The sequence below is a fragment of the Silene latifolia genome, chromosome 2 (genome assembly GCF_048544455.1).
Source record: "Silene latifolia isolate original U9 population chromosome 2, ASM4854445v1, whole genome shotgun sequence".
Classification (NCBI taxonomy): domain Eukaryota; kingdom Viridiplantae; phylum Streptophyta; class Magnoliopsida; order Caryophyllales; family Caryophyllaceae; genus Silene; species Silene latifolia.
Window position 1 is genome coordinate 151,108,990 of NC_133527.1, and position 144,179 is coordinate 151,253,168.

Below are 144,179 nucleotides of genomic sequence, written 5' to 3' on the forward strand. Positions count from 1 at the left end.
CATTACGTTCAAGTGCATCAATTTCGAGTTTCATTGCATCGCACCAACCGGGATCACGGATAGCCTCTTTAAATGAGGGAGGCTCAACGCCGGCGGTAATAGCTGCAAGAAACACACTATGTTTGGCCGAAAAAGAAGTGCAATTAACATAATTAGCTAAGGTATATGGCGTACCTGAGAAGGACGTTGGAGAGCTAGGTGTGCTTGAAGGAGGGGACGGACTATTGACGGTGTCAAGAACATAACCACTGAGGCGAGAGTTAGGAAATTTTAGTCGTCGCCCTTTACCCATTTCTCCTGTTGACGTAGCAGTAGTAGTTGTTGGAAATCTATATCTCATTACTACAACATATTCATATATGTGAAGATTTAATTTAATCATAAAATTAAACATTGATCTTATGCATGCAAATAGTAATAAAAATAAGGAAGAAATCATCAACCCTTACATTGATATTTCGGATTTTTGGGCACAAGTGAGTTCTCCTACTCACTTGTTCTTGAGCTCTCCAAATATTGGAAGAACAAGGATTCAAGTGTACAATCCCTCCCAAGGATTAATACCCAAGGTAATCTCTTAATAAAATTAATATTATTATTACTAGAACAATATTAATTTGAATAAAATTGACCAAAATATTATTTTGTTCTCTTAATATTTCGGCTAAGAGAAGGGAGAAAGAGGAAGGATTTTATCTCTCTAAAACTCTTATTTTAGATGTGTGTTTTGATGAATGAATACCCTAATAATTTTAGTAGTGTATATGGTAAAAATTAAAGAGAAAAACCTATAGTTTTCTCTTCATAAAACCGGGTAGGAGGGGGAGTTCTTAGGGCCAATGCATGAGCAAGGTGCTCTTCACAAGAGGCACTAGGTTTGCATGGCTAGGTTTAGGCAAATATGATTATGTTTACCACTTAGTTAATAACATAATAATTTCCTAAAACACCCCACTAATTCGGTCTATTTAGAGATAAAATGGATTCCATTTTATCTTTGTCAATTTGTCACATGTCACATGTCATGTAAAATTGTTATGTATTTTTAACATATTAAAAATCAACGCATTAATAAAAATACGTCACATACAAAATTGACTTAGTAATTCATAATTACTTGTACCAAAATATTTTACCAATTATAAATCACAACATCTTGTATTTATAATAAATTATTCATTCTAATGCAATTGTTTCCTTAAACAATAATTTCATCTAAGTAATAAAACAATTCGATCACTTAGACCGTATCTTATTTGATCAAATTATAATGAGATACGTAAATATTACTTCCAAAATCATCCGTCAATTTTAAGTAATTTAATTAACCCGTATCGTCATACGATCAATTAAATAATCAATTAAGAGTGTTACCCTTTAGGTATGACCTAAGGGGATCAACTGGTCACCACCGTCGCACGACAGTAATGTCAAACTCTAGTCAGCCAATCATTACCGATATGTGTGGACCAGTTGACAGTAAAATATTACTTCCCAATTGTATCCTTTAAAATGAGACTTAAACATGTGATCATCATGATCGACAGTTGTGATCGCATTATTGTCGGAGGACACATATTCTAACAATCTCCCACTTGTCCTCGACAAGTGTGCGTCACCAATTCTCTTGTCCTATTACTATCTCTCACTCAATGCAAGGTGTCTTTCAGGTCGTACTTGCAAGTGATCATATCGAGAGTGGTTTCCTCGATCTGGAGAATAACTGATTGACCGGATTTATCTACCATAGATATCTTCCGAGCGTGGCCACGCATTTCCAGTTCATTACTCCTCGAGTGGCCCTGAGATATTGTTATAACCCTGACTAGGGGTGGACAATTCATATCGCACTCATTCCCTTCGACTAGCCACAGCTACCATAACCCAAAATATGCCCATTTGACCCCATTTACGAAGGTCGTAGTAACACAAATCAAAGTTAATCTGAAACTGTGCCATCTAAGGCGAATAGTCTTTAGTCAAAAGAATCGACTCATTAGAATACTATAGTAGCTCTTGCCACGACCAGGCTATATAAATTTGCCAGAACTCTATAAGCGGTCATAAGGCCCGACAAAGTGTTCCTAACAGTCTGCCTATGTGATCGACTAGTCATCATACATGACTCCATGGCACTTGAACTTGCCATCAATCGCATCACATTCTAGTCACTTCGAGATGTCACCTCATATAAGTAACTATGAGCGAATACAATGCTAATCCGTGTTCACTTTAATGGGGTTCAATTGTCTCTACAACCCGTTCGGATGTAACAAAGTATAAGGTGAGTTAATAATAACTCAAACGACAAATGTCGACATCACATTCGGGTAGTCAATACCGTATTACAACCTTGTGATGCATATCGTAAGTGTGTAAACACCAGACGATTGCAATGGAAGTTTAACATACCATGTGTCCATGTGTTCAAACTTCTTTAATCGCATTTTCCTTTACATTCATGTTATTTCTCATAGCATGAACCTTACCAAGTACACATACAGGTTCCCAACCTCGGTTTGCGTTCTTTATCTTAAAAGAACTTCCTGGTTGTTTATCACATAACCAATGAATTTTGTGGTGAATGATATAACTTGCATTGATCAAGTACTCCACCCACTCACAATGCATTAGGTATATGTTTTGTAGTGTCTTGCAACAATTGTCAAGATGATTAGCCTAGCACTTCTCACAAGTCCTAGCATTTTAGAAAATATTAGTTTTGAGTAACTTCTTAGTTCAACTAAGTATCTTTCCAAACTTCTTATTTCTCCTTTTAGCTTGTAAAGCTTAGGATTTTCATAAATCCTTACGCGTGTTCGAACTTTAATATGTGCAACCTCTTGATACATAACAGAGTGTTCTATCCAACACTGAAATCGCTCATCGGATTCTCCTCGATAATTCATGACGATTCTTCTATGGCTTGCCAATGATTCATCATGATCTTATGCATATGATTCATTATTGGACATGTGCATGATTATTCTAATGGCAGAAACATTAGTAACTAATAATCATGTGATCAACTATTATAAGGTTCAATGAACGACCATGACTGCTAATGGCAATTCCATTTTCATTGACATGAATAACCTACGTTTCTCGTTGATTTGATGTGTATATCTCAATACCTATCCAACATCTCATGATGTGATTGGATTCATCATAGTCCATTTTCATCCAGAATTGAAAACTCAAATACTTCTTTGTGAAATAAAGTATTAGCTCGTCATTCTCAATGAGTAATGAGTTATAAACTTTTACAAGATGATTGCTCCCACTAAATTCCATGTATTCACATGATAATTTCCAACTCCCACTTAATTCTACATGTTTCGCAATTGACTACTCAATTGAAACATTTCAAGAATTGAAATATATTTTGCTTTGCTAAGTTATTAAGATAAAACCATATATGTTCCCATCATATCCTTTCAAAATATCTATTTTGAAAAGGTTTCAATCTTAACCTTATGGAAAGAGATTCTAATCTCCAACTTATTCATTTATAATGATGCGCGGCAATGTCCCTATTTACAATAAAAAGGGGATACATTATCACAACTTTGTATCACAATACCATAGTTGAATTAGAAACATAAAAGAAAGGATAGTCATTTACCTACTGGAGTGATCTTTCCAGCTTTAATGTCACCAAGATATTTGGAACAATTTCTTTTCCAATGTCCAACACCATTACAATAATGGCATTTATCAAGAGGACCCTTCTTGATTTTGGAAGTGCTAGCTTCATAAGTCTTAGCTTTGGTGAAAGTGGGAGCTTGCTTCTTACCCTTCTTCTCATTCTTCTTGAACTTCCCCTTGCTTTTGGTGCTCATGTCTCTTTTGGCTTGCACAAGTAACTTGTGCAACTCTTCAAGAGATACGTCCTTGTCTTGCATGTTAAAATTCACCCGGAATTGAACATACGCTTTGACTTTGGATAAGGAGTGTAGAATCCTATCTATAATGAGCTCTTTGGGGATTTCAACCTTTTGAATCTTCAAAGTCTCAACTAGCTCCATTAATTTGAGCACGTGAGGGCTAACCTTTTGGCCCTCTTTGAAGTCGAGATCAAAGAATGCCGCGGCCGCCTCATATTGGACGATCCGCTGAGTTTGTAAAAACATTGTCACGAGCTTGGAATAGATTTCATTAGCGGTGCCCATATTAAAGGCTCTCCTTTGGAGATCTGCCTCCATCGCAAAGATCAACACATTTTTCATTGCGGCGGACTCCTTGTGGTAAGCCTCATATGCTTCCCTAGTAGCGGCACTCGACCTAGCATTCACTACTACAGATACAGGCTATAACAACGGGTAAAAACCGTTGTAAAAACAAAAAGCGGACATTGTTAAAGCGGCCGTTATAGAGGGTATTTACAACGGTTTGGTTATTTAATGAAACCGTTGTCGAAAGTATTCACCACGGTTAAAAGCCGTTGTTGTTGGGTGTTCTCCGTTGTGGAAAGTGTTTCAAAAATTTAGAGGGAATAATATAACAACGATTGTCATATGTATAACCGTTGTTGTAACTTTCCCTCCAAAATTGTGAAGTCTTTTGACAACGGGTTTATGCTACATACCCGTTGTTGAAATTGTTAGTAACAACGGTTCTTAGTTTAAAACCCGTTGTTGTAACTTTACCTCCAAAATTGTGAAGACTTTTAACAACGGTTCTTCGTTTAAAACCTGTTGTTGAATATTATGCGCGGTATTTGTGAAAGTCATTCACAACGGTGTTCTTTTTATTAACCGTTGTGAAAGGTCTTCACAACGGTTTTTTTTAGTAACCGTTTTTATTACGAACTCCTAATGTTTTGAAAAATTAAATTTGTTTCATGCCATTCAAAAACCTGCATATATCGCAGAAACACCATATACCAAAGACCAAGATAAATCACAGATGGGTTCATCAGAACTCAATAGATTCAATTCAACCACAACAGCAGCATCATATATATATATACTTACAAGGAGTTGAATTTACATGAACTAATCATTCTTTAACTTCAACAAAAAATTTACTAATAAGTTGATCTAAACTCTGGGTATCATGCATTTCTATTTTCTAAGACGTATTTGCCCAACATGTCCCTTACCTCGTCTATATCTATACTTGAGTCCGCTCAACTGTTGTGACGGGTTGATTACATATCTTTTGCGGAAAAAACAAAGAGAAGACATTATTGTAACAACATCAATTCATCGCATAGCAACATCATGGTATATATAGCGACAAGCAAGACAACATTAGCTCTAATTTAAAAAAGTAATAAACACATTATTAAATTACTAACCTTTTCTGGAATAATGATATATCTTCGCCTAATAATCTCCAACATGAACCGACAAACGTAGTATCCACATTGTATGCTATCTGGCTGGCGAGGGGCCTATTATTATATAAAAACAAACAGACGAGAGAAGGCTCACATCAGAATCTTGAACTTTAGGTATTGTAATAGTATTAAACACAGATTTTTGCACTTAATGGATTGTATTTGAGCACATACCCCTGTTATCGTAATAAAATTAGGGCCATCATCAGAATCTTTCGTGGGTTGATTTTGCTCATTAGCTCTTCTCTTCTCAAAGGCCCTTATTTTAAAAAAAAAAACAAAAGGAGGCAGACACTCATTTTTTTAGGGGCAAAAATGAGCTTTTTGCTATAAATAAAAATTGAAACTTAATGTTATTATAAATAAATCAGTATTATAAACTTACTTACTAATCAAGTGCTTAAAAGTCTCGCTTGGTTGATTATGCAAAGAGTCCAACCAGAAAACTTTATTCCTTGTCGGCATGATGGCTGCTAGCACCCAATGAGTCCTACATCAAGAGACATCATCATTATTAACAAGTACATATATTAGTTATGAAAATGCAATTGTAGAGGGAAACGTAATATTAATTTGTTTATTACCCTTTTTTCATTATAAGCGCCAAAAATCAGCTTCTTGGTTGTCGCCAATTGCTGAGCAATATAATCTACCCGTTCTTCGAACGAGAAATCTGGAATAAATAAAGATAAAACATAGGGGCACAGGAATCCGTATTGATCAGATGGAATATTCTTCTCGGGGATCACTCTCAATTTCTATATCCTACATTATTACGGTATTAATTCCGGTATTTAAAACACTATCTAGTAGTCATAATATTAGAATATGAAATTATTTATTAAGAAACTTACTTCATCCAAACAAATAGGTGTTGGACATCAATCTGGTCTAGGCCAGCCCAAATGGCTAGCATATCCCATGATAGAAATGCTTGGCGCTCAACCCCTAGAATATCCTCCTCGAGCGGAATAACTAGCAATTGCTCGGTGGCTATGCGATGGCCAGCCTCCTCATGCAGTTTCCTCTCGTCACCGTTCTTACTTTTTGCATGTAATCCTTCCCAGTATATTGTGTGGAGTTTAAACTCCTAACTTCTTTCAGGTCGGGGAAAGAATGAGTCTTTGATTTTGTGCTACTACCACCAGCCTACACATGTAGTAGATAATTAAAATAATAAAAAATGCAAAGGTAACATATCCTAGTTGGAGTAATAAAAATAAAAGCGTACTTAATTAAATACCTCGTCAACCTGCTCTTTCAATGATGAGGTAGTAGTAGCAGGTAAGACTGGGGACTTAGGCTTATCAGTCTTTTTTGTCCCCTACACAAAATTACCATGCTTTTTATAAATACAGACAAAATATAAATAAAGGGAGCGAGGTTTTTAAAAAAATGGAGAAGTTAATTAAATACCTCATCAAGTTGTTGTCTCGACGAGGTCGTTGGCATGTCTGTGGACTTAGGCTTATCCGCCAAAGCCGGCTTTTTTGTTCCCTACAAAAAAAAAATAACATATAAATTTAACATATAAAAACATTCAACAATTAAAAATTTAACATATATATAAATGTATTTCTTCTAACCCCAATCGCTTTCCATTCCGCCGAGGCGGAGACGACCGAGCCAAGTAGATGTGAGTTTCGGGCCATTGGATGAAACTTCCAACCGCATCTCCCGTAATGGTAATGTCGTCACGAATCGGGACAGCGGTTGAAAGTTTTCATGGCCTGGAAAGAATGTAGTTATCTCTACTTTGGTATGATTCGGCAAAAGTTTTTCGCCATGAACTACAGTTTCCGCTGCTGCAGATTTGGTGTGCATTTCTACGAGACCCCGGCCAACACGCACATGTGGCTTTTCGATTTTAGGGTCAGCAAGAATAACTGGCCTCTTGTTTACGGCCTGAAGAATATACACATACATTATTCTATCCCAAAATTTAATAGAATTTATATAAATTTAACTAATTAAACACTTCATGCATACCTCACTGAAAACAGGGAACTGACTTGAAGGGGATGTATGTTGTTTTCCATCAGCCGTCTTCTCAAGTTGCATCTCCTTTTCAGACCCATTATTTACCTAATAAAATTAACCAATGGTACCATGTCAGAAGTTATAGCATTAGAGCTGGCAAGGAACACACCCCCTGATCTTACCCAAAAAAAAGAAAAGAAAAATAAGGAAGTATTAGGTACCTGATCGGCTTTAGTTGTTACAACTTCAGAAGCATTATTAGGTACCTGATCTTTCTGAATCTCGTTGACCGATACTTCTTTCTCATGTAATGCCAAGGTAGTAGCGGCCTCTTGACCAATCTGTTGTACCTTATTATTACCCCCTTTAGAAATGACATCCTCCATCATCTTCACTTCTTCTTCGGAAAGCTTGCCTCCAGCATTCAGCTTTAGTAGTACGGATGCCATTAACTGAAGCTGCGTGCCAAGAATGTAATGTGTCAGCAATTTTTATCCCAACAATAACATATGAATTGAACTTAAATGAAAATAATAGAATAAATGTTACCATGTCAGCCTTCTCAGACTTAGTCTTCCTTTTCTTATTTATCGGGGCAGTTGTCCCATAATATTTCGTTACTCCAACCTGTAACGGGACGCCCCTCAAACGACCTGGATGTTCGGGTCGGCCGATCGCTCTAGCAAGAACGTCATTACGACCACTAGGAGTGAATTTCCCTTCTTCTACCTCTTTCAATACGTTGTCCTATAATATATTAAATAAACTTCAAATTATATTTGTGACTAAAATAATAAATTTAGTAATGAACTCGTCTTAATAAAATAATGCTTACTATGTTGGCCAACACTTCCTCATCATATTTGTCACGCGGCCGGGATCCTTTAGGCGTGTGCCCTTCTTTATAAGTTACATGCCGATCCACCTCTTTCACTCCCTTTGCCACCTACACATTAACATGGTAACATTTATACACGTAAATGTGTATCAATGCAAGTCCAAGTGTGATTAAAAAAATAAAGTCTCACAGGGGAATAATGCATGCTACTTACGAGGTTCTCTTCTATCTTTCAGAACGTCTCGAGAACCATACCATTTCCCCTTCTTGCATGAAATGTTAGCACGATTTCTTATGCTAACGGCCTTCAAATAATTATATAAAAGCGCAAGTAGATGAGATAATAAAAAGATTATATAAAGGACTCATTAATTAAAAAAATGATAGGTAAATCGTTAAAAGGCGAGGATATTTAACCTGAAACTTCTCAGTAGTTCTCATCTTTTTGAAAAGATCCCATTGTTCCTGACTGATGGTGGGACACTTGTTTTCCGGTGGGCTCTTACGCATCTCCCCCGTTGCCTTGTCCACATACAACCAATCCCTAGCAACGTCACACCTCCACTGCCTGTGGACATCCGCTGCCTTATGCATTAAATACTTATCATGGCTTTCATCGGGTATAATAAAGCCTTCCTTTACACGAGCCAAGTATAACTCCGCCAATTTTGGATTCAAAGTTCTAACATCATCTAAATGGATAGGCACAAACTGTCTTGTGCAAGTACCAATCCAACTGGAGAAATAACCCGCATTTGGACCAGTAGGGAAACCCATCTCACTCCATGTTATTTCCAACGGCTGTTTAGCGGCTATAGCTGCAAGAACTTTCTGGCACTTCGTAGCACCCCTCTCACCAGGCTTATTATCCTGAGGCTTATTATTCTTTTGACTTCTTTTACGTTTTTCACCCATGATAATCCTAAAACCCAAATATGAATGATATAGGAAATGAACAACTTAACAATGTACATGCAGAGTATTATCTAAAACCCAAAACCCTAATAGGAATGAAAATTTAAAACAACAGATTAAGCTTCTAAACTCCTAAACCCTAATAAGAGGAGTGAAGTAGATGATGCGGGATGATACAGATAACAAAGAAGACGAAAAACAAACAGATGCATGAAAAAGAAAAAAGATGATCGTCTTAAAACCCTAATGACGAAACACAAAATTAAAGTGAACATACCTGATGATGATGATGATGATAAAGAGAATGAGCAGGATGATAAGGGAAGGCAACGGAATCTGGGCGTCGGAAATTGGGCGACGACCGGCAACGAGAATGTAGAAAGCGAGGAAGAGAGAAGAATTAACTCAAGATACCAACGGTTGAACTAATGTTGTGTGTGTTTGTGTATGGTATGTTGTATGGGTTTGTAAATTAGTTTTTTTATTAAGACAAACTATTGACAACGGGTGCTCAAAGAAGAACCGTTGTTATATGTTAATAACAACGGGTCAATAAAAGTCAACCGTTGTCAAAACTTTATTACAACGGTTAAAATATACCCGTTGTAATATATTTTCACCAAATTTGCGCCAAAATGAAATATGTCAAAAAAATCATTGACAACGGGTAGAGGTACTACACCCGTTGTTGAAAGTATTAACAACGGGTAATTTAAATATAACCGTTGTTATTGTTGAACCTTTTTTTTTTAAATTACTGCAATTCCATTACAGTCCAAACTCAGTAACAATACATATCGTAAAGTAGAAGCACCATATACGCAACATTATTCAAAGCAATTTCAACACCAAAGATCCACATCTAATAATAAGATTAAGAAAATAAGACAACACCAAAGATGCATGCATACCGCATATCTAAGCTACAGGATTTACCATGCCATGAAAATTTGGGAATTTTTATTTAACAATGACCATTATTGATTTACCAATAAATTAAACCATCAAATTATTGGTCTGAAAATGACTCAAAATGTTGGTCGTCCATATCACTGTGTCCTGATGAACTATCTCAGGATCGGGGACGTTTCTTGGATGTCATAGTTTCTTCGTTAACCCAAATACCTTCACCATGGTCATCACGCATATAGATGCTTTCAGTGTCCTCATGATCAGTGTCAACATCGTCGAAATAAGATACAGTGGTAGACTGATCCATTCCCTCAAAAACGACATCCTGATCATCATCACCATTATCGGATGGACTACTCCTTCTACTCCTTATAGACAGTACAACAGACCACTTCTTATCCATAGGATCGTGACATAGAACACTTGTTTAGCTTGGGATGCCATTATGAAAGGATCATCCTTATTATTGCCAACCTTACCCAGATTGACCAACGTAAATCCCATCTTATCCTTTCGGACACAATGGATGTTGTTATCAACCCAGTTACATCGAAACAAAGGCATTGTGAAATCAATGTAATCTAGTACCAATATTTCTTGAATAACACCATAATAAAGGCATTTTCCCTAAATAGGCTTTTTATCTTTTGAAGTAGCAAAGTGCATTGCCTCAAATTCAGAACTCACACCACTATTTTGCATTGTGCTTAACTCATCTTGCTCGCGGGTGTAAAAAGTATATCCATTAATGGCAAAACTGTTGTAAAAGGTGACCTTGGCATTTAGACCTAAACCAAGACGTAGTAACTTAGGAGAGATGTCATCACCAGTTTGATCAGTACACTCTAAGACAATATTCCTAAACCACTCTGCAAACGTCTTCGTATGCTCGTTCGCAATCCACTTCTCGGTCTTGTTTGGGTGATCGTATTTGAGCTCATCTTTGTGTTGTTGAATATAAGGTTGCACCTCATCTTCGTTGTTTAGCACATACGTGGGTGCTAAATGCAACATTTCACGTGTCACAATTTTTTCAACCCGGCCCCTAATACCTTTTCCGGTCATCCAGTCACTATGACGATTCTTAGGAACGCCAATCAACTCCTCAGGGGAGAGATGAGCGTAACAATATGAAAGAGCTTCGTCTAAAATAGCGCGTTCAGCAATACAACCTTCCGGACGATACCGATTAGATGTATAGTCCTTGTAGACTTTCATCAATCTTTCGAAAGGATACTGGTATCTCAAGTACACGGGCCCAAGGTACAAAATCTCCCTAACCAAGTGAATGGTCAGATGAATCATGATAGTGAAGAAAGAGGGTGGAAAATACATTTCCAACTGACAAAGAGAGGTTACAACGAGGTCCTTGCAATGAATCCGCGTCATCGGGATCGATGACTTTCTCGCATATGGACTGGAAGAAGAGACAGAATCTAGTTATAGCATATCTTACCTTTTCAGGTAAAATGGAACGAATAGCCACAGGTAGTAATTGTTGCATCAAAGTGTGACAATCATGTGACTTTAACCCGGTGAGTTTTAGGTCTTGCATCGACACTAGGCTTTTTATGTTCGACGAATAACCATGTGGCACTTTAATTCCATTCAAGCATGCACAGAACTCTTTTTTCTCATTCCGTGAAAGGGTATAAGCTGCTGGCGGTAAAAATGTACGATTACCTCTCTTCTGTGGTGCCAACTCTAGCCTAATACCCATCATTTTCATATCTTCCCTAGCTGCGGCGTTATCCTTTGTTTTACCAGGAACATTCAGAAGGGTATTGATAATATTATCACAGACATTTTTCTTAATGTGCATGAAATCGAGGCAATGCTCGACCTCCGTGTCGGCCAATATGGAAGTTTATCAAAAAATATGGATCTTTTCTTATACCCACGAGTATACAATTTAGAGCCGCTCTTCTTCCCATAATCTATCTCAATATGCTTTACTTTCTGATAAACTTCATGCCCACTCAAAATTCTAGGAGGTTGACGAAGTTCTTATCTTCCATTGAATGCTTTCTGCATCTTGCGATAACAATGGTCATGATACAAGAACCTCCTATTTCCCATATACACATACTTACGAGAAGACTTCAAGTATTCGGACTCGATATCCTCCCCACACAATGGACAAGCCTCTTTCCCATGAACGTGTGCCCTTAAAGGTCGCCATAAGTCGGATAGTCCGTTATTGTACACAATAACATCGCTCTCAAATTGAAAGTTTCGTTCTTATATGCATCAAATACTTCTATCCCACTATCCCACAACAATCGCAAATCATCTAGAAGAGGTTCCAAATATACATCTATATCATTTTCAGATTGTTTAGGGCCGGAAATTAACAACGACAACATCAAATACTTTATTTTCATGCACACATATGGAGGTAAGTTATAAATAGCCAACACTACTGGCCAAGTACTATGTTGGCTACTCATGTTTCCGTGTGGGTTCATTCCATCAGTGGACAGCGCTAGACGTAAGTTTCTAGGTTCATTGCCGAACTCGGGATACTTAGCGTCGAACGATTTCCATTGCTTACCATCTGCCGGGTGTCTTAGCTTTCCATCATTTATTCTTCCTGTTTCATGCCAAGTTAACATTTTTGCATCACCGGGATTCGCATAAATCCTTATGACTCTTGGTATCAATGGAAAATACCACAACACCTTAGCCAGGATCCCTTCCTTATCCTTATAACGCCACTCCAAACATTTAGGGCAATTGGTTAAGTTTTGATATAATTTCCGATACAATATGCAATCATTTGGACATGCATGTATATTCTCATATTTCATACCCACTCCTCTTATTAGTTTTTTCGCCTCATATGTCTTAACAGGTAGAACATTACCATCAGGAAGCAACTCCTTTATCAAGGCTAAAAAACTAGTGAAACACGTGTCACTCACCCCATTTGCCCCCTTGATATTATACAACTTCACCACAGCCGACATTTTTGTGAACTTACAATCGGGATACGAGAGGTGCTTTGGACTCACACAACTTCTCATACATGTTGTTAAGGTCATCCCAATTACTAGTGTCATCACCTACATCTTCAAAAGCAATGGACTCATCATCATTCTCTTCATTATCTATAGACCCAACATTCAACTTCTCTACTTCCAACTCTTCCAACTCAAAAAACTCGGCAAACTCAGGATCATCAGTTAGCCTTTCGTGTACCTCAACATCATCTTCTTCAGAGTTATTCTCTTCCTCTAATGATTCCCCATGAAAAATCCAACGTGTATAGGATCGACTAAATCTCCACTTTTCTAGGTGTATTTTAACGTCCGAAAAAGCCATATAGCTAATATTACCACATCTTTCACAAGGACATGCAATACTAGAAGAACCTTTCAAATTGTTCGAAACGAATTCATAAAATTCAGCTAAACCATCCTTGTAGGTGCGGTCACTCATATTTGCATCAATCATCCAAGTTCGAGTCATTATTCTACATTCGTAATAATAGGCAACTAATTTAGAAAATACAATAATAGGCATACAAATAAACGAAATTCAGGAAAGCAATTAAGCTAAATTATCAACAAATTAGATAATAACCCAAAAAATCCTATATCTATAAGCGTTGCTAAGAAACATATATATACCTGATTGATAAACACGATGAGGGAGAGAAGACGGTGACAACAGTGACGGAGATGAAGACAGAGAGACGATCAGGGAGGAATGGAGGATGATATAGTAGCAGTATTAGCTTGTGTTTGTGTTTTGTAGCGTATAGCAGAATAAAGCAGTCTGTTGTTCTTAAGATTTTCATAACATTAATAACAACGGTTATTGAGTCTACAACCGTTGTTATAAAGTATTAAAAACGGGTTCTAATATAACCGTTGTGATTACTTTTCACTAATTTGGCGCCAAACCATTAACAACGGTTAAAATTTAACCGTTGTTATTAGTTTTTTCATTAACAACGGTTTTTCAAGTATGACCCGTTGTTAAAACCAATAACAACGGTTAACAACACAGAACCGTTGTAATTAAGTTTGGTAAAATTCGCGGAATCAATTCTACAACGTCTTTTGATGATTTTCGTGAATAAGCGTTGTTAAAGGGCCGTTGTGGTTGCCTGTATTTGTAGTAGTGATTAGGTTCGGGTGGATAGGCCTCGGTGAGGTAACGAAGCTTGTCGTCACCTGGGGCGGCTAGTTTGAGTTGGGCATCCCAATCGGAGAAATTTGACCCATTCTTTTCAAGTTTACAACGATACATGAAGGATCGGAGCCATGGAGTATTAGTGAGAGGTGTGGCGTTGTTGTTTGGAGTGACCATTTGATATGAGAAATAAAAGCGGTCTACAAAACAAAATAAAAGGAATAAAACATTTGTCGTTTTCAAAATAATAATACTCGTAAAAGTTTTAATTTAAACAAGTTTTATTGCATTTATCTAGTGACCTCTACCCAACTTAGATAAATGATTCCAAGACCCAAATTCATATTAACTTGGGCACGGTAGGGCCGATTCATCCCTTATCAATATAACTCGGTGGATTAACGCTTTACTTGATTCTACTTTTAGAACTCTTGGTAGATAAAATTACATTAACTTTTATCTTTAGCCCGGGACACATGCGACTACGGTCACGAATACTTCCGTTGAGCTCAATCCAAATTTCGAATAAATGTGTCCATGATCCAAATCCACATCAACTTGGGCACGGTAGGGCCGATTCATCCCTTATCAACATGAATTTGGTGGATAGACATTTATCACCCACTTTCCCTACGTAACAAGGTTTGTACCCCGGTAGGGCCAAGTGCACTCCCTCGCGAAATAGGTTTTCATGGTTTCTACTTTTTGGTAAGGCTATGTCTCAATTGATTATTTTAGCGAGAGGTCATGTCAATTTATTATCTATCACGTTTTAAGTGAACTAAAGCGGTGAACTACGATAATTCTAATTGACACGGTCGATAAACTCGATTAAAATGACAATGCATGTTTTAGTTATGGCGATTTAGCGATGCATGCGACATATATGTAAAATGCAAAGCATAAAAATAAAATCCTAGTATGGCCTTCCTAAAATAGAAAATCTAATTAACTATTACATATTCGGAAACCAACTCCATTGGTCCCTTGAACTTCAGTTTTGGCACGCATCTCGAGGTAACACCGTCTTTATGTATCGCCTTCTTGAGTGACACCGTCTTCAAGGAACTCCGGAATAAATAAATTACATAACAAATTACATAATTTCCTATTATACATTTGTAATTAAAATAAAATAAATCTATTAAATTACAAAACGGTGATACGAGATCACAATAAATTACAACCGAATCGATATTCCCATACATTTCGGGTAATACTAATTAAAAACTAAGGCCATACTAAGTAAAATTACATAATTCAAAAAATTACATAAAATAAAATTATGACAATCATAAATAAAATACAGCATTATAATATGTATGAACATGCCCAATTTTATGCTAAATCGCCTTTAAGGAGCCAATATCGTATATTAATCGGTTTTTACGGATTTGCGTGATTCAACCTTTTAAAATCACAATAAATTACATAAAATCATATTTATGCACAAGTTAATTACCCTAACCAACTTAGGACTCAAAAATTAGTCTCCACTAACTTTTTGACTATAATTAACTTATATTTCTTAAAATTGTTCTTTAATTGACTCAAAATTACAATAAAATGCCATAAACTCCAAATAAATCACAAAAATTTCAAATAAATTTGAAATTTGAAATTTTAAACTCATGAACATTCTGGAAAAATACCATGACACTCATAATATTCAAAAACTTAGGTTAAAAATTTCAAAAATTATCGGAAAAACTATGTTGCGGTTTATCGGATTTATCAATTATAATCATAAAAACATGAGAAAAATTATATTCATCAACTTTTCAATTTTAGATCTGAAAAAAATAATAAAATGCAACATGTGACGTTTTTTCTTAGTCATGAAGTATGTTTTAGCAATTATTCACTAATTAAGTCACTATTTATGCTATTTTTCATCAAAAATTCATAAATCATGCATAAAGACTTCATTATAGCCCATTATTTTACACACATCTTGTAAAATTGCATGTGATAACATACTAAATTTCTATGACCAGATTCGAAATATTTCTCATATTAACGTATTTTTCATTTAAATTTGATTTTTATCATGCAAAATCCATATTTCGAGCATAAGAACTCCAAAAATTATGAACATTTACAGGTCATTTAAAAATAATATATGTGAAAACATATCCAAAAACCAAGGGAAAAGTCGAAGTTTATCTAATTTAGTCCGAAAATGACATTTTAATCATAAAATCACATTTTTAATGCCATTATTATATAAGATGAACAATAAAAATCCATAAATTAACCAAAATATCCTAAATAAATTTTAGGATCAGAAACTTTAACATGCATAATTTATTTCGTGATATATCATAATAACACAAATTTATAAGTTTTATATGTTAATCGTATAACTCGGAAAAACTATAACCGATTTGCATGCAAACAACCTAAGGCTCATGATACTGCTTGTTGGAAATCTATATCTCATTACTACAACATATTCATATATGTGAAGATTTAATTTAGTCATAAAATTAAACATTGATCTTATGCATGCAAACAGTAATAAAAATAAGGAAGAAATCATCAACCCTTACATTGATATTTCGGATTTTTGGGCACAAGTGAGTTCTCCTACTCACTTGTTCTTGAGCTCTCCAAATATTGGAAGAACAAGGATTCAAGTGTAGAATCCCTCCCAAGGATTAATACCCAAGGTAATCTCTTAATAAAATTAATATTATTATTACTAGAACAATATTAATTTGAATAAAATTGACCAAAATATTATTTTGTTCTCTTAATATTTCGGCTAAGAGAAGGGAGAAAGAGGAAGGATTTTATCTCTCTAAAACTCTTATTTTAGATGTGTGTTTTAATGAATGAATACCCTAATAATTTTAGTAGTGTATATGGTAAAAATTAAAGAGAAAAACCTATAGTTTTCTCTTTATAAAACCGGGTAGGATGGGGAGTTCTTAGGGCCAATGCATGAGCAAGGTGCTCTTCACAAGAGGCACTAGGTTTGCATGGCTAGGTTTAGGCAAATATGATTATGTTTACCACTTAGTTAATAACATAATAATTTCCTAAAACACCCCACTAATTCGGTCCATTTAGAGATAAAATGGATTCCATTTTATCTTTGTCAATTTGTCACATGTCATGTAAAATTGTTATGTATTTTTAACATATTAAAAATCAACGCATTAATAAAAATACGTCACATACAAAATTGACTTAGTAATTCATAATTACTTGTACCAAAATATTTTACCAATTATAAATCACAACATCTTGTATTTATAATAAATTATTCATTCTAATGCAATTGTTTCCTTAAACAATAATTTCATCTAAGTAATAAAACAATTCGATCACTTAGACCGTATCTTATTTAATCAAATTATAATGAGATACGTAAATATTACTTCCAAAATCATCCGTCAATTTTAAGTAATTTAATTAACCCGTATCGTCATACGATCAATTAAATAATCAATTAAGAGTGTTACCCTTTAGGTATGACCTAAGGGGATCAACTGGTCACCACCGTCACACGACAGTAATGTCAAACTCTAGTCAGCCAATCATTACCGATATGTGTGGACCAGTTGACAGTAAAATATTACTTCCCAATTGTATCCTTTAAAATGAGACTTAAACATGTGATCATCATGATCGACAGTTGTGATCGCATTATTGTCGGAGAACACATAATCCAACAGTAGTAGCATTAGAAGGAGCAGCCACGGTGGTATCTGTGCCGGCAGCAGAGGACGTAGCAGGGGAGGGGGCCGAGGCAGAGTCATCAGGACCCGGACCCGCAACAGTCTCAGGATTAGCACCCGAAATATCAAACCCATTAAAAGGCTCATCGGAGAGAGACGAATCAGGGGTGGAATCCATAACAGTCTTGGTGACCGAATCATTTATAGCAGCAAAAGGAAAAGTGTTTTCGTGAAAAATGACATCACGAGAGACATAAAAAGATTCGGTTTCGAGATCATAAAGCTTCCAACCCTTTTTACTATTCGGATACCCAACGAAAATACTTTTCCGACTCCGTTTCTCAAACTTATCCCCATGTGTATTTTGATTGTGAGCATAAGCTAAACACCCGAAAACTCTCAAATTGTCATATGAAGGAGCAATACCATAGAGACACTTATACGGGGTCAAGTTATTTAGCAATTGTGACGGTGTCCGATTAATTAAATAGGCGGAAGATAAGATACATTCACCCCAAAAAGAGTTGGGTAAATTGGCCTGAAAACGAAGTGCCCGAGCTACATTCAAAATATGACGATGCTTACGTTCCACCCGCCCATTCTGTTGAGGTGTACCGACACAAGAGGTCTCAAATTTTATGCCATTTTGGAAAAAATAACCAGTCATGCTATTAAATTCCGTGCCATTATCACTCCGGACATTCTTAAGGGATTTAGAAAATTGGGTTTGGACCATATGAATAAAACTCATGAACATGTCACTTACTTCAGTTTTATCAAGCAATAAATAAACCCATATTGCACGAGAGTAATCATCTACTATTGTTAAAAAATATTTCGCACCACACGAAGAAGCAGTACGATATGGCCCCCATAGGTCACAATGAATTAAATCAAATAAATCCGAGGCACGCTTATTATTCAAAACAAAACTGTCACGGTGTTGTTTAGCCAAATGACTAGCATCACAAACTGTATCTTTATTGGAAATTAAACTACTAAAAGAGGGAATAGTCCTGACCACTTTATGTGACGGATGCCCTAGACGTCTGTGCCAAAGATCAAAAGTCTCTCGCCCTGACACTGTATGAACCGCCAGTGGTTTCTCCCCCGCATGAATCCAAAATAGTCCGTCCCGTAGTTCACCTGCTCCAATCGTCTTCCTCGAAGAAGGGGCCTGAATGAGACAGGAGGTCTTAGCAAATGCAAATGACAAATTGGCATCCAAAATAAGTTGAGAAACATATATAAACCGAACCCATTACGGTAGACACGACATGTTGGCCGTTCGGAAGCCCAACAGCTCGGCCAGGTATTTGTGTTTGATTCTCCAAAAAAGATAAAGTACCGGTGACGTGATTGGAAGCTCCCGTATCAATTATCCAATTACACATACCGCTTAGACGATCCGAGGAAAGCAAAGAGAGAATAGATGCGTTGGTGATTACAGCATTTGCGTGAACAGCAAGAGCAGCCGTGCCTGCATTGTTCGAACCAGAGGCACCCGAGCCCCCATTCTGGGATGAACTCGAACCTCGAGTAGTCGTATTTCGTGCCCTATATCGCTTGTATTCAGCAAGTGTACGGGGTCTATCCCCCACCATTCGGGAAAACGCATGGTTTTAAAGAAACATTTGGAAACGTCATGACCACGGGTTTCACAAGAAGAACAAAACAGGCCGCGTTTTTCATTCCGTTCTTTGTCACGAATAGCACGCCAATCAGTGGTGGCGTGTGGGGTAGCAAAAATGGCAACCTCTAACACAGTAGGTTGCGTCTCAATGCGTAAATGTTCTTCTTGAAGAACCAGATTATAGGCGCGACTACGAGCGGGTAAGGGGTCCAATTGAAATTGAGAGGATCGGATATTACCGTAAAGAGTATGATCGAGACCCATGAAAAATTGATGAAGTCGTTCGTTGTCTTGCCGTTTGATAGCAGCAGGGCCTATTCCACACTCGCACTTACCACATCGACAAGCAAACGGTGGCTCGTGCTTACCGATAGAATCCCAAAGAGTCTTCAGTTTGCCATAGTATGTGGTGACGTCCATTCCTTTATTTTGCTTACAATTGTTTAAATGAGTTTTAAGGCTATGGATCATAGTACCGTCAACCACCGCGTATTGGGCTTTAATTTCGGACCACAGGACAGATGCGTCATCGGGGTACGAAATATTATCAAGCAGCGTTGGATTAATCATATTGCGGATCCATTGAATTAAGGTACAATTAACCACAACCCAATTGCCGAGTTCGAATGCATCGGTGAGTTTCTTAATTGTGCCATCGATGAATCCGAACTTGCGGCGAGCTTTTAAGGAGAAAGTCATGGATTTTTGCCAAGAATCGTAGTTGTCACGATGTAAAACAATATTCGAAACTTTTTCACCCGGAACATCATGGGAACCGAGGTAATAGGAGCTGAGAGGATCAAGTTTTTGTGTATTAGAGGTTTCAATGTCGCCGGCCATGACGGCAGAGCGTAGGGTCTTCGTGGTTTTATAGAAATTAGGTTAGGAAGTTTTGTGAGAAAGGAGAGTTCCCTAATACCATGTTAAGGAAGTATGAGGGGAATTTGCGATAGTATTAGCATTGACATAATTAGCCTTATATAGTTACATCAATGATAACAATATCTCACAAAGTAGGCTAGGATATCGCAACAGAATATTGTAACAATGGCAACATAATATTATGCAATAATATTAATCATATCATATATTCCTAATATATTAGGAATATATGATATGATTAATATTATTGCATAATATTATGTTGTAATAGTAATCATATCATATATTCCTAATAATACGCAATCATACAATCAATACGCAACGAGTAAGACCGCATTGACCACACACAACCTAGTTCGGTAAAAATTACCAAAACAGTCTTGATTTTCTCGTTTTAAATATATTCTTGAATTGTATATGAAAAATGCAATTTGATTGTTTCTTGATTAATTGGTATTGTAAATCAATTGGTTAGGTGATTTTACGAATGTTATACTGTTGTTTAATTATGTTATTCATGATTTCAATTTTGTCGATCTAATTTCTGAGCATATGGCTTGAGGGTGTTCACTGGAGGTGGAGGGAAGGATGGTCGGCCAGTGGGGATATGGTGGTGATGGCGGCAGTTGTGTACAACGTTGGTTGGAATTGGGTGGATGTTAAACGACGTAGTACTTGTTTGTACTGCAAATCTCTTGTGTTTTTAATCAAGGGTAGACAATGGAAAACAATAGACAAAATATACTGAAATGAGTAAAAATCGTACTGCGAATAAATTACGATTAAATAAATACTTTTAAAATGTTAATAATTATTTAGTGTATAATGAACTTATATATAAAATAATTTAATGGTATGATTTAAGTTGAAAAAAGAAATTGAGTTAGATTTCATTTTTTGTCAAAGTTATGGGGCGGTTATGGGGCTTAATCTCACAATCGGCTAAAGTTATGGGGGTTAATCACCACTTTCGCGATTAAATAAGTAAAGGTAAAATTTGACATTGATTATAACTAATTCTCATATTCCACCCAAACTCATCCTCTAATCAATCTCTTTCGACATTATCTCATTTCTCGTCTAAATTGTGATACGTTTTGGCATGTATCTAATGAGTGTCGGTATCCGATACAATGTCGGTCACGAAACGACTGATTAGGAGGTGTGTCCATACTATATACGTTTCTCTTACATTTTTATTTATCAATCACAAATTCTTATTTGTAATAGCACTATTAACCTCCCACCATAAGCAAGTGGAAGGGAGGTTATGAAAAATCACAAACTTGTGATGTCAGAGAGTCACAGGTAATACTTTCTATTTATCAATTTACGAAAAAAAAAATCAATATCTTTGTGGACAATCCGAACTTTGTCGCAGGAGCAATGACTAGAGTAACATGGGTTCAATTGTTGGTCGTTGACTTAATTATACGACATGATATTAATTGGAGCAATGTGCTGTAGTTTATTTGCGTAATTTTGATTACAAGAATTCTCTCTTGTGACGAGTATATCTGTCACAAATTTGCGACAGGTTAAGTAATATTTATGTGGTAAATAAGACAAAATTGATTGTTACTTTCTAAGCATTCTTGTCTAATCTACCCCACATGAATAATATTTGACCCATCGCAAGTTTGCGACGGATATGCCCATCGAGAATTTGTGTTTTCATTATTATGGCGTCGTTAGTATTGTACTATTGTGCAATAAGAAATCTATAATGAGATGCACAAATTCTCATTATAGGCGGACACTATCCGTCTATAGCTAGTATTCCTCTTATAAATGAAAGTAGATAGTGTAAGTGTGTGGGAAATGGATACCCCCACTTGTACCCTCACTTTCATTTTGTGAAAGGGTAACTATCCGTTTATAGCTATAGATGGATAATGACCATCTATAATGAGACGGACTGAATGAGATATGTATAGTTGATTTTAGGTAAAGATTATTATGTGATACAACAAAGTCTTGATAATGTGCATAGTTTTTTTTTTTTTTACGGAATATTCTGAATTGTGTTACTAGATTTAATATTCGTGTGGGTACAAAGTTTAAATGTAGAATTCGGTAGTAAAAAATATTTCGTACCTTATTGTATAATACGAGTAACAACAAATAACACAATTATTTTACGGCCACTAAATAATACGTTATACGTGAGACAATGGTTTTATTCGAGAATTTGTTTAAGTAATTTAGCCTTCATACAAGGAATTTGGGTAAGCAGAATTTCCAAGGTTAAGTCTTCCTCAGAGCAATTTTGTGGAATATTTGTGACAATGGGCCAATGAGCTATGCTTTCTATACTTTAAACATGTCAAAAATAAGGTCTACGGACTACGGTCCCCTCGTTATTCAAAAAACAAAAATTAGCCGTCATAATCACACAAAGACTTAATTTGAATTTATGTGATTATTCTAATGTAGTTGTCTTCTTGAAATTATGATCATATGCCATATGACAGAGACTGCTGCCAAAGTCGCTCCCACGTTTGTATGCACTAATTCTGGCTATTCATTCCAACTGTAAAAAATATTGTCTACATTCTGCATTCCCTACTTTTTGTTTTGGGAATTATTTTGAGATACCCATCTGTACAAACCCCTCCAAATCAGGAAAAACCAAGGTAAAGATTTAATCTTTCTTTCATTTCAAGTGTTTTAAGCCCTAATTTTGTGTTTTAGCTGTTTATCTTCATGGTTGACTTGTTTATCAATGTTGCTTTCTTGTTCATTTTCATGCATGCTCAAGAATTCTGCATTACTGTATAGTATCATAATGTGCTAAATCCTTTTGCTTGTGTTAAAATCTAGCATCAAGAAGAATTTACTGTATGACAAAATGTTGCACATCCTCTAAATTGGGAGATATGTTTGTATGAAATCCATATTAATTGATGGTAAAAAATTGTGGGTTTCTGCAGTGAATTGGGTTTCAGAAATTGGTGTTGCTGTGATTTTGCGAAACCAAAGCATTTTGGTGCTTATATTCTGAGGAGGGTTTGAAGGAGGATTTATATTGGGGGGTTTTGGTTTTATTCTCTGCAAAATTGGTATGTTTGTATGAAATCCATGCATACATTTTGCTGTAAGGAAGCAATCTAATAAACCAGATGGCTTCGTCTCCAAATTCTCAACCCGAAACCCCTCCCTCTCCACTGATCGACTCCGTTCCATCATTAGTCCCACTCCCACCCATTATATCACCCCCAGCACCCGATACAGCTAACCCCCCTCCCTCTGACACTTCCCAGCCACCTCCAACTCTGTCAGCTCCACCACCAGCCACCTCTTCACCACCCCCTGTGACACCTGAAATACCACCGCCTTCACCACCAGCGTTGCCACCACCATCACCTCAAGTTTCTCCTCCTCCAACGCCAGTAGCTTTTGCATCCCCTCCACCGGCACCAGAATTAACTCCGCCTCCTCCCTTCATCACCACTCCGCCTAGTCAACCTCCGCCTACAGATGTTCCTAGTGCGCCTCCTCCTAGATCCCAAGCCCCAGCTCCCCCATTCTCCCCCGACCCACCTCCTCCAGTTTCTCCCGACTCACCCCAAGTGTCCGCTCCCCCTCCTTCTACACCTGCATTTGTTCCTCCTCCTCCATTGGATTCTTCTTCTCCTCCCGCGCCACCTGACTCTAAAACCTCTCCTCCAGCACCGCCTACTAACACCTCTACACCCAGTGTACCTTCACTAAGACCGCCGTCCAAGTCTGGCAGTCCTAGCTCGAATTCAGAGGTCAGTTCTACTCCTGGCCCACCAAATGCTCCTGCCAGTGATGACCAAGCGATTAGAACGGGAGTTGCTGTTGGTGTTGTGGCAGCTGTAATTGTAATCGCGTTCATGCTGATTGTCTTGTGCGTGAGAAGACGGAAGAAAAAACAGAATCGTTACAATTCAGTGTACATGTTGCCTTCCCCATACAACTCTTCCCAAGTCTCAGGTAAAACTTTCTTGCAGTTTTCTTGTTTTTTTTTTTTGCTTATTTTTAACACATCGAATGAAATAATAAGGAAAATTTCCGCTTTGGTCTCCTAAGGGATAAGGTCTGGGGGATATTTTCCACTTGGTGACCTAAATTGCAGTATCACCAAATTTCGACCAGATAACAAGTATGTTTAAGCTTAACAAAGTAGTTCTTTTTGGAAAATCATGTGAAAATTCACTTTAATGTGAAAATTCACTTTAATTTCGACCAGATAACAAGTATGTTTAAGATTAAATGAAAACTTTTGGCATCAAACTGGAAATTTTCCATATGATAATTCATCTTGTCAGTTGATAGTTAGCGACAACTTAGTGATATGTGGATACTTTTGTAGGTCCATCTTTTTTGAAGACCAACTCCACTGGTGTTACTAGTGGGGAGTTCATGAGCGCAACGCCTACCAGTGGCGGCGGTGGTGGTGGATTAGGAGGTTCACAATCATGGTTCTCATATGAAGAATTGACCACAGCCACCAATGGATTTGCTTCACAAAATATATTGGGGGCTGGTGGTTTTGGTTGTGTATACAAAGGCTTGCTGCAAGATGGCAGAGAGGTAGCTGTAAAGAAGTTGAAAGATAATAGTGGACAAGGGGATCGCGAGTTTAAAGCAGAGGTTGAAATTATCAGCCGTGTACACCATCGTTATTTGGTTTCCCTTGTGGGTTATTGTATAACTGACTACCAAAGACTACTGGTCTATGAATTCGTTGCTAATGGCACCCTTCATCACCATCTCCACTGTAAGTTATATATTAAATTTGTTATATAAGGATGTGTGTTTTTATTTCATATGCCGAAAGAATTAGAAGCTTACAATTACTGTTTGATTTTTAATGCATTAATATATCTAGATAAGATGATGACAGTTGCTTATACTCGCTTCTGGGCTTCTTGCATTTTCAGCTTCTAGTAAACCACCCATGGAATGGGCTCACAGAGTCAAGGTCGCGTGTGGCTCTGCTCGTGGAATCGCTTACCTTCATGAAGACTGTAATATCTTATTTCCTCTCCATTCTATTATGTTTATGATTTATTGTTCTTTCATATTCACATTCTTGTAATTGCTTTATGATTAGACCTAGCCTACCTATGTTATTTGGGTCATTTCGGGTCCATTGTTATCGGGTACATGTCACTTAGGGATCCTTTTTTTTGGGCCAGTGGTTACGATTTGGGTCGTTTGGGTTGGGTCAATTTTGTCTGGTCTATTTGTAATTCCAACTCATCGTACTTTTTCTTGTCTTTTGTGACCAGGCCATCCAAAAATCATTCACAGGGATATAAAATCTGCAAACATTCTCGTAGAAAACAACTTTGAAGCTAAGGTATCGTCATTATTGTTCCTGAGGCTTGTGTAGTGGAAATAATTTTTTGTCCCATATTTTCTTTTTGGCTTTATGTAACTCTATGATGGTTTGTTTGAAGCATCTGACTGCTAAAACCTCTACTAACACGGTTTCTCTGCTATAATCAGGTAGCTGATTTTGGACTTGCGAAACTGGCAGGGGAGCTAGATTTAAATACACACATTTCTACACGTGTCATGGGAACTTTTGGGTAGGCGTTGCTATGGTTGTATCAGTTTATTCCGTTTGCCTTATTTAACTCCTTGCTAACAAAATCAATGTTGCCATTACATGATTACATCTTGATAACCTCAAATTGACTGATCACTATTTACTTGAGCTCATTCGTAAGGATATAAGGGGAAAAGTACCTGGAATGGGCCCTCTATAGTCTATACTCGATTGAAATATTGACCTCACATCTGTGTAGTCACGGTCGTTCTCACCTTATTAGGTTTGGGTTGATTGAACCTTTTTGAATTATAATTACTAGAAGTACTTACATTTGAATGCAATTGGTCTGGTTGTAAGTTATTATGGAGTATACAATGAATAAGGATCCAAGGTTCAAGGTTTGCAAAATACTGTACAACGATAGACCTTTTCAGAATTTCAGGATCGATAAGAGTAATAGCTTGAGGTCTCATTTTCTGTGGTTTCTTGGCAGTTATATGGCACCCGAATATGCATCAAGTGGGAAATTGACTGAAAAGTCTGATGTCTTCTCATTTGGAGTAGTACTTCTAGAGATTATCACAGGGCGCAAGCCCGTTGATGAAACCCGGCCACTAGGAGACGAGAGCTTGGTTGAATGGGTAAGCTGCAATGTACTCATACTTTTTCCAATTCCCTCGTAATGCTGTCTTTTAAATATCTAAAGCAAGTTTCCCAAACAAAAAATCTAAAACAATTTCCAGGCTCGACCTCTGATGACCGAGGCACTGGAACGCGAAGATTTTGACGAACTAGCAGACCCGAGATTACAGCGGAACTATGATAGAGGTGAGATGTTTCGATTGATTGAGGCAGCTGCGGCTTGCGTACGACATTCTGCAGCAAAGAGACCGAAAATGAGTCAGGTAAAATTCTCTGACTAGCAAGAGTTCATTGTCTAGTAACCAGAGCTGTAAGGTTTGGGTCAAGTCCATACGAGTTTGGTATATGGTATCATAAAACTTGCCGTGTTAATGTGGGTTTGGGTTGAGCCGGGTTCAACCCTGATCCTGACCTTAACTTTGCATGTCAAGTTCTAGTCATTTCAGTTCAGGGTGAAGATTGACGATTCGTGGTCCGATAAGGCATGCGGGTTGGCCGTTGGGCCAGAATTCTCTGACTGGAATGCAAGTATACACACACATACCCGAATGACCTGTTTGTTAGGTCTATTCCTGGTGACTGCTTCTATAACCCCATAGACCCTTTTTTATTAGGTGGTAAGAGCAATGGATACGATGAGTGAGCTATCAGATTTATCAAATGGGATGACACCCGGGCAAAGCGGGATCTTTAATACGAGGGAACAATCAGCGCAAATCAAAATGTTCCAAAGAATGGCATTTGGAAGCCAAGAGTTCAGTTCAGAAGCTTACAGCCAGAGCCAAGGTAATTGGACAAGTGGTGGGAGAAGTGGACAAGTCGGAGGCACAAGTGGACAGGTATAACTCCGCATAAGTCACAAATGTGGCTGGCTGACTGGCTGGCAAGATCATGGGCTCGGCATCTCTCATTAACACGCATACCGAGTGTTGGCAACGATAAACTGGAAGACTTGTGGCAGAATACTTAAAATGGCTAATGGTTCTATTTAAGGATGCCTGAGAAATAGATAATGTTTCATCAAGTCGAGGCCATTTTGTATTCGTATGATACGGAATTATGGATACATGATCTCAATTGAAGGGTTTGCTTGGACTTGTATTCTGTTGCTTGTTTCTATGTATTAATCAATTTATATGTAGTAACAAAGTCGAATAGTTGCATATGTATTCAAAATTAGGTGGCAATCTTTTTTTTTTTTTTTTTTTTTTTTTTTTTTTTTGACAGCGGAGGAGAATAACTTACAATGTTCAACAGACAACGTAAGCTACTCGACTAGGTAGCACCAGACTATCAACCACTAAATCTAGCACTACTAAGCCATTCCTAAAACATACATAGACAATATTTAAAAATAAAGCTACATCACAAAGATAAACTAGATCCGCGATGATAGGATGGAAAGGGGCGGAGGAATGGCCATGAACAACCGATCCAGCATCCCAAGCACACTTGACTTCCAGAATCCATCGACGCGAGCAAGCCTTAGAGAGACAATGACAAGGTGTACTTCCGCTCTTGCGAAAAGAACGAAGAAAGACAAAGTGATGAGCGAGACGACGAAGTCTGCCATCGGCGGAGATAAATCTCCTACACCTTAGAAATCGAACCCTTTGGCCCGGCGACCAACACACCAAGGAAGCCACTATACAAAGGAGGGAGGACAAAGGTAGCCAAATAACCCAAATCCAGTCAGTAGAGTCCACAAGTCGACGTCTTCTGTCAAACCCAATCCACATCTTACTACTAAAAACCCTATGAAGAAGATTACGGGACAGGGACACCCATAAACAAAGGGAGTTTATTATTGAAAAAAACAGAAATAACAAAGAAGAAAGGTGAAACATCGATGAAAGCGGAAACCACCACATCCGATCCGACCCAACGACACTTCCAAAGACCCGATTTCACCCAACCCAACCCGCCTCAAAACCAACACAAGTGGAACCAGGCAACCACGATCAAGCTCCGACAAAAGAAAAGACGGCCACACCATAAAAACCACAAATGGCACTAACGGCTCAAAGAAAGATCTACACTTCGAAATGCCAAAAGCTACGAAACACAAAAGCACCCCCCAAGACCGTTGGCCTGCAAACAACAACCCAAGCCAAACGAAACCACACAAACCACTCAGAAACGCCTGACACACCACGGAAACGATGCCCGATTCACCAACCGACACCTCCCAGGACCACCGCCACACAAGCAAAAAAAGCAAATCAGAGAAAACAGACAGCCACAAGAGGTAAAGGGCAAGGGAACGATAGGTGGGGGGAATGGGGGGATCACCATATCAGACCCAAACACTACCACAAAGAGAAAGGAGCAAACGAATGAGCTATGCTCATTGACACAGACAGACAAACAACGATCCAACCCAGAGGTGGGGGGAATGGGGGGATCACCTCTGGGAAAGGGGAACGACGGCGACAGGACAAGGGACGGAGGGACGAGACCGACCAACCGGAAACAACCAGGAGAAGGGACGAACGGGTCGCGCGCAGAACTTCAACGACAGGACAGGGGAGCAAATGAACAGCCACGAACAGATCATCAGGAAGGAAGATCGTCACCGCCGTCAGACCACCGACACACAATGGCCGTCGAAGACGAAGAGGAGAGCGATCGAAGCTAAACGGCCGACATCAAAGGAGAGGCAAGGGCGATCGCCGGAGTTAGGCCAAGGGAAGAGCCTAACTCCGGCGAAGGGGAGGGAGAAACCGGGGAGGAAGTGCGTGGCTAGGGGAGGCGGCAGCTCAAAAAATTAGGGTTTTGTTTTCTTTTTAGAGAGAGGATTTTTAGAGAGAGACGGGGGACTTCACCTTTAAATTAGGTGGCAATCTGAGTACTCTGTCCGATTCAAAAATAACATCCCCCTTATACTAAAAGAATAAGAAAACTGAAAATTTTCCCGCCTAAATGCTTTTAGCTAGAAATTGGGCCTAACTTTATCTAGATATGTATTGGACCTAATATATGGCTTTTATGTGTCATAATATCTTATCAAACACGGTAGCTTTTATAGTTGGGCTAAATGTATTTTATTCATAATTATCTCATTAGTTCAATATATGTATCTTAAATGTCGTAAATATTATATTTAAAACGTATACAGATTTTACTCATATTATTAAAGTCAATGTGTGTTTTTCACTTTTCTATTCTTTAAATTTTTTACTCTATTTAAATTGTTACTCTGTATATTGTAACAAAAATTACAAAAATAGTTATATGCTTCAATGCGTAAAAATAAGCATAAGTTTTTGTAATTAAACCAACAATCTTATTTTTTAAATCATAAACTTATTGCGAGTAAAAATGTAAAATTCGCTCTATTTTAGTTCTTAGTATTTATACACATTAACAATTGTAGATAATTAAAAATAAAATTCAAAGTTCATTTATATATTATTATTAGCTGTAATTATTAAGTTCTCTACACACGACAATCTAAAATACCGTGCATTCGCACGGGCTCTATACTAGTTCTTATACAAGTAGCTTATATAGTACTCCGTATACAACTTTATACCCCTCGTGAAGCCCTCGTAGCATGGAAATATGGAATGTAAATTCGTGTTCATCTTTACGGAACGGTCGACAAGGAAAATGAAAGGGGTTGTTCTATTAATACTATGTAGTCGACTACTCTTCTGTATGAAAAGGGAAAATTAACAATCAGCCTTGAATCTTATGACTACATCACCACGACACTGCACGAGTGTTCCCCTGTCACAACTCACAAGTCAATAAACCGGCAAAATTGTCATCTCTTACTAGAATTCATCAAATAGAGATAAGATTAACAAAATTATACGGAGTAATACCAAGAAAATTTATATTATGGGTAAGACTTGCATTAAAAGTTTAATCTTTATTCTACGGTGTACCCTTGAATTTTTCAGTTTTCTATGTTGTACCCTTACATTTTTTTATATTCTACATTGTACCCCTAAACTTCTTACTTATTTCTCTATCATGACCTCCTTTAACTCTCCATTAACTTTATCACTATCAAATAACCGTATTTTGACCTTTATTTTGACTCGTTAGTGTTCTAACACCATCCTAAGTAAAAAACGTCACAAATCACTTTCGATAAACACAAATTACTTTTAAAAACCTTAGTTATGATTCATGAAATGATAATGCAGATTTGATGAATTTTTAGTTAGATTTGTATACTATTTGGTGGGTTAATGGGTAATTTAACGAGTTAATAGGTAAATGAGTTGGTTATCGAGTAATTGGAATGGTAAATAAACGATTTAATAGACCAGTTAAGAAAATAACATATCAAAGATAATAAATAAGGTCATGGTATAGACTAATGTATAAAATTCAGGGGTATACCATAGAATTTCAAAAATCTAGGGGTACACCATAGAAAACCGAAAAACTCGAGGTTACACCGTAGAATATCCCTAATTATTTTTAATTTTTTTGTTGACTATTTTTAATCATAATTGAAATGGTAAATAAAGGGGACTTGATTTCACTTTGGAGTAAAGTTAAGGGGCTTGTTTACTCCAAAGCAAAATTAGGGGGTTAATCTCACATTGAATCAAACTTAAGGGGGTCGTTTACCAATTTCGCGATTTTCAATCATAATTATGACATAAAACATAATTTGGTTATAAAACTAACATTAATGATTAACTATACATCTTTTGCTTTATCGTATTTACAGACGGGTCATGGATCAAATGAGTCTTGACGAATGACAAATTGACAATATCTCTTTTCAAATACGGCCGTTTCAACTTTCAAGTCCGTCTTTAGGGATGAAGAATTAAAATTTACTAGTATTGGTGTCCGGCTTCGCCCGGGCTACCTCTACTTACCATTAAATTTTTTTTTTCGTTAAATAAAATTACTTAAAGTTGCATAATCCATAAATTTATCATTAATATATTTTTTATAACATATCCTAAAATTACGATGAAATAAATTTTGAGACAAATTCACTACTCCCGCTATTAATATTTTACTCTTATTAATGAAACAATAGTAATAACATTTCACTACTTACCCGTAAATCCGTAATCATTGTTACTTTCATTATTCCCGCCGTAATTATTGTTATTGTCACTACTGCCGCATTAATATTGATAATTTCACTACTCCCGCCGTAATTATTGTTACTTTCACTATTGGCGCATTAATATTGATTATTTCAGTAATCTCGTTGTTGTTTCTACCACTCTCATTAATCTCGTAGATAATATTATTACTTTTACTATTCAAATGAGTGATTACTATCATATAATTATATCCAATGTTACTACAATTCTTTTCTTTAACTGACAAAATTAATTTTACTACTTAGACATGTAATTTTAAGAGGATTATATATTTATATAAATATATTACATATATGCATTAAATCAAATCGAAAGAATTATGCAATATTATATATTAAGGAATCTAACTTGAATTATTTATAACCTACTTATTATATTTTTGTATGTTAAATAATTAACATCTATATATACATCTAATAAACTATAAAGTTTAATAAAATTGCATAGATTTTAATTTAATATATAATTTTATGATGATAATAATTAATACCATAAGTGCGCAGGTTTATACTACTTAATTATTTTATTTTAAGGAAATTGATCATCTTCTAGTCTTCTATAAATATTTAGGAAAATTACCAGACATTTTCTTTCTTTTAGTCTCCTTGAAATTGATCATCTTAATTAATTATTTTATTTTAAAAAAATTGACCATCTTAATTAATTATTTTATTTTAAGAAAATTGACCATGTTTAGGAAAATTACCAAGCTTTTATATAATTTAATGTTAACCCAAACTATATAATATTTGCATTGAGATCCTTTAATCGGGTCCATCACACGGTGCTATTGATTTAAAACTATATAATATAATTAATTTGTATAACTTTCTTTAATTACATTGAAATCCCTTAATTTCTTGATTTAATATATAGTATTGACGCGTTTCTAACTTAATAAACAGGTTAGGTTGGATCGGGGTTTGTTAACCGAGTCGATTTTTGGCCAAGTTCATTCCGCATCCCACACTATAGGCCTTGCTAAACGTTTCAATTTTGCTTCACAAACTTGCAAACTTGGCAAAATTGACTTAACTTTAGAGTAGGGATGTCAATCTCACCCGCACCCGCTAAATATCCATCCACCCGATTTAAATGGACGGACGAAAACCCGAAATAAATGGATGATGGATGGATGATGGATGAAATAAATGGATGACGGATGGATGATGGATGAAGCTAAATCCAACCCGCCATCCATCCGCCACCCGATATTCTTCCTTTTTTGAAAAAAAAATACATATTTATATAAAACTTAAGCTAGCCAATGCTAATCTACTTACTTTTTATATGTTCAAGCAAACATTAAGTTACAAGATTTTTAAAACACTTAGTCTAATACTAATTTACCTTGCATATGTTTGGGTGAAATAAAATTTAATACTTTTTTAGGCTTATAAATATAATTAAATCATCACCCATTTATCATCCGATCCACCCGTTTCATCCGCGGATGATGGATGGACGGGTGATGGATGATAAGTTTCGCGGATGATGGATGGGTTGGATGATGTTTTTAATGTGATGGATGGATGCGGGTGAAGCTTCACCCGACCCGAACCCGATCCATTGACATCTCTACTTTAGAGGTTCTAGTCAACCCATGAAGACGAAAAACACAGTATCACAGACTCTGAGTGAGATAATAATCAAATCAACTGTTTGAAACTCGGAACAATAGAGAGAAACTCCTACAAGAGAATAAATAAAGATGGGTGAAGAAGAAGAAGAAGAACAAAGGTCGATAAGAAATGCAGCTGCTTCATATGATTATGATAATGATGCAAGATGGGATGATTATTGGTCCAATGTTCTTATCCCTCCTCATATGGCTTCTCGTTCTCATGTTGTTGATCACTTCAAGCGCAAATTTTACCAGCGTTTCATTGTAATTTCTACTCATTTCTAACCTTTTTTTTTTAATTCTTGGTTTTTGGTATTACCCCATTTCTTGTGATTATATATTTATATGTAGGAGGTTGTTTGCATTGAATTTGATGTTGGGTTTACATTTTTAAATGTTTAAGATTTGTGGGTTTGTTGAAGTTTGAATTTTGGTTACTGGGTTTTTCTTGATTTGTTTCAAGATGTGGGATTGTTTTAAATTTCTAATTTCGAGGTTCTGAATCGGTCCGTCTTCTTTGATTGTCTTGTTAGGTCTTGCACCTATTTTCTAATTCCGTATTTTTGCACCGTAATTATGTTGTATGCTATGATGGTACAGTAAGAATGAGCAAAATTGTGTATTGACTGGTGAAGCACAAGCTGATGCATCTTGTGCTTAGTTTTTAAAGTGTGTCTCAAGTGTGCTTAAGCCATAATTTAGCGAGGCACTATTCAAATCAAGTCGTTGCGCCTTGTAGATAAAGCCTACCTAGCGAGCCACACTACTAAGTTCTTCATTCTTGTATTAACATTCCCTGGAAATTGAATGTGAAGATGAAAGTTTTGGTTCAAAATGTGACTCGTTGTTTGTTATATCATGTCTCCGGTGATTTTTATGAAGTTGGGAGGAGGTAAACTGGAACTGTAAATAGAATTGACCCTTTTTTAGACTACCCATTGTATGTTGTAGAGTGTAGACCGATTTGCGTATGCATCATCTTGAAGTTACTCTCAAGGTCAGACAAAAGGTTAATATGAGCAAAACTTTAATTGTTTTTGGTGAAGTAAAACTGCAATAGCTAGTTGGACATCAATTCAAAAATGCTCTAAGTAATTTATATTGGACTTCCTTTGTAAATGTAGTATATCAAGTAGATTGGTAATGCTTTTCTTTTTGGTAACTTTGGCAAGGACCATGGAATGTTCTAATTTGACTCGAATTAGTGGGTTGCCACGGGCATTTTTATGCTTCTCTTCCATTTCAATCCTTGTCTCTTTTCCCTCTACCAACCAAGTTAGATATCGGATCTGTAGGAAGAGTTTACAATCTACTTTCATTTCCTTGTTCATATATTCCTCTTCATAATCGTTCCTATTTCAAAACATTTCGGCACTACCATTCCCACCCATTATTCTTGTACAACAAAGGTTTTAAGGTATGGAAATGACTGCAAATACAATTTCTTGGACTTAAATTAGAGTGAGTACAGATTCTGGTCCGTGTGATTAATTTCGGCACTACCATTCTGGTCCATATGTTTCACTCCCCTTTTGTTTTTCACTTTTTCTTTTCTATTTTTTCGCATTTTGAGGTGTGCGTTCACCCATGGACGGTTACAAAGGATGATTCATGTCACCCGACCCCAAATCATTTTGGGATTAAGGCTCTGATGTTGTTGTAAAGAACAATATTCCTGGAAGAGATCAAGTTAGAAGTCAAAAGTCTTAGGACATGAAAATACATGCTGCTGGTTCTGTCCTTTTGACTGATTCTGTCATATAGTTTCGTTAAGTTTATTAATTGGGCATTTAGCGTCTTTTTTTTTTTGGAGAGATTTGAGATGGAGCTGTGGAGAACCAGTTTAGGTTTCCCAAGAACCTCCCTACAGCTTTTTATGTTCTAGAATGTCAATAAGGAAGCTAGGAAATTTGATTATGTGTTGTCTAGTAATATAGCTGCACGAAAAGCTAGAAGGGCTTATCATAAGGCCGGACGAATGTGTTTAGGGATATACCTGTTGTGATCACTTGACTAGTGGGCATGTAATGATATAAGACATGAGAAGGATGTGCTTGTAAGTTGTTACTGACTGTCAGTTTCTATCAGAAAATGTCAATATCCCCATTCCCCGGCAGTCAATTTTGATGATAGCTTTTATTTTGTTGAGTTATACTGAGCACTGATAAGTGACAACTAATGCATATTCATGTCCCTTCAGTCCATCTAGGAGATTCATAGTACGTTTCTGGTTTTGACGTGTTTTATTTTGACTACTTGACTTGTACACATACAATATAGCTGAGATATAAGCCCACTACTAGGATCCCTGTAGCACTAATGCCATAAGTTTTTAAGTATTTCCAGGCCTGAAGTCTCACTGTGCTAGTTCTTCTTCCCATAAATTTCAAGAGTTTTTGGACCACTTAGGGGAATCAAGATATTGCTTTTAAAAGCAGTAAGGTCTGTGATATCAAGATACTATCTCCAGAATCTAGAGCATCAGGTGATATTTTGTCAAACAACTTGGGTATCTCCTTGATTAACAGCGGTGTCATGGAGATTTATCAACTGCATTATTCTGTTCCGTCAATAGTATTACTTCATTGTATAATGAGCAGTTAGAGTACGGATGCTAAAGTTGTGTTAAAGCCCTCAAAACCATTAAAAGCCTTGTAATTTCATCTCCCCTCTTGCTCTTTTTCATGCATTAAATTACCTTGAAGAATTCAAAGAAAATCTGATTTATGGCTAATACTTATCTGGTTCATGGAGATTTATTAACTGCATTATTCTGTTCAGTCAATAGAATTTACATCTTCTGTATGATGAACAGTTAAGAGTAAGGATGCTGAAGTTGTGTCAAAGCCCTCAAAACCTTTGAAAGCCTTGTAATTTTATCCTGCCCTCTTGCTCTTTTTCGTGCGTTAAATTGCCTTGAAGAAGATGAAGAAAATCTGATTTATGTTAATAGCTTAGAAGAATATTGTTGGTGTATGGGGGAGTATAGGAAGTAAAGTGGAGATTAGTTGTTAGTTTATTTAGTTGATTAGTTGAAGGTTGATTAGTTGGTGTTTAGTTTGAAGGAATTAGTTTTTGCATTGATTTTTGTGAATTTGTTGGATACATGAAATGGGAGGGGAGTACCTCTATTTATAGTGCTCCTCCTCCTTCTCCTACATTCTTGGAATTCTCTAGAATAGAGCATTCTAGAGTGACCTAGACTTAGTACGTCTCTAGAGTTCTCAATACATACAAGACATCTCTAGAAGGTTCTAGACTTCTCTACACACATCTAGACCATTCATGATCCTTCTAGAGTATTCTAGACTATTCTAGTAACTTCGACATTATTCTAGAACATTCTAGAAGTTTCTACATTATTCTAGAATATTAGGAACCTTCTAGAACACCAGAAAAGTCTCACACTTCAACACTCCTCCGAGACTTTTGGAGTGACGCCCAACTTTGATCTTAGAAACTCGAACCCTTCTTTGTCGGTAGAGCCTTGGTTAAAATGTCGGCTAGTTGGAACTCGGATGGGCAATGGATAAGTTCCACTTCCTTTTCTTGCTCGGCATCTCGAAGTGCATAGAACCTCACTTTCATGTGCTTTGTCTTCTTTCAAGCACACTGGATTCTTCGCGATGGCGATTCCGACTTGTTATCCACCATAACCTTGGTTGCTCCTTCTTGCTTGTAGCCTAAGTCCTCAAGTATCTTCCTTAGCCATATTACTTGATTGACGGCGCGCAAGCCGCAACGCACTCGGCCCTATTTGTTGATTGAGCTACGATGTCTTGCTTTTTGAATTCCATGAGAATACTCCCGAGCCGAAAGTAAATGCATAGCTTTGAAGTACTTTTCATGTCATCTACCGATCCCGCCTGATCCTTTGTCGAGTACGCTATTAATCTTGGATTGTCGCAAGGCCGGTAAAATACTCCAAACTCTAGAGTACCCTTTAGATATCGAAGTATTCTCTTCATTGTACCCATGTGAACCTCACTTGGTTTGCTCATAAATCTTAATAATAAGCTTGTGGCGAACATAAGATCAGTCTTGTAGTGTGAGGTAAAGTAAGCTTCCAACCAAGCTTCGGTATTGCTTGAGATCAACTTCTTTTGACCCATCATTTTTGGATAGTTTCTCATTCAGGACCAAAGGAGTAGAAACCGCTTACGAGTTCTCCATCTTGAACCTTTTGAGGATTTCGAGCATACTTAGTTTGAGAAATGAAGATTCCATCTTCTGCTTGATGGACTTCCATGCCAAGGAAGAAATTCATTAAGCCCAAATCCGTCATTTCAAACCTTTTCTTCATCTCCTCCTTAAATGTAAGGATCATTTGGGCATTGTTTCCTGTGACAAGGAGATCATCAACATAGAGAGAAACGATGAGAAGATAACCTTGTTTTTTCTTTACGTATAGTGTATGCTCATTTTTACTCCTCGTGAATCCTTGCTCAAGGAAATAAGAATCAATCTTCTTTGTACCACGCTCTTGGAGCTTGTTTGAGGCCATATAGAGCTTTTTCAGCCTTGCACACCTTTTCTTCATTTCCTTGTGCGACAAAGCTCGGAGGTTGCTCGATGTATATCTCCTCCTCGAGTTCTCCATTAAGGAAGGGCGATTTGACATCAAGTTGATAAATTTTCCATCTTTCTTGAGCAAATTTAGAGCAATAAGAGTCCTTACCGTATCATGACGAGCAACTGGAGCAAATGTGTCTCCATAGTCTATTCCAGCTTGTTGTGAGTACCCTTTCACGACCAATCTTGCTTTGTACTTATTGATTGAGCCATCTGGATTCAACTTTGTTTTGTAGACCCATTTCACTCCAATCACCTTTTCGATCCTTGGGTTTGTCCACTAATTCCCAGGTGTTATTCTTCTTTATCATGTTTATTTCTGTCTCCATTGCGTCTTGCCACTCTTTGTATTTGGAAGCCTCATCATAGTCTCTTGGCTCCTCAAAAGCGAAGTAGCATCTCTCACATTCCTCTTCATTTAGATTAATAACGGGACATTCTGCATAAATTTCGGAGAGATCTTTCTTACCTCGAGGTCCCGTAGCATTCTCCGAATTGTCGTTAGAGGATGGAGAGTGTGCATGCATTGGAGTTGATGGAGGTGTAGGAGGATCATTATTGTTGATCGTATCATCATCACCTTTCGGTTGATGTTGGTGATAAGGAACTAGGATCACATTTCTTTCCACCTTCTTCTCTTCCCAATTCCACATTGCATCTTCATCAAACTCCACGTCTCGGCTTATCATGATCTTCTCCGTATTAAGATTGAAAATCCGGTAAGCCTTTGATTTTGAGTCGTAGCCAAGAAATATACCTTTTCTCGCCTTATCATCAAGCTTGCTCCTTTTTCTACTGGGATGTGAGCATAGCAGATTGAGCCAAACACCTTTAAATGCTTAGCTGTAGGCTTTTTACCGCTCCAAGCTTCTCGGAGTTTTTCCCTTAATCGCCTTTGTTGGAAGTCCGTTGAGCGGTATACGGATGTGTAGATGACCTCGGCCCAAAATTTCTTCGGCATTTTCTTTTCAAACCAACATGCATCCGGCCATCTCCATCACGGTCCTATTCTTTCTTTCGGATACCCCGTTTTGTTGTGGAGTATATCTGCGGTGGTGATGTTCTACACCTTCATCTTCACAAATCGGTCAAATTGTGAAGAAGTATATTCTTTCCCGCGATCGGATCTAATCATCTTCAATTTGCACCCGCTTTGATTTTCAATGAGAGCTTTGAATTTTGAAAGACTTGGAATACTTCGATTTTTGTTTCATAAAATATACCCAAGTCATTCGAGTAAAATCATCAATAAACAGGATAAAGTACCTGTTTCCAAGATGAGATAAAGTTCTTTGAGGACCGCATACGCCCGTGTGAACAAGCTCTAGCTTTTTACTTGCCCTCCATGCTTGGCTCTTTGGAAATGGCAGGCGGTGTTGCTTTCCAAGTTGACAAGGCTCGCATAGTTCTTTAGTTGCTTGAATCATTGGAAAATCCCGCACAACATTCTGTTTGTATAAGTCGGCTAGTGCACGTAAGTTGAAATGTCCGTACCTTCTATGCCATAGCCAGGTCTCCGCGGCGTGAGCTCGATATGATGATTCTAGGCCATACTTCCATTTCAAGGAGAAGCTTTTATTTTCCATGGCAACTTTAGCAATCTCCTTATTTCCCGGTCATATATGGTGCAATGATTATTTGCAAAGACTAGTGAATAACCATTCTTGATCATTTGTGCCACACTTAGCAAATTTTCAGCAAGATCCGGACAAGCAAAGACATCTTTAATGTATTTTGTACCCCGCTTAGTTGGAACAATGATCGTACCTTTGCCCTTCGATGTCAGAACTTCACCATTCCCCATTTCGTACGGAGTTTGGACAAGTATCCAACTCGCTAAAGATGCTTGAATCATTCGTCATGTGACTTGTACAACCACTGTCAATTAGCCACCTACTTTCTTTGCTTGAAGTCTTTGCTTGGCGGCAAGATAGAAGAGGTGCTCATTATTAACGCTACTTGAATAATGAGCTTGGTCCTTGGACTCCATTTGTTTTTGTCTACAATCTTTTTTAAAGTGCCCATATTTCTTACAATGGTGACACTGGGGCTTGCCTTTGAAATAGCAATTCTTTTTCTCGCATGATTATTCTTTCCACAAATGCCACAAGGAGGAAACTTGCCCTTTGATTGTGACATTTGTTTATTGCCACCATCGTCACTTTTCTTCTTCCACCCTCCAGACCGCTTTTCTTTATGCGATGACTTGAAAGCATCCTCGGAAGAAGATTCTCCGGTCTTGAATTTTTGATCATAGGCGAGTAAGGATCCAAGTAGCTCTTCATTCTTGTGAGCTTTGAGAGATCCTTGATTCTTCAATAACGTGTGACAATCATGTCAAACTTTTTGGTTAAAGTCGCGAGAATTTTTTGCACGATTCTCGTGTCGGTAATATCTTCACCATATATCTTCATTTGATTAACTATCTCCGTTACTCTTGAAGTGTAAGTTTGTATGTCTTCATTCTCCCTCATCTTCAAATTTTCGAAATCTTTTCTTAGGGTATTGAGACGTATTGTTCTTATCCTTTCATCACCATGGAATTCTTTTTGGAGTGAATCCCATGCTTCTTTTGCGGTAGAAGCCCGCATTATTTTTGGAAAGATGGTCTCAAACAAAGATTAAAGATGAAAGACAAGGCTTTGGCGTCCTTTATCTCATCCTCATTTATTTTCTTTAAGGATGCTTCGGTGGGTTGAACACCTTCTTGTTGCTTTTCGGGACCATTTTCCACAATCTCCCATAGTGCATTTGATTTTAAGAGAGCCTTCATTTTAATGCACCAATAGTCGTAATTTTCTCCTCCAAAAATTGGAAGAGTAGACGATAGAGTATTTAATGCGGAAGCCATAGTTTTATTTTGTTGCCCTAAGATCTTTAGAGCTCTTGATACCACTTGTTGGTGTATGGGGGAGTATAGGAAGTAAAGTGGAGATTAGTTGTTAGTTTATTTAGTTGATTAGTTGAAGGTTGATTAGTTGGTGTTTAGTTTGAAGGAATTAGTTTTTGCATTGATTTTTGTGAATTTGTTGGATACATGAAATGGGAGGGGAGTACCTCTATTTATAGTGCTCCTCCTCCTTCTCCTACATTCTTGGAATTCTCTAGAATAGAGCATTCTAGAGTGACCTAGACTTAGTACGTCTCTAGAGTTCTCAATACATACAAGACATCTCTAGAAGGTTCTAGACTTCTCTACACACATCTAGACCATTCATGATCCTTCTAGAGTATTCTAGACTATTCTAGTAACTTCGACATTATTCTAGAACATTCTAGAAGTTTCTACATTATTCTAGAATATTCCGGAACCTTCTAGAACACTCCAGAAAAGTCTCACACTTCAACAAATATGAATTGTGGTTGTCAGATGCTTCATATGACTATTAAGCCATAAATCTCACCGAAGTCATACTCAGAAATTGACAGTCAAGAGTTTCTTATCAACCTGTTCGTCTTATTTGGTTTCAAGAACTTCACATTCCTCATCAGTTACTAGGCAAAAGGGCCAGCCGATGGTGTGGTCAGCTGTGAGTCTATGATATGCTCAACTTCTTCTGATTACCAACTCACTTTGTATGAAGCCTACGGCATAATTTAAAAAGTCGGTTTCTCCCAGACCCACCAAACAGACAAATGTGACAATAACGTGGCTTCTATGAATCTGTGCTTCAATGGTTAATATATGACACAAAGGAAAAGCACACTGATGCTTTTATTTGTTTGCATTGTGATGAATTTTGTTGTTATTCTTCTTACTATATCAAGCATGTTAAATACCAATTGTATGCTTACTTAATTCTAATTGTTGTGATTATTGATTCTTCATCATTGTGTTTGCTTGATTAACGTTGTCATACCTGGAAGCCAGATGTGTTGGAGCACTTTATCTCGCCCCCTTTTATATTGATATATTTATATAAAGAAAACAATTACTTTCCGCACTGGTTACATTATTATTTGTTACGATCTTGATGTTATTATCTGTGTGGTAATGCCTTTTCAGGATCCCGGTTTAGTAGTTGAGCCAATGTCTCTAAGTGGTTCATCACAGGCAGCAAATCAGGCATCATCTTCATCAACGTCAGCACCTGCAAGTGACCAAGCAAGACCACGTAGTTCAGGTAGAGTTGGAGGTGATATCGCCACTGTTAAGCTGCATTTTTTGTGGTTTTTCGTTGAGGAGTCTGTCCCATTTCCCAGGTTCAACAAGTAGAACTTCTGGATCTAGTACAACCGCCAACTCCACCACTGGAGCAGCTCCAACTGCAATGCATTGGTATCGACAAACCATACAATTTTCTGTGAATGCCTGGGTAAGCTAATAAAGTATTCAAACTGTGCTGAAGATTATATATAGCAGTTAAATTTAATCATTCTGTTCACGAATATTGGGTAGTTTCCATTTCGGGAATCCATGAATAAATTTCCTGGTAGGAATTTTCCTTTTTGTATTTTATTTGTGCTCATTAATTCATTTTGGTTTGTGTCCCCACATCATTTACCAACCTGCATTTTCATTCACATCTTTCACCAACTTGCGTTTTCTTCCGCATCTTAACATGTTTCTCAATTTTGTGCAAAATAAACCATGAAGTTAATTCAGGGATGGCACGTGTGTTTCTTGTCTTGACATCATTTTATTTTGATGGTAAAACTAACTTGATGAGACGAAAGAGGGGGTGGAGAGAAAGTTGGAATTCTGGAGGCATACTTTAGAGACTCGTGGATTTAGGCTGAGCAGGAGTAAGACCGAGTATTTGAGGTGTCAGTTCACTAACGTGGCGGGGTCGAGATCGACAGAGGCGGGGAGTATTATTTTCGATGGGAATGTTGTGGAGGGGTCAGATTTCTTCAGATATCTAGGATCTATTATTCAAAAAGATGGAGAGTTAGACGGAGATGTGACTCACAGAATTAAAGCGGGATGGTTGAAATGGAAGAGTGCTTCAGGGTTTTTATGCGATAAAGATATGCCCCAAAGATTAAAGGGAAAATTTTATCGCACGGCAATTAGGCCTGCTTTACTTTACGGTTCCGAGTGCTGGGCCGTGAAACATTGTCACATTCAAAATATGAGTGTGGCGGAGATGCGTATGTTGAGTTGGATGTGCGGCCATACAAGGAAAGATCGATTGAGGAATGAGGTGATTAGGGAAAAGGTAAAAGTGGCGCCAATAGAGGACAAGATGATGGAAAATCGACTAAGATGGTTTGGCCATGTGAGAAGGAGACCTATGGACGCACCAGTTAGGAAGTTAGGAGGCTAGAGTTAGGAAGTTAGGAGGCTAGAGACCTGGGGAATAGAAAGGGTCCCTAGGGGTAGAGGGAGACCGAGACAGACATGGTTGAGAGTGATAGAGCAAGATATGAGATTTCTGGCGCTTGAGGAGAGTATGGTAACGGAGAGGGCACAATGGAGGGAAGGATACATGTGGATTTTTAGTATTTGATGTTATTTGAAATATTTCGTGTTTTTATTTAATTTTTTTAAAAAAAATTATTTGTTCTTCTCTCCTTTATTACACCTTTTTTACCAACCACTTTCTTATATATTTTACTTGGGTTACTTTTATGGTATTCCGGATCCTTAAATTCTACTGCGGTTTTCAAAATCGTTTTAATCTTTATTCTCGATTTAAATTTTAAGTTTTAATAAAAGAAATCCGGATTTCGATTTTAAAACCTATTAAGTTTACCTTGACTTTGTATTATGTTTCACTCTCCCTTTTGTTTTTCATTTTTCCCTTTTCTATTTTTTTCGCATTTGGAGGTGTGCGTTCACCTATAGACGGTTCTAAAGGATGATTCATGTCAGCCGACCCCAAATCATTTTGGGATTAAGGCTATGATGTTGTTGTTGGTAAAACTAACTTGATCCCACCCTATGCAGGTGTTTGTCTTGGCTTTACTTTCAATCTTTCCGATAATTCCTGCCAATCTTTCAAATAGGGCTTATCGCCTATCATGTATGGGCACGGCTTGTTCCTCATTATACTCTTTATACTCGCTCTATGGGGTACCAGCTACTCTCTTCCTATCAGTTTCTGACCTTCCACTTCCAGATTGACTATTATGCATTTCACTTGTCAGTACTCAGTAAGTATATGTTATGTTCCCTCAAAAAAAAAGTATATGTTATGTGCAGAAACCTAGGGCATGGAATATGCAAGCAGTTCAAATGTGGTTGCAGTCAATACTTGCAACAAAGGACTTTATCTACTTTATGTACTCCGTCACGTTTGTTACATCACAACTTTCCCTCAAATGTTAGTTTCACGTTTTCTGTTATGAAGTTGTTTTCTGAAAAAAAAAATGTGTGGTATAATGTGACATTCTGCTGTCGAAATCATGTGTAGTTGCATTGATTCCCATTCTCTGCCGATCCCTGGAGCATGCTGCCAAGTATCTAAGACGAAATTTCAGTCGCTCTAACCTATACAGGTAGGTTGTTCTGAGTGGTGACTGATGACATTGGATGTGTGAATGTTATGTGTCTGATCTAGTGATCTTACATAACATTGATCACAAGGAACTTGCTATGTTTCTGCAATGTACTCCATTCATCCAATCATTATTTATATTGTCCGTATTTGACTAAAGGTTTTATCTAAAGAAAACGTGATGAAATAACCAACTTTTTACGAAAAGGAAAGGTGGACTATATAATCTGATGTTCGCTATATTTTAATTTTGTATTTCACTGGACATATAAAGAAGACAACCCAAAAAGAAATGAGGACAATATCTTTAGCAGTTTTAATGTCGGAGACTGAAGGTTTTCAGCTGCTGTTATTTTACAGGAAGTATCTGGAAGAGACTTGTGTTTGGGTAGAATCGAATGGTACAACCCTCCGCAAGTTGTCCTCACATGCCGAAATTGGACTTGGCTTCCTCTTAATCATTTCATTGTTCTCGTAAGCAAACCTCTATTTGACATTTGTTTTCTCTTGTCAATTCCTTCATTCCCTTTGCGTCTAATCATACCTTGTATCCTATTCTGATAGATGGCAGCGCAACTTCATTCAAACTTTCATGTACTGGCAGGTTTGTTTCCGTACCCTTAATCCTTATCAAGTATTCTAGTCCTTGAGCCGCCTAATTAGAAATTGACCACTTTTGATTTGGGCTCATTTTAAGCATGCAAGATGAAAATTTCTAAATTCGCCTCTTTACTTGATAGAATATTTTGCCCCCCATATGATTTTTCCCAACTTGCTAAGGTTGAATGAGGGTAAGATAAGAATTTTGCCATATTTGACCAACTAGTTATAGAAAGTACGGAGTAATCAACTATTTTGAGACAACCTGAAATAGAAAGGTCATCTATACTCTCTCCATTCCTTTTAAGAAAGGTCATCATAATTGTCCCTTGAGCTTTTACATGTAAGATACTACATCGCCATGCGATTAGTTATCTAGGTATAGACTAGTTATTTTTTGATGGATTATGAAGGAAATGGAGACAGTATAATGGATGGATGGAGTATATATTAGTAGTAAACTCGGAATGCGGTAGATTTCGAAAACTGTCTCGAATCAAAGTTATTCCAAAAGTCCCAACACTTTAAATTACTCTCTCGCTCGTGTATCTGTGTTCGATACTTGACTATGAGACATGGGTATCACTCTTAAGACACTAACTTTTAAACCAAAAGAGTGAAGATAGGTTGGATAGGGTGGCGTTTTAGCTAATAAATTTGGCAACTTTTGAAATTGTTCAATAAGCTGCATTCCTGCTATTTATAGCAGGCCAGTTGAAGCTAAATTGTAACACATGTTTGTAATTTGTTTGATAACAGCTACTGAAGCTCATGTATAGTGCCCCGGTCACTGCCGGCTATCACCAAAGTGTATGGGCCAAGATAGGAAGGACTGTCTACCCTTCCATCCATCGCTATGCTCCTTTCCTTAACACTCCCCTTTCCGTTGTTCAAAGATGGTGGTTCCGGTTGTAAGGAACAACCATTATGCTACTCTCACATCGAGAAGTTCAAAAGGGAGCAAGGATCCAACAGGATGTTAGCTCAAGTACCAAACCCAATTAAACTTTTTCGATGGAATTTGTATTGAAAGTTAGTGTCTAAAAAGTAGGTTTTTCTGGCAGGTATCGATCTGGATTAACTGATGGTAAAATTTGTTGTTTAGAGACATGTATAGCAGTATAGATGTGAACTATCACTGTTTTCACAATGCTTACCAAAGTAATTAATTTTGAGCGTCTTATTATCATTTGATGGTGAATTCTAATTGTAGCACGGCTTCAATTCATGCTATTATTAAACACAATATTGTCAATGCTCCTGGATGGACTATTGCATTATATATCGAGTTTTGTTGGACACCGATATTAGTGGGTTAATTAACTAAATTAATTAAAAAGGGTGATGCTCGTTCATGGACGGAAATGACCATTGTACCTTTTTATTTTAATTCTTTCATTTACTCCTTTTGTTCCAACTCTCATCCCTACCGTCAGCCACCCACCGCCTGCCACCTTTCCGGCCAACCCATCGGCGGCCACCTCGCCCATTGCCGACCACCTATAACCCCCCTTCACCCACCATAACTTCCCCCCTCCACCATCTGCTACCCCTGTCTCTAACACCACCTTCATCGACCCCCTTCCCTACCACCACCCTCCACCGCAGACCAGCCATCACCCTCCATACATACTTTACCCCATACGCACGACCAATTCGACCACCATCCCTCCACTACTTCAGCCCCGCGACCACCATAGCCACACCCTTACATAGGCAACCCCCACCCTGCTCCCTCCCCTTCCGGCGACCAGCTATGTCCCCACCCCAGTCACCCCAACCTCACTTCTTGAATGAAATCCTAATTGTAAATTTAGTTTAATTGAACATGTAATTGGTATAAAAAGTTTGTGTATTGTTGATGAAATTAGATTAGTTACTTGTTTAATTTTTGAATAAATTGCACAACTCATGGTGTTTGTTTACATGTTGATTAATTTGTTAGAGGAGGAGAGAAAAAGATTAGAGAAATTTCTCTCTTGTTTTCTAGAGAAGGGTATGGAAAAGTTCTATGAAAGAGTAAAATGTGTCCATGAATGAGCACTTACGTTAAAAAAAAAAGGGAGCGGCGTATTTCATAAATAATTTACTTAAATCTCTAAAAACATTCGAATAGAATAAGTTGAGAACAAATTAATCCCCCAAAAGTCTACTCAAACTCGAGGATTTTTTTATCCAGATGACGTGAATCACGTGATTGGATTGTGGGATTTAGAGGTAAAGGAATGGAAGAGATTTACATACGATGTTAATAGTTTAGAGCTCGGCCCATTATGGTTTGTTTCTCCCTCCATATTTTCCAAGACAAATTAAAATTCCTCTGCCATGGAAATATGGTGAGGGGGGACCTTAGTTTATGTTGGGAGGGATGGGCCCCACTGGTTCATATTTCTATATTTCTGTGAAATTATTATTCGATCCCATTAGAGTGGATGATTTAGGCCATATTCTTTTGAACTTAATTCTGTATAAATTATCATTCTATATTTCGTGTAAAATTATCTGACTAAAAACGTGCTTTCGAGAATTAAATGCTTAAAGTTTAGGTTTTATGTTTGATTCTATATTGTACTCCGTAATATAGATTATAAACGTTATTCTTTTTATAGTATTTTTTGGCAATTCAATTTATGTTCGAGTCGATTCACTCACAGACTTACGAGCCAACAATGCTCTGATCACCTTCAAGTCAGCTTGGGTTTCCAGTCACATTTATGTTTTGGTTAATTTCAAGTATAGGCTCGACATTTATCTAGTTGGGTTAGTTTCGTCATTGTCAGTAATCCTTTGAATTTAGTGGTGTGGTTATGTAATGGAAGTAAATAATAACCCTTAATTGTTGCTGAAATAGTGAGATAGTCGAAGATGGTGAAAATGTAGTATTCAAAGGTGGTTGTGAAACCTTTGTTATATTAATAGTAATTATCCGTATAGGTTTTAGTGAGCTTAAGATTGAAAACTACGATGCATTAGAAGTTAAAGAAATAATTTTTGAGCTAATTGATATAGGGTCTATTTACACCAAATTTCCTTTCTATTCTCATGCATTTCGACTCCTTTTGAGTCGGTTTTGTATATCTTACCTTGCATTTTGTGCCCGATCCCCTAGTCTACGATTTTGTGTCCCTCTTCCAGGATTTGAGGCGGGAATAGAGGAATCGGAGCAAGGAAGACGGTCCCATGATGTAACAACCCCGCACACCAAGATGCCTTACCAAGGACCATTCCAGTATATGGAGGTGTTACCATCTCGGTCACCCGAGGTAGTAGATCAAATAAACAACATAAGAACATTTATATTATAATACTTTAAGCTTTTACAACCCAAACTACATAACGCAATACGAAGTGATAACTATGACAGCTAGTAAACTCATGCGTCGGGACATATACTCCGGTAGCGTGGTGACTCGATTCCCCTCCAAGCCCATCAGCAAACAGACCAACAGTACCTGCTAAAACAACTGCTCACCATCCCCGAATGGATCACCACAATTTTTCAAACACAACACGGGGTCAGTTACTGAATAACCAAAGCAAGATAAGTACACAAAAAGGTAACCAACTGATCATCATCCTCCTCCGGTCTTCTGATCTCACACAGTAACCGACTACACACCAAAGTGTGTAGCCCTGCCAGATTACCCATCGCAACAGGTAATCCTCGCCGCCTGTGGGGGACCGCAGCCAATCCCCACCTAAGCCCCGCTCATCAATGAGCGATATCCATGTCCTTTAATGTGCACATCCCCTCCTGTGGCGGGTTCCACGGATGACGAACTATGGTGTGAAGCTACTCCCCCAAGTGACTCCACCACAATCATCACAACACCAACACGCCCACAACGATCAACAGACAATCAATCGTACATAATACAATACAATCTCAAATCAATTAAACAGGAACTGAGTAGGAAAACCCTACCTTATCGCCAAACCATGAAATGCATCCACACTTATCCAAGCAAGACTTCGAGACGCATCCTACAAGCGGTAACCACATCCTATTATAAGACTACCCCAAGAGCCTACTGAAAAACACAGCCAAAACAGCGATTTACCTAGTGATGCGGACCGACGGCGACAACGGCGACATCCTCACACGCATCCTTCATGTGTAACCCTGTCCCCTTCCATGGTTAAAGTCTAGGCTAGATAATAGTGTAGGGCAAGGTGGGTGATATGTGATAGAGGGATAAATTAGGGTTAGGGTGAAATGGAAGCGTCGAAAATGAATTAAGACTTGCGAAGTTGCGTTTTATAATAACGCATCAACTGCAGCTATACTCGGTCGAGTACTCTCATACTCGACCGAGTAAGCCCTACTCGGTCGAGTGTTCCCACTACTCGACCGAGTAGTCTCTACTAGGTCGAGCAACCAACCGCATAAGTCACTTATCTTCACTTATCCTCTCACCTATCCCCTCCTAAGGTCTACCATGGTCAAAAGGGTTGGTTAAAAGGGTCCTTAATCATAGTGGATATTACAGTCTAACCCCTTAAAAGGGAACTTCGTCCCCGAAGTTCGACCCATACCTTCCAACTGCAACGTAAGGAAACCTCTCGCTACTCAAACCGACACATAGGATGCACAAGACTCCAACCACTACCAGACACATAAGATGCACAGGACTTCAACCACTACCAGGTTCGTGACAACATCACCCAGATATAGTGTCCAATTCTAGTATCGATTACAAATATTAAGTTCGTGACAACATAGAAGGGAAAAGATAAACACATAAAATAAGGTGAAGCACAAAGGAACCTTGGTTTATATGAACTTTTATATCGCGATGTTATCTACCCCTCTAAAAAGGAACTTCGTCCCCGAAGTTCGTCCCACCCAATAACCACGGTCAACCGAAGGCAGAACAACAATTATGCAACATACACCCTGGTACAAATCAAACACACACCTCTATACATAAGTGAACAATCATTTTATGGATGACCGTTAAAGAAATGATACACACAACACACTTAATGATCTGCAAGACGTATGAAACGTCATAGTCCTTGATTAAAGGGGGCTACTACTACTACTACTACTACTACTACTACTACTACTACTACTACTACTACTACTACTACTACTACTACTACTACGAACACAACCACACCACGTATCACCTTTACCGTCACACTTGGAACTTCCCATAGGTCATGATTACATGTACAAGGTACCCTATACTAAGGTTCGGAGACACCATCAAAATATTGAAGCATACACAAGACCAAAGAATTACCCATTTAAGGCTATAACGATTTTCAAGAACGTATGGTGCAATTCCCTGGAACTCGGCCAAGTATAAAAGTGTACTCGACCGAGTAAGCCCTACTCGGTCGAGTATGTCGTATACTTGGTCGAGTTTTCTTTGGCAGAGAGCAAGTCTCGACATTAGGCACAAGTTGGCCAATACACATACCTGCACAAAGTCACATATGCCATTTCCTACTAAAAGTTTTATGTCTACTAGGTCTCAAATACAGTACGTGCAAACAAGTAGCGACCTTATGGCCAATTACAATCATCCAAACGAAAAAGAGTACGATAAGGAACAATAAATATCCATCAACAAACCGAAAAAAATCTATAAATTACAACAAAATCACACATTCGGACCCTCCTTCATCTCCTCACTACCACCTGCACCGGATGTACCAACTCATGATGTACCTGCTCCCTAAAAAGCTCCACCTGAGTAGCCTCCACCGCCTAGCTGACTGCCGTAATTGGCTCCCCACGGTCCCGCGAGGCAGCCAAACTCGGTCTCCTCTAGTGGCCACCAAAAGCCAGGATCGATTCCATAGCTGTGGAAGACGCCGATGTCTACTCCTGGTCCCTTCCACCAGACGGGTTGTGCCAACTGGGTCCCTATACCCTGGTTATAGGCCATCTCATGCATGTTGCTGTAACACCCCCTCATACCAAGGTACCTTACCAAGGATTACCCTAGCATGAAAGGTTGTTACCATCCCGGTTGCCCGAGGTAAGTATATATCAAAAGCAACAATCCAAAAACACATTTATTAAAGTATAAAGAGTTAGCGATTACATTATCTCAGACCAACTCAAAATAAAAGTATAAGGTCTCAATACAACTGAAATCAAAGACAGCTAAACTTGTAACAGCGAAAGCTAGACTCGAAGTGATGACTCCCCATGACTGTCCCATAGCTAAACATCTGCATTACCTGTCATAATATGCTCACCATCCCCGAATGGATCACCGCAGGTTTTACAAAACAACAACACGGGGCCAGTTACTGCATAATTCAAATAAGACAAGTGCATAAAGCAACCAACTGATCATCCTCCAACCCCAGTCTCCCGATCTCACACAGTAACCGACTACACACCGAAGTGTGTAGCCCTGCCAGACTACCCATCGCAACAGGTAGCCCTCGCCGCCAGTGGGGGCCCGCAGCCAATCCCCACCTAAATCCCGCTCATCAACGAGTGATAACCTTGTCCCTTAATGTGCACGTCCCCTCCCGTGACGGGTTCCACGGAGGGCGAACTAGGGCGTGAAGCCACTCCCGTAAGTGACTCCACCACAACCATCACAACACAATCTCAATCATCACCATACCACAACATCACATCCATCATCACAACACTGATACTCCGATGATCAGCAGTTAACAACAATTACAATTGTTCCGGGTGTAATTCCAGAGCAAGTATCGTTACCACCCGTGGCTTGTAGAATAATGTCTTGAGTTGAACCCTTCTTGCTTCTATCGTCCCTCTCGGCCTCTCCTGCAACAATGAACGAACTGAGGGCTTGGCTTTGTGCCAAGCGTACTCACTCCGACGCTCAAGTCAGTAAACTTAAAGGATTAAGCTGTGTTACTTGGCTAGATATGTATTGTAGAGAGATAAGGGAGATATTACCAGATGAATAGTGTATTTAGGTTCAGTTGTGGGATCCTTTCCTCAATGAAGGTTGAGGAGTATTTATAGGCTTTCACCTTTTGTCACGTAGTGGCCAAGTGGCCAAGTGGCTAGCAGGTGAAAAGACCGTTCTACCCTCGGCCGATGGACCTATGGCAGGCCGGCCGACGGGTCTTGGATATGAGTACGCGGGTATGTGTCCCGGCTGGCAGGTTGTCGCGCCGAGACCCTGGCTAACAGGCCGATGGGCTGCATCGGCTAGGCTGTCTGAGTCGTTGACTTTGCTGTGGATATCTTTGACCTTGCTCAGTGTGTTGACTTGGTCAGCGGTGCAGAATATGCCCCATCAATTTGCCCCCAACGTAGTCTATGCCGTGGTATGGGCTCCGATGTACTTTTGAGCGTATATTCTGCGCAAGTAATTTTCACAAATTTTCTGTATCGGCTTCTTCTTGTGCATCGGCGTGGCTATTGTTAGGCCGTATCATACACCATATCCCCCCTCCACATGGATGCGTAAAGGGTATCCGATGTGGAAAAGAACATGATTTGGCCGAGACCAGGGTGAGAGTCTTAGGTTGATTTTGATTGCCCCGCCGGTGCTTCCTGGTTTGGTTGATCGGGTGGCGGCGGAGACTAGATACCTAGGAATTTGTTTGAGGGAGATGAACAAATCGAAGAGATGTGAATGGGCGTGTTGAAGACGCTTGGTCATTGTTGCATTGATTGACATTCAATCGTTGCAACGATTGACATCCGCGGTTGCATGTTTGACACGTGTATGCTCACCGATTGGTTGACGCTTCACGGGTCGTGCCCGATTGGTCCTTCTTCATGGGCTTTTCTCTATAAATAGGGCAGTTATTCCGTGATTTTGGCCTCCATTTTATTTTCGAAAATTTTCTCCAAAATCTTCATCTCTCCAAACTTTCAAGGGTTGTCTTTGTCTTCTTAATCTTCGGAGTATTTGATCCGGCGAGCGTTTTTTCCGTTAAGGTAAACAAGCAAACTTTTATTTTTCTTGCTAGTGATTTGTTGTGAATAATGTCTTCTGCTGATGCTGGACCTAGTAAACCTGCGTCGGGGGGCCTTAGGTCTCCTTCTCCTGAAGTTGATCCTCAAATTCTGGAGGAATGGGAGGATTCTGACTCTTTTGGTGATCTTGGTGATGATTTTGGTGATGATGTGGAAAGGTCTCGTCCTAGTGAGGGGAGACAGTACGTCATGGATCACGGCTATGTCTGTAAGATCCGTCTTGACCGTGCTTGGTCCCGTAAGCTTGCCCGTTGTTCCGGCGAGAAACTTTTCGAGGATCATTTTTTCTTTGGAAGGGGATATGAAATTGTTATCCCTGAGGAGGGTCAGGCCGTATGTTGTCCTCCGCCGGGCTATACTGGCGTATACATGCGGCATTTGGAGTACGGGCTCCGGTTTCCGCTGAATGGGTACGTTATGGCCATAATTAGAGCCATGAACGTTGCCGTTGCCCAACTGCACCCGCTGGCCATGAGGACCATAATTGGTTTTGTCTGGCTTTGTCTTTTTAAGGGAGAGGCTCCGACGGTGAATTTATTCCGCCGACTTCATCATCTTAAACCGTCACTCTCTGGCCGCGTCGGATGGTACAGTGTGCAAACGGAGCAGGGTTATGTCTCTGTTGACAAACTTTCTTCTTGCAAGGATTGGCAAGGTCGGTGGGTGTACGTTAAAGTGCCGGATGACTATCATTTTGCCCCGCTCCTTCCAAAGACCAGGTTAATTTGCGGTGTGAGACTAGGGCGGAGCATGACAGATGGGTCACTCGGAAGCATCTTAAAATGGATGCAGCAGGTCGTTCTCAAGGAGGACGAGAGGTGGCAATGAGGCTCTTTGAGGTGGACAAGAGTGGGATGCCGAAAAGATGGATTCCCCGACGCGAGATCATTCTTCAGGATGAGCCGCTTTGCTATGTCGGCCTCATACCGGCCCTAGCACGGGGTGAGTGGGGTCGGTGTGAGGCCCATCGCCGCTCTCAATGTTCCTTTATTTTCGAACTTCGATTTATTTCCTCTACTTGACTCTTGCTTTGTTTCTTTTGCAGACCACTTTGGACCGGACCTATCTGAGGATCTTCTTCGGAGAATGGGGCTGCACAAAGATAAAACCGTTGCTAACTTGCATCCCAAGGCTCTAGCCCATGACCGCAGGACGTCGCCGAATGATCTTATGGAACAGCGGCTGAAGGTCTTGAGCAAGGAGGAGGCGCATGCGAGGGTTGTTAGCGGCGTAGTGCGTCGGACGCGGAAAACAAAGTCTTCAGCGGCAACGGCGTCGACACCGGTTCCAACTCCCATTCCCTCCCCTAAGAAGGTGGAGATTGTTGATATTCCCGATGAGGGGGACTCTGACGCAGAGGGATCTCCCCTTATCCGTAAGAGAAAAGGGATAGCTTCTACCGCTGGCAAGGAAGTGCCTCCTCCGGTCAAGAAGGCCAAACATGGTACCTATCTAGCTTGTGGCTTAAATTTAGCCGTGCCATTAGGTGTTTCTGATAAGTCAATGTTGATACTGATGTTTTAATTGAATTTCTGCAGACCAGCCGCAGTCGGCTTTTGCTCACGTTGGGCAGCAGGCGGTGGGGTCCTCTGCGCAGGTTGGTGATCAAGGCGCCACCGTCAACCCTTCATCCCAGAAGGCTTTCGTCTCCCAGCCGCGGGCTAGTGGTCAAATTGTCACCACCATCCCTTCATCCCAGAAGGCTTCCATCTCCGAGCTTATAGAGGAAGGCACGAAGCTAATTAGGGAGCTGGCGAGGTGGAACGTGGTTACCGGTGCTCGTCTCATGGAGCAAGAGAAGGCCGTGGCTAGGGCTGTTCATGAGCGTAACGCCACTAAGCAGGTGGCTGCGTCGGCGAAGCTTGATCTCCTCAATGAGCAGAGGCTTAGGGGAGAAGCCGAGAGGGCGCTCTTGGCTGAGAGAAAACTTAGGGAGGACGCTGAAAAGGAGGTCCTTGCTGAGAGAGCCAAGGCCGAGGCTGCGGCGGCCGAAGCTGCGAAGCTGCTGAGGAAATGTGACCTTGTTCAGGGGCGTGCCGACCTTTATCTCCAGCAGAGGAACGAGTCCAGGGGCCTGTTTAAGGCTCAGGCGGAGGTGGTTCGGGGCAAAGAGGCCATCATCAAGCAAAAGGAGGTGGACATCGAGATGCTCCAAACCGTTATGCTCCCCAAACTGTGCGCCGAGTTCCGGATTTGGCCGAAGATCTTTGCTAGGGAAGTTATCGGGGAGCTTTTCCTCTTGATGGTTCCTTCCGTGGGGCGGGTTCGACGTCTTTGCTTGATGACAAGCTCGAGGCTAAGGAGAAAGCCGCGGTGGAGAAGGCCAAGGAGGCGGCGAAGGCGAAGATGGAGAGGGAGGCGGCCGCGGAGAAAGCAGCTCTTGCTGAGAAGGCTAGGGTGGCTAAGGAAGAAGCCGAAAGGATGAGGGCAGCTGAGGCTGCCGAGGCCAAGGCTGAGGCTGCTAGAAGAGCTGCTGGGTTGCCTACTGAAGAAGGTGCGGCTACCAATACCGATGGCAGGCAGCAACAGGCTTAGGAGAGCAAGTTTACAGCAGATCTGTTTCAGCTCCTCACATACTACCATGTGCTGCTTGATGAGAACAAGTTTACAGCAGATCTGCTTCAGCTGTTCGGGGGCCAATTACTCAGCCCTTCCTCCCCGCTATCTCTTGGTACATGAACATAATTGTAGCTTTTGCTTTTTTTTTTGTACAACTTTGGTAGGTTGTGTTTCGGCTTATCCCTGTGGGGACGGCCGTCGTCTGTATTCTTTTCACTTGTAATCTTACTTGTAACTTATCTTCTAATAAAAGTTCGTTTCTTTCGCCTTCGGCCTGGCTGAGGTCTTTATCTCATCTTTGTCAGAGTTGTCTTCCTGTATTCCTGATTGAGCGCCCCTTTTGTTTCCGCCTCGGCTTGGCCGGGGCCGTTTTAGAGTGCGTATCTCAACTGTGTTTCAACGCTTCCAAGACACTTCGATTGTTTTTGCGAGTGTAGTGTGCGATGGCCGTTACTGTCGCGGTATCCGCCTTACGAGGGTGATTGCCGCTCTTGTCGGACTGACCGTGGGAGCCGGCGTTGGTTTCTTGATAGAGACTGCCGCTCTTGTCGGTATGACAGTGTGAGCCGGCGTCTGTTTCTTGATAGCGTGTTACGTGGCGTCTACCACTTGGAGTGACTGCGACGGCGTCTACCTCTTCGGGTGACTGCCGTGGCGTCTACTACTTGGGGTGACTGCGACGGCGCTAATTTCTTGATGGAGACTGCCGCTCTTGTCGGTATGACAGTGTGAGCCGGCGTCTATTTCTCGATAGCGTGTTACGTGGCGTCTACCACTTGGAGTGACTGCGACGGCGTCTACCTCTTCGGGTGACTGCCGTGGCGTCTACTACTGGGGTGCTGCGACGGCGCTAATTTCTTGATGGAGCGCCGCTCTTGTCGGTATGACGGTGTGAGCGGCGTACGTTTCTCGATAGCGTGTTACGTGGCGTCTACCACTTGGAGTGAGTGCGACGGCGTCTACCTCTTCGGGTGACTGCCGTGGCGTCTACTACTTGGGGTGACTGCGACGGCGCTAATTTCTTGATGGAGACTGCCGCTCTTGTCGGTATGACGGTGTGAGCGGCGTACATTTCTCGATAGCGTGTTACGTGGCGTCTACCACTTGGAGTGGCTGCGACGGCGTCTACCTCTTCGGGTGGCGCCGTGGCGTCTACTACTTGGGGTGACTGCGACAGCGCTAATTTCTTGATGGAGCTGCCGCTCTTGTCGGTATGACAAAGTGTGAGCCGGCGTACGTTTCTCGATAGCGTGTTACGTGGCGTCTACCACTTGGAGTGGCTGCGACGGCGTCTACCTCTTCGGGTGACTGCCGTGGCGTCTACTACTTGGGGTGACTGCGACGGCGCTAATTTCTTGATGGAGACTGCCGCTCTTGTCGGTATGACGGTGTGGCGGCGTACTGTTTCTCGATAGCGTGTTACGTGGCGTCTACCACTTGGAGTGACTGCGACGGTGTCTACCTCTTCGGGTGACTGCTGTGGCGTCTACTACTTGGGGTGACTGCGACGGCGCTAATTTCTTGATGGAGACTGCCGCTCTTGTCGGTATGACAGTGTGAGCGGCGTACATTTCTCGATAGCGTGTTACGTGGCGTCTACCACTTGGAGTGGCTGCGACGGCGTCTACCTCTTCGGGTGATCGCCGTGGCGTCTACTACTTGGGGGGTGACGCGACGGCGCTAATTTCTTGATGGAGACGCCGCTCTTGTCGGTATGACGGTGTGAGCGGCGTACTGTTTCTTGATAGATAATCGATGGGAAAATTTTGCTTTGATGGAAGGCTTGGATGGTTTTTCATTAGGTAAAAACATGCGTTGGGGTGTCCACAACTATTTTGGACACCTCATGACTACATAAATTTTTGCGAGATTACCAATGCCCTAATGGCTCATCACAGCACACCTCCCCGATCGGCCACTAGTTGTATCCATGAGGTCGCCCTCCGCTGTAAGGACGGGCTTTTTCCTTTTTCGGACTTCTTCGCCTCTTTGAGGGATTGCATGTTACATCCTCGGGCAGCTATCTGGACGTTGACCACCTCATCCTTCTCGTTTTTGGAGACGAGCTTATGCGCTTCCCCCCGGTCCGAGACATACATCAGTGTTAGGGCCCGGATGGACATCACTGCGTCGGCCTCGCTCAGGGTGACTCGGCCTATGAGAACGTTGTAGGCGGACGAGCCGTCAATGACCACGAACTCAGCTAGGACGTTTTTAGCCGCGTTCTTTTCGCCGAACGTCACCGGGAGTCTGATTGATCCCAGCGGCACCAGGCCGGCCCCAGAGAAGCTGTATAGGGGGTTGGTGCAGGGGCTCAAGTCCTTGATCTTCAGGCCGAGGCCGAGAAAGCACTCTCTAAACATGATGTTCGTGTATGCGCCTGTGTCAATCAGGCACCTCTTGACCAGGTGGTTGGATATGTCCAAATTGACTACAAGCGGGTCGCTGTGAGGGGCGATGACCCCTTCGTAGTCCTTTCTTCCAATAGTCATATCGGGGATGTTTGCAGAGGGGATCCCTGAGTTGGGCACAAAGTTGATGGCCTGATATAGCTCGTTTAGGTGTCGTTTGTGCCCATGAGCGGACCCTCCGTTCTCGTTGCCCCCGATGACAACATGAATCACTCCTATCCGCTCGAAGACGGACTTCTTATCTGAACTGCCGGCGTCAGTCTTTTGGCCCTTTGCAACGTACTTGCCGAGGCTTCCCTTCCGGATCAGTTCCTCTATGGCATTCTTCAGATGGCGGCAGTCGTTGGTTAAATGGCCGGTGTGGCCGTGGTACTCACAGTACTGGCTCGTGTCACCGTCACTTTTTGGCTTGGGGGGTCTCTCCCACTTCTGGCCCTCGTTTTTGCTCAGGGCGAAGACCTCGGCGGCTGATACGACGAGAGGGGTTTTTTCACTATACCGCCTCTGGTGGTACGTTCCTGAATTCCACCCGGCGCCCGCCGAGTCTTGCTTCCGGTCGGATCTGTCCGACCGTGATCTATTATTCTCACGGCGTCTTCCATCGGACCGCGAACCGTTGTTGTCGCGGCGTCCTTCGTCCCGATCGTCCCGCTCGTGACTCTTCTTTTCGAGTGCTCGGTCACTGGGATCTACCCAGGTCTTGTGATAGTCTTCCACCTTGATGGCTTGGTCGGCCAACTTCCTGGCGGCGTCCAAGCCCAGGCCTCCACTCTTGATGAGCTCGTTTTTTAAGGCTCCCCTTGGGAGGCCCTTCATCAGCGCGAAGGCCGCCAGCTCGGGATTAATTTCTCGAATCTGCTGGACCTTTCCATCGAACCTCTTCACATAGCTCCGGAGAGACTCGCCCCCCTCCTGTCTGATAGTTAGGAGGTCAGATGTCTCTACGGCCCTTCTCTTATTGCAGGAGTACTGGGCTAGAAAGGCGTCCTTCAGGTCGGCGTAATAGTACACCGAGCCGTCGGAAGCCCTTTATACCGGCTCCGAGCCATCCCATGCAAAGTTGTTGGGAAAACTCGGCACCACTGACCTCATCAGTTGTTCCCACACCGACATGTAAGACTCGAAAGCCTCAGCGTGGTCGGATGGATCACTATCTCCTTTGTATGAAATAGGTGGCAACTTGAGCTTAGTTGGCACCGGGACTTCTAGGACGTAGGCGTTGAGGGGCTGCCTAACCACGTGTCGAACGACACGCGGCGATCGGCTCCTCGCATCCCTAACTCGGCTCCTCCCCCGTAGCGGGAGGGGCTCCTTCTTCGACTCGGACTTCTTCTCCAACTCGCCGAGTCGGACTTCTCGGCTCCTTCGGGGTGAGCCTCGTTCGTGTGGCGGGGACGCTATCCTCCCACGAGTGCGGGGAGGACTTAGGTCTGCCGCGCCCACTTTGGGCTCCCCGGTGTCTTGACGGGTCGCTTCTCCTAGTGCTCCGTTCAAATTTCTTGGAGTCACGTTTAGGGCCCCGGTCTCCGGACGGTTTCCGTCGCTCTTGTCGGCGTGATAAAGTGTGAGCGGGCGTGTTGCGATTAGGTCCGGGAGCATTTTCGGTTTCGCTACGTCAACCACCCGCCCCATGATGGTGACTGGTTGGGTGCGCAGCGGCGTGTCGGGTATTATTGGCATCCCGAACTCTGGTTGGATTACTCCGCCGGTGGAGGGCTGCACGACTCCAGAGTTGTGGACGGTATCATCTTGGTAGAATTCGGTTTCGTCCGTCACGAATACCTCTTGTTGTTTCGACATTTTCTTAGCCTTTTGGGTGGGTTTTTTGTTTTTTTTTTTGTTTGGGAATGAATGTGACTAGCTTCTAGTGTCTTTTCCCACAGACGGCGCCAATTGTTCCGGGTGTAATTCCAGAGCAAGTATCGTTACCACCCGTGGCTTGTAGAATAATGTCTTGAGTTGAACCCTTCTTGCTTCTATCGTCCCTCTCGGCCTCTCCTGCAACAATGAACGAACTGAGGGCTTGGCTTTGTGCCAAGCGTACTCACTCCGACGCTCAAGTCAGTAAACTTAAAGGATTAAGCTGTGTTACTTGGCTAGATATGTATTGTAGAGAGATAAGGGAGATATTACCAGATGAATAGTGTATTTAGGTTCAGTTGTGGGATCCTTTCCTCAATGAAGGTTGAGGAGTATTTATAGGCTTTCACTGTAACACCCCCATACTCCAAGTGCCTTACCAGGACCACTCAGGTATAAGGATGCTACCATCTCGGTTACCCGAGGCATGATAATCATAAGACAATGAAGAAACATACTTTATTAAATAAGTTTAAGTGATTACATAACAAAACCAACTGTAAGCAAAATACAATTGTTCTCAAACTATAAACCAACTGAAAGGAACTGTTCTAATAAACACAGCGGAAGACTAAAGACTCTGATATGTGATGACTCCATCCCCAGCTAGATCCCACGCGTATCCAAGATATACACCAAGCAAATCGCTCACCACCCCCGAATGGATCACCACAGTTTTTAAAACATTTAAACGGGGTCAGTACTAATCACACAATTTACATATATATCAACAATCCAATAAACAGACAGCTTAACCGTCACACACACACACACACACAACCACACCAATCCCAACAATCTCAATCACCGATCGTCCACTTTGGACCAGCCCGCGATGGGGGACCGCAGCCGTTCCCACCTAAGCCCCGCTCATCATACCGAGCGATAACCCTGTCCATTAATGTGCACATCCCCTCCCGTGGCGGGTTCCACGGAGGGCGAAACTAGGGCGTGAAGTCACTCCCGCAAGTGACCCCACTCAGCCGAGAACGCATCTCGAGAACCATAGACAACCAATCACAATCACAATCACAATCACAATCATCATATCAAACAACTAACTACAGACATCACCAATATCCCATTATGGGACTAATATCGAATAGGAAATCCTACCCGGAAAGCAACACAATCATCGACGATCTAGCAAAATTGTCTCAAAACCTCTCCTTTACAAATCCTTCTCCTATCACATAATCACATAATCACAATCTAACCTTAACAAATCATAAAAACCCCAAATCCCAAAATTAGGGTTTAAACAAAGTCAACCAAACGCTATAAAATTGGTATGTAGGACTTACCCTTGACGCAAGGAACACTATGATGCCAAGAACAATGAAATCCGACACCCCTAGCTCCGGGATTTGTCAACAATGCGATTAGGATTAAGAACAAACTTGCCTTCTCTCTTAAACAAGAAATTAGGTTTTTGCAAAAGTGATTTAGAAACAATGACGGAAGGTTATATATCTTAATCGCATAATTAACAAAACCCGAGAAAAACTCCCAGAACCAGAGGCTACTCGATCGAGTACCCAAGGCTACTCGATCGAGTCCCCCTTACTCGATCGAGTACCCTAGTTACTCGATCGAGTACCCAAACAGTCGAAACTATTTTATTTCGCAAAACTCCCTTACTCGACAGAGTAAGGCCTACTCGATAGAGTACCCCAAGACTCATAAATACGGAGTATTACAGTCTTCCCTCCTTAAAAAGAACTTCGTCCCCGAAGTTCAACCCATACATAAAAACAACCATACTAGCTCGACTAAGACACAACAACATAACTAAGAACTCAAGAACTCGACCAAACATAAAACATGAACTTTTAACACCCACTCCACCAACTATGTTTACTTCCCTAACATGACTCACGATATCGTATCCACCACATATATATCTCTCACGACACCCACTCCATACATAACCAACTACCATCCTCTAACGCTGCTAGCTCCATAATATCATCCACTATCAAATCCAAAATCAAGACACTCATCATAGACATCGAACGGAATGTTACATTCTACCACCCTTAAAAGGAACTTCGTCCTCGAAGTTTACTCACACTCATAATCTCATCAGCCAACTGTCAACACTATCGAAGTATTCTCGCATTTCTAACATCAAACTACTACAAGCACGTCCGTGACCTTTTAACACTATCAACCACAACATATACAAATCCATATCTTATGCTACACCAACACTCTACTTCCAAATATACTACCATATGAACAATCATCAAATCATCAAAATCTCTTTTATCGCATCCTACTCCTCTTAAGATAAATGTTACGTCCTCGTAACCTACTAATACTATATCCTTAGTTATATCTTCTCATTATTCTCATCATCATCACATGTCATAGATAACCACCTATACTCTAAACACTCGTCATGCATATATCCAAGGCTCTCTTACTTAAACAATTCTCGTACTTCAATTCACTCGTCACACCACCTAACCTATACCTCAAAATCTTTATCTTAACCCAAAACTTCAACTCTCCACATTACCGCAACATGACATACCTCTCTATATAAACTATATGAAACTCCCATCATCAAAAGCATAACTCACGATCCACACTTGTTACGTACACTCACACTAGATCCTCAAGTTCTTTCATTCATTACCGCAAGACTCATACATAACGTAACACGACACTTATTATTCAACACCCTACACTCAATGTTTCAACAAAGGATTATGAACCACCTGCATCTTTCGGGTCATTACCACACATGTTCTACGACTCACTTGCCATTACCATGTCTACTGAAACCTTAACTAGAACAAGATCATAATTATTGTAACAACCTCTCACAACCGTGTCCCATTAACAGAATGTCACTATACTATGAGTCTATGACAACAACGAAAACATATACAACTCTATGTATATCATACTCTACCCTCATTCCCAACTTAACCAGGTAAAGAAAACATCAATAAACAAGACAACTGTCTATCTGCACAAACTGAAACTCGCAGGGAACAACATCAAACAAAACAACAATCTATGTATAACTGGTATGCACTTTCGAAAACTCGTATCATAATCATCCCGCCTACTCCACCACAACCGGTGACGGCATCACAACACCGCCACCAACAGCCACACCGTAGTGCGAAAATACCCGCATCACAACACTATGTACCGTGCCCGGATCACCACCCGAGGCACCACAACCACACCGATAGACATCACAACTGCATACGATTCCCATAAACACCGACTGAGCATAACTTCTCAGACAAGAAAAACTTACTCAAATCCACTTTATTAAATCACCACGCAACATATTATATGGATAAACAGATAAGTATCTCATGAACATCATCTCTACCATTTCACGGAATACACATGTGTTATTAATACACATAAAATTATAACTAGCCATGTCAAATTAATCAAATTATTACCCTTTTTAAACATCATTCCATTACGTTCTCGTATCCAACATGTATATTACAGAACATTCATGAAACAACTTTATAATTATCACACCATACCACTTCTTGTGAGGTCAGAACCTCACACAAACATTTACACATATCATAGACCCGTAATCACAACCAACTAGTCAATCCTGACAACGTAAGTTACCACTCGATAAAGGTTACCTGTCGCCCGAGTTTAACTCATATGCCCCTCATAACATATTCCCCCATTCGCACAACCATCACTTCCTGCCAAATATAACCATACCTTTACTATTAAACTATTAGCATCCGCCTCATCTAACCACATCTTATACCCTCTCACAATCATACATATCAATCCGGCCTTTACAAAATCAACCTCTCTAGGACTGCTGTCTTTCTTATCTATCATCACCCTTAACCACTAGTGACAATACCACAATACCACCACTGCTCGTATATCAAACCTCTTACACTCATATCAAAATAACACGGTTTTTCTCCTATCTTTGGTTAACATCCCAAATAACGAACATCAAACCCATCAACAAAATTACCTCAACGTTATTCCCAATACTATCTTATTTGTATTGTCATCCAACTCTCCACCAAATATCTCGTATCGTGCCAATACTCCACCAACTTCTTACTCCCTTAATTCCTCGAAACTCATTATCAATCATGTTGTCCTGAAACTCCTATATAACCTTTAGCTAACATCCTCGTGATACTATCACACATTTCGATGATTCCTTACCTTTATATCACATAACTCCGGTGAACATTTTCATCAGCTTACTTTTATCCTTCTTTTCTCTTTACACTCGATAATACCAATTAATAGTTCAACTCCTTATTCCTTCTACCTAACTCTTTAGTAAACCAGTTATGTGACACCCCTCGATAGGGCACCAAAATTAAAGCGGAAAATACGAGATTTTTAAAACCTTTTTAAAAGCTTAAAGTGCGAAATCCACCATAAGCGATCAAACAAAAATGAAAAGAAAGATAATTAAGTTTTACAATTTAAAACAAGTGCGTTGGGGAAAAGATATCCCACGAATAAACACAAGTCTAACGATAGGCGAGTCTAAGCAACCTATAACTAAGGTCCAAGGGTCAACGTTCTCGCTAGCTCACACGTCTTCCCCATAATCTGCATCACAAACCTGTCATTCATGTAAACATGAACGCCACAGTCAGTGGGGAGTAACTCAGGGTTCTCCCAGCCACCATATGTCAAAATGCACATAAGCAAGAACTTAATTAAACATATTAATCATGCATCATACTTGAATGATATGAACAAGGGAATATAATGATAATCATAACGATATAGGCATGTTGCATTCTTAATGAGATAGGCATCGAATCATACGAAGAAAGTAAATAACGGATCAATTAAATAGAAAATACATGGATGGAAACCAATAGCCATTCCTTGGAAAACCTCTTAACAACCATAGCACGGGACGTGGCTACTAATGTCACATTCATACTTATGGCTTACATCTCACCATAAGAACGGATGGGAACATCAATCCCGGCGATCATATCGCAACTAGGGGCTTGCATCTCACCACTAGTATCCGATAGGACCAAGACTCTCACAAACAAGCATAGAAGACGTGCACTCTCGTATATAAGAACACACCAATGACCGTAACAAGCAAGACATTTACAAAGGATTGACTCAAAACAAGACAAACCCGTAGACTCCAACCTCCTGGTAGGACGACGATCATAATACGGTCCTAGTCTAAATCTGGCCAGACTCTCGGGATGGACGACACCCGATTCGACATACAATCCCAAATCGTATCCAAGACTCGATCCATGACACCTAGCCGTGCCCCAAGGTCGAGTAACCCCAAATCGGAACCATGGTACCTATCCGTACCCCAAGGTCCGAAGAGGCGGAAGGAAGATAGCCCAACTCGGAAACAATGGCACGTAATCGTGACCCAATGTCCGAGGGCAAATAAATAAGGAATGTCGAGTAGTCACACAATGTAAACCGTCACACTCCGGTCACAAATACGAGTAACAATGATTGCACAAACATAACGTAAACAATTCATGTGAAGCATGTATGAACATAAGAGTATAATGATTACAGTGCTCTCTGCCGGCGTGGGCACGGCATTTTGCCGCCCACCGGCGCAGAGGATTCATGCTAAGGTGAAACAAGGTCAAAAATAGATGAAGGTGTATTCTCTGTAGGTCCGGCAGGAATACAAGCCAAGGTAAAACAAAGTCAAAATAGTGAAAGTGTATTCTCTCGGTCCACCATTCCCTGCCGCCCACCGGCTAGGGAATACAAGTCAAGGTAAACAAGGTCAACATATGCTCAATGTGTATTCTCTGCCGTGACCATTTGCTGCCCACCGGGGGGATACACCCTATAGCCAAACAAGCCAACTTTGCACATTATGTATTCTCTGCCGGTTTGACCGTCATTTGCCCACCCAGGGAGTACACCCTATAATAAAAGACATCAAACTCGCATATACTCGCTGCCGGTTGGGTAGGCGGCTGCCCACCCACCCGGCACCAGGGGATCTTTGTACACGAAAAACCCAATAAATCACCATTCAAAGTTCTTCAATTTCAATCATCTTTCATTTAATCATTTCATACTTCTCTAATATGATGAATACTCATAAAATTTGGCCTGTTAGGATAATTTAATCATATGACTTCAATTTATGAACCTCAAAATAAGATAGCATGTCACTCAAACATATGAAAATGTTCATAAACCACTTCATACAACACAACAATGGAATGAAACATGAAAGTTACCAACTTTAACATTTGTATGCATCCAACCACACATAAAACACACAAATTTGACATGTAAGTCGAGTAACCCATCACCGTTACCTTTTTGCTCTTAATCTCTAATGTAATCGTCTCACAAGCAAGAATCCACTTCCGGGCCAACTAACCTTTCTCCTAAACATAAGAAAACACAAAATAAGACTAAAAATCGAAACTAGAAAAAAGGGTACCATGAGAAATTGGCTCGACAGCCCCATTAATGGAGGAAAGTCGGATCTTTTCTTACCTAGAAAGAAGGAGGGCGATGAGAGGAAGAGATAGACGCGAAAATCACTTAATTTGGATAAGAATTGAGCAAGTTATGGTGTTTTGAAGATTTGAAAGGTAGATGTATAAAAATGGTGTTTGTTGTTGAGGAGAATTTCAGAAAAATAATGAGGGAGATGAAGTTGTGAGGTATTATGTGAGGGTTTTATGAAAAGAAAAGAGAAGGAGAAAAGGCCCATAAGTTATAAAAAGCCCAACAACTCAAATTGAGTCGGTTTCCACTAGAATTTTCGTCTCAAGTCTACTATAACTCAAGACGGAGAATATTATTATTATTATTATTATTATTACTATTATTATCCGCCCAAAATATTTATTTTATATAACTTAAGAATTAAAATATAATATTTATAAAAATCATAAATAATAATAAAATTAATTAAATTAAATAATCTAAAATATAAATAAGACAATGGAACGGTTAATTAGATTATATTTGCCAAAATGGAAAATTCGCGGGTGTTACAATCACCCCAACTTTTAAAAAGTTTCGTCCTCGAAACTTGAAAATAGAAAGAAAAGGTAATATAAAAAATAAAACCGAAATTTTGAAATCGGTAAACAAAACATTAAAAGGTTACTTATCGTAAGAATCGAAATCCTTTCAAAAATCCCAAATAAAATTTTCCGACATAACCAAATTCCCATCAAAGGAACGAAAATGCTCTCGTTGCGCATTCAAGAACACCACATTCCAAATCGAAGATATGGTCAAAAGCAAATCATTTGTATAAATCGAAAATCAAAATACTTTCAAAAACACTAATGAGGAATTTTCAAAAGTATAAGTCTCATTCATGGAACGAAATTGTTCTTGTCGTGCACACAAGAACGCTAACTTTCCAAGTCAAGGACAATTTAAAACAAAAATCATTCGCCGACAAGCGCAGAACAAGTTATTAAACGTTTCAAATAACGTGTTCTAACATCCGATCAACGTCAAAATCAAAAGAAAAGGCAATTCACTCAAATTTTCTTTTGAAAAGGTCCAAAATAGAAATAAAGGTTTCATTTCTAAATTCAAAAGGAAGTCAAATTCCTGAAAATATAATATTAAACTCTTGACAACGAAATCATAAGTAGGTCAAAGCTAGTTAGAAATTGAGCACAGTTAAAAGTAGCTCGGGTTTAGCAATTAAAAATCAATAAAATGAAGTTATACTCGTAGAACAAAAGGATAACTAAATCAATTTTTTTCATTTTTGAACTCTTAAAATAGGTAGGGTTTAGTAAAAGTAACATAAACTTTTAACGACGAACCAAAAAGGGTAGTTTGAAATGTTTAGAAATTTTATGAATTGAAAAGTAACTTAGATATCATGAAAACAAGATACGCTAAGAGGGTTCAAACTTAACCAACAAAAGAGATATGACGAACTTCCTAGGAGAAGAGTTGAAATCGAATCTACAAGGATATCAAAGATTGAATTTCATAGGTTAACATCAAATTCTAAAGGAGGAGCAAGCATAAACGAGGAAGAGAGGTATGAACGGTAACACTTATGGTCAAAGAGGACAGGAAATTAGGCAACAAGGAAACACTAGATACTTAAACCTCGAACAACAAAGTCACCCTGAACGGTTCCGAAAACTTCCTAACCACTAAACTCATAACCACATAACTCCCAAAAATTTCCTCAAAATACTCACAATTTACTCCTATGCTACCCCGTGGGTCAAGTCACCCCATCACAATTGTGATTCCATAACTCTCAAATATAAATCATCTATAAACGATTTCCATGAAAGATCAAAACTACTAAAAGAGTTACACACATAACCAACTATCGACTACTAGGAGTTCTCACTATGGTAAAATCCTAAATCAAAGGTCAAAATCTCAAGGTCTTTATACTTTCTAACACTCCAAACCAAAATCTTATTCACACCCGAATTCACAAGCCTAAATGATCACATTCCCCAAATCTTAAAGACCACCAACCAAAAGTAAATAGATTGTCATACAATTTTTCCTACCCAACTCAACTCAAGTGCCACTAATCCAATTTTGACGAAATCAAGGTTTGCAAAGAATCCTCAAGGGCATCTCACTCACTCTACAACGTAGCCAACAAAGCCATCACTCCACTAAAGAAACAAAGGGTAATAACTAGGTCAAGAAATGATAGGAAATTTCAAGGGGATACATGAACATGACGAGATGTGAGATCAAACGAGTCAAATAATAAAGGTAACTAGTTAACACAAGTAAGAGACATTAGAATTAGAGAGGTATTCAAGTCAAGGAAACGACAAGTAAACTTTTATACTTAAGAATTAAATCTAATCAAGTTGGGAACGAAGGAAAGGAAGATGATTAAAGGTACGAAGGAGGATTTTAAGGCTTAAACCATACACTTACTAAGACTTAAGGTTCTCTCTAACAAGGTCACACCTATTAGGATATTGTACCATCATAACAAAACGACCAAATTCCAAAACGAGGGTCAAGGCAATTCATCTCATTCCTTATATAAAAGTCTCTCTTAAAGGATTACACCTCTATGACTGATCAAGGTAAAAATAAATGCTCGCTTAAGGGTTGATAAATTGGTTAGATTCATTGTTCACATATCCTATCACATATTAGAATTTCCTAAGGTAAATCTACTACTCAAGTCTAATAGCATCTCTTTATCTCAAGTACTCGACACAACCTCAAAGTATCAAACCATGGGGGTAACAAATACTTCTCAATGCTAAGTCTCTCTCAACTCAAGAACTCTCATGAGCCGACTACTATCGAATCACATTACCAATCCGTTACGGTCATCAGCATCCCAAAGTATTTTCTTTCAAATCCAGTATCATAGAACAAAACCTACCATCGAGTTCTCAAGAAACAAGGTCTTAGTTGTGACAACACTTTACCACCTTATGTTCCCACATTCTAACTCCATAAATTGAAACTATGTTCATCAACTTAACATTTGGCATCAACCATACTATTATCCTTTCTAGCTACTAAAACAAGCGCTAAGACTCCCCAATAATGTAGCTTAGTCTCACTCTCATACCAACCTCAAGGTATGTCTTACCACATTGGCAAAGCCTCTCTAACAAAACAAACTCTCAAGGCGAGGGTTAGGAATCCATCACAAACTAACTCCACAAAGCCAAAATTCTCAACCAAGGTTAACATTTCATAAGACAAAGATGAAGGTGTCCATGAGGTGTATTATAAGAAGAAAAGGTACAAAGACAACTCTCAAGATATATGAGAAGAGTTACGATAGGTATAGAGCACAAAGACAAGGGAATATGACAAGGCATTCTAAGAGAGGAAGGAATCTCAGAGAAGGTAGAGACATTCTTCAAGAGAAAGAGATCTATATGCAAGATGTTATGGAAGGAGAAACAAAAACGAAAGATAGGTCGGGTGAGTACTAACTAGCTTCCAAGGTAAAGCAAAAGAAAGAGTACTATCAAAAGGGCGTTAAGGGAGGATAAGCAAGGAACAAAGGACAAGTTAGGAGGGTACAAGAGTAGCTTCCAAGGAAAAGAGAAAATAAAGTTTAGAAGAGGAAATAAGCATCAAGAAATGAAAGAACAAGGCAAGGTACACACGAATGAGGAATATCTTCAAGGAAGAACAAGCATTCTTCAAAAGTCGAACAATTCTTCAATTCTCGGCAAAAGGCATCAAGTCTTGATCTTCACGTAGGAAAGCTCACGGTCGTTGATCCAAGGGCACAAAAATCATTAAAGGACACTCAACAAACATGTTAGAACCTAACAAGGAGCAAACACACTACAGACTACTAACTTAGGTCCTTAAGTCTACCCATCTCTTATTCATTATTCAAGGTCAAGTTCAATTTAAATTCGGGGTACACGTGTGTGCGTCGGGAGCAACATATGCTCTGATACCAACTATGACACCCCTCGATAGGGCACCAAAATTAAAGCGGAAAATACGAGATTTTTAAAACCTTTTTAAAAGCTTAAAGTGCGAAATCCACCATAAGCGATCAAACAAAAATGAAAAGAAAGATAATTAAGTTTTACAATTTAAAACAAGTGCGTTGGGGAAAAGATATCCCACGAATAAACACAAGTCTAACGATAGGCGAGTCTAAGCAACCTATAACTAAGGTCCAAGGGTCAACGTTCTCGCTAGCTCACACGTCTTCCCCATAATCTGCATCACAAACCTGTCATTCATGTAAACATGAACGCCACAGTCAGTGGGGAGTAACTCAGGGTTCTCCCAGCCACCATATGTCAAAATGCACATAAGCAAGAACTTAATTAAACATATTAATCATGCATCATACTTGAATGATATGAACAAGGGAATATAATGATAATCATAACGATATAGGCATGTTGCATTCTTAATGAGATAGGCATCGAATCATACGAAGAAAGTAAATAACGGATCAATTAAATAGAAAATACATGGATGGAAACCAATAGCCATTCCTTGGAAAACCTCTTAACAACCATAGCACGGGACGTGGCTACTAATGTCACATTCATACTTATGGCTTACATCTCACCATAAGAACGGATGGGAACATCAATCCCGGCGATCATATCGCAACTAGGGGCTTGCATCTCACCACTAGTATCCGATAGGACCAAGACTCTCACAAACAAGCATAGAAGACGTGCACTCTCGTATATAAGAACACACCAATGACCGTAACAAGCAAGACATTTACAAAGGATTGACTCAAAACAAGACAAACCCGTAGACTCCAACCTCCTGGTAGGACGACGATCATAATACGGTCCTAGTCTAAATCTGGCCAGACTCTCGGGATGGACGACACCCGATTCGACATACAATCCCAAATCGTATCCAAGACTCGATCCATGACACCTAGCCGTGCCCCAAGGTCGAGTAACCCCAAATCGGAACCATGGTACCTATCCGTACCCCAAGGTCCGAAGAGGCGGAAGGAAGATAGCCCAACTCGGAAACAATGGCACGTAATCGTGACCCAATGTCCGAGGGCAAATAAATAAGGAATGTCGAGTAGTCACACAATGTAAACCGTCACACTCCGGTCACAAATACGAGTAACAATGATTGCACAAACATAACGTAAACAATTCATGTGAAGCATGTATGAACATAAGAGTATAATGATTACCAGGTGCTCTCTGCCGGCGTGGGCACCGGCTGCCGGCCCACCGGCAGAGGATTCATGCTAAGGTGAAACAAGGTCAAAAATAGATGAAGGTGTATTCTCTGCCGGTCCACCGGCAGGGAATACAAGCCAAGGTAAAACAAAGTCAAAATAGCTGAAAGTGTATTCTCTGCCGGTCCACCGGCTGCCGGCCCACCGGCAGGGAATACAAGTCAAGGTAAACAAGGTCAACATATGCTCAATGTGTATTCTCTCCCGGTGACCATTGCCGCGCCCCCACCGCGGGGATACACCCTATAGCCAAACAAGCCAACTTTGCACATTATGTATTCTCTGTAGGTTGACCGAAATCTTGCCCACCGTGGGAGTACACCCTATAATAAAAGACATCAAACTCGCATATACTCGCTGCCGGTTGGGTAGGGCATTTGCCCACCCCACCGGCAGGGGATCACTGTACACGAAAAACCCAATAAATCACCATTCAAAGTTCTTCAATTTCAATCATCTTTCATTTAATCATTTCATACTTCTCTAATATGATGAATACTCATAAAATTTGGCCTGTTAGGATAATTTAATCATATGACTTCAATTTATGAACCTCAAAATAAGATAGCATGTCACTCAAACATATGAAAATGTTCATAAACCACTTCATACAACACAACAATGGAATGAAACATGAAAGTTACCAACTTTAACATTTGTATGCATCCAACCACACATAAAACACACAAATTTGACATGTAAGTCGAGTAACCCATCACCGTTACCTTTTTGCTCTTAATCTCTAATGTAATCGTCTCACAAGCAAGAATCCACTTCCGGGCCAACTAACCTTTCTCCTAAACATAAGAAAACACAAAATAAGACTAAAAATCGAAACTAGAAAAAAGGGTACCATGAGAAATTGGCTCGACAGCCCCATTAATGGAGGAAAGTCGGATCTTTTCTTACCTAGAAAGAAGGAGGGCGATGAGAGGAAGAGATAGACGCGAAAATCACTTAATTTGGATAAGAATTGAGCAAGTTATGGTGTTTTGAAGATTTGAAAGGTAGATGTATAAAAATGGTGTTTGTTGTTGAGGAGAATTTCAGAAAAATAATGAGGGAGATGAAGTTGTGAGGTATTATGTGAGGGTTTTATGAAAAGAAAAGAGAAGGAGAAAAGGCCCATAAGTTATAAAAAGCCCAACAACTCAAATTGAGTCGGTTTCCACTAGAATTTTCGTCTCAAGTCTACTATAACTCAAGACGGAGAATATTATTATTATTATTATTATTACTATTATTATCCGCCCAAAATATTTATTTTATATAACTTAAGAATTAAAATATAATATTTATAAAAATCATAAATAATAATAAAATTAATTAAATTAAATAATCTAAAATATAAATAAGACAATGGAACGGTTAATTAGATTATATTTGCCAAAATGGAAAATTCGCGGGTGTTACAAGTTACCCCCCCCCCCCCCTTTTTTTTTGTTGCTCCAAAACTCAATTTCCCTCATTTCATATTAATACCATCTCACTCTTTCTTACCATCAATCTTTTCTTATCCTGCTCTTACTCACACTTAACATAAATCAGTCCGGACCACCTCATGTCGTTGTTACTCACCCGATCTCTCATGACTTACTTGCTCAAGGAAGTCACACATTAGTTTCGTTTCTTAATGAACCAAATCTCCCAAACTCACTCACTATCTGCAAATCTACGTCGCGACATGCCTCCATTAAGTTCGCTATATACCACTCTTCTCAATTCCTCAAAAACGACCTTTCATTACATATATTCTTACTCAACTCTATTTCTAACCATCTCCCTCCATAATTCGTTATACATCTCAGGTTGCTACTATCCACATCCTTTCTTTCAATCTTTTCATTCTCACGTTCCTTAAACTTGCATCACTCTTTGCCCACATTCACTTATTCTTACATTACTCAACACACAATCATATCACTCATCCCGTCTCACAAAACATGTTCTATGCCTCAATTAAGCCATACCATTCTCCCTTTTCTTTTTCCACTGTCTATCACAACACATAGAACTCATGTCCTCCCACCGAACTCCTACTCACCACAGGTGCTACTCACTGCACCATAAGATTGGGTAACTTACGCATCAGGATCAATATACATATAAAACGGTGCATAAAGAAGCAAAATATTACCTTTGAATTAAACATAATATGCAACGAATGTCAAAAGATAAGCATATGACCCAAAACAGAGGTCACTAGATCGAGTATAGGCCACTCGATCGAGTAAGGGACTTACTCGATCGAGTAGGTGAAGATCAGAAGCACGTAAAACAAATTACCAGGGACACTCGATCGAGTACCTGACGTACTCGATCGAGTACCCCCCTAATCGATCGAGTACCAAGGCTACTCGATCGAGTACCCTATTTCTCAGCACTGTCCAGTTTTCGTAAAACAGCCATAACTCACTCATTTCTTGGTCGTTTGGGGCGTGTGACCTATCGTTAGAATCGTAAAAGGACAAACTATCACCTCCAATTGGAATCACATCAAATTCATTTATGCATCTCAAGTTATAACAGTTTAAAGACAACTTTGCTGTAATCAGACGACATAACTATTTGATTTTTACTTCCAAACAGCTTAAACAACAACCAAGCAAACAAAACCAGTCCAAAACTCATAAAACCAGTATTCATAATCATATGTTACTATTTTCAAAAGCCAAGCAACAACATTCATCATGCACATAATTTATCTAACTTGCCAATTATGACTTACCCACATGTTTTTATTCTATCACTTTTCCGTAAACAAAATCACAAATACATGACATCAAGTCCCCTATTCACATGTTACTAGCATAACAACATTATAAAATAACTTTCATTATATAACATGCTTAATCGGAACCATGTTACCATACCACGATGATTTATCTTTTTCCACTAATTCATCCATCATACCACATATTTATCCACCATATTCGTTCAACATATTCACCCAGCACATGTTCAATTCACACTCCCAACCTTCTGTACTCTTACTCAAAACGACAACAACAACATGTATACTTACGCATTGCTTTATATGTATATAAACAGAACACTTTCCCTTACATAATTATAACATGCCAAATTACATGTATCAATCATTATACTTTCATGCTTTACAATCAACCAACATACGATTCACGCCATCATCATCAATTCATACAACATACTACTACATAGATACACACAACACACAATAAGCACATAACGATCCCGACACATATCCCATGGTGACCGGTTCAAAATTGTAGGGCGAGTTCGCGACTTTAGGACGTCTCCCAAGTCTTTGCATTAGCTCCTACAACCTTTACCCCGGGTTCATTTTAATTGACTCCCTAGATTCATTAGATTCATTGGTTACAGGTTTCAGGATCGTCGCTCTGATACCATTTGTAACACCCCCATACTCCAAGTGCCTTACCAGGACCACTCAGGTATAAGGATGCTACCATCTCGGTTACCCGAGGCATGATAATCATAAGACAATGAAGAAACATACTTTATTAAATAAGTTTAAGTGATTACATAACAAAACCAACTGTAAGCAAAATACAATTGTTCTCAAACTATAAACCAACTGAAAGGAACTGTTCTAATAAACACAGCGGAAGACTAAAGACTCTGATATGTGATGACTCCATCCCCAGCTAGATCCCACGCGTATCCAAGATATACCTGCCAAGCAACTGCTCACACTGTAATACTCCGTATTTATGAGTCTTGGGGTACTCTATCGAGTAGGCCTTACTCTGTCGAGTAAGGGAGTTTTGCGAAATAAAATAGTTTCTGACCTGTTGGGTACTCGATCGAGTAACTAGGGTACTCGATCGAGTAAGGGGGACTCGATCGAGTAGCCTTGGGTACTCGATCGAGTAGCCGGTTTACGGGGAGTTTTTCTCGGGTTTTGTTAATTATGCGATTAAGATATATAACCTTCCGTCATTGTTTCTAAATCACTTTTGCAAAAACCTAATTTACTGTTTAAGAGAGAAGGCAAGTTTGTTCTTAATCCTAATCGCATTGTTGACAAATCCCGGAGCTAGGGGTGTCGGATTTCATTGTTCTTGGCATCATAGTGTTCCTTGCGTCAAGGGTAAGTCCTACATACCAATTTTATAGCGTTTGGTTGACTTTGTTTAAACCCTAATTTTGGGATTGGGGGTTTTTATGATTTGTTAAGGTTAGATTGTGATTATGTGATTATGTGATAGGAGAAGGATTTGTAAAGGAGAGGTTTTGAGACAATTTGCTAGATCGTCGATGATTGTGTTGCTTTCCAGGTAGGATTTCCTACTCAGTATTAGTCCCATAATGGGATATTGGTGATGTGCTGTAGTTAGTTGTTTGATATGATGATTGTGATTGTGATTGTGATTGTGATTGGTTGTCTATGGTTCTCGAGATGCGTTCTCGGCTGAGTGGGGTCACTTGCGGGAGTGACTTCACGCCCTAGTTTCGCCCTCCGTGGAACCCGCCACGGGAGGGGATGTGCACATTAATGGACAGGGTTATCGCTCGGTATGATGAGCGGGGCTTAGGTGGGAACGGCTGCGGCCCCCCACTGGCAGGGCTGGTCCAGTGGACAGTCGGTGATTGAGATTGTTGGGATTGGTGTGGTTGTGTGTGTGTGTGTGTGTGACGGTTAAGCTGTCTGTTTATTGGATTGTTGATATATATGTAAATTGTGTGATTAGTACTGACCCCGTTTAAATGTTTTAAAAACTGTGGTGATCCATTCGGGGGTGGTGAGCAGTTGCTTTAGCGGTATATCTTGGATACGCGTGGGATCTAATTTGGGGATGGAGTCATCACATATCGAGTCTTTAGTCTTCATTTGTGTTTATTAGAACAGTTCCTTTCAGTTGGTTTATAGTTTGAGAACAATTGTATTTTGCTTACAGTTGGTTTTGTTATGTAATCACTTAAACTTATTTAATAAAGTATGTTTCTTCATTGTCTTATGATTATCATGCCTCGGGTAACCGAGATGGTAGCATCCTTATACCTGAGTGGTCCTGGTAAGGCACTTGGAGTATGGGGGTGTTACATTCACCTTTTGTCACGTAGTGGCCAAGTGGCCAAGTGGCTAGCAGGTGAAAAGACCGTTCTACCCTCGGCCGATGGACCTATGGCAGGCCGGCCGACGGGTCTTGGATATGAGTACGCGGGTATGTGTCATTTGGCGGGTTGTCGCGCCGAGACCCTGGCTAACAGCCGATGGGCTGCATCGGCTAGGCTGTCTGAGTCGTTGACTTTGCTGTGGATATCTTTGACCTTGCTCAGTGTGTTGACTTGGTCAGCGGTGCAGAATATGCCCCATCAACAATGCAAACACATCTTAAATCAACAAACAGAGACTGAGTAGGGAAACCCTACTTTTTCGCCATCCGCTATGATGCAATCAATCATACAATATGCATAACAAAGACCACCTTGTCACCTACAACAATTATAATCAATAATCCCCAAATTAACCCAAAACGATAATTAGGGCAAAACCCTAAACACAATCTATTAACTGATTACAAAGCACCAGAGACTCACCATAAAATCGAGACAAAAGACGGAAGTGTAGACTTACGATAGACCAAATAGCCTTGAGAGTGATTAGGGTGATTAGAGAGGGAGAGATGAACGTCGTTAGGTTTTGGTAAAAATAATTTAGAAACTGTAAACATAATTTATATAATCTCTAATCACTTTAACCAAATCACGGAAAATAACACCCATCAGACCGGATACTCGGTCGAGTGTAGACTATACTCGGCCGAGTATCCTCTACTCGGTTGAGTGTATTCATCATACTCGGCAGTAGCCAAACAGACTCCACGACACACACTACTCGACCGAGTAGGCCATACTCGGTCGAGTACCAGCCTATAAAATCCGTAGTATTACAGTCTTCCCTCCTTAAAAAGAACTTCGTCCCCGAAGTTCCAACCCAACCTATAAAACCTGGACACCCAACACTAAGTCCACCAACCACGCTTACTTCCACAACACGGCTCACGATAACATCTCAACTACAACATAGCCTCCTAATACTGACTCCATAATATTACCGAATAACCACAATATAATGTTGCCAAATCTGTCTCACTTCTATAACACTCACTAGCAACTCAACTACCAAGACAATCCACCGGACAAGATCAACCATCAAGACGGAATGTTACATTCTACCACCCTTAAAACGAACTTCGTCCTCAAAGTTTACTCACACTCGTAAACATCATACTACTACAAGCACTGCTATTAACTGTAATAAAATCAACCACAACACTAATCCATTCTTTATTCTACACCAACACTCAAACTTCCAATTGTACCATAACATGTACAACCACCAAACTCTCTTTATCGCATCCTACTCCTCTTAAGATAAATGCTACGTCCTCGTAACTCACTAATACTAGGTCCATTGCCATACCTCCCATAAACCTCATTATCAACGCATGTCAACGATAAACCACTATAACCTCAAGACCTACAACCATTCCTATATCTCGGGCTTTCTTTCTCTAACAGTTCTCGTGTCTCCAATTGTTTTATACTCACATAACATATATCATAAAATCCTCAATATAACTACTACTCCATCTCTTCCACATTACCGCAAAACGACATACTTCTATATACCTATACACTCATCTCATGATCTTATCTCACAATCCACAATTGTTACACATACTCACGTTAGCTTCTCAAGTTTATCGCTTTTATTACCACAAAATTCACCCTTAACTTGACATGATACTAAGTCCCAAATCTCCGTACCCACTGTCCCAAGAAAAGGTGCTAAACCACATGTAGTTTCCAGTTCATACCACACCTGTTCCACAATTCTTTTGCCACGGCTAAGTCCACCAACGCCTTATCTAAAACAAGATCAAAAGTACTCCAACAACCTCTCACAACTGTGTCCTATTAACAGAATATTACTATGCCATGACAACAACAACACCATACCCAACTCTCTCTCATATCATACTCTATTATCACTCCCAAGCTGACACTGGTAAGGAACATCGGGAAACAAAACAACGGTCTATATGCCCCGACCGACACTGACAGAAGATAGCAGTAAACAAACAACAATCTTTGACAACACGAAAAATACTCGTATCACAACACGAACTACCATGCAAAGTGCATAACAACCGCATCGATAGTCATCGCAACTCTTACAATCTCATAACACTGACTCAGCACAACTTCCTTGACCACAAGACTTTCTTAAAACTGCTCTACCAGATCACGACGCAACATATTAGACGGGATCACAAATACCAACCTTATGAATATTATCCATACCATGACTCATGAGGTCAGAACCTCACACAAACATTTACACTTATCGTGGACCCATAATCGAATATAACTAGCCAATCCTGATTACGTAGGTTACCACTTGATAATGAATACCTCTCATCCGGACTTAACTCAGGTGCCCTTCATAACATATCCTCTCATACACACAATTATCACCACCCGAAGAACGTAACCATATCATCAGTACTCAACTTCCAGCGAACACCTCATATATCCACATCTTATACTCCCTCACAACCATACATACTAATCAGTCTCCACAAAATCAACCCCATTAGGACAACTAACTTTCCTAATGTAACATCATCCTCAACCGCTAGTGACAATACTATGACACCAAGATCCTTCATGCGACTACTCTCTTACTATCACTTCTTAATATAACAATCCGTTTCCTCGCTTTGGTTATCATCCCAAATAACGAACATCAAATCCATCAACAAAATCTACCTCATCATTATTTACAATTCTATCCTTTATCGCGTCGTAACCTAACCCTCCACCAAAATCTCATATCGCATAAACACTCTGCCAGCTTCTTACTCCCTTAATACCTCAAAACCGACGGCTAACATGTCGTCCTGAATTCCTATATAACTATTAACTCACATCCTCTCATAGTGCTATCGTGCATTTCCATGATTCCTTACTTTCATGTCCCATAACTTCGGTCAACGTTCTCCCACTTACTTCCATCCAATAATACCGATTAATAATTCATCTCCTTCCTTCTCTTACCTAACTGTGACACCCCCATACTCCAAGTGCCTTACCAGGACCACTCAGGTATAGAAATGCCACCATCTCGGTTTCCCGAGACAGTGATAATCAAATGACAATAACGAAACATAATTTAAATAACAATAAAGTTTAAGTGATTACAATTCCAAAATCAAACTGACCAAAAGTACAATACATGTTCTTAAAACCAAATGTCTCAAACTACTAAAGTACGACAGCGGAAGACTCTAATCAGCTCGTGGTGACACATCCCAGCCAGCCCAATGCCTCTCCTCAAACCTTCTCATTAACTGTTCACCATCCCCGAATGGATCACCACAGTTTTTAAAAAATTAAATGGGGTCAGTACTAATTACACAACATAAATCACAACAGACAAAAGACAAAAGTCACACAGCTCAGTCATCACATCAAACCCCAACCTCCATAATCAATCTCCTCGTAACTGACTACACACTAAAGTGTGTAGCCCTGCCAGAGTACCCATCGCAACAGGTACTCCACACCGCCAGTGGGGGACCGCAGCCGTTCCCACTTAAGCTCCGCTCATCTCCATCGAGCGATAAATCCAAGTCCATTAATGTGCACATCCCTTCTGTGGCGGGTTCCAAAGAAGACGAATCATGGGCGTGAAGCCACTCTCGCAAGTGACTCCACTCAACCAGGGACGCACCCCGAAGAACACAGACAGTTAAACAGTAATCACAACACAATATCAACAACCGTCTGAAACAATCAACAATATGAAATCACAACCGTCCGAATCAATTAACAATCACTAACTACAGCACAATCACCACACATATCATGTAGCTAATACTGAGTAGGGAAAACCCTACCTGGAATTCAACATAAACAACAGACGATCTAGCAGCTGTCTCAAAATCGTTCTTCTACAAATCCTCCTCCTATTCACATAATCATACAATCACTACTAACACAACAAATCATAAAAACCCTCAATACCAAAATTAGGGTTTAAACAAAGTCAACCAAATACTATAAAATTGGTATGTAGGACTTACCCTTGACGCAAGGATCACAAAGACAGAAAGAACAACGAAATCCGACCTCTCAAGCTCCGGGATTTGCCAATAATACGGAGGAAGAGAACAACGTAGTTTGAATCTCCTTTTTGAGTGTATTAGATTTATAAAAGTGTTTAGGAAAGATGACGACATAATATATATACTAATCCGCATTATTAACAAAACTCGTCAAAACATAACCCGCTAACCTGAAAGATTATAGATCCAAATTAGACTCTCTAATAAAAATTAAATTATCTCATAATTTATCATTTTGGTGATCTATGTAACATGCATGCAAATATAAAAGCATAAAAATGAAAGTTTAAGGAAAAACAATTTCCTTACATTGATTTTATGGTAATAAGGGCACAAACTAGATCACCTTTCTAGTTTGTTCTTGAGCTTATAATAAATGGATGATCCTCCTAACAAATCTTCAAAGAGAAGATCTCCTAACAATATGCACCCAAGAACTCAACCCAATTATTCTAACAAGTATTTACTAGTTACTTATTAGAATTATTCCCTTGATAATATGTAAATAATACTAACATTCTTAGTAATTATTTATTTTAGTTTACTAACAACTTAGTAAAGGATGAATAATAATTTTAGAGAGATGATAGATTTTGCTCACATGCAAAACACATAAGTGTAGTAGTGTAGAAATGAACATAAGATGGAGTATATAGGAGGGCAAAGTGGCGGGTGGAGTGAGGTAGTGTGTAAGAGTGAATTTCTTATTTTTTTATCAATCTTACATCACATGCAAAATCATTATAAGATAATTTATGGAAGAATATAAAGTAAGGTGAAATGATTATGTTCCTGATCATCCACAACTCTATTTTACACGGTCCACTTGCCCATTTACGGGTCCATGTTGGTTCTTATATTTTTGTCGCACAAATACGTGTAATTTTATTTTAAACATCGTTTCATGTTTAATTACTTCCATAATTAATTTGTCCAAATCACTCCGTAAATATACGTGTACCACTACACATATTATTTACGTACTAATATTAATCACATTAATCAATTAGTACAATTTTAGTGAATTAACAATTAATTAACTAAAACCCGTCTCATAAAATTTATTATTTAATTATCGCGTAATTAAATAATAACTGCCGCTCCTCGAGTTCGCAACTCAAAATCTCTCTAAAAATAATCGACTAACCTTTTAGTCTATAAATCAAGGGACTAAATAAATTGTATCTCATACAATTAATTTGTTATCAATTGGGGTTCGTTCCTTTAGGTGTGACCGAAAGGGGTCAGTTGATCACCGCCGTCTCACGACAATAACGTCAAACTCTAGTCAGCCAACCGTTATCGATTTACGTTAATCAACTGACGAGGATCAAATAATTAAATATCTGATGATATTCCATTAATGAGATTTATTATGTAAACGCACTATTGTGGAGGACACTAACTCCAACAATCTCCCACTTGTCCGACACAAGGTGTGCGCTACCAATTCTCTTGTCCGTTTTAATCTCCCACTCAATGCAAGGTGTCTTTCAGGTCGCACTTGGACATGAACATATCGCGAGTGGTTTTCTCGATCGGGAGTGTGACTACCTGACCGGAAAAATCTCTCACAGATTACTTCCGAGCGTGGCCACGCATTTGTAGTCATTAACTCCTCGAGTGGCCTTGAGATATAGTTTACCCAACGTGGGTGGACAATTCTTGTATGCCCTATCTATCCTATTGCACAATACAGATCACCATGACCTAGTAAATGCCCTTTTGGCCTCCTTTCACGGCACGACCTAGGACAAAAACCAAAGTCACTCGGAAACTGCACTTGCTCAAATAATAGTCTCCAGTCAAAATAATCGACTCATTAGAACATCTTAGAGATCCCCGCCACGACCAGGCGTCTATAATATAACTTAAGGACTCTCTAAATGGTCACTGTCCGACAAAATGTCACACACTCTGCCTATGTAATAGACTAGTCATCACGTATGACCTTATGGTGTTGAACAACCATCAATCGACTTACAATCTAGTCACTCCGAGACGTCACCTCATTAAATGACTAGGGACAAAATACAATGTTTATCTTATTCACTTGAATAGTGTTCAACATTGTCTCCACAACTTATTCAGATAAACAAGGTATTAAAATTTAGTCACACTAAATAATAAAGATTCATAAAAGAATGAATGCGAAAACAATGAATGTGATTATCATATATATAATAAGAGATACACTATCCAATTATTACATATCCATAATCTAAAGAAAATCTGGTACTCGTCTCAATCCCATTGCGACGACATGACCATCATGCTTAGCCTTTGATAAAGGCTTGGTTAAAGAATCGGCAATATTATCATCTGTCCCAACCTTACAAATGTCAATTTCCTTCCTTTCCACATAATCTCTAATTACATGGTATTTCCTTTCAATGTGTCTAGATTTGTTACTAGACCTCGGCTCTTTGTCTTGAAAAATAGCTCCACTGTTATCACAATATAGAGTGATAGGATCTTTGGTGGAATGGACTACTCCTAGCCTCTCCATGAATTGCCTAATCCAAACAGCTTCCTTCGCAGCCTCAGACGCTGCAAGGTACTCAGCCTCTGTTGTAGAATCCGCAGTAACGCTTTGCTTGAAGCTCTTCCAGCATACATCTCCTCCATTTAGCATAAACACATAGCCGTATTGGGATTTCATGTCATCCCGATCGGTTTGGAAACTTGCGTCCGTGTAACCTCTTACACGCAACTCAGTTTCTCCTCCAAACACTAAGAACGAATCCTTAGTCCTTCTAAAGTACTTAAGGATGTTCTTTACGGCTATCCAGTGACTCTCACCAGGCTTGGCTTGATAACGACTTGTCATGCTCAAGGAATACGCAACGTCGGGATGAGTGCAAATCATAACATACATGATAGACCCAACAACGGAAGCATAAGGGACGGTCTTCATGTGTTCAATTTCCTTAGGGGTGGAGGGAGACTGTGACTTGCTCAACGTAATCCCTTGGACCATAGGTAGAAATCCTCTCTTGGAGTCTTTCATATTGAACCGGTCAAGAACTTTGTCAATATAAGCTTCTTGACTCAATGCTAGTATCCTCTTGAACCTATCCCTATAGATTCGGATACCCAAGATTCGTTGTGCGTCTCCCAAGTCCTTCATCTGGAAGTGTTTCCCTTGCCACTCCTTAACGGAAGTGAGTGATGGAACATCATTCCCAATGAGCAATATATCATCCACATATAGGACAAGGAATGCAACCTTACTCCCACTAAACTTCATGTATAAACACGGTTCTTCCACACTTCTAGTGAAACCGTATTGTTTAATAACATGATCAAAGCGATGATTCCAACTCCTAGATGCTTGGTTAAGACCATAAATGGACTTCTTGAGCTTACACACCTTCTTAGGGTTAGATGTATCCACAAAACCTTCAAGTTGTATCATGTACACCTCTTCTCCTAGAATCCCATTCAAGAAGGCGGTTTTGACATCCATTTGCCAAATCTCATAATCAAAAAATGCGGCAACCGCTAAGATTATCCTAATGGACCGAAGCATAGCGACTGGAGCGAAGGTTTTGTCATAGTGTAAACCATGAACTTGGGTGAAACCTTTTGCCACCAATCTAGCTTTGTAAACATCCACATGTTTATCCACGCCAAGCTTAATTTTATATATCTATTTACACTGAAGGGGTTGCACTCCCTCAGGTAAATCCACCAAGTCCCATACTTGGTTCTCTTACATGGAATCCATTTCGGATCGCATGGCTTCTAGCCAAAGCGTGGAGTCGGGACTAGACATGGCCGATTTGTAGGTAGTGGGTTCATCACTTTCCAAAAGTAACAAAACACTTTCCTCTTCGATGTTACCAAGGTAGCGGTCAGGTGGATTAGAAATCCTACTTGACTTTCTAGGAACAATTACCGTTTCAGTGGAAGAGGGAATGTTATCCTCCACGTTCTCCTCTACCTCATTCTCGGTTTGTGGCTCTCGAACTTCTTCAAGTTCAAATTTTCTCCCATTCTGTCTCCTAGAAATAAACTCTTTTTCTAGGAAGACAGCATCACGAGCCACAAACACTTTGTTCTCGTGTTTATTGTAGAAGTAATAGCCACGTGTTTCCCTTATATATCCTACAAAAAGACATTTGTCAGACCTGGGTGCAAGCTTATTGTCAGACTTGATCTTAACATACGCTTCACAACCCCAAATACGCATGAATGACAAATGAGGGACTTTCCCTGTCCATATCTCATATGGAGTCTTATCGGCCGCTTTAGTCGGGCTTCGATTTAGTGAAAATACTGCAGACAAGAGGGCAAAACCCCAAAATGAACTAGGAAGCTCAGTTAGACTCATCATAGACCGAACCATATCTAGTAAAGTTCGGTTTCTCCTTTCGGCCACACCATTTAATTGCGGTGTGCCAGGAGGAGTCCATTGTGATACTATACCACAATCTTTTAGGTGTGAATCAAATTCAATATTTAAATACTCACCACCACGGTCGGACCGTAGGGTCTTAATCTTTTTATCCAATTGGTTCTCTACTTTATTTTGGAATTCTTTGAACTTGTCAAAGGCTTCACTCTTATTCTTCATTAAGTAGACATACCCATATCTACTTAAGTCATCAGTAAAAGTAATGAAGTAGTAAAACCTCCCCTAGCGTTGATGGTTAATGGTCCACACACATCCGTATGTATGAGAGCCAAAACCTCACTAGCTCGTGTCCCTTTTCCCGCAAAAGGTGCACGAGTCATCTTGCCTAGAAGGCAAGACTCGCATGTACCATAAGATTCTAAACCAAATGGTTTGAGCAATTTTGATGAAGCAAGTCTCTTAATGCGTCTTTCGTTTATGTGGCCTAAACGACAGTGCCAAAGGTAGGATTCGTTTGGATCACCCGTTTTGAGTTTTTTAGTTTCCACATGATAAACGTCATTAACATCATTTAAAACATAAATGCCTCCAATTGAAATAGCCTTGCCATAAACCACATCATTAAAAGAAAAAGTACAACACTTGTCCTTAATCATAAAACAAAAGCCTCCGCGTCTAACGCGGAAATGGAGATGATGTTCTTAGTTAAAGTTAGTACGCATTTAAAGAAATGCATGATAGCTTGAGCTTTGGGGATATTGACCATATCAACACATTCTTGATATCATTCGACATCCTCACATGGTCATCATAGGCGGTCCGCAGTGCCGATGAAACCCTTTGACCGGGCTCGATGGGAGGAGCATCGGTCAAGTAAGTGAGCACATTGTCGGACAACGCGACACTTTTGATGTTGGATTCCCATTCAAGAAAGTTACTACCGTCATCTTTTAAGATGCATTTGTCCATTACGGACCTTAGCCATGAATCTTTGCCTAGTGAAGTAGTCGATGGAGTTGAAGAAGTTGCCATTGCGAATTAAAATGCTACAACAAAAAGGAAAAATTAACATCCATTGTTTTAAAAAATTACTTGTGAAAACATGTTTAACAAGTTTTAGCATTTATATAATGATCTCCCACTAAATTATATAAATGATTCCAAGACCCAAATATTAAACAAAAATGAGCATCGCTTGGGCGAAACATCCCATAATTGTGTAAATTCGGTAAGTCACGTTGACTAATTCTACCTCTAGAACTCTTGGTCGACGAATTTCCTTAAATTCATCTACTAGCCCCGGAACACAAGACCGTCTTATATCCCGTTGAGTCCAACCAATTTTAGCGTGTGATAACCGTTTACCACCCTACTTACCCAAGGTAAAAAGAGAACACCCCGCTTGGGCGAGCGTGGCTCTAATGAACAAGCACTACTACAGATACAGGCTATAACAACGGTCAAAAACCGTTGTTATATAAAAAAGCGGACGTTGTTAATGCGTCCGTTGTAGAAGGTTTTAACAACGGTTGGCTTACTTAAGGAAACCGTTGTTAAAACTATTAACCACGGTTTTATGTATAACAACCCGTTGTGGAAAGTGTGACACAATTTTGGGGGGAAAGTTATAACAACGGGTTTTAATATACAAAACCGTTGTTATAACTAAATACAACGGGTTGTTATAAAATAACCGTTGTTGTTTGTTCTTAAAAAATAAAAAAAAAATTAAATTAAATATTACTAGATGCATGCATAATTACGGCCTGTTAGAATTCCAATGCATATGCATTATTACTGACATCACTGTACATATGAACGGATAATATGGAATTAGAAGGGTTAGTAAACGGATTTGAAGGAGCATTATTGAGAGATATGATGATGATTATGGCACAACTTCCTAACATATTTATTAATTAAAAAGCAATTAACTCAACCCACACACATTGCTTAGTATAAATACATTGCATATCTCAACTAACATTTCCATTATTATCTCATATATTCATCTCCAAACTCTAACTGTTAAAACAAACTCTACTTAATCTTTCAAATCAAACTCAAAAAACTCTAACAAAATGAATGATTTCATCCTAAAGACTCTTACCATGATCGAGAACAACAACAACTTCATCCGCCGGTTCCTCCATATTGAGGAAAGTTTCAGGAGCTACCTTGCGGAAGCTCGAACCGCACTGAAGCACGCCAAAGAAGATGGCTTGACGGAGCAAAGAAGATTGCGGCTATATGACGATATAGCAATGCTGAACGGAACCTCCAAATAGCCAAGGAGGAGAGGATGGATACGATAGAGCACAATAAGATCCTCCATGAAAATATAAGAATTGCATTTTTACATATGTAATTTTTTTTTTTAATTTATGTATTTATAAATATATATATATATATATATTAATTATGTTTATCTTACTTCTTCATGCATCTTGCTTCTTCATTGTTTTAGTAACTAATTATGCGAACAATACTTAAACAAATAACATAATGGTCGATAAAAACACATATATGCAAAAGAAATAAATAGAAAAAGAAAATAATGACGATGAAACTAACAGTGACGGCGAGATTTACCTGATAAATACAGAACGTAATAGACGATGAAATCAACAGTGACGGCGAGAAGAAGCGACGATGAGAAAGTGAGAAAGAGAGAAAGAGAGTGTGTGTTTTGTGTTTGTTTGTCTGCCGTGTTTGTGTTTGTGTATTAAGGGTTGTGTTTTGTGGCTGCAGCAGACTTCTGTTTGTGTGGTTTATACAGTATGGAAGGTATTGACAACGGTTATTAAACAACAACCGTTGTGAAATATGTTTTAACAACGGTTGTAAAAAACACCCGTTGTCAAATATGTTTTAACAACGGGTTTCAAAAGTAACCGTTGTGATTACTTTTCACTAACTTTGCGCCAATTTTGCGCCAAATTATTAACAACGGTTGTGCATGTGTGACCCGTTGTTAAAACTAATAACAACGGTTTTTATAACCATACCCGTTGTAATTTATTTTAGTAAAATTCCCGCCATACATTCTACAACGTCTATTGTGATTTTCGTGAATAATCGTTGTTAAAGGGGCGTTGTAGTTGCCTAAATTTGTAGTAGTGAAGAGATTCATAGGCGTTACTAATTGGTAAGGCTAATCTCAATTTTAGTTATGTGAGAGATCTTGTCAATTTAGTCATAAATTCCCTATAAGTGAACTAAGTCGGTGAATGTAAATGACGTGAATTGACAACCGCGAAAATAAAATGTATGTGAATGGCGATTTTGGCATGCGCGAAAATAAAACAAGCAAACAAGTAAGCATATGAATAAATCCTAGTATGGCCACCTAGTTAATAAAAACTAGTCTATTACATTTCGGAAACCAACTCCTTGGTCCCTTGCCTCTTCATTCCATAAGTGGTTCCTTCTTGTGGGATTTGGAACACCTTCCAAAAATAGACCATGTCTCGATGTAATCCGTCTTTTGGAAATGCCGGTAAGAATAACTATTACAATTGAACTACATAGCTATTCCTATTATACACTAATTAATAAAATAAATAAAACTATTAATTAATTACAAACCGATGATACGAGATCGTATTTAATTACAAACAAATCGATATTCCCATTCATTTCGGGTAATAACGACTAAAATTAAATTAGGCCATACTAGGTACAACAAGATAAATACTTTAAATAAATGACAATCATTCATTTAACTTAAATAAATATGCTTAAAAATGCTGTAAAATGATGCCAAAATCGCCCTATCTATCAATCGTTGGTATCCATCTCGGTTTTTGTGGATTTAATCGATTTTTAACATGTAAAAATCAATAATCAACTCTTAAATCCCATTTAAGTCCAAATTAATTGTCCAAACTGTTTTAAACCTCAAAATTAGTCCTCACTAATTTTATGATGAATAATTAGTTTGATTTGGTGATATTTTGCTAATTTAATCGGAAAAATCATAATATTTAAGTAAAAATCCAAAATAATTGAAAAATTACCCAAAAAATTGAAACAAAACTTTTGAGTATTCTGGAAAACTCCCAAGAACACCAAAATGTCATAAAAATTGCCCCAAAAATCCGGATAAAGTTTATGAAGAAAAAGATCGATATTTATTGGTTTTTAACCACTAAACATCAAAACAAGGTGATAACACATTTTAAAATTCACTTTTAACATTTAAATAATATTTTTAAATGTACATAAATTTATCAAGGGCAGAATCAATTGTTTCGAAATTATGATTAATTTATTTCACTTTTATCGGCTTTTATCTCATAAAATCAATAAACATGCAAAAAATTCGAACCAACCTTCAAACTTTTGCATACAATTAGTAGAAAACATGTATGAAATACCATAAAAATTCCATGGCCCGAATCAACTTTTAACTATTTTTAGTCAATTTTTAACTAAAATACGGCATTTTGACTCGGTTTTCTACCAAAAATCATTAAAAATAGTAAAATAACTTCATAAATCACCAAAATTTACCACAAATATTTTGAGATCAGTAGGTATGCATGTCCCAAAAATTTCGTGCTAAAACCTCTTCTAACACAATTTTTGAGTTTTTATAAATTATCTCATATTTCATTAATATGCTTAAAATCAACATGCAAATTACAAGCCTAAGCTTTGATACCACTTGAAAGATCATAGATCCAAATTAGATTCTCTAATAAAAATTAAATTACCTCATAATTTATCATTTTGGTGATCTATATAACATGCATTCAAATATAAAAGCATAAAAATGAAAGTTTAAGGAAAAACAATTTCCTTACATTGATTTTATGGTAATTAGGGCACAAACTAGATCACCTTCCTAGTTTGTTCTTGAGCTTATAATAAATGGATGATCCTCCTAACAAATTTTCAAAGAGAAGATCTCCTAACAATATGCACCCAAGAACTCAACCCAATTATTCTAACAAGTATTTACTAGTAACTTATTTGAATTATTCCTTTGATAATATTTAAATAATACTAACACTCTTAGTAATTATTTATTTTAGTTTACTAACAACTTAATAAAGGATGAATAATAATTTTAGAGAGATGTTAGATTTTGTTCACATGCAAAACACATAAGTGTAGTAGTGTAGAAATGAACATAAGATGGGGTATATAGGAGGGAAAAGTGGCGGGTGGAGTGAGGTAGTGTGTAAGAGTGAATTTCTTATCTTTTTATCAATCTTACATCACATGCAAAATCTTTGTAAGATAACTTATGAAAGAATATAAAGTAAGGTGAAATGATTATATTCCTAATCATCCACAACTCTATTTTACACGGTCCACTTGCCCATTTACGGGTCCATGTTGGTTCTTATATTTGTCGCACAAATACGTGTAATTTTATTTTAAACATCGTTTCATGTTTAAATATTTCCATAATTAATTCATCCAAATCACTCCGTAAATATACGTGTACCACTACACATATTATTTACGTACTAATATTAACCACATTAATCAATTAGTACAATTTTAGTGAATTAACAACTAATTAACTAAAACCCGTCTCATAAAATTTATTATTTAATTATCGCGTAATTAAATAATAACTGCCGCTCCTCGAGTTCGCAACTCAAAATCTCTCTAAAATCAATCGACTAACCTTTTAGTCTATAAATCAAGGGATTAAATAAATTGTATCTCATACAATTAATTAGTTATCAATTGGGGTTCGTTCCTTTAGGTGTGATCGAAAGGGGTCAGTTGATCACCGCCGTCTCACGACAATAACGTCAAACTCTAGTCAGCCAACCGTTATCGATTTACGTTAATCAACTAACGAGGATCAAATAATTAAATATCTGATGATATTCCATTAATGAGATTTATTATGTAAACGCACTATTGTGGAGGACACTAACTCCAACATAACCGACTTACTCGATCGAGTAAGTAATGTACTCGATCGAGTGCCAAGGATACTCGATCGAGTACCCTACAGACAGAATACTGTTTCGTAAATCAAAACACCCTTACTCGATAGAGTAAGGCCCACTTGATAGAGTACCCATAGACTCATAAAACCGTAGTATTAGACTAACCCTTTAGTGATCCGATTACCTTCTTGTTACTCCACGACTCAAATTCCATTAATTCATATAAATATCTTCTCACTCTTCTTTATCACTGAGCCTCTCCCATCATACTACTCACTTACACTTGTCACCACCAAGTCACTACAACTAACGGTTACCCTTTAATTAGTTGTATCTCCCTTTTGTATCCCTAGAAAACTAACAATTCACCTCATACTGTTAATTGCCCAAAGAATTATATATTAGACTCACCTCTTGATAATCCAAACTCCCAAACTCAGTCACTATCTACAAATCCACGTCGCGACATAACTCCATATAAGTTCACTATATACCCCTCTTCTCCATCCCTCTAAAGAATCCTTTCATTACGTATATCCTTAAGCAACACAACCCTAACCGTCTCCCTCCATAAATCCTTACACATCCCAATTTTCCACTATTCGCATCCCTTATCTCAATCTTTCATTCTCACGTTTCTTTACACTTACATCACTTTTTCCCATATATACTTACTTTTATATTACTCAACACACGACTATATCACTCACCATACCTCACAAAACATGCTCTTTACCTCGATTAGCTTATCATTCTTCCCTTTCCTCTTTCCCACAATCCCTCACAACCACATTAACACATGTTTTCCTTATCCAACACATGTCCCTCATAAGCCGGCATTCTCCATATCATCACATCCGGTAACTTACGTATCAAGACCGTCACATATATAAAAGAATGCTACCGCGCCATAAGCTCTAAGAAGCACACGACCCCAGGGCACTATAGTCAAAAGGCTTCCCTCAATGAAGGTTAAGGTAAGACATCAACAACATGACCTCGTGAGAGTTCAGGTTACTCACATCGTCTCTCGCGTAAGAAGACAGGTTATCATCCTAAGGAACATGCGAAACGAGACATACTGAACATCATTAATCAGCATGGCACTAGCACTAGGAGCGGGTCGGTCAGTCAAGTAAGGGAGGTAAAGAGATGCTCCATGTAAGGTTCATATACATATTATTAGACTCTTATGATAGTGAACTAATTAACTTCTTAATTTGTATTCTTTAGATCTAGTGCATGCGTAACAAAATAAGAGATTAATAAGAAAAATAATGTCTCTTACATTATTATTTTCGGATTTATGGGCACAAGTAAGGTCTCCTACCTTCACTTGTTCTTGAGCTATAATGAGTATTAGGATGATCCTCCAAAACTCTATATTAAGAGCTCTCCTCTTGATTGCACCCAAGATTTAACTCTTATCACTACTAAATAATATTTGCTAGATATTTATTTAGTAATCTACCTTAAAATTGATTACTAATACTCATATATTACACTAATAATATTAGTAATATCATTGAATAATTTAAATCAAAACTTCTCAAGTTTTGGTGAAAGAGAAATGAATATTTGAGAGAGTTTGCATGTGAAGCATCTTGTGAGAGAATGAGTGAAAAAATATGAACAATAATTGTTCTCTTCTACTTTGCTTGGTCCGGCCAAATGCTCTATATAGAGTACTTTTGGTCTTCTCAAAACTTATCACATGCAAAAGTTTTAGTAGAGGTTGTAGGCTAGCTAGTTTTAGGTGTGTCATAAGCTTTTTAGACAAAATAGAAGAGTTAGGACAAGTGTCCTATCTCCTCCCAAAAACCGGTGCCATGCTCTTATTATGGTCCATTTTTATCTTATAATATTTGTCCCACAAATGCTTATAAGTCTTATGTTTAATTATCTTACATAATTAAATATTAATTTGATCATACAACAATTATGTGACAAATTAATAACCATATATTCACTCAACTTATTGAGTAATATTTTATCATTATATAAACATATAATGGGTCCCATAATAGCTAGTTAGTTAAATTTACAACCTCTTGTAAATGTAAATAACTAATTACCTCTACCTCGAAACATTTATTAAACCTCAACATAATTTAGTGAATTAACATATTAATTCACTAAATCAAATCTTATTTAATCACATTAAAATAAGATACATATTTCCTTTCATAAATATAAATTACTCATATTTAAGGAATTAATTAACTTGTATCGACATACAATTAATTAACTTTACTGATAAGGGCATCATCCTATAGGTGTGACCTTAAAGGATCAACTGACCACCACCGTCCTATGATAGTAACGTCAAACTCTAGCAAGCCAATCGTTACCGATTAATGTTGATCAGCTGACTATTTAATTTATCATCCCTTTCGTATTCTTATTATGAGATTTAATTATGATATTAAATCATGTGATCGCACTATTGTTGAGGACACATATTCCAACAATCTCCCACTTGTCCGAGACAAGTTTGCGTCACCAATTCTCTTATCCTATTACAATCTCCCACTCAATGCAAGGTGTCTCGCAGATCGTACTTACATTTGATCATATCTTGAGTGGTTTCCTCAATCTGGAGAGTAACTATCTGACCGGAATTATCTACCATAGATACCTTCCGAGCGTGGCCACGCATTTCCAGTTCACTACTCCTCGAGTGGCCTTGAGATTTCAAGCAACCCAGACAAGGGGGTGGACAATTCTTATCGCACTATTCCCTTTGTTTAGCCACATTTCATCATAACCCAAAATATACCCATTTGACCTCAATTACGACAGTCGTAGAGCATAAATCAAAGTCAATCAGAAATTTTTGCCAACTTGGCGAATAGTCTCTAGTCAAAAGAATTGACTCATAAGAATACTATAGTAGCTCTTGCCACGACCATGCTTTATGAATTACCAGAACTCTATAAGCGGTCACTGCCCGACAGAGTGTCCCATACAGTCTGCCTATGTGATCGACTAGTCATCCCTTATGACTCTATGACACTTGAATTTGCCATCAATGGCATCACACTGTAGTCACTTCGAGACGTCACCTCTTCTAAATGACTTGGGGCGAGTACTATGTCAATCCAGTTCACTTGAATGAGGTTCAATTTATCTCTACAACCCATTTGGATTTAACAAAGTAATGGGTGAGTTTAATAAAACTCAAACGATAAATGCGATTATCATATATGAATAGTCAATACACTATTACTACTTCATATCTTATAATCTACATCGTACCTTTTACACTAGTTTAAATGCAATAAAAGCTTGGTAAGTGGATATTACATGTATCCATATATTCCAACTTTATTAATTGCTATTTCCTTCCATTCAATGTCATCTCTAATGACATGAATTTATCTAAGTATATGTCTAGACTTCTTACTAGACTTGGGCTCTTTAACTTGAAAGATGCTCCCACTATTATCACATAACTTGTGATAAAGTCATTGGTAGAGGAATCTACTCTCATCCCTACGTTGACCATTTTATCACAATTTACTTAGATTCCTTTTGTAGAATTTGCAATGGTCGAAGCTAAAACACTTCTCTAGTTTCTTACTCCTTAGTCAATAAAATTAGCCTAGGATTTCGACAAATCCCCTTTTGGTTTGGAAACTAAAGTTTGTGTAACCCTTCAACACATGTCTTAGTTTATCATCCAAACAAATGAACAAATCCTCAATTGTTCTTTAAGGCTTTCACAAGACCATCTTATGTATTAACCTGTCATTGACTAATTATGCTCCTAGCATATACTTCATCACGACGTGTGCGTCTGTTGGCATACATGATCGTTCTAATTGCGGAAACATTAGCAATCGACTTCATATAATTGATACGGTGGTTATGTACCAAAAATAAATACCTAAGTACTACTAACAGAAGTCAGCGGTAAGTAGGGTCGATCTCCACAGGGAGGCGGTCACTATTCACTTGTCTACTCGGTCTGTCTAATGTCACAGTGTATGGGGTTTTGATTGTTTTAACTAAACTAAAGAGACTAAGGCAAGAGAGATAAAGACAAGAGAAATTAACAATAAGGGAAGGGAACTAGGATTTCGGGTCATCAATGATCGTCAACTAATTGCAGTTAAGGTCACATATTAGTCGCATGTGTCGGTCTAAGGGGCAACGAATATCTACTTACGGTCTCAATTCGCCCTAAAATACTACTAGCTTAGCTTCCGCCCTCACTAAAGTATTCTATTGTTCACTGCAGGTCTCACCCTTTCCAACCTTCCGGTCCAGGTCAAGGCTTACCAGAATTAAAAGGCTAATTGCATCGATTCAACTAGCAGGATACAATTAAAGCAGTGATTAACAACATAGACTAAAACAACAACGACAAATCTATAAACCTAATTTACAATTAACATCGGTTCATCGAATCCCCTAATCCTAGCAGAGAGAATTAGCTAGACATGAATAAATAAAGAACAAGAATAAAAGGAAGAAGAACAATAAACATTAATTAAATTAAAGAGAAAAGGGAGAGAAATAGTTATAGAAATAAATCCGGAAATTGAAGATGAACAAAGTAACAGGGGAAAAGTAACGGAAACAGTGTATTAGATGATCAGAGATGTGTGGGAAGAGAGAATACAAATAACGTCCTACCTTCCTATTTATAAGGAAATAGGATTTTATTTGACCTAATGACGAATTAAAACTAAAAAGCCCGAGCCCATTAGAGAAACCACTCGATCGAGTGATTTAAAACTACTCGATCGAATAAACACTAAATAGACACTGTTCGATCGACTTGAATAAGTACTCGATCGACCTATTATTTGATCTAAAACCACTCGATCGACTAGTAAAGTACTCGATCAAGTGATATCTAACTTCAGCAGCCCATAATCTCGTTAGTTTCAGCTTTGACTTGATTATTTAGCTCCCGAAATGGCTTCACGCATCCCAAGACAGCTATATTTCCACTCCAAACTCACTCTTCCTCCAAATACATGCAAAACGGACGATAAAAAGGTTTGATTTCACTACTTTCCGGTCCATTCCTGCAAATAGAACAAAACAAACCAAAGTAGCATATTCGGGGCATTTCGTAGCATAAAACTACGATAATAGCATATAAATACGTGCATAAAAAGGCCTAAAAGGACTATATAAAATGCACGTATTAGTAATCAACAACTTAATAGGTTCAGTGAACGACTATGACTCCATCATAGCAATTCCACTTTCATCAACATGAATAACCTATTCAACCTTGTTGATTTTAAATAGATTTGAAAGATCTTATCATCATAAGACACTCAACTCTATGCCAATATTCTCTCACATAGATTCGGTAATCCAAAATATATCGCACCTTTTCCTAGTCTCCCAATCACTCTTGACAGAAGAGAGCATTGGTACATTGTTCTCAATAAGTAATATGTCTTCAACATATAAGACACAGGAAAATAATTCTAACTCCCACTTAACTTCATGTATAATCATGATTCTTCAATCATGTGAATGAAGCCATTCTCAATTATCACATGAACGAAAAGTATAATCCTTTGATGCTTACTTAAGACCATTCTAGGATCACTTAAGAAAGCTACGCATAATATGTTAGGATTCTTAGATCTTTATCTAAGGTTTTGTGTTCCAAACACATCCTTCTCTAAATTCTCATTTTAGAAAAGCGAATTTTTAATATCATTTGCCATCCTTCATTAAAATGAAATGTGGCGATTCCTAACATAATTTATCTTGATCAACATCTTCATGTCAATATATGCTTTTAAGTACTCTAAAGCTCTATTTATTACTTTTAAGGAGACTCTCGCCTTAAAGTAAATATACTCTTGAGTTACAATTTTTGGATTGTAATGCTATGGTTCGTATGTAACAAGGTCGATTTGGGACAAGGTCATAATACCATTATTTTCGCAAAGCAATATTTTAACAACAAGACATGTGTGCTAAACTCCCACTGAGCTATACTCCCACTCTATCTTCATAGATTATAGTTCCATTACTTTCACAAAGTAACATATTAACTATAAGACATGTTTGTAATGATCCAATCTACTCCCACTCTATCTCTTAGAAATACCTCTATCTTCTTAAGAGATAGCTTTGTGAGTTACAAACATATATGATGGAGTAATTGAAGTTTGTCTAGACTGATGTATTTAGCACATAAAAGACCAGCTCTATCATGGCAGCTTGATTCAAGTCATATGCCAGTCTGATCCATGTAATTTGTTAAATAGATTCTCTATTTTAGGTATTTCCTGGTTGACCATGCGCTTAGAATTACGTGTCCGTTTTGGATTACAAATTCCCAAAATTGAGTTCGATAACTCAAACCGACTCATATTAGTTTGATCTTATGGATAGTGACACTAGGTCATAATCCATATTTAATAAATCAAATTCATTACTTAGATCTTTGCCACTACGATCAGATCGTAATGCTTTAGTACTTTGTTCAATTGGTTCTCTACATCATTTAGAAATTTCTCAAATGCTTCACTTTATATTTGATTAAGTAAATATACCCATATCTACTTAAAACATTGGTAAAAGTGATAAAGTAGTCATAAATTCCCCTTGCGGTGATGCTCATTAGAACAGATACATCAGCATGTATTAGTCCCAACAAATCACTTGCTTGTGTCCCTTTACCACTAAAGGAAGTACAAATCATTTTGCGAAGGAGATAAGATTCGCATATTGCATATGATTGAAAATCAAATGGTTCATTAAATCTAGTCGACACTAGCTTTCAATGCGTTTCTCATTTATGTGACCTTATCGAAAAAAAGGCAAATGTACAAATCATTTGGATCACTAGTTATGAGTCTTTTGGTTTGTATGTTATAGATATCTTTAGTTGAGTTGGAAGTGTCTAAAACATAAATACTATTAAGAGAATTGACTTGGCTCCCAGCCATGTCAATTTTCAAACAAAATACAATGATTGTTTTTTATGGCGAAATATGAATCCTTCCATGTCTAACATGAAATAATGTTTTAGATAAAATGGGTACATAATCACCATTATATAGATTACAACTCAAAGCTATTATCTAAAACAAGTACACAAGCCCCTCTCGAAGTGGCGGCTACCCTAGCTCCATTTCCTTGTCGGAGATTTATATCACTCTTGTTTAGCTTTTCCACATAGCCCCTGTATACAATTACAAAGGTGAAAACCACAACCGCTATCCCATACCCACGTTGAGGTGGATGTATAATTTATATCAATAACAACAATTTCGGAAGAAATAGTACCAAGTGGAGTGACAAGTCCAGCTTTGATATCTCCCAAATACTTTGGGCAATTTCGTTTCCAATGGCCCATGCCATTACAATAATGACATTCTTCGTAAGATTGGGCACCCTTATTGGTTTTGGTTGTGGTAGTCTCACTATCCATTTCCAATTCATTATCAGGTTTGGGTTTCTCACCCATCTCTGCCTTTCCTTTAATAATACCATTATTACTCCATTTAGTTGCAAGACATTCTTGCTAGAACTCCCACTCAATTTGATATTTCTCCTTGCTTCATCAAACAAGGATACCTTGAAATTTGTAAGATTCTCCTCATATGATTCTCTTACCAAGGAGATGGGCATTAATATTGGAGTGGGAGGTATGGAAGTGGTAAAATAGCAAAGATTTCCATCCTGACCAATGCCACAGCGTAATTCTCTAATCGTATCATTGTCATACTCGGAGCACTTTTCATCGAATGATTGGAGCCATGAATTAATGGTGATTGGTGTAAGAGTATTAGATGAATCCATTGCGAATAAATAACTACAAAAACGGAAATGAATGAAATAATTAACATCTATCGTTTTAATAATACTTGTAAACACTTTAAACAAGTTTTAGCATTTATATAGTGACCTCTACCCAACTATTATAAATGATTCCGAGATCCAAATTCATATTAATTCGGGCACGGTGAGCCGATTCATCCCTTATCAATATAACTCGGTGGATTACCTCTTAATCGATTCTACTTCTAGAACTCTCGGTCGATAAAAACTTACTTTAATAATTATCTTTAGCCCGGAACACATGCGACTACGGTCACGAATAATTCTGTTGAGCTCAATCCAAATTTCGATGTAATAACATTTTCTTACCCACTTACCCAACGTAACAACTTTAGTACCCCGGTGAGCTGAGCCTACTTCCTCATGAAATTGGGACTCATGGTTTCTACTATTTGGTAAGGCTAATTCTTAATCATTATAAGTGAGAGGTCTTGTCAATTTATTATCTATCACGTTTTAAGTGAACTAAAGCGGTGAACTACGATAATTATAATTGACACGGTCGATGACTCGATATGATATGCATGTGTTGTTATGATGATTTGGCAATGCATGCAACATATTAAAAGAAATGCAAAGCAATAATAAAATTCCTAGTATGGCCTTCCTAAAATAGAAAATCAAATAATCTATTACATATTCGGAAACCCACTCCTTTGGTCCCTTGAATCTTCAAGTGGCACGCCTCCCAAGAACACCGTGTTTTGTCGGAACGCCTTTCCGAATGGCACCGTCTTGAAGAAGCTCCATAATTACAAATAATAATAAAAATACAAAGCTATTCCTATTATACATTTGTAATATGAAAAACTAGTAAAAATAAAAGTGATACGAGATCACATTAAATTACAACCGATTCAATATTCCCTTTCATTACGGGTAATATCGATTAAAACTAAGGCCATACTAAGAAAAAAATTACATAACTCAAAATTATATAAATAAAAACATTCAACAATTGAAATATGCAGCATTATAATATGTATCTATCATGCCAAATTATGTGCCAAATCGCCCTATTTAACTTGTATCATTTATATAACCCGGTTTTATGGAAATGCGTGATAATAACTTCTTAAAATCACAAATCAACACTTAAATCACATTTAAGCTCAAGTTAATTATTCTAACACTCTTAGACTAAAAAATTAGTCATCACTCAATTTTTGATAATAATTCAACTTGATTTAATTTTATGCTCATTTTTTACCTTCAAATCATAACATTTATGAAATAAATCCAAATTAAATTACAATAATTTCAAATTTTTTTAACATTCTGGAATAATTCTATGACACTCATAATGTCAAAAATAATGGTTAAAATTTTCGAATTTATTTCGAGAAAATATAGTTCCAATTTATCGGTTTTATCTCATAAAACATCTAAAGTATCTAAAAAATAATCCAATCAATTTTACAACTTTATATCTGAAAATTGGGATATTTATGCAACCTAAAATAATTTTCTCATGCCATGTAATTCGTTTTAACTATATATGCTAAAATAGTCACTATTTATGCCATTTTTACACTAAAAATTCATAAATCATGCCTGAAATCATTTCATTTCAAAATTTACATACAGTGTGTAAATCATGCATGTGACAACATATTAAAATCTCATAGCCTATTTCGAAATTTAACTATTTTTAACCATTTTACCTATTTTAATCCATTTTTATCTCATAAAAATCATAAATCATGCAATATTAATCAAATTAATACGAAATTATACATACAAATTGTAAAATATGCATGTGAGGTCATATAAAATTTTCAAGTTCAGAGAGTAAATTTAACCATTTTTAGTCATTTAACCTCCATTTTTGCCATTTTATCACATAAAGATCAAAAATCATGAAATATTAATCACATTAATATTATATTTTACATGAAATATATAAAATATTCATGTGAGGTCATACTAAAATATCACGGCCATTAGTGAAGATTAACTTATTTTAGTGAATAAAAGTTCATTTTACTCATAAAAATGTAATTATTTCACTAAAAATCATAAAAATGAGCAATAAATTACCATAAATCATAAAAATGACCTAAAAATATTTTAGGACCAGAATATATAACATGCATCATAATTTCATGACTTACTCATATAAATCACAAATTTTTAATTTTAATTAAGTTACATTTGATTCGGAAAAACCAAACCGATTATGCATGCAACATCCTATGCTCTGATACCACTTGTAAGGTTTATATACCTATTATTAGACTCTTCTAATAGTGAACTAATTAACTTCTTAATTTGTGTTCTTTAGATCTAGTGCATGCATAACAAAATAAGAGATTAATAAGAAAAATAATGTCCTTTACATTATTATTTTCGGATTTATGGGTACAAGTAAGGTCTCCTACCTTCACTTGTTCTTGAGCTATAATGAGTATTAAGATGATCCTCCAAAACTCTATATTAAGAGCTCTCCTCTTGATTGCACCCAAGATTTAACCCTTATCACTACTAAATAATATTTGCTAGATATTTATTTAGTAATCTACCTTAAAATTGATTACTAATACTCATATATTACATTAATAATATTAGTAATATCATTAAACAATTTAAATCAAAACTTCTCAAGTTTTGGTGAAAGAGAAATGAATATGTGAGAGAGTTTGCATGTGAAGCATCTTGTGAGAGAATGAGTAAAAAAATGTGAACAAAAATTGTTCTCTTCTACTTTGCTTAGCTTGGTCCGGCCAAATGCGCTATATAGAGCACTTTTGGTCTTCTCAAAACTTATCACATGCAAAAGCTTTAGCAGAGGTTGTAGCCTAGCTAGTTTTAGGTGTGTCATAAGCTTTTTAGACAAAATAGAAGAGTTAGGACAAGTGTCCTATCTCCTCCCAAAAACCGGTGCCATGCTCTCATTATGGTCCATTTTTGTCTTATAATATTTGTCCTACAAATGCTTATAAGTCTTATGTTTAATTATCTTACATAATTTAAATATTAATTTGATCATACAACAATTATGTGACAATTTAATAAACATATATTCACTCAACTTATTGAATAATATTTTATTATTATATCAACATATAATGGGTCCCATAATAGCTAGTTAGTTAAATTTACAACCTCTTGTAAATGTAAGGGTAAATTGATTATTATTCCCTTATATAATTCACTTTTTGAAACTTACTCCCTTATATAACTTTTTTCGAAAGTTACTCCCATAAAATGTCACATTTATCAAATATTGCTCCTATTTATCGACTCCAGTCAATAAAATGAAAATATTTCATTCAAAATTTGAAATTTGGTACTAACTTTTGCTGTTTATGAATATATTGTCTTTTCCCTTATTATATTCAAGACTTCAACTGCACCGAGAGGGAGAAAGGGATTTAACAAATTTGGGAGGAAGAAGGTGAATTTAACAACTTTTGCTGTTTATGACTATATTGTCTTTTCCCTTATTATATTTCTCTTTTGTTTGGCCAAAATCACTGAATGTGAGCAATATTTGATAAATGTGACATTTTATGGGAGTAATTTTCGAAAAAAATTATATAAGGGAGTAAGTTTCAAAAACTTAATTATATAAGAGAGTAATAATCAATTTACCCTAAATGTAAATAACTAATTACCTCTACCTCGAAATATTTATAAAACCTCAACATAATTTAGTGAATTAACATATTAATTCACTAAATCAAATCTTATTTAATCACATTACAATAAAATACATATTTCCTTTCATAAATATAAATTGTTCATATTTAAGGAATTAATCAACTTGTATCGACATACAATTTATTAACTTTACTGATAAGGGCATCATCATCCTATAGGTGTGACCTTAAGGGATCAACTGACCACCACCGTCCTACGACAGTAACGTCAAACTCTAGCAAGCCAATCGTTACCGATTAATGTTGATCAGTTGACTATATAATTTATCTTCCCTTTCGTATTCTTATTATGAGATTTAATTATGATATTAAATCATGTGATCGCACTATTGTTGAGGACACATATTCCAACACTCCACTGTTCTTAGCTACATCACTAAGGTATCCCTCCTCCTCCGCCTCTAGGCCTAGGTGGCCGACAAACTCATCGAGGATCAACTCATGATACTCATTCATGAGGCGGAAGGAAACAGTTTTCCCTCTCACATCGTACACAAAGAAGCTCAAGAACTCTAAAGTCAGGTGGGGGTAGGAATTCTTTCGTAGGTGGTAAAGCCCTTCCATACCCAAGATCACGAAGATGTGCACTATATCCGCCTTAACCCCCCAAGGTCTCTAGGATGTCGGGGTTCACACACCGGGTTGGTCTCATGGTCCGGCTCATCAAAGCTACAAAGGCGTTACGCTTGAAGTCAAAAACGTTTACCGATGGGTGTTCATCCACCGGAGGAACGACGGGTCCATGGCTAGATTGACCCGTTTCCAATTGAACATTGGCACGAGTCCGCTTCTTGGCTGGGGCTTTTGATTTTGGCATGCTGCAAAAAGATGAATTTTAACAAGGATATTTTCAACAGAAATATGCCATGGGGCAGACTGTTTTCGAATTGTATATGTAATACTACGGATTTTCTTAAGTTGAATACTCGACCGAGTAGAGCCTACTCGGCCGAGTAGTGCTAATTATGTAGTCTGTTTTGGTTCTGCCGAGGAATACTCGGCCGAGTATGAAGAATACTCGACCGAGTAGAGGATACTCGGCCGAGTATACACTTTACTCGACTGAGTATCCGGTCTGGCGAGTATTATTTCAGCGGCTTGATGCGGGAGTGTTTAGGGTTATTTAATATTCAAAGTCAGTTTCTAAAACGTCATTTCAACCCTAATCATTTTACGATCACTCTAATCACTCCCTAATCATTCTCTAATCCCATTGTGTGTGTGTGCAATTGTCGTAATCCTTGCGTGTAATCTCTCATCCTACTGTTGGTAAGTTTCATTCCCCATGTCATTTATGTTCTTTTAGGGTTACAATATATATGGAATTTGGGGAATAGGGGGAATTGTGCAATGTGTAATTGTGCTATATGGTTATTATATAGGAGAAGACTTTATAGAGGAGCCTTTCTGATTGTTCGGTTTCCGTACTGCTATTGATTGCTAAGGTAGGGTTTCCCTACTCAGTTTACTCTACATTGATTTAAGACTTGATTGTATTGTGATTGTCGTTATCTGCTGATCGTCGGAGTATGGGTGTTGTGGTGATGGTGTTGGTGCGGTTGTGTTGTGACGGTTGTGGTGTTGTGACAGCTGTGAGGCTGTGTATGTTGTGTTTGTGGTGGAGTCACTTGCGGGACTGGCTTCACACCCTAGTTCGTCGTCCGTGGAACCCGTCATGGGAGGGGATGTGCACATTAAGGGACAGAGATTGTTAGTCGCTCGTTGATGAGCTGGACTAGGTGGGATGGGCTGCGATCACCCGGTGGTGGCGAGGATTACCTGTTGCGATGGGTAATCTGGCAGGGCTACACACTTCGGTGTGTAGTCGGATACTGTGTGAGATCGGGAGATTGTGGGTGGAGGATGATCAGTTGGTTACCTTGTTTGTTTGTCTTATATTGATTGAGTAATACTGACCCCGTTGTTGTTTGTGGAATCTGCTATGATCCATTCGGGGATGGTGAGCAGGCTTGACATGTATTGCTATTGGTGAGCTTGGGGCAGTCATGGGAGAGTTGTCATCACCAGTCGTAGCATCACAGTTGAGTCTTAGTTATGATTTCATAGTTGTCAGACATTGGATTTATTATATTGAATCAGTTTTGGATTTGGTTTGATGTAAACTTTTACACTTTATGGTATTTTAATAAATGTGCTCAGTTCAGACGCTTTTGGTATATACTAACCTTGGGCAACCGAGATGGTAACACACTTTCATGGTAGGGTGATCCTGGTAAGGCACCTTGGTATGAGGGGGTGTTACAGTATACCTTTAAGACGAAATTTTAAGACGAAATTTCTCACAATTTATAAATCATACTAACTAAAAAGGAGAATTTTATCATCAACCAACTCTTTAAGAATCAACCTGGTCGGACTCACTTGGAGCTTAATTTTCGGTTACTTGTCGTTAGGAGCACTTAGATCAAAACAATATTTATAACTTCACAAACAACTTTACTATTAGTAAAGAGTCATGTAAAGGTCGGATCCCAAGGGACGGGTATTGATGTAGGATTTTCGATTGCAAGTAGCAGTGTATAGGGGTGCCACGAAATGGGTTGAGATAAGACGATGACTAAACTAAATAACAAGCAAGATGATTAAAATGAGATGTAAACAATTGATTAAAAGCACTAGGGTGTCATGGGGTCATAGGGGATTCATGGGATTTGATCATACAAACATATTCTCAAATTATAAGCAAGCAATTATTATTGTGATAGATCGAGTTGGTTTATATCTTACAATCCCAGGAAGGTTTGGGTCCCGGAGCCGTATCGATTAGATTGTACAACACCTACAAGTCGACTTAATCCTCCCTAATCAACTATATGCATGGTCTAATGAGACTCGAGTTGGTTTATGTCTTACAAGTCTCATTGAAAGGGTAAGTGATGGGTAAAAAATGCAAGGATTCATAGGCTCGCATTTCACCAAACATAACATGTGCATAAGTTGAGATCACAACAAGCAAGCAAATAAATTATGAAAACATATTAAATTAAGCATGAATCATTCCCCATGTTGGTTTCCCCTAATTACCCATTAACCCTAGTTAAGGAAACTACTCACTCATTATCAAGTTTAACATGTTAATAAGGTTGTAAATCATATTAACAAAGCAAAACATGATGAATAAATGAAGATGATTAACAATAATTAAAAAGGGATTAAGAGAATTATACCTAATAATGATTCCAAAATAAAGTAAAGAATAATACAAGTACTTGATGAATGATTGGAAGGTTGTCAATCTCCCAATAATAACCCAAATAATCTTCAATTACCCAAAATAAGAGATGAACAAAAGAGAAATTAAGGAAATGAGATTTGTATTAAGACTTGATTAGAAGTTGATTACAAGATTAAAGAGAGATTAAAATGATATAAATTACACTAAAGATTGATAAGAAGAATATGATTCATCTAATTATACTAATGGGGTATTTATAGTGGGGATTAGGTACACAAATTAGGGTTTACTAAGGGCTTAAATGACGATTAAGTCCTTGAGGAATCGCTCCTCTCAGAAAAAGATGCGGGTCTCCTTTTTACCGGTCTTTCAAAAATATGCGCATCTCTCATGGAGCAAGAAGAGGACGTGTGGGTCTGTAACACAATCCGAGCGTCCAAGGGTCGGGACGAGCGGATTCTGGGGTGGCTGGACGAGCGGATTGCTGGCTTGGACGAGCGTCCAGGGAGGCTTCTGGACGGGCGTCCTTATGGTTGGACGAGCGGATCTCGTCCCAGCCTTCCTTTTATTCTTTTCTTCCTCTCTTCTTCCAATAATCCTCCGGGATATTGTCGGGGATGCAAGGATTTCTTCATCATTGCCCATCTACTATAATATGTACAAAGGCCTTCTAGTCTTGTCTTCTCTTTGATGCTTGGTCATTAGATTCGATCAATTTAGCTCTATTTTTCCATGAAAATGCAAGATTTGGACTCCTCTCCTACCAAGGAAACAAAACCTCAAAGAATATGCAAAACAAAGGACTAAAGATAGTAAATGACCCAAATATGCACTAAAAAGCATAGGAACAAGGTTAATTCGGGGACTAAATATGCTCAAATAATGGTCACATCAAATATTCCCAAACCGAATCTTTGCTCGTCCCGAGTAAAGAGGTGACAAAATTAGGACCCTTATTTAAACTATCCTACTAATATAGCCGACATGAGACAATTAACGGGTCTCACTCCGCCCCTTCAACTCACAACAAGACAACCATGAGGTAGGATGCCTTCTTGCAAGGCAAGGTGGGTCTTGCCAAAATGGCGACACATCCAAACATTAAAGCACATAAAATCAAGTAATGGATGCATCTACAAAAAAAATAGCCACTTTCCTCATCTAAGTGGCGGAAATTATCTACAAGGGAAGCAATTCAAGGATACACACTCCTTCATAGATGCAATTTCTTCAAACTACTAAGCCTAGGAGGATACAAATAAATCACCTTCAAGTTGTGTCAATCTAGGGTACCTTTGTCCTCAATCGTTAAATGCTTTTGTCAAGAATAGACTCCCTATGGCATTAGAAACACTGGAGGATTACGGAATTCCCCCTCTTGCCTAGACAAGAAGAAGGGTCATCCCCTCTCTAACATGCACAAAAGTGGATACGATGGATATATAAAGGGATCGATAGAATTTGAGGTTCATTTGGGAGTTTGCTTTTGTTGTTTGTTTTTCCCCCCAATTTCTTGTGGCATTTGACATTTGAGAACATTTTCTTTTTGTCATTTCTTTTATGTTTGGCATTTCAATACTTGACAACTTTCAACTTTTGCATTTTCTTTTGAACATTTTCAAAGTCACCCCAATTAGTAAGGAGAGTGCCTTATATTTGAAGCATAGGAGTTTTCATTTTTGTTACTCCTCTTTTCTTTTGATGCATTTTGCAAACTTTTTCTTTTCTTTTCTTTTCATTTCTTGAACTCAAATTTTTGAACAATTTCTTTTTTTTTTGTGCTCATTTCCTTTGATGACAAAATGTATGGTAGAACATGGATGAATGATGGTTGCATGGTTTCAAGGGTCACCTTGGAATAAACGGTAGCCAAGGAGTTATCACACCACAAGGTACTCTTGACTAGGCCTTAATCCATGGGTCAAAGGATACTAGCATGACACATCTTAGGGTGTTTTACAAGTATTCTAACAAGCAAAGTCTTAAGAAGAAAAAGCATCTACTAGGGCCTATATACACTTGTCAAGCTTCCCAAGTAGACGATTTCACAAAATTTTTCTAACATGCAAACTAAATGCCATGATGCAACTAACATTTATACATCCTAATGCATGTGCTTCTACCAACTAGTATGCCAAATAATCTAAACGCAATCCTAAATTCACATTGTTTTTTCCGCATCAATCAAAATAAATCCACATAGTCATTAACATAAAGAGGAAAAAGGAGATTGGAAATATCATACCATGCGGGCTTCAATATCCTCATGTCTCAGATGTGGCGTAGTTGATCAAAGTGAACAAGGGTGAACAAACACACTATATACAACAATATATATAAGACTATACTAAAAAGGAATGAACATGTTTTTGATTTTTTCAAATTTTCAATTTTTTTGTTTTTGGGGATTTTTCGAAATTTTTGATTTTTTTGGATTTTAAATAAAAGTCAAGTTAGAATTTCCCATCCCCACACTAGTATGGGCATTGTCCTCAATGGCCAATACGATAGGAAATTATGCAAGCATGATGCATGATTTCTAAACTAAATGCAAACTATACTAAACTACACTATATGATGCATGTATTTTTGTTATGGCGGAGAGCATAATTTAAATTAGCTCCCAATGCATAAGCATGGACTTCCCCAAACCAAAATAGACATTATTTCTAACGCCTTGAATTTCGGGGTAGTTCATGCACATGGAATGCAATGCATGAAACTACAATTTGTCATTTTGGATTTTACAAGTTGGGAACAATAAAAAGAACACCTTAATGAAGCCAAGGTGTTAGTACTCCATGTTGCTAGGACTCCACAAACAAATGATCAAGATAAAATAAAGAAAACAAAAGAAGTAGATAAACCATAAGAGGGGTGAAAGAATGTAGGAGCCTCCAAGGTTTGCTAATCCTCCATCATATCATCATTATCATCATCTTCCTCCATAGATGTGGAATCATCTCCACTCCCACTTTCACTTCCTTGCTCTTCCTCACTTTCGTCTTCCTCTTCTTGAGCTTCTTCTTCTTGAACACCTTCTTGAACCTCTTCTTCTTCACCTTCTTTGTCAACACCATAATCATCAACATTCTCCTCTCCACCCGGTCTTCCACCACTAGAGGTGCTAGGAAAGAAAACTTTCCTATCCGCCCAACTAGGCAAAGGACATGATGGATCAAGAAGTCCTTGCCTAGCTAGATGTAGGAGGGGCGGATATTGGGCCTTGTAAGCATCCACTCTATCATTGTAAGCTTGCTTGTGCATTTCCCTCATGAGTAGAGTCATGTAATCATTTCCTACCTCGACATCCTTGGGTTTGAACTCGTGATACTCAAATGGGTAGGGTGGTGTGATATTGGAGGAGGAGGGCTCGTCAATCTCGCCTCTTTGTTGTTGAATAATATACTCGGTCTCCTCGGAGAGTGGAAGAAGGTAGTTCGGTCGGTGAACACTCAATCGGAAAATATTTGAAGGCAAGGTGAAGGATCTAGCTTCATTGGTTAACCACCCATATTTGGTGTCAAGAGAATCATGCTTGACCCACTTAAACTTGTGAATCATGGTGTCCATATCAATGAGATGGCCTCCTTTAACCGCCACATAAGTGTTGTCTTTGTTGAAATTTGGGATAAAGTGCTTGGCCAAATGGGTAACTAGTCCTCCATTTACAATGAAAGCGGTGCCCTCTTTACCATAATCGACATTAAGCCATCGTTCAACCAAAAATGTTAGAGCATTATATGGCTTAGTGAATTCATTTCCTATGTTCAAGGACGACTCAAGAAGAACACAATCGAGCTTGGTAAGATGATTAGTGCCATTTCTTGCTATCAAAGTATTCCCAATGACCTTATGTCACACTCTAATGCTTGGATGGTGGACTAATAGAGCACGACAATCATGAAAGTGCAAAAATTTCTTTCCGGAAATTGCCTCCCAAAGAGGAGCGGGGTCATACTTGTCGGGGATCTTTGTATATTTCGGGGTATAACTAAGGCGTAAAATCTTACTCAATTCGCCATAAGTGATGCGTCTATCAATATTTGCAAGACGAAACTCGATGTGGGTTCTAGTCTCCACCCTTGTGACTTTCAAGGAACTCAAAAATTTCAAGGTGAGGGAGGGGTATGTCAATTCTTTCATGGTAAACAATTTACCCAATCCCATAGCCTCAAAGAAGGTTTTAGTTTGTTCAAGAACACCCAACTTTGTCAAAGCATCTTCACAAATAAATTTTGTAGGCATAATGGTCTTCTTAGCAAAGAGAACAAATTTATCCCTATGAGAGTCGGAAGTGAAAATTACCTCCGGATAATTGGATAATTGCTCAATGATCGGAGTTATTGATGTTGTAGCTTCCATATGGGGACCTTGTTGAACCTCCAACCTTGCCTCAAGGACTACCAATGCCTTTGACAATTATTTTGCTTGAAGAGCTTGTTGCCTTTTTGAAAGTGTCTTCTTTGGGGGTGCCTTGTTACCTCCTTTAGTTCTTGCCATTCTTGATTACACCAATGAAAGATTGGAATCTTCAATTTTTAGTTATGCCCAAATCAATTTAAGATGAAAGAATGTTGCTTTGTATCTTAAAAATCGACTCAAAAGTTGAAGATTTTGGTGTTTGAATCCATTGTTGTTGTAAAAGGAGTGATTAATTTTTGTTGTGATGAAGTTTGGATTTGATTTTGTTAAATTTGGTTGAGGAAATTTGGTTTTGTTGATGTAGAGGATGAGAGTTTTTGGGGTTTTTGGGTTTTGGGTAGTGTTTGAATGTAGAAGAAGTGAAAATGAATGAGGGAAGAGGGTTTAAAAGACCCGTTATTTTTTAAAGCAGCAGGGGACGAGCGGAAAAAGGGTTGGGACGCTCGGATTCTTCGTGTTTTGTCTCAGGAAAGGACGCCACAGGACGAGCGTCTTTTAGCAAAGACGAGCAGATTTTTCAATTTGAGACGAGCGTCTTCCTAGACGGACGCTCGGATTCTGTTACAAGGATAAAATTTAAAATTCAACAGCAAAAAGACGAGCGTCTTTCCTGTAAGACGAGCATCTTTCCTGTAAGACGAGCGTCCAGAATCAGACGAGCGGATTCTCAATTGGGACGCTCGGATTCTGTGTCAGACCAAATTTTTTTTTTTGAATTCTGCAGCTCTGCCAGACGAGCGGATTGCATCTTAGACGCTCGGATTCCTTGACGACGAGCGGATTCCCTTTTAGCCGCTCGGATTCTTCCTTGTCCATACGGATTCAGGTCCATCCGTGGGAACTGCATAACCCGTATCATTTTCATTCTTCAATTCTCGTGTTCTTCATTGTGGAGGCACTACAAAGGCATGAATAGCCTAGGCAATTGATATCCCCACACTTAGTCAAAGCACTACACATTAATGAAATCATAAGTCCCTCCCTCACTTCTCTAAAAATGATGAATATCTTGATCAAGGCACAAAAATATAAATCCAAAAATGACAAAGAATGCAATGTAAAAATTGAAATGCAAGTTAGGGAGTTAGAATATTTACAAATGTTGGTTTAGGGAGGATTCCACCAAACTCTCATCTAATGTGAGATGTCAAGGGGGCATGTTCAAGGTGTTGTTGATGTTACTCAACACCTTGAAGAAGTAGTCGAAAGCTTGTTCATTGTCATGATAAAGGTCCTCAATTGATTTTTGTACTTGTTGTTCTCCGTGATGGTCTTGGTTCATAGCATTACCAATGTAGGGATTGAATATCCCTTCGAACTCATCATCCCAAAGACCGCAAACTTCATCTACTTGATCATTAAAAATTTCTTGAGTTGATAGAGACAACTCTCCTTCTTTCTTGTTTTGGCCAATGAGGCCATCCTCTTCACTTGTCATGGGTGAGTTTTTCAAGCTCTCATTGTTGCTATTTCCTTGATCTTTTGATGGAGCATCATCAACTTTTTTTTCCATTGGAATTCTGACTTCTTTCTATCATCCTTCCGGCTATAGTGATCAACCATAAAGCATGGTTCATGCAATCGGGGAGCTCTCATGGTCTTGTCAAAATTGAAAGTTATGGTCTTGTCTCCCACTTCTAGAGTAAGCTCTCCGTGCTTCACATCTATCACTGCACCCGCGGTGTGCAAGAAAGGTCTACCAAGGATGATCGGAATATTGGAGTCTTCTTCCATGTCAACAATGACAAAGTCCACCGGGATGAAGAATTTGCCAATTCTCATGGGAACATCTTCCCATATCCCTAACGGTGTCTTCGTCGATCTATCGGCCATTTGGAGTGTGATGTTGGTACAGTTAAGTTCTCCCATCCCTAGCCTTTTACTAACCGAATACGGCATAACACTCACGCTTGCTCCTAGATCACACAAAGCCTTGTTGATCGTGGTGTCGCCAATGGTACACGGTATTGAGAAGCTTCCCGGGTCTTTAAGTTTCGGAGGTTAACTCCCTTAAAGGATTGCACTACTCATCTTAGTGAAGGCGATAGTTTCAAGCTTCCGGATTGACTTCTTTTTCGTAAGGATGTCCTTCATGTACTTTGCATAAGCCGGCACGTGATTGATTAATTCTGTAAAAGGAATCGAGACTTCCAAATTCTTCATAATTTCCATGAATTTTCCAAGTTGGTCATCAAACTTAGGCTTAGCTTGACGACTTGGGAATGGAATTCTAATCATAATGGGCTCCTTCTCTTTGGCCTTTTCTTGACTTTTCTTTGAAACTTCTTCTTTTGTTGGTTCATCTTCCTTAGAGTTTTGCACAACTTCTTCTTTGTCACTAGCTTCAACAACTTCATCCTCAACTTGCTTCTTTGGTCCTTCATATCTCGTACCACTCCTCAAGTGAATGGCATTAACCGTTTCATGTCTTGGGAGATTACTTTGAGGTGGTAATTACCCCTTTTGTCTTTGAGAGTTTGAAGATGCTAGTTGGGTCAATTGAGTTTCCAACATTTTTGTGTGGGCTAGGATGTTGTTGATGGTGATGTCCTTTGCTTGGCTATCTTTTTGCATTTGAGTGAAAAATTCTTGTTGATTCTTTTGCATTTGGAGGACCGCTTTTTGAACATCAAAACCTTGGTCATTTTGTTGATTGTATGGAGTTTAATTTTGGTAGCCTTGGTTTTGGTTGAAAAAGGGTCTTCGATTTTGGTCTCTCATGGGAGGTGGGGTGTATGTTTGTTGAGGGTTTTGAACATTTTGGCTTTTGTATGAGAGATTTGGGTGGAATTTGGTGTTTTCATTGTAATAATTGGAATAAGGGGTACCACTCTTGTATGCTTGAAAAGCATTGACTTGTTCATTTGTTCCCCTACATTCACTTTGGTCATGTCTTAAAGTTCCACAATTCTCACATATCCGACTTGGGGTTGATGAAGATGCTACCATGGCATTAACATGATGCTTTGGTGATTTTGAGGCTTCTTCAAGTTTAGCCATAGCCTTCTCAAACTTTAAGTTGATGGTATCAATATGAGCACTAAGTTAAGCACCCAATTGAGTAATAGAGTCCACTTCATGCTTTCCTCCTCTAGTAGCCTTGCGAGGTCTACTATATTGTGAATTATGGACCGCCATTTCCTCAATCTTGTTCCAAGTTTGATTATCGTCAACTTCGGTGAACATACCATTTGAGCCCATGTTGAGAATGTTTCTTGAGTCTTCATAAAGACCATTTACAAATTGTTGTACCAAGAACCACTCGCTAAGTCCATGATGAGGACATGAGCGACAAATTCCTTTGAACCGCTCCCAAGCTTCATACAAAGATTCTTCATCCCTTTGCTTAAAACCCGTAATTTGAGCTCTTAGCATATTAGTCTTTTCCGGAGGGTAGAATTTTTTGTAGAAAGCTAGAGCCAACTTCTTCCAAGAGTCAATTCCAAGAGTAGCTTTATCAAGGCTCTTCAACCATTGTTTTGCGGTGCCAATTAGAGAAAAAGGAAATAAGACCCATCGAATTTGGTCTTGAGTCACACCGGTTTGTGAAATCGCATCACAATAGTCACAAAAAGTCTCCATGTGAGAGTGAGAGTCTTCACTAGGCATTCCCCCAAATTGGCTTCTTTCGACTAATTGGATAAATGCGGATTTTGCAATGAAATTTCCGGTTAAGTGTTGTGGTGTGGGAGTACCATTGGGTAGGTTCTCCTCGGTTGGTACGAAATGTGATGAAAGTTTAGGCATTGTGGGATGATTTTGTGTTGGGTTCTCCTCACCTTCTCTTGCAAAAGGGTTGATGAACTCAAGAGAATGAATATCCACAAACCAATTCCTCTCAAAGTGTTTCTAGCAAGCCTTCTATTGGTTGTCAAAGTCCTTTCAATCTCGTGATCAATAGGTAACAAATTACTTTGTGATCTTCTAGACATACAAAATATCAAACAACTTGAAAATAATTAGAATAAACCTTGAGGAGTTTTACTTCCCCAAGTCAAAGAAAGACACAACTAATAAAAATCTAAGAAAATCAAATCAAGTTAACACCGTCCCCGGCAACGGCACCATTTTTGGTCGGACTCACTTGGAGCTTAATTTTTGGTTACTTGTTGTTAGGAGCACCTAGACCAAAATAATATTTATAACTTCACAAACAACTCTACTATTAGTAAAGAGGTAAGTAAAGGTCGGATCCCAAGGGACGGGTATTGATGTAGGATTTTTGATTGCAAGTAGCGGTGTCTAGGGGTGTCACGAATTGGGTTGAGATAAGAAGATCACTAAACTAAATAACAAGCAAGATGATTAAAATGAGATGTAAACAATTGATTAAAAGCACTAGGGTGTCATGGGATCATAGGGGATTCATGGGATTTGATCATAAAAACATATTCTCAAATTATAAGCAAACAATTATTATTGTGATAGATCGAGTTGGTTTATATCTTACAATCCTAGGAAGGTTTGGGTCCCGGAGCCGAATCGATTAGATTGTACAACACCTACAAGTCGACTTAATCCTCCCTACTCAACTATATGCATGGTCTAATGAGACTCGAGTTGGTTTATGTCTTACAAGTCTCATTGAAAAGGTAAGTGATGGGTAAAAAATGCAAGGATTCATAGGCTCGCATTTCATCAAACATAACATGTGCATAAGTTGAGATCACAACAAGCAAGCAAATAAATTATGAAAACATATTAAATTAAGCATGAATCATCCCCCATGTTGGTTTCCCCTAATTACCCATTAACCCTAGTTAAGGAAACTACTCACTCATTATCAAGTTTAACATGTTAACAAGGTTGTCAATCATATTAACAAAGCAAAACATGATGAATAAATGAAGATGATTAACAATAATTAAAAAGGGATTAAGAGAATTATACCTAATAATGATTCCAAAATAAAGTAAAGAATAATACAAGTACTTGATGAATGATTGGAAGATTGTCAATCTCCCAATAATAACCCAAATAATCTTCAATTACCCAAAATAAAAGATGAACAAAAGAGAAATTAAGAAAATGAGATTTGTATTAAGACTTGATTAGAAGTTGATTACAAGATTAAAGAGAGATTAGAATGATATAAACTACACTAAAGATTGATAAGAAGAACATGATTCATCTAATTAGACTAATGGGGTATTTATAGTGGGGATTAGGTACACAAATTAGGGTTTACTAAGGGCTTAAATGATGATTAAGTCCTTGAGGAATCGCTCCTCTCAGAAAAAGATGCGAGTCTTCTTTTTGCCGGTCTTTCAAAAATATGCGCATCTCTCATGGAGCAAGAAGAGGACGTGTGGGTCTGTAACACAATCCGAGCGTCCAAGGGTCGGGACGAGCGGATTCTGGGGTGGCTGGACGAGCGGATTGCTGGCTTGGATGAGCGTCCTGGGAGGCTTCTGGACGGGCGTCCTTATGGTTGGACGAGCGGATCTCGTCCCAGCCTTCCTTTTCTTCTTTTCTTCCTCTCTTCTTCCAATAATCCTCCGGGATTTTGTCGGGGATGCAAGGATTTCTTCATCCTTGCCCATCTACTATAATATGTACAAAGGCCTTCTAGTCTTGTCTTCTCTTTGATGCTTGGTCATTAGATTCGATCAATTTAGCTCTATTTTGCCATGAAAATGCAAGGTTTGCACTCCTCTCCTACCAAGGAAACAAAACCTCAAAGAATATGCAAAACAAAGGACTAAAGATAGTAAATGACCCAAATATGCACTAAAAAACATAGGAATGAGGTTAATTCGGGGACTAAATATGCTCAAATAATGGTCAAGTTACCTAATTGACCTACGAGCCAAGACATGTTTCTTACTCAATATCGTAACAACAATTTATGTTATATAAGGCGTACGACTAATATGACCATACAATAAGTAAGACCAAGTTGTGAACCCACATCAACACACCCCCATTATGCACTCCTACACACATACCATGAAAGTCACATACATTACACGTCGTGCACAAAATCGATCCTGCTCAATTGCGAAAATCACTTTCACTCACCACATCATGTCGTTCTTTTATCATGTACATGACAACTCACAAGCTCATCAATTCACAAGCATTAGACACACATCACTACAAGAATTACAGCCAACAATTACATATGACACACACACTTCACGCATCTACTCTTATTGCCTACCCTTCCACAGTGGCTGGCTTAAGCATAATCGGGGCCAGGATTTTGAGATGAGGGCGCCTTCTCACCCAAAACCGACATAAGGGGCTCCCAACAAACATGCATTAGTTTCATTTTAATTTGACACCCTATGTTCATTTGGTTCATTGGTTCAAGTTCCAAAATCATCGCTTTGATACCACTTTGTAACACCCCCGCACACCAAGATGCCTTACCAAGGACCATCCCAGTGTATGGAAGTGTTACCATCTCGGTCATCCGAGGTAGTAGATCAAATAAACAATAGATGAACATTTATATTATAATACTTTAAGATTTTACAACCCAAACTACATAACGCAATACGAATTGATAACTATGACAACTAGTAAACTCATGCGTCGGGACATCTACTCCAGTAGCGTGGTGACTCGATTCCCCTCCAAGCCCATCAGCAAACAGACCAACAGTACCTGCTAAAACAACTGCTCACCATCCCCGAATGAATCACCACAGTTTTTCAAACATAACATGGGGTCAGTTACTGAATAACCAAAGCAAGATAAGTACACAAAAAGGTAACCTGTTCATCATCATCCTCCTCCGGTTTCCCGATCTCACACAGTAACCGACTATACACCAAAGTGTGTAGCCCTGCCAGATTACCCATCGCAACAGGTAATCCTCGCCGCTAGTGGAGGACCGCAACCAATCTCTACCTAAGTCCCGCTCATCAACGAGCGACATCCCTTAATGTGCACATCCCCTCCCGTGGCGGGTTCCACGGATGGCAAACTAGGGTGTGAAGCCACTCCCACAAGTGAATCCATCACAATCATCACAACACTAACACCACACCAATACCAACACAACTACCAGCAACACTCCCACAACGATCAGCAGACAATCAATCGTACACAATACAATACAATCTTAAATCAATTAAACAGGAACTGAGTTGGAAAACCCTACCTTATCGCCAAACCATGAAATGCATCCACACTTAGCCAAGAAAGACTCTGAGACGCATCCTACAAGCGGTAACCAAATCCTATTATAAGACTACCTCAAGAGCCTACTGAAAAACACAGCCAAAACAGCGACTTACCTAGTGATGCGGACCGACGGCGACAACAACGACATCCTCACATGTATCCTTCAAGGTGGGTGATAGGTGAGAGAGGGATAAATTAGGGTTAGGGTAAAATGGAACAGTCGAAAATGAATTAAGATTTGCGAAGATGCGTTTTTATAATAACGCGTCAACTGCAGCTATACTCGGTCGAGTACTCTCATACTCGACCGAGTAAGCCCTACTCGGTCGAGTGTTCCCACTACTCGGCCAAGTAGTCTCTACTAGGTCCAGCAACCAACCGCGTAAGTCACTTATCTTCACTTATCCTCTCACCTATCCCTTCCTAAGGTCTACCGTGGTCAAATGGATTGGTCAAAAGGGTCCTTAATCATAGTGGGTATTACACATGAGTAAAGCATGAAGAAATAAGGGAAGGATGCTGAGAAGAGTTCTCAGCCGGTAAACCGGCAGCCGGTCAGCCGGTTGGGACACCATATACACTTAGCAAAGTTAAGTTTGGAAAGAAAGTTACAGCGAACTCTCAGCCGGGCAGGCCACTGGCAGCCGGGCTGGCGGCTGGGAGCACAAGAAAAAGGAAGAAAATAAAAGAAGTTCCAGCTAACTACTAGCTGGGCAGACCACCGGCAGCCGATTGGGAATACAGGAATGAGAGCAAAAGTCAAAAGAATAAGGGAAGGTCAAAGCGAGTTCCCAGCCGGTGGAGCGCCGGCTGGACATACCTGATGACTTGAATTTCTACAATTTCTTACAAAGAGCTCCCAGCCGGTCAGGCCACCGACACCCGGCCCATCGGCTGGAACCCTCTTTTCCGCATTTTACCCTTCTTTGTAATTTCCAACCTAATTTGGGTGTAACCTATAAATACCCTCTCCCTTAATAATTTGTACACACAACAACCCTAGATCTCAAGTTATTTCCTTAATCTTATGCAAAACCTTAATCAAAACTTTAATCTTTCCTTAATCATATAGATTAGCTTAGAATTAGTTGTTATCAATTGTTTACCGTTAGTCTTGAGTTGTTAATTGAAAATTGGTGAAGATTATTCTTCTATTTAATCAAAGATTGCAACTTTGTCTTTAATATTGGTATAATCTCTTTCCCACTATTGTTCATCTTTAAATTGTTTACATATTTGAGTTGCTTAATTAGTTATCTTTGCAAACATGGTTTCATTTACTAGTTACATGCTAAAGTCTTCATCTTTTACCTTTGTTATTATGAACATGTGTTAGTAGTTTCATACTAGGATGGAGGGGGATCTTATGTAGAGTTATAAGGTTGGATTATGACTTAAGAAAACTATAATCCTTGAGTATATGCTTGTTAGTTTTATCATGCACATAAGGTGTTTGTTAAAATGCTTGAATGAGAGTTTGGATGTTTACACTATCTTTTCTAGTTGTTGGGTGAGAGCTTGACTAGTATCTAGGAATTACATGATAAAACTGTGGGTTTGGTTAATTTAGTGAGAACTTAATCGATCTTAGCCTAGGGTTAGTATCATATCGTGAGATTGGGTATTTCCTTTACATTTGCTTTTGGATTTTGTTAATCTATGTATACTTCCTCCTTTATCTATATAAGTGAACCCGAATATCCTAGTTTTCTCCATCATTGTCTCTCATTGTTTTAGTAATCACCCGTATTTTAATTACTTTAGCCTTAGTTTTCTTAGCTCGCCTAAAAATCAACCCCTCACGTTAGATTGAACTAAACTAGTGTCTAGACAAGCAATCCTAGAACCATAATAACCGTCCTTTGGGTTCGACCCTCACATATACACGACACCCTCGTACACTTGTGAGGAATAAGTATTAAAATTTGCACAACACTAATGTGAAGATGTAATTTCCTAGAGTGAGAGGTTTCATGTTGTGTTCGTTGAGTAATGATCAGGGTTTAAAAACATTGAGTAAGTGTATGACAATCAAAAGTGACCTCTATTGATTTGTACATAGAATTGATACCCAGTGAACCCTCAAATAACCAAGTGGTGTTAGTCCAGTGGTAGCTGGGTTAAACCTTGAAGCTTGCAGAAATGCAGGAGTTGAGAGGTCCCAGGTTCGACTACCAGAGCTGGGGCGATGATCACTTGGCCACTGCAGCCCCCGAAGGGGGTGGCTTACATGGTCCATGTGATGGTGCGGGAATGCATGGGCCCGGGGGGGACTCAACCCCCTCGTCATCAAAAAAAATAGTCAGACCTCAAATCAGAAATGGCCTATGTGGTTTGTGGGCTAGTGTGTAGCAATCGAAAGCTCCGTTGTTTGCTTTGAGATGGTTGGGTGAGATTTTCAGGAAATAGTGGTTCAACAATTTGGTAGGCATCCTGAGGTTCCACCATATTGTGAGACGGATCAAGATTTGTATGTAATGGACCATCGATCAAATGAGAGACAAACATATGAAATAAAACACTGTTGAATTATTGACAGGTGGGCGAACCTCAAGCATTACATGCTTCTAAAGAGTGTACCTTACGATGAGGTTATCAAATACAATGACTCATACATGGAGTGGTATCATGAAATCACGCATCTTATTGTTAGCTCATATAGTATTAATTAAAACACACACAACTATGAAGCCAACCACGATTATTACCCTACCTTAGTCGACTATGCATTACTCGTGAGTGAATATTAGTAGCATTTTTTTTAAAACTTTTAGTTATGTTTTTTCGCTAGAGTAATAATAATTGGTTTATTGTTAACATATTTGATAAACACAAACAAAAGTACAATTACAACTTCTATCACTTGGTAGGAGGAGGAACGAATGTACAAGAGGATTAAGCATTCGAAGGCTCATCTTCGCAAAGAAAGCAAAGAGAGGTTCTGGTAGAGGGCAACATGTGTACGTCATTCGAAATGTAATATAAGAATTTGGAAACACTTTAGATATATGAATTTGAAATTCAAATATCTTTTAGACTATTTCCACTTGTTTTATGAATTTCAATTGCAAATGTCGAAGATGTACTGTTGTAAATATTATTTTTGTTGCAAGTGATGTGGTTTGGATTGTAAATAATGTGATGGAATTTACAACATTTTGACTATTGATTGTAGGAGTTGTATCTAACAGGAAGGAAGTCTTAATTTCAAGTAATGATTTACCTTAGTTCGCTACTTAATTAAGGAGGGACTTTATCCCATTGGGTACGACCCTCACTTCGCTACTGGCTGGTTGTTGAGTGCAATATCCAAGATTGTAAATTCTCTACTTGAAGTAGCGACTAACACTCGAAAGAGTAACGACTTTACCTAATATTTGTAGGGAAAAAAAAAGAGAAAATTGGTGACGTTAACCTATTTGGGAGAAAATAATTTGAAATTAGTCACAAAAAGTTATGTACTTTGATATAGAGCCTTACTTCACAAAATTTCCCTTATTGTATGCATATGCATGGTTTTCGTCCATTTGTAGCTATTCATAATTTTTTTTATTATTGACGAGACATCAAAATAATAGTGTAATACTATCAATATTTATTTTTGTTTTTATTGGAGTTTGTTCATGTTTTTATAAAGTCGCGATTGTTTGTAACAATTTTCCGATTGTGGAATTTTTTATATAAGTTAGTTGAAATCAACATCTCTATCACTTTGACACTTATATAATGTTTTTTATACATTGTTGTTTTTGCACAAATGCCTCATGTTGATAAGATATCCATTTAGACAAGTGTCATACTCCATATCAAATAGAATTATAGAAACATAAATATATCAGACATTTCAAACACTACTACAAAACAGGGGTTTATCGGCGCTTTATAATGTGTTTTAGCTACGCTATCTAGCGCCACAAAGGGCTTTACCGACGCTATAAAAAGCGCCGACTTAACATGTGCCGCTAGCACTTATCGCGACGCTTATTATTTGCGTCGGTATAAACGATATAAAAGCGTCGCGAGTTTGATGCGCTATAAACAATGAAAGCCCAGTGCTTTTTAAGCACCGTTAAATCTCAACAATGCTAGTTAAAATGTTGTCAATAGTGTTTCAACATTTTCCATCCTAATGTAGGATGGGTTCACTCAGAGCACATTCAAGTTCAGAGTAATACATTCTACTGTCAATGCTTCTAATTGAGCATTATTATACACATCTACCCAATTTCCCAAGAACAATGGACGAGACTATATATAAAAAATATATATAGATAAATAGTGTAAGATACATCTTCCAATCCAAAAAAAAAAAAGAAACACTACTCAGTATTAAAAAAACCTACAAGAACAATACAAATAGCATGGGTGCTAAACTATACAACATTCATCCAAATGGCTCAAAAATATACATATTTCATTCCAAAACCTCGTTACAATATTTCTTGTTGTGTTGCAAACATTAATCTGCAATAACACACAAGAGGGAAAATTAGTACAACCAAAGTTCACTAATCAACATTTTTTTTCCAAATAACTTCACATGAATGAAAACCTCAGATTATGAATGAAAACCAGTAATTGAAGTAAAACTTAGCTTGTCTCTCCATTTAAGCTTAGTAATCAATATCAGAGTATGTGGCAAATAATGTTACAGATTAACATTAGTTCAGATACAGAAAAGAGCAATTCATATAGAACATAAAGAGTGGTATAATGCTCCACACGATAGCACAACTGAAATATCTTGAATCTCATATGGCATAACCTGAAACCAACCCAACAACAAGACAATCAGATAAGGCTAATTGCTCTCACCTGACGGGTCAATATTCTATATAGAGTACTTTATAGTATGAACAACTATCCTAGTGTGTGCTTTATTTAGGAGAAAGGAGATCGTATATCACACTTAATAATGTATGATGGATAGATACATGTACTCCGCAATTTATGCGTGAAGACTCACTAGTTAACAGAAATAAAAAGCACAAGCAACGTACACACTCAATCATTGACCAAAGAAGAACTCTTCACAAAAAACATTCATCAACTCATATACCAGTACAAATTCATATGCTTTCTAACTTAGATATGTGAAACCATGTATAAATGGAATACCTTGCTTCAATACCAAAAATTTCCGGTAAATAAAAGCGAACTACAATTTTATTATTGCTTATAATCACCCATTTTCACAACTGTTGCATAATTCATTACACACTAGCATGTCAAAATTTTGCTCCACATTCTTATATAGTAACAATCACATATCAGGAAAATATCAACTCGTCTCATGCAAATGTAAACTCCAGCTTCTCAATTGCTTCTTATGATCAATCAATTAATTCAAAGAACCTAAATAATGCAAAAAAATCAATCAAAAAAAAACCTTAAAACTATCCAATCAAACCAAAAGAGACATAAAAATCACACCTGTTGCACAGTAATCAACTTAATTAAGGGTTTACTAATGTCTGGCCTAGAAATCTATAGCAAAATTGGTCAAGAAACTAGAATCATGTACCTTTAGATCATCGTACACTTTTCCGCCGTCGACATCCCTAGCCATGTTAATAGAGGATGAACACATCTCGAATCCATCCTGAAATAAATCAAAGAAAAAGAAATCAGATAAAACATATATAAAAAAATCGACAATATTCACTGGATACCCACAAACACTAGAGAGAAACCACCAAATAAATGATTGGAGTTGAATAAAACATACAACAAAACACAAGATTATTTGAATCTATATATTGAATTCGTAAAATCGTAGAATTTTATACAAAAAGTTGAATCTTTGAATAGAAGAATCAACGAAATTGTAACGCTTAGAGACTTAGTTTGGTAACTGCGGAAATTCGAGAATACGTGATTTGAAGATGGTTAGGCGTGATTTGGGGATGGTTAGGTTTTGGTAAGATAGGTTTTGGGGATTTATGAAAGGAGAAAGTGGAAGCTAATGAGAGTCTGGAGATTTCTTATAAATCAAAACCCACGTTATTCACTTATTATTGCGGTATTTAGAAGCGCTTTTTAGAAGCGCCTCAATTTTGAGAGCATTAGACTTGTTTCAGCACTTTTTATTACTAGCGTCGCTAGCCAAGCACCTCTAGAAACCTTTCTTGTAGTAACCTCAACGAATAAAATTCTTGAAATTATTTCACATGTGTTATGCAACATTATTATATTGTATATACTCGTAGTATTTTAAAAATGTCATACAAATAAAGATATTTCCTTAAAACGAATATTGATAATCAATCCTACTCCATTAATAAGCAGAAAACATATATAAATGATAGATTTTGTCAACGGGTTTGACTAACATATTATAATAGCAGAATTAGTTTTGGTGTTTGGTAATTAACAGATTATGACTAGTAGATTGTAATTAGTTTTCTTTGTAATAAATGGAGTAAAATTTCTCATTTTAGAATATGCTAACCAATATGTTGGGGGTAAGCAGCATATTGTAAAACAACATATTAATTGCAAATATGCTGTTTAAATATGCTTTTTACCAAACATTAAGGGGGTGTTTGGTAAACGGCGAATTGAGAAATTTTCAGCATATTCAAGGCTTTTAGCATGTTTGACTTACCAATCTACTATTATGAGTGTTTGGTAAATGGCATATTGAAAGAGCAGATTGGAACTCAATATACTATTTTCCAATATGCTGCTCTACGTAGCATATTCACATTAGTATATTGTGAAATATGAATCCGTCAGCAATTTACACATAAATTAGACCTTCATTTTTTCGATGAAGTGATAATTAAACATTGCTTTCGTGAAGCCAACAAGGTTGCTGACTTCATGGCTACTATTGGACATTCATGTCCAACTCTTTCGAGGTGGTTTGATAGCCGGTGGCTTCAACTTACCTCCCTCATTCGAAAGGATGAGATAGGTTGGTCCTACCCTAGAGGATCAACCTAGTTTTCTTACCTAATAAAAAAAAATTATACATAAATACAACAATCTATTAACCAAAATCTGCTAATTACCAAACACTTCTACTAAATCTGCTAATTGAAATATGCTAGTCAAACCTGTTAATCCAATCTGTCATTTATAATCTGTTTGACCAATCTGCTTCTGCTAACATCAATCTGTTGATTACCAAACAGGGCCTAAAATTAACAAATTAATTGGTCAAACATGCTAAAACCCACTACTACAAATCCAGGCAACCACAATGACCTTTTAACAACGCTTATTCACGAAAATCACCAAAAGACGTTGTAGAATGGATAATTATCTTTGCGCGAAATTTTACTAAACTTAATTACAACGGTTATGTGTTGTTAACCGTTGTTATTGGTTTTAACAACGGGTCAAACTTGAAAAACCGTTGTTAATATAAAAACTAATAACAACAGTTTACTCTGTAATAAATTATAACCGTTGTTAATAACTTGGCGCAAAATTAGTGAAAAGTAATTACAACGATTATATTAGTACCCGTTGTTAATAGGTTTTAACAACGGTTCTAGATGCAATAACTGTTATTATTGAAGTTAGTTCTAAAGAACAACAGATCGCTTTATTCTGCTATATGCTACAAAACACAAACACAAGCTAATTAATACCGCTACACAAATATCATCCTCCATTCCTCCCTGATCGTCTCTCTCTGTCTTCATCTCCGTCATTGTTGTCACCGTCTTCTCTCCCTCATCGTGTTTATCAATCAGGTATATATGTTTCTTAGCTTATTAACTATTTCTTATTAAGATTTTCAAGCTATATATAGATATAGGATTGTTCAATTTCCTGGCCTATGAATGTCGATTATTTTTGAATTTGTGAATTTGTTGGGTTATTATCTAATTTGTTGATAATTTAGCTTAATTGTTTTCCTGAATTTCGTTTATTTGTTTGCCTATTATTGGATTTTCTGAATTAGTTGCCTATATATTACGAATGTATAAAAATGACTCGAACTTGGATGATTGATGCAAATATGAGTGACCACAACTATAAGGATGGTTTAGCTGAATTTTATGAAGTCGTTTCGAACAATTTGAAAGGTTCTTCTCGTATTGCATGTCCTTGTGAAAGATGTGGTAATATTAGCTATATGGCTTTTCCGGACGTTAAAATACACCTAGAAAAGTGGAGATTTATCGATCCTATACACGTTGGATTTTTCATGGGGAACCATTAGAGGACGAGAATAGATCTGAAGAAGATGATGTTGAGGTACACGAATGGCTAACTGATGATCCTGAGTTTGCCGAGTTTTTTGAGTTGGAAGAGTTGGAAGCAGAGAAGTTGAATGTTGGGTCTATAGATAATGAAGAGAATGATGATGAGTCGAATGCTTTTGAAGGTGTAGGTGACGACACTATTAATTGGGATGACCTTAACTGTACAACATGTATGAGAAGTTGTGTGAGTCTGAAGAATCTCTGTATCCTGGTTGTAAGTTCACAAAAATGTCGGTTGTGGTGAAGTTGTATAATATCAAGGGGGCAAATGGGGTGAGTGACACATATTTCACTAATTTTTTAGCCTTGATAAAGGAGTTGCTTTCAGATGGTAATGTTCTACCTGTTAAGACATATGAGGCGAAAAAACTAATAAGAGGAGTGGGTATGAAATATGAGAAAATACATGCATGTCCAAATGATTGGATATTGTATCGGAAATTATATCAAAACTTAACCAATTGCCCTAAATGTTTGGAGTGGCGTTATAAAGATAAGGAAGGCATCCCGGCTAAGGTGTTGTGGTATTTTCCATTGATACTGTGACACCCCCCGATAGGGCATCAAAATTAAAGCGGAAAATACGAGATTTTTAAAACCTTTAAAAGCTTAAAGTGTGAAATCCACCATAAGTTATCAAACGAAAATGAAAAGTAAGATAATTAAGTTTTACAATTAAAAACAAGTGCGTTGGGGAAAAGATATCCCACGAATAAACACAAGTCTAACGATAGGTGAGTCTAAGCAGACTATAACTAAGGTCCAAGGGTCAACGTTCTCGCTAGCTCACACGTCTTCCCCATAATCTGCATCACAAACCTGTCATTCATGTAAACATGAACGCCACAGTCAGTGGGGAGTAACTCAGGGTTCTCCCAGCCACTATATGTCAAAATGCACATAAGCAAGAACTTAATTAAACATATTGATCATGCATCATACTTGAATAATATGAACAAGGGAATATAAACGATAATCATAATGAGATAGGCACATTGCATTCTTAATGAGATAGGCATGGTACATTATATTAAACATGCATTCAAGGTAACCAAAACATGGATATGAGATTAGGCATCGAATCATATGAAGAAGGTAAACAACGGATCAATTGAATAGAAAATACATGGATGGAAACCAATAGCCATTACTTTGAAAACCTCTTAACAACCATAGCACGGGACGTGGCTACTAATGTCACATTCATACTTATGTCTTGCATCTCACCATAAGAACGGATGGGAACATCAATCCCGGCGATCATATCGCAACTAGGGGCTTGCATCTCACCACTAGTATCCGATAGGACCAAGACTCTCACAAACAATCATAGAAGACGTGAACCCTCGTATATAAGTACACGCCAATGACCGTAACAAGCAAGACCTTTACAAAGGCTTTGACTCAAACAAGACAAACCCCTAGACTCCAACCTCCTGGTAGGACGACGCTCATAATACGGTCCTAGTCTAAATCTGGTCAGACTCTCGGGATGGACGACACCCGATTCGACATACAATCCCAAATCGTATCCAAGACTCGATCCATGACACCTAACCGTGCCCCAAGGTCGAGTAACCCCAAATCGGAACCATGGTACCTATCCGTACCCCAAGGTCCGAAGAGGCGGAAGGAAGATAGCCCAACTCGGAAACAATGGCACCTAATCGTGACCCAAGGTCCGAGGGCAAAATAAATAAGGAATGTCGAGTAGTCGCACAATGTAAATCGTTGCACTCGGGTCACAAATACGAGCAACAATGATTGCAGAAACATAACGTAAACAATTCATGTGAAGTATGAATAAGCTTAAGAGTATAACAATTACCAGGTACTCTCTGCCGGTGTGGGCACCGGCTGCCGGCCCACCGGCAAAGGATTCATGCTAAGGTGAAACAAGATCAAAGTAAATGAAGGTGTATCCTCTGCCGGTCCACCGGCTGCCGGCCCACCGGCAGGGAATACAAGCCAAGGTAAAACAAAGCCAAAATAGCTGAAAGTGTATTCTCTGCCGGTCCACCGGCTGCCGGCCCACCGGCAGGGAATACAGGTCAAGGTAAACAAGGTCAACAATGCTCAATGTGTATTCTCTGCCGGTCGACCGGCTGCCGGCCCACCGGCAGGGAATACACCCTATAGCCAAACAAGTTCAACTTTGCACATTATGTATTCTCTGCCGGTTGACCGGCTGCCGGCCCACCGGCAGGGAGTACACCCTATTATAAAAGACACCCAAAAACTCATACACTCGCTGCCGGTTGGGTAGGCCGGCTGCCAGCCCACCGGCAGGGACACCCTGTACATGAAAAACCCAATAAATGACCATTCAAAGTTCTTCAATTTCAATCATCTTTCATTTAATCATTTCATACTTCTCTAATATGATGAATACTCATAAAATTTGGCATGTTAGGATAATTTAAACATATGACCTCAATTTATGAACCTTAAAATAAGATAGCATGTCACTCAAACATATGAAAATGCTCATAAACTACTTCATACAACACAACAATGGAATGAAACATGAAAGTTACCAACTTTAACATTTGTATGCATCCAACCACACATAAAACACACAAATTTGACATGTAAGTCGAGTAACCCATCACCGTTACCTTTTTGCACTTAAATCCACAATAGACTCGTCTACCTTTCAAGAATCCACTTCCGGGTCAACTAAACTTTCTCCTAAACATAAGAAAACACAAAATAAGACTAAGAATCGAAATTAGAAAAAAGGGTACCATGTATAAATGGCTCGACAGCCCTATAAAAGGAGGAAAGTCGGACTCTTTCTTACCTAGAAAGATGGAGGGCGACGAGAGGAAGAGATAGACGCGAAAATCACTTGATTCAGATAAGAATTGAGCAAGTTATGGTGTTTTGAAGATTTGAAAGGTAGATGTATAAAAATGGTGATGGTTGTTGAAGATGAATTTCAGAAAAATAAAGAGGGAGATGAAGTTGTGAGGTGTTATGTGAGGGTTTTATGAAAAGAAAAGAGAAGGAGAAAAGGCTCATAAGTTATAAAAAGCCCAACAACTCGAATTGAGTCGGTTTCCACTAGAATTTTCGTCTCAAGCTTACTATAACTCAAGACGGGAAATATTATTATTATTATCATTATCATCCGACCAAAATATTTATTTTGTATAACTTAAGCTTTAAAAATATAATATTTATAAAAATCATGTTTAATAATGAAATTAATTAAATTAAATAGTTTAAAATATAAATAAGACATAGAATGGTTAATTAAATTATAAATGTCAAAATGGAAAATTCGCGGGTGTTACAATCACCCCATCTTTTAAAAAGTTTCGTCCTCGAAACTTGAAGGTAGAAAAGAAAGGTTATAAAAAGTAAAACTGAACTTTTAAAATTGGTAACCAAAACAATAAAAGTTTACTTATCGTAAGAATCAAAATCCTTTCAGAAGTCTCAAATAAAATTTTCCGACAGAACCAGATTCTCATCAAAGGAACGAAAATGCTCTCATTGCGCATTCAAGAACATCACATTCCAAATCGAAGATATGGTCAAAAGCAAATCATTTGTATAAATCGAAAATTAAAATACTTTCAAAAACATTAATGAAGAGTTTTCAAAGGTATAAGTCTCATTCATGGAACGAAATTGCTCTTGTCGTGCACACAAGAACGCTAACTTTCCAAGTCAAAGACAAATCTAAGACAAAAGTCACTCGTCGACAAGCGTAGAACACGTTATTAAACGTTTCAAATAACGAGTTCTAACATCCGATCAACGTCAAAATCAAAAGGAAAGGCAATTCATTCAAATTTTCTTTTGCAAAGGTCAAAATAGAAATAGAGGTTTCATTTCCAAATTCAAAAGGAAGTCAAATTCCTGAAAATCTAATATTAAACTCTTGACAACGAAATCATAAGTAGATCAAAGCTAGTTAGAAATTGAGCAAAGTTAAAAGTAACTCGGGTTTAGCAATTAAAATCAATAAAAAGGAGTTGTACTCATAGAACAAAAGGAGAACTAAATCAAATTCCGATTTTCAAACCTTTAAAATAGGTAGGGTTTTATAAAAGTAACATAAACTTTTAACAATGGATCAAAAGTGGTAGCTTGAAATGTTTAGAAATAGTACGAAATGAAGAGAACTTATATATCATGAACACAAGGTACGCTAAGAGGGTTCAAACTTTACCAACAAAAGAGCTATGATGAACTTCCTAGGAGTAAGAATTGAAGACAGATTCACAAGGATGTCAAAGATAAAGTTTCGCAAGTTACGAGTATCAAATTTAAAGGAGGAGCATGAAGAAACGAGGAAGAGAGGTATGAACGGTAACACTTATGGTCAAAGAGGACGGGAAAAAAAAGACAACAAGGAAACGCCAGATACTTAAATCTCGAACAACAAAGTCATCCTGAATGGTTCCGAAAACTCCCTAACCACGAAACTCATAATCACATAACTCCCAATAATTTCCTCAAAATACTCACACTTTACTCCTATGCTACCCCGTGGGTCAAGTCACTCCACCACAATTGTGATTCCATAACTCTCAAATATAAATCAGCTATAAACGATTTCCACGAAAGATCAAAACTACTAAAAGAGTTACACACATAACCAACTATCGACTACTAGGAGTTCTCACTATGGTAAAATCCTAAATCAAAGATCAAAATCTCAAGGTCTTTATACTTTCTAACACTCCAAACCAAAATCTTATTCACACCCGAATTCACAAGCATAGATGATCACATTTCTCCAAATCATAAAGGCCACCAACCAAAAGTAAATAGGTTTGTTATACAATTTTTCCTACCCAACTCAACTCGAGTTCCACTAATCCAATTTTGACGAAATCAAGGTTCACAAAGAATCCTCAAAGAGCATCTCACTCACTCTACAACGTAGCCAACAATGCTATCACTCCACTAAAGAAACAAGAGCAATAACTAGGTCAAGAAATGATAGGAAATTTCAATGGGATACATGAACATGTCAAGGTGTGAGATTAAAAGAGTCAAATAATGACGGTAACTAGTTAACAATAGTAAGAGATATTAGAATTAGGGAGGTATTCAAGGCAAGGAAATGACAAGTAACTTTTATACTTGAGAAATAAATGTAATCAAGGTATGAACGAAGGGAAAGAAGATGATTAAAGGTACGAGGGGGATTTTAGGGCTTAAACCATACACTTTCTAAGACTTAAGGTTCTCAATAACAAGGTCACGCCTATTAGGATATTGTACCATCATAACAAAACGACCAAATTCCAAAACGAGGGTCAAGGCAGTTCATCTCATTCCTTATATGAAAGTCTCTCTTAAAGGATTACACCTTTATGACTGATCAAGGTAAAAATAAACGCTCGCTTAAGGGTTGATAAATTGGTTAGATTCATTGTTCACCTATCCTATCACATATTAGGATTTCCTAAGGTAAATCTACCACTCAAGTATAATAGCATCTCTTTATCTCAAGTACTCGACACAACCTCAAAGTATAAAACCATAGGGGTAACAAATACTTCTCAATACTAAGTCTCTCTCAACTCAAGAACTCTCATGAGCCAACTACTATCGAATCACATTACCAATCCGTTACGGTCATCAGCATCCCAAAGTATTTTCTTTCAAATCCAGTATCATAGAACAAAACCTACCATCGAGTTCTCAAGAAACAAGATCTTAGTTGTAACAACACTTTACCACCTTATGCTCTCACATTCTAACTCCATAAATTGAAACTATGTTCCTCAACTTAACATTTGGCATCAACCATACTATTATCCTTTCTAGCTACTAAAACAAGCGCTAAGACTCCCCAATAAAGTAGCTTAGTCTCACTCTCATACCAACCTCAAGTAGTAATCAAGATCACTCACTTAGACAAACCAATAATCCCACAATTAGCATTTCTCATGGTCCCGTGTACATTATCAAACCCTCATATCCAAAGTGATTACGAAAGCCTATCATAACTCGACTTACTCAATTAATCTTACCTCGTCAATTCCACCATTCAATTTCAGCCATTCTAAGTCAAGTACTAGGCACTAGTATCCCAAGACACGTCTCACTACACTTCCCACGCCTTTCAAATCTCAACCATAAACAACAAAGCCAAGTTCTATAACCTTAGTAACACATGCAACTCACACTGTACGACCCAAATAATCAACTAATTGACCACACTCAGTTCATGTCAAGCAACTAGGTCTAAGAAACCTCAAGGTATGTCTTACCACATTGGCAAAGCCTCTCTAACAAAACAAACTCTCAAGGCGAGGGTTAGGAATCAATCACAAACTAACCCCACAAAGCCAAAATTCTCAACCAAGGTTAACATTCCATAAGACAAAGATGAAGGTGTCCATGAGGGGTATTATAAGAACAAAAGGTACAAAGACAACTCTCAAGATATATGAGAAGAGTTACGATAGGTATAGAGCACAAAGACAAGGGAATATGACAAGGCATTCTAAGAGAGGAAGGAATCTCAGAGAAGGTAGAGACACTCTTCAAGAGAAAGAGATCTATATGCAAGATGTTATGGAAGGAGAAACAAAAACGAAAGATAGGTCGGGTGAGTACTAACTAGCTTCCAAGGTAAAGCAAAAGAAAGAGTACCATCAAAAGGGCGTTAAGGGAGGATAAGCAAGGAACAAAGGACAAGTTAGGGGGGTACAAGAGTAGCTTCCAAGGAAAAGAGAAAAGAAAGTTTAGAAGAGGAAATAAGCATCAAGAAATGAAAGAACAAGGCAAGGTACACACGAATGAGGAATATCTTCAAGGAAGAAGAAGCATTCTTCAAAAGTCGAACAATTCTTCAATTCTCGGCAAAAGGCATCAAGTCTTGATCTTCACGTAGGTAAGCTCACGGTCATTGATCCAAGGGCACAAAAATTATTAAAGGACACTCAACAAACATGTTAGAACCTAACAAGGAGCAAACACACTACAGACTACTAACTTAGGTCCTTAAGTCTACCCATCTCTCATTCATTATTCAAGGTCAAGTTCAATTTAAATTCGGGGTACACGTGTGTGCGTCGGGAGCAATATATACTCTGATACCAACTGTGACACCCCCCGATAGGGCATCAAAATTAAAGCGGAAAATACGAGATTTTTAAAACCTTTAAAAGCTTAAAGTGTGAAATCCACCATAAGTTATCAAACGAAAATGAAAAGTAAGATAATTAAGTTTTACAATTAAAAACAAGTGCGTTGGGGAAAAGATATCCCACGAATAAACACAAGTCTAACGATAGGTGAGTCTAAGCAGACTATAACTAAGGTCCAAGGGTCAACGTTCTCGCTAGCTCACACGTCTTCCCCATAATCTGCATCACAAACCTGTCATTCATGTAAACATGAACGCCACAGTCAGTGGGGAGTAACTCAGGGTTCTCCCAGCCACTATATGTCAAAATGCACATAAGCAAGAACTTAATTAAACATATTGATCATGCATCATACTTGAATAATATAAACAAGGGAATATAAACGATAATCATAATGAGATAGGCACATTGCATTCTTAATGAGATAGGCATGGTACATTATATTAAACATGCATTCAAGGTAACCAAAACATGGATATGAGATTAGGCATCGAATCATATGAAGAAGGTAAACAACGGATCAATTGAATAGAAAATACATGGATGGAAACCAATAGCCATTACTTTGAAAACCTGTTAACAACCATAGCACGGGACGTGGCTACTAATGTCACATTCATACTTATGTCTTGCATCTCACCATAAGAACGGATGGGAACATCAATCCCGGCGATCATATCGTAACTAGGGGCTTGCATCTCACCACTAGTATCCGATAGGACCAAGACTCTCACAAACAATCATAGAAGACGTGAACCCTCGTATATAAGTACACGCCAATGACCGTAACAAGCAAGACCTTTACAAAGGCTTTGACTCAAACAAGACAAACCCCTAGACTCCAACCTCCTGGTAGGACGACGCTCATAATACGGTCCTAGTCTAAATCTGGCCAGACTCTCGGGATGGACGACACCCGATTCGACATACAATCCCAAATCGTATCCAAGACCCGATTCATGATACCTAACCGTGCCCCAAGGTCGAGTAACCCCAAATCAGAACCATGGTACCTATCCGTACCCCAAGGTCCGAAGAGGCGGAAGGAAGATAGCCCAACTCGGAAACAATGGCACCTAATCGTGACCCAAGGTCCGAGGGCAAAATAAATAAGGAATGTCGAGTAGTCGCACAATGTAAATCGTTGCACTCGGGTCACAAATACGAGCAACAATGATTGCAGAAACATAACGTAAACAATTCATGTGAAGTATGAATAAGCTTAAGAGTATAACAATTACCAGGTACTCTCTGCCGGTGTGGGCACCGGCTGCCGGCCCACCGGCAAAGGATTCATGCTAAGGTGAAACAAGATCAAAGTAAATGAAGGTGTATCCTCTGCCGGTCCACCGGCTGCCGGCCCACCGGCAGGGAATACAAGCCAAGGTAAAACAAAGCCAAAATAGCTAAAAGTGTATTCTCTGCCGGTCCACCGGCTGCCGGCCCACCGGCAGGGAATACAGGTCAAGGTAAACAAGGTCAACAATGCTCAATGTGTATTCTCTGCCGGTCGACCGGCTGCCGGCCCACCGGCAGGGAATACACCCTATAGCCAAACAAGTTCAACTTTGCACATTATGTATTCTCTGCCGGTTGACCGGCTGCCGGCCCACCGGCAGGGAGTACACCCTATTATAAAAGACACCCAAAAACTCATACACTCGTTGCCGGTTGGGTAGGCCGGCTGCCGGCCCACCGGCAGGGACACCCTGTACACGAAAAACCCAATAAATGACCATTCAAAGTTCTTCAATTTCAATCATCTTTCATTTAATCATTTCATACTTCTCTAATATGATGAATACTCATAAAATTTGGCATGTTAGGATAATTTAAACATATGACCTCAATTTATGAACCTTAAAATAAGATAGCATGTCACTCAAACATATGAAAATGCTCATAAACTACTTCATACAACACAACAATGGAATGAAACATAAAAGTTACCAACTTTAACATTTGTATGCATCCAACCACACATAAAACACACAAATTTGACATGTAAGTCGAGTAACCCATCACCGTTACCTTTTTGCACTTAAATCCACAATAGACTCGTCTACCTTTCAAGAATCCACTTCCGGGTCAACTAAACTTTCTCCTAAACATAAGAAAACACAAAATAAGACTAAGAATCGAAATTAGAAAAAAGGGTACCATGTATAAATGGCTCGACAGCCCTATAAAAGGAGTAAAGTCGGACTCTTTCTTACCTAGAAAGATGGAGGGCGACGAGAGGAAGAGATAGACGCGAAAATCACTTGATTCAGATAAGAATTGAGCAAGTTATGGTGTTTTGAAGATTTGAAAGGTAGATGTATAAAAATGGTGATGGTTGTTGAAGATGAATTTCAGAAAAATAAAGAGGGAGATGAAGTTGTGAGGTGTTATGTGAGGGTTTTATGAAAAGAAAAGAGAAGGAGAAAAGGCCCATAAGTTATAAAAAGCCCAACAACTCGAATTGAGTCGGTTTCCACTAGAATTTTCGTCTCAAGCTTACTATAACTCAAGACGGGAAATATTATTATTATTATCATTATCATCCGACCAAAATATTTATTTTGTATAATTTAAGCTTTAAAAATATAATATTTATAAAAATCATGTTTAATAATGAAATTAATTAAATTAAATAATTTAAAATATAAATAAGACATAGAATGGTTAATTAAATTATAAATGTCAAAATGGAAAATTCGCGGGTGTTACAGATACCAAGAGTCATAAGGATTTATGCGAATCCCGATGATTCAAAAATTTTAACTTGGCATGAAAGAGGAAGAATAAATGATGGAAAGCTAAGACACCTGGCAGATGGTATGCAATGGAAATCGTTCAACGCTAAGTATCCCGAGTTCGGTAATGAACCTAGAAACTTACGTCTAGCGCTGTCCACTGATGGAATGAACACACACGGAAACATGAGTAGCCAACATAGTACTTGGCCAGTAGTGTTGTCTATTTATAACTTACCTCCATATGTGTGCATGAAAAGAAAGTATTTGATGTTGTCGTTGTTAATTTCCGACCCTAAACAACCTGGAAATGATATAGATGTCTATTTGGAACCTCTTCTAGATGATTTGCGAATGTTGTGGGATAGTGGGATAGAAGTATTTGATGCATATAAGAACGAAACTTTCAATTTGAGAGCGATGTTATTGTGTACAATATCTGACTATCCGGCTTATGGTGACCTTTCTGGCCACACAGTTCACGGGAAAGAAGCTTGTCCATTGTGTGGGGAGGATATCGAGTCTGAATACTTGAAGTCTTCTCGTAAGTATGTGTATATGGGAAATAGAAGGTTCTTGTATCATGACCATTGTTATCGCAAGATGCAGAAAGCATTCAATGGAAGACAAGAACTTCGTCAACCTCCTAGAATTTTGAGTGGGCATGAAGTTTATCAGAAAGTAAAGCATATTGAGATAGATTATGGGAAGAAGAGCGGCTCTAAATTGTCTACTCGTGGGTATAAGAAAAGATCCATTTTTTTTATAAACTTCGTTATTGGCCTGACCTTGAGGTCAGGCATTGCCTCGATTTCATGCACATTGAGAAAAATGTCTGTGATAATATTATCAATACCCTTTTGAATTTTCCTGGTAAAACAAAGGATAACGCCGCAGCTAGGGAAGATATGAAAATTATGGGTATTAGGCTAGAGTTGGCACCACGGAAGAGAGGTAATCATACATTTTTACCGCCAGCAGCTTATACCCTTTCACGGAATGAGAAAAAAGAGTTATGTGCATGCTTGAATGGAATTAAAGTGCCACATGGTTATTCGTCGAACATCAAAAGCCTAGTGTCGATGCAAGACCTAAAACTCACCGGGTTAAAGTCACATGATTGTCACACTTTGATGCAACAATTACTACCTGTGGCTATTCGTTCCATTTTACCTGAAAAGGTAAGATATGCTATAACTAGATTTTGTCTCTTCTTCCAGTCCATATGTGAGAAAGTCATCGATCCCGATGACGCGGATTCATTGCAGGACCTCCTTGTAACCTCTCTTTGTCAGTTGGAAATGTATTTTCCACCCTCTTTCTTCACTATCATGATTCATCTGACCATTCACTTGGTTAGGGAGATTTTGTACCTTGGGCCCGTGTACTTGAGATACCAGTATCCTTTCGAAAGATTGATGAAAGTCTACAAGGACTATACATCTAATCGGTATCGTCCGGAAGGTTGTATTACTGAACGCGCTATTTTAGACGAAGCTCTTTCATATTGTTACGCTCATCTCTCCTCTGAGGAGTTGATTGTCGTTCCTAAGAATCGTCATAGTGACTGGATGACCGGAAAAGGTATTAGGGGCCGGGTTGAAAAAATTGTGACACGTGAAATGTTGCATTTAGCACATACATATGTGCTAAACAACGAAGATGAGGTGCAACCTTATATTCAACAACACAAAGATGAGCTCAAATACGATCACCCAAACAAGACCGAGAAGTGGATTGCAAACGAGCATACGAAGACGTTTGCAGAGTGGTTTAGGAATATTGTCTTAGAGTGTACGAATCAAACTGGTAATGACATCTCTCCTAGGTTACTACGTCTTGGTTTAGGTACAAATGCCAGGTCACCTTTTACAGCAGTTTTGCCATTAATGGATATACTTTTTACACCCGCGAGCAAGATGAGTTGAACACAATACAAAATAGTGGTGTGAGTTCTGAATTTGAGGCAATGTACTTTGCTACTTCAAAAGATAAAAAGCCTATTTGGGGAAAATGCCTTTATTATAGTGTTATTCAAGAAATATTGGTAATAGATTACATTGATTTCACAATTTCTTTGTTTCGATGAAACTGGGCTGATAACAACATCCATTGTATCCGAAAGGATAGGATGGGATTTACGTTGGTCAATCTGGGTAAGGTTGGCAATAATAAGGATGATCCTTTCATAATGACATCCCAAGCTAAACAAGTGTTCTATGTCACCGATCATATGGATAAGAAGTGGTATGTTGTACTGTCTATAAGGAGTAGAAGGAGTAGTCCATCCGATAATGGTGATAATGATCAGGATGTCGTTTTTGAGGGAATGGATCACTCTACCACTGTATGTTATTTCGACGATGTTGACACTGATCATAAGGACACTGAAAACATCTATATGCGTGATGACCATGGTAAAGGTATTTGGGTTAACGAAGAAACTATGACATCCAAGAAATGTCCCCGATCCTGAGATGGTCCATAATGTAAGTTATTACTTCCTCCGTTCTCATATGATCTACCCATTGTATCTTATAATGAAATAGTAGCTTTTATTTTTATTTTTATTTTTTAAATATATATATATATATATATATATATATATATAGAGAGAGAGAGAGAGAGAGAGTAAAGTTCAAATGAGTCCCTTATATCTTTTGAGTCCATAAGTCCCTCCCACAACCCTTGGATCATGCATGGTGGAAGATTGAGATTGAAAGTAAGAAACACACTTAACACTAATTAATTCACTTCTCTCTCTAGTTTTAGTAATACATTCACTAATTCATTATTATACACAATTAACATCACCTTTTGTCTTATACTTCAAAGTTTATGAAAATTTTGTTAACATTTTTCCTGTTTCGGTTTTTTTCGTTTTTTTTTTCGAGACAAGTTTTCGACATTTTAGGATTTTACGAGTGTAATTCTAACAGCGAAAAGTGTAATTTTAAGTAATATTTACGAGAATTTTGTGTTTTACAAGTTTACTTCAGTCTTTTCCGAGTGATTTTAACGAATAATATTTTGAATTTTTGTAATTTTATCACAAGTTATTGTAATTTAGCATTTTACGAGTGTTATTTTAATGACAAAAAGTGTTATTTTAGTCCAGATAAGTGTAATTTCAGTCCAATGAGATTGTTATTTTTAGTCAAGGAGAATGTAATTTTAGTCCAGAAAAGTGTAATTTTAGTCCAGAAAAGTATAATTCGGTCCATAAAGAATGTAATTTTAGTCCATTGAGAGTGTAACATTAGTCCAATGAGAATATGAGAATATGACCAAGTCCATTGAGAGTGTAACATTAGTCCAATAGAAGTAAGTGTAATTCTAGCAGAAAAAGTATAATTTTAGCCGAAAAAAGTGTTATTCTAGTAGAAAAAAGTATAATTTTAACAGAAAAAAGTGTAATTTTAGCGGAGAAAAGTGTAATTTTAACAGAAAAAAGTGTAATTCTAACAACAACAAAAAGTGTAATTTTAGCCGAAAAAAGTGTTATTCTAGCAGAAAAAAATATAATTTTAATAGAAAAAAATGTAATTTTAATGAAGAAAAGTGTAATTTTAACAGAAAAAAGTGTAATTCTAACAACAACAAAAAAGTGTAATTTTAACAGAAAAAAGTGCAATTTTAATGGAGAAAAGTTTAATTTTAACAAAAAAAAGTGTAATTTTAATGGAGAAAAGTATAATTTTAACGGAAGAAAGTGTAATTTTAACAGAAAAAAGTGTAATTTTAATAGAAAAAAGTGTAATTTTAATAAAGAGTAATTGTAATTCTAGCAGAGAAAAGTGTAATTCTAAGATGAAAAAAGTGTAATTCTAACAGAAAAAAGAGTAATTATAGCAGGAAAAAGAGTAATTCTAGGAAGAAAAAATGCACATCTAAGATAAAATCAACAAATAACCTTAGATCTATTTATTAGATCTAAGACTAAAATAAAACGATCTAATATAACAACAATTGAAGAAAAAACCTAGATCTAAAATTTAAAAAATAATGAGAAGCCAAAAATCACAACTAAAGTTAAAAAAAAATAATAAAAAAAAAAACGAAACACTGAAAAAAAAAAAAAAGCAAACACAAAACAAGTAAAGAAAAACAAAACAAGACACAACAATACTAAAATCATCGACTTTGTTTTTATTTGTTTTTCGAAACCTAGATCTAAAATTTCAATAATATATCTAATGTCATACTAAAACCCGAAAAAAAAAATATGACGATATTTTAAATACGAAATATGAAAAACAAAACCTAGTTCTAAAACATTACACATTTAACAAAGAAATGAGATCTAAATTCAAAAAAAAAGGAGATCTTAAAAAAAAAAAATTTGAACATACACGTCTTTGTTAAAACATTACACATTTAACAAAGAATATAAACAAAATCGAAAAAAACAAAAGAAAAGAATGCATGTAACTAGAGATCTGAAAATCGAAAAAAACAATAACACAACACAACACACCACACCACACCAAACAAACAAAAAAAAAAGACGCAGATCTGGAACGAAAAAGGAGGAGAAGAAGGCCACCACGGCAGGGGATGTGGTGGGGGTCGGGAGAGAGGAGAGGCGGTGGATGTCAGGAGGAGGAGAGGTGGTGGTGGGGATCGGGAGGGAGGGCGGCGTCAGATCTGGAGGTAGCCGGTGTGGGGTAATATCCGTATAAAACCCTTAAATTATAGGACTATAACGTAAATTTAATATGCGATTTATGGTCATCAACGAAAAACAACAAAGAAACGATAAAGCATTAGAAATAACCTCGGGTCCTTTGAGATGTGGCCTAAGAACAGAAATCAAAGTAGATTTCCTCCTAATCGATACACCCAAGACCGTCTGAGACTATGCCCTTGTGCTAGAAATGTATTCTCTAATTGCCTTGCAATATTGAGAGAATAGTTGTGTGAGTTTTTACTAGATGTGAGATCTAGGTTTTTCAGAGGAAAAAGCTCTTCAAAACCCTAGTTATGTTTCAAATGAATCATTAGGTTACAAAAGAGAGAGGGACTCCCTTTTGTGAGCTCGGCCAACCGTGAGCCTACATGGGAAGTGGGCTTCCACTTCCTCTTAATTTTAACTCGTGGTCCGGCTCAAAAAATGCTAAATGTATATGACGCGGTTTTTATTATAACTCGTCATCGGTTATCGGCTATTAAAATATCAACTAATAACACGGATTAGTTGAAATATTAATACATGTCCGACAAAGACAATATTGTATAATTAATTCAATATACATCAATTAAATATAATCGTTTATATTTAATTTACGAATTAACCGCTTAATTCGTCTTAGCCATTATTATTTAATCCGTATTAAATAATTATCTCAACATCGCGTTTGACTAATTGTTTAGTCAATAACTCCGACTAAATCGCTTAGTCAACTTTGGCATCAACATGATTGTATTTTCATACCGTCACATCTCTCAAACGTATCCTATAGGTGTGACTTTTAGGGACCAGTTGATCACCGCCATCTGTATGACAATAACGTCAAACTTATCTAGCAAGCCAACCGTTATTGATAAACGTGGACCAACTTATTATGATACAAAAGTATACCCTTTGATCCTTTTAGAGATTTATAAGTCCTTGCACTAACTGTAAAGGACACTAGCCCCAACAAGCTCCCACTTGTCCGTACAAGTGTATGTGCAATGACGTTATCCGCACTAACTGGAGGACACAGCTCCAACAAACTCCCACTTGTCCGTACAAGTGTATGTGCGATAACCGATTCTCATATTCATTTAAATTTTCTCCCACTCAATGTAAAACAATTTGCAGATCCGGATCCGCAAAGGTCATATTTTACAATCGATCTGTATCAAGAGTGGTTTCCCCGACTAGAGAGTAACTCAACTGATAAAACAAATTCGTATTCGAGCATGGCCATGCATTTCGATTCTGACTCCTCGAGTGGCCCTGAGAAATATCGAGTACCTGGTAAAGGCTGAATATTTCCTTCAACTCGACTCCTTCCGAACTAAGCACAACATGAAATGACCCAGAAAAAATCTACTTGGCCCCCTGTTACGGATGACCGTGAGAAAGAAACCAAAGTCACCCAAAATCTGCCTTAATCTCAAGAGACAGTCGATAGTCAAAAGAATCGACTCTTAGGATCACCATGGAGGTCCTATCCACGACCTGGCACCGAATGTTATAAAACATTTAGGACTCCACGTCGATGTCACAATTGTGTCCTACGAGATATCCGTATAACTCGCCTCGTGATTGGTCATCAAACGTTTGACTTATGGCTCGTTGAACCCACCATCAACCAACGTCACAAAATAATTACCTTGAGTTATCAGCTCACGTGGGCAATTAAGGACCAAAAATATAATGTTTGTTCAGTTCACTTTGTGGTGTTCAAAATTGTCGTACAAAACCACATGAAAAACAAAATATATAAATATCAAAATGATGATGTCGTATAGAGTACATAAGGGAATGAATCTAATCCATAAAAGAGTACTACAACTTAGGAACACGTTTAATTCCCATGGAATTAACATGCCCTTCATGCTTATCTTGTCGTAATGGTTTAGTGAGAGGATCTGCTATGTTATCATCTGTAGCAATCTTTTCTATCACCACTTCCTTTTGCTCCACGTAATCTCGGATTAGATGAGCTTTCCGTTGTACATGTCTAGACTTGTTGCTAGACTTGGGCTCCTTAGCCTGGAAGATGGCACCTCTATTGTCGCAATAGATGGTGATCGGGTCATTCGAACTAGGCACTACAGATAGTCCTTGTAAGAATTGACGCATCCATATCGCTTCCTTTGCGGCCAGACGCGGCATAGTACTCGGACTCGTCGTATAATCTGCTTTGTAACACTTTGTTTGGAACTCTTCCACTGATCTGCAGTGCCATTAAGAGTAAAAACGAATCCAGACCGAGATTTTGAGTCATCTCGATCCGTTTGGAAGCTAGCATCATCAGCGTATTAGGTTGCGCATAGCTTTTGTTCGCCTCCATAAGTCAATGCCCAATCTTTAGTCCTCCGTAGGTACTTAAGAATGTTCTTGACAGCCATCCAATATGATTCACCTGGATGCTGTTGGAATCGACTTGTCATACTCAATGCATATGCCACGTCTGGACGTGTGCATATCATGGCATACATGATTGATCCTATAGCCGAGGCATAAGGAATCCGTGTCATGCGCTCTTTCTCTTCCGGTGTCTCTGGTGCCTGAGACTTGCTCAAATGCACCCCTGGAGCCATAGGAAGAAACCCCTTTTTGGAGTTAGTGATCGATGCCATTTGGTGTTCACAATTAAGCATATGTGGTCGTTGGTCAATGGTCGATACAAAACACAATTTATACTTCACAAACAACTCTACAATTAGTAAAGAGGCAAGTAAAGGTCGGATCCCAAGGGACGGGTATTGAAAACGAAGATTTCTATTGCTACTAGTGGTGTCTAGGGGTGTCACAAGTTGGGTTGATGTAGAAGGTTACTAAACTAAAATAGCAATGAAAATAAGCTAACAAGGTAAATGAAATAAGGGTGTAAACAATTGATTAAAAGCACTAGGGTGTCATGGGTTCATAGGGGATTCATGGGATATGATCATACAAACATGTTCTCAAATTATAAGCAAGCAATTATTGTTGTGATGGATCGAGTTGGGTTATATCTTACGATCCTAGGAAAGTTTGGGTCCCGGAGCCGAATCACATAGATTGTACAACACCTACAAGTCGACTTAATCTTTCCTACTTAACACATGCATGGTCTAACAAGACTCGAGTTGGGTTATGTCTTACAAGTCAAGTTGAAGAGATAGTAGATGATAATAAATGCAAGGATTCATAGGCTTAGCATTTCATCAAACATAACATGTGCATGTATTAAGATCAAAACAAGCAAGCAAATAAGATATGAAAGCATATTGATTTAAGCATGAATCATCCCCATGTTGGTTTCCCCTAATCACCCATTAAACCCTAGCTAAGAGACTACTCACTCATTATCATATTGATCATGCTAGAAAGGTTGTCAATCATACTAACATAATGAAACATGATGAATAAATGAAAGTAATTAGCAATAATTAAAAAGGGATTAAGAGATTATACCTACTAATGATTCCAATAATAAAGCAAGAATAATAGAAGTACTTGAATCCTAGATTGAGAGGTTGTCAATCTCCCAATAATAACCCAAATAATCTTCAATTACCCAAAATAAAATAAGAACAAGAGAGAGATTAAGGAACTAAAACTTGGATTAAAACTTGATTAATATTTGATTACAATATTGAAGAGAGATTTGATTGATATTAACTACACTAATTATTGATAAGAAGAACATGCTCCTCTAATTAGACTAATGGGGTATTTATAGTGAAAATTAGGGAGGATGCATTAGGGTTAACTAAGGGTTAAACTAGTAATTACACTTTTAAGTTGAGCAAGGAGACTCCGGTATTCAATGAGAGAAGGGCGTCTCCATTTTGTAACTTGAAGGACGAAACCATGTTTGCATCGTGATCCGAGCGGATGGAGGTCGAGACGGACGGATGGGGCATGGGCGATCCGAGCGGATCGAGGCGTAAGACGCTCGGATTGGGCTGGGGATCCGAGCGGATCTGGTAAGGACGCTCGGATTGAGTGGGCGGACGGACGGATCATGGATGATCCGTTCGGATTCTTCTACAGCGTCATTCCTTCTTCTTTTCTTCCCTTTTCTTCGTAGAATCCTTGGGGATTTCCTTGGGGACTCAAGGATCCTTTCTCAACATTGATCTTCTACTTAGCTATGTACAAAGGCCTTCTAGTCTTGTCTCTCCTTGATGCTTGGTCATTGAATACGATCCATTTAGCCTCGTTTTGCCATGAAAATGCAAGATTCTTACTCCTTTCCTACCAAGGGATCAAAATCTCAAAGAATATGCAAAACAAAGATCTAAAGATAAGAAATGACCCAAATAGGCACTAAAAAGCATAGAAACAATGGTAATTCGGGGGCTAAATATGCGCCAATTATGGTCGCATCAAATATCCCCAAACCGAACCTTTGCTCGTCCCGAGTAAAGAGGTGACAAAGACTAGGACCAATACTAACCTAACCTAATAATAATAGCCGATATGAGACAATTAGCGGGTCTCAC

At 38.3% G+C, this 144,179-nt stretch overlaps 3 protein-coding genes, 2 long non-coding RNA genes and 1 other non-coding gene across 7 annotated transcripts; 3 read left to right on the plus strand and 3 right to left on the minus strand.

The window, feature by feature from the left end:
• Positions 1–17,783: 17,783 nt before the first annotated feature.
• On the minus strand, positions 17,784–20,288 carry LOC141641459 (uncharacterized). The gene is made up of 2 exons (XM_074450117.1): positions 19,458–20,288; positions 17,784–18,992 (listed from the first exon to the last, which is right to left on the minus strand). The coding sequence occupies exons 1-2, from the start codon at positions 20,286–20,288 to the stop codon at positions 17,784–17,786; spliced, it is 2,040 nt and encodes a 679-aa protein (XP_074306218.1).
• Positions 20,289–22,670: 2,382 nt separating this feature from the next.
• Positions 22,671–29,368, plus strand: LOC141643132 (proline-rich receptor-like protein kinase PERK8). 2 transcript variants are annotated; one of them, XR_012543651.1, is made up of 10 exons: positions 22,671–22,966; positions 23,264–24,290; positions 24,670–25,077; positions 25,241–25,327; positions 25,592–25,662; positions 25,812–25,894; positions 26,351–26,498; positions 26,601–26,762; positions 27,114–27,679; positions 29,336–29,368. XR_012543651.1 is itself a non-coding variant. In XM_074452169.1 (9 exons), exons 2-9 carry the CDS (start codon positions 23,453–23,455, stop codon positions 27,342–27,344), a joined length of 2,028 nt encoding a protein of 675 aa, XP_074308270.1. In that variant the 5' UTR covers positions 22,671–22,966; positions 23,264–23,452; the 3' UTR covers positions 27,345–27,696. The 2 variants fall into 2 exon arrangements, 1 of the variants encoding a protein (XP_074308270.1); XM_074452169.1 differs by lacking the exon at positions 29,336–29,368 and having other exon boundaries at positions 27,114–27,696.
• A 3,220-nt stretch (positions 29,369–32,588) lies between these two features.
• On the plus strand, positions 32,589–46,014 carry LOC141643133 (uncharacterized). Its single transcript, XM_074452170.1, has 10 exons — positions 32,589–32,628; positions 33,174–33,474; positions 41,789–41,906; positions 41,986–42,098; positions 43,676–43,801; positions 43,931–44,051; positions 44,142–44,226; positions 44,586–44,699; positions 44,790–44,829; positions 45,585–46,014. The coding sequence occupies exons 2-10, from the start codon at positions 33,298–33,300 to the stop codon at positions 45,738–45,740; spliced, it is 1,050 nt and encodes a 349-aa protein (XP_074308271.1). The 5' UTR covers positions 32,589–32,628; positions 33,174–33,297; the 3' UTR covers positions 45,741–46,014.
• A 17,985-nt stretch (positions 46,015–63,999) lies between these two features.
• Positions 64,000–66,286, minus strand: LOC141630719 (uncharacterized). The gene is made up of 3 exons (XR_012537543.1): positions 66,096–66,286; positions 65,912–65,983; positions 64,000–64,194 (listed from the first exon to the last, which is right to left on the minus strand). It is a non-coding gene; the product is annotated as an uncharacterized LOC141630719 (long non-coding RNA).
• Positions 66,287–70,095: 3,809 nt separating this feature from the next.
• Positions 70,096–72,386, minus strand: LOC141630725 (uncharacterized). The gene is made up of 3 exons (XR_012537544.1): positions 72,196–72,386; positions 72,012–72,083; positions 70,096–70,290 (listed from the first exon to the last, which is right to left on the minus strand). It is a non-coding gene; the product is annotated as an uncharacterized LOC141630725 (long non-coding RNA).
• Positions 72,387–113,082: 40,696 nt separating this feature from the next.
• Positions 113,083–113,189, plus strand: LOC141645539 (small nucleolar RNA R71). The gene has a single exon (XR_012545019.1). It is a non-coding gene; the product is annotated as a small nucleolar RNA R71 (small nucleolar RNA).
• Positions 113,190–144,179: the final 30,990 nt, after the last annotated feature.

Excerpts from the sequence above, each read along its gene's own strand:
- LOC141641459 (XM_074450117.1), bottom strand. The coding sequence starts at position 20,288 with ATGGCCGGCGACATTGAAACCTCTAATACACAAAAACTTGATCCTCTC. Across the intron at positions 18,993-19,457 it reads GTGAAACCCGTGGTCATGAC|GCCCCTTCTTCGAGGAAGAC; the intron begins GTTTCCAAATGT and ends TGTCTCATTCAG.
- LOC141643132 (XM_074452169.1), top strand. The coding sequence starts at position 23,453 with ATGGCTTCGTCTCCAAATTCTCAACCCGAAACCCCTCCCTCTCCACTG. Across the intron at positions 25,078-25,240 it reads CCTTCATCACCATCTCCACT|CTTCTAGTAAACCACCCATG; the intron begins GTAAGTTATATA and ends TTGCATTTTCAG. Across the intron at positions 25,663-25,811 it reads AAAACAACTTTGAAGCTAAG|GTAGCTGATTTTGGACTTGC; the intron begins GTATCGTCATTA and ends TGCTATAATCAG.
- LOC141643133 (XM_074452170.1), top strand. The coding sequence starts at position 33,298 with ATGGGTGAAGAAGAAGAAGAAGAACAAAGGTCGATAAGAAATGCAGCT. Across the intron at positions 33,475-41,788 it reads AATTTTACCAGCGTTTCATT|GATCCCGGTTTAGTAGTTGA; the intron begins GTAATTTCTACT and ends ATGCCTTTTCAG. Across the intron at positions 44,700-44,789 it reads TTAATCATTTCATTGTTCTC|ATGGCAGCGCAACTTCATTC; the intron begins GTAAGCAAACCT and ends CTATTCTGATAG.